This window comes from Balearica regulorum, chromosome 14 (genome assembly GCF_011004875.1).
Source record: "Balearica regulorum gibbericeps isolate bBalReg1 chromosome 14, bBalReg1.pri, whole genome shotgun sequence".
In the NCBI taxonomy this organism is placed as follows: domain Eukaryota; kingdom Metazoa; phylum Chordata; class Aves; order Gruiformes; family Gruidae; genus Balearica; species Balearica regulorum.
The window spans coordinates 17,904,275-18,048,453 of record NC_046197.1 but is presented as its reverse complement, the minus strand read 5'-3'; the positions used below and the strand labels follow the sequence as shown (position 1 = coordinate 18,048,453).

General features: G+C 41.6%; 1 protein-coding gene across 6 annotated transcripts; it reads right to left on the bottom strand.

Moving 5' to 3' along the window:
* Positions 1–73,484: 73,484 nt before the first annotated feature.
* On the bottom strand, positions 73,485–120,608 carry MACROH2A1 (macroH2A.1 histone). 6 transcript variants are annotated; one of them, XM_075767024.1, is made up of 10 exons: positions 120,437–120,572; positions 112,007–112,207; positions 98,321–98,427; positions 97,362–97,442; positions 96,630–96,827; positions 93,956–94,066; positions 87,466–87,565; positions 81,917–82,006; positions 78,705–78,879; positions 73,485–74,216 (listed from the first exon to the last, which is right to left on the bottom strand). In XM_075767024.1, exons 4-10 carry the CDS (start codon positions 97,434–97,436, stop codon positions 74,051–74,053), a joined length of 915 nt encoding a protein of 304 aa, XP_075623139.1. In that variant the 5' UTR covers positions 97,437–97,442; positions 98,321–98,427; positions 112,007–112,207; positions 120,437–120,572; the 3' UTR covers positions 73,485–74,050. The 6 variants fall into 6 exon arrangements, with proteins under 6 accessions (XP_075623139.1, XP_075623135.1, XP_075623133.1 ...); XM_075767020.1 differs by lacking the exons at positions 87,466–87,565; positions 97,362–97,442 and adding an exon at positions 85,906–85,996 and having other exon boundaries at positions 120,437–120,608; XM_075767018.1 differs by lacking the exon at positions 97,362–97,442 and having other exon boundaries at positions 120,437–120,575.
* Between the last annotated feature and the right edge of the window lie 23,571 nt (positions 120,609–144,179).

Genomic DNA, 144,179 nt, shown 5'->3' with positions numbered 1-144,179 from the left:
TTATTACATGCAGTCTACATCAGCTTTAACTTCTCGACACACATATTTAAAATGCAATGTCCACTAACAAATCTTGTCTGCCTTTAGAAAAATAAGCTTTCTTCTTCCTTTTTTTTTTTTAAAAAAAAAGAAGGTTTTGGGTTATATTTTTGGATTCATTATTCCTCTCTTCTGTCTTATAAACCAGCCTCCTAGAGGTGCCTTAAATTTTAAGTAGAAAATAAAAGCCTGTATATATTCTGCTCTCATACACTGGAAATAAAAGAGCATGAGGCTGTTTTCACAAGCATTAAAAAGGGGAAATCATTGCCTTCACTTCTATCTTTTGTTCCCACAATAGTTTATTGAATTTAAAATTACAATACAGCGTGCTGGCTTTAACCTGTATGCTTTGCTCTGACCAAAGCTGCTTTCATCTGTTTCCTGACAAAAATTAAATATCAGCCTGCCAGTGTTACCAGGTACTTTCAGTGTGGCTGGTAATTGCCCTTAAAATAATTCTATAATGGCAGATTTAGTACTGAATAATGATACATTATAGAAGATAGCAACTGCCTATAGAAAAAAAGGATCTGATTCAAGCCCTCTAAAATCGTGGCTATTTTTTTCTCAATGCCGCCTTTTCTGAATGTTAACTAAGCGTAGAGCTGATCCAAAGCACATGAGTGACACCGTTCTGCGCTGTGGCGATGTTCATCCAGATGTGAGCCTGGGGAGGTGGACACCGTGCTTCAGGGTGTAAGGGCTGAAACTCTCCCTCTGTATTTTCTTATTTCATCATGCACATGTAAGGGTAAATGTATTTGATTTAGGTGGAAAACTTGCTGACCTGTATTCTCTGTGCTGCTTTCCACGTGCGGGTCACATTTGTCATTGTGAATACAGGATTCAGTAGAGAATTTGCATTTTTGTTGAATAAATCATTTGCAACCAAAACATTCCCATGTCCATGCTGTTCGCAGTGGGTGACTGCAAAGCTGAGGCCACTAAAACAGATTTACCAACAAACTAGGAAATTCCACAGGGCTAATAAACCCCCCCTCTTTCTAATGAATTATTTCATCACTTCGCTGTCTACCCGTTTCTCTTTGCACTTCACAGCAACCGAGCGATTTAATCTGTGCTTCCCTCCAGCAGAGACCTTGATATTTATATTTTTCTGTAGTGCCTTTCTATAATTCAGTTCACCCCGCAGAAGTCGTACCGTGCAATATCTGCAGCAAGACTTGGTCTCAAGGCCGGGGAGGGAGAGTGAACCTCAGGCTGTGAACCCCTGGGCTGTAACGCCGGTCCGTGCGCCTTTTTGCTGAGGGTTTTTAGCCTCTTGCTCGGCAGCTGCCAGTCCGGTGTAGCACTTTAGGGAACGTTAATGGGGGAATGCAGCGAGCGCTGACATCAAATCGGTCTCTTGACTCAATCGGTTATTGAAAAACAGGGAATGCCTGTAAATGCATTGAGATTTCTCACTTCTCAACGGGAAAACATTAAAAGATGAATGCTTTAATCTTGCTGTATAGCCCCAAGTTCAGGGCTTAAAGCTGAAAGCTTGCAGTTCCAGTTCCTGCTCTTTTTGCAAAGATTTCTGACAGGACATAATGTAGCTCACAGGGGTATTAATCCCCTCTACAGCCTCTCTAACAGTGACACCTCCCCACACCACCCAGGCTCGACGGTCCCAGGGCTTGTGGCAGGAGGAGATAAGGCAGTCCTTGCTCCTCCGAGCAAGCGGAGCCCCTAATTGCTCGCATTTATTGCCGTTAGGAAATTTGGGAGAGGGCCTAGCCCAGGTCTTTCCTGTGTTTCGCTGCGAGAGAAGGCCCACCGATTTCAGCGGCCGCAGGATCAGCCCTGAATTTCGCCGTCAAAACCGAAGGAGCTCCACGCCTGGGGAGGGAGATTTAGGAATCCAGATTTATACTGCTGCAATTAACTGCAAAATTTGGCCCTAAAAATCCCACTGAAGTAAACAGCAGGGCTGCAGGTCAGCACCAAGCACACAGCCTGGGATTAACGGCAGCTCACTACTGGAGCAATTATCTTCTGGCAAAGCCAAAAAACTCCCTTGTTAAGCAACTGTGGGGCTCTCGGTACTCTCTCTTACACCTGCAAAATGCCAGATAAGGCCACCGAACCAGAGGACTTTCCTTCTAGAGTTTCACTGAGACAGCAACTCAGTGAGCAGTGTGTTCTTAGTATTATTTGGAAAATAAATCTTACCAGCCTCTGAAGAAGAGTCGAGACTGAATGGAGTGGCTGGACCTGATGTTTACTGGGAGAGTTAACAAGCCTGGCAATAAAACCCTGAGTAATGATGGCTCTGAAGAGTTACATTTGCTTTGGAATTTACTTTTATAAAAGCATGAAATTTTATGTAGAAACAAGACCTATAACCACCTATATAAAAGTAAGGGGTTTTAGTACCTCTGAGGATGATGGACTATATTCTGCATTGCTACTGCAGGCCTGATCTCGTATTAGGACTGTAGGATCAGAGTTCAGTGAGAAATTCAATATCGGTTATTTCATAAGCTTTGTCTTTGGTGAGCATAAAATACGATTTTCTTGAATCAATTTATTATATGACTTTTTTTTATGCTAATCTCCCCCTGACAGACTTATTCTTTTTTTTACTGTTGGGAATTCAAGCTGGTTTGGTTTCTTTGTGCAAATATGATTTCAGAATTTTTTTTTTTTGTCTTTTTGGTTTTTTTTCCATAGTGTTTGAGTACAATTCCTTGTTTCCATGACTGTGTCAATCAGTAAGGGGACTAAGGTACAGGAGAGGTAAGTTCACAAATTAACTTCTTGTAAACTTGAAATAGAGATGAAGGAGGAATGTTTTTGTGGAGTTTGCCCAACTTTGTAACAAACATCCAGCTTAATCCTCAGAGTCTTCACAGAGAAATGAGGCATTTTCCTCAAATACCTCTCCCCACTTCTCACTCTGCTTCGTGTCACAATTTAACAAAAGCTCAGTTTTTACCACCGTATCCAGGCAGAATTCCCCTTAGCGGAGATACAAGATTTACCCGAGTAAACCTGGAAATATCGAGGATAACAGTTTTCTTCAAATCCAGAACGAAAAGTGCAATTAACGATGCCAGGGAGCGTTCCAAATTAACTTAAATCAGGGCAGGTATTGGGAGAGAATACGGGAATTTACTTATGTCCTTAGGCAAAAGCCCGGCTTTCCTGAAAAGAGCAGTCACAGGATCACAAGCGGGATCAATTTTAATTTTCCTAACCCCTCCCATTTCGCTGGGATTTCAAGCTCCGGTGGCCGAGCGTGGGGAGCGCCGCTGCCTCCCTGCCGCCCCCCGCCGGAGCCGCCCGCGCCCCGGGGCCGCCCCGCCCCGCTCCCCGCGGCTGGCCCGCACCCACCCGGCCGCTCCGCCGCCTCTCCGCAGCAGCCCGGGCCTGGGAGCCGCAGGAGAGGGGTTGTTCTCCAGCCGGGGAGCTTTGCAAAACACCCCCCCTTCCCCCCCAACCCCCCCCCCCCCCCTTCTCCCTGTGTTTTTTCCAAGCGTCTCACGCCGGTGTGATGTTTCCCGCAAGCCGCCCCGTCCTTCCTTGCGAACAAGGAACCGCACGTCTACGTAGGCATGCTATTTAAATCAACGGCGTAACGCTAGAATATATATCAGCGCGTTTATGTGAGACATACCATTGCAATATTCTTGTTACTATAGGAGCAAAATACATGTAAATATTTAGGTGGATTCCTTCCAAGTGCAAGGGGCAGCTTTGAAAACACCCGGTGCCCTGAGCCAGGCCATGCTTTAACACACGTGGAAACCTCAGGCAGGTGAGCAGCCCCCCCCCCAGATTTCATGCAGGCCATGCAAATGCCAAGATGTGTAACGTTAAATGCATACCAAAGTGTCGGTGGGACTGATGTCTGGCTGCTTAGGGGAATAATCCCACCAAAGCCCCGTAATAAATGTTCGCAGGATCAGGCCTGGAACGATTTGGGAGAAAGTTTCCCTGGTTTCTTTTGTTTCTTTTCAGTCTCTGAGTGACAGACGACGTGTAAGAGTCAGTCCCTAAAGATCCCATGCATTACAGACAGACAACAGCCATAAAATCGTCCCTTCCCCGCAGGTCTCTGAGCTTTGCTTTCTCTGCAAGGCCTGATTTCATGTTTATGATGGGTGGAGAGAAGCTGTAGGAGGGCTGAAAGACCCCTTCCCTTAACTTTACTGTGTAAAGAAATAAGGTTTTGGAACAACTGCTTAACTGTTAAAACTATTATTAGACAGAAGAGAACATTTTAGGTCAGAAAAAATACAACAAAACAAAAATCCTAAAGCTGCATCAGTTATAAAAGCCTATGAAAAGGGGCTGGATTTACCTCCCTGCTCCAATGGATAATGATGCTAAAATGTACTCTGAGTGGTTTTAAACAGAATTTTAATGGCTCTTTATTGCCTGTGTCTATTTTTTAACTGGAGATAAATTGGTTTAAGTCATTTAGAGCACAGGGTTTCTTGTCTGACATCAGCGTACGGAGTGGTCAGTTGTCTCTGGGCTGTAGTTTATTCATTGTTCTGGAGAAAAGTAACAAATATTGGCTACCAACCAATAATTGTTTGAGAAAACCAGATATGCGCTGCAGATTTTGGCTGTGTCGTTAGTCCTTGTATAAGCAAAACTGGTTGTTTCTAAAACAGTGCGCTCATCTGAACCAAGCATACAGATGGTATTTGTTCTAATCAAGCAAATTCTGCCCTCCACAACATCCGCGCAAAGGCCACTGCCAAGTTTGCAGCCAGACGCTGCAAATTTATCCCACTTGGGAAGTGTGTGGACGGACAAAGTTTTGGTCACTGGAGAGGTACACCAGTATGGGTAGGGATCCTAAATTTGCCTCTCCAAAGTTTCCCGTTAGGGAACAGATAGGCAACCCTATAAAAGCTCCAGCGGCACATGCCATCGCTGAGCCCTCAGCTCCAAAACCCTTTACAAATCCTTCCACTCTCCCGACCGAGCCATGCCACGCACTCTCCCACCTATGCTCCCCCGCTTTTCGATGGGAAGGGGATACCCACAGAAGATGGGGGTCCCCAGGGTTTCCTGTGGACTGCGACCGCTATGATACCCTGCACCCACAGCAATCGTTGCAACCGTGGCTGATGCACTGAGACAGCCCCAAACTCCCCGCGGCCAGCTTCAGAGAGAAAACCAACAATGGTGCACTGTATTTAACACTGTATGCTGTGGGAAATGAAGAGAAGACAAATGGACTTTATTTTACAACATAAAGAATGTTACACCCTTTGGTAATACGTAACTAATAACTTAAATCCATTAAAAGACTGTGTTCTCTGCTATACCGCTCATGAACGGAGCCAAAGCTGTAAAAATTCATGAAGGAGTCAGTAGCAGGCTGGCTGGGGTTACAAAAATCTACAAAAACTGCTAGAAGTCACAGTTTTCTCCATGAAAGTCATGGCCATAACAAATATACCACACAGCTTGCTTTCTAATCCATTCCCAGGAAGCTGCATTGTGTGAGGCTGAGCGGATCTCGACATCCAGCAAGGTCAGGAGGCAGCAAGGGGCAGAGAGGAGGGTGCACGGGGATCAGACGGATACTGGGTGTGGGCTGCCAGGGTGGGAGGGGACCCTGAAATGTCCCCGACACTCTAGACCTGGGTTTGCCCCGCGGTGGATGACGCAGAGCTGGTAGTTGACTGATCGCACTGGAAAACAAAAGCTGTGCCTGGATGAAAAGGGCTCCTTTTCATTTCTGTTCCCCGTGTCAGGCAAAAATTAATGACTAAATGCACCTTCCTCTGATGTTGTCCATCATGCAAATACCGGTGGGCAGGAGTCAATATGAACTTTAAACACACCTGACACAGGTGGCTCTTGCCTTTCAATGCTAAATGGCCACTGGCCAACAATTCACAGCGCAGCATAAAGGAATCCTTGTGGCGAGCAGCCTTCCCCCTGTTTATATTTGTTATTCCAGAATGAAGCTATTCATCGGGGCTGAGATGAAACTGCCCAGGTGAATAACTTCCTGAAACCCATAGCTCCTGCAGGAGCACGACCAAAATCAACTGCAAAATGAATGTGGTGTGTGAGTTTGAATGTTGGGGAGAAAGCACGAGGAATTAGACGGTGGAGGGCAGGATGCAGCCGGCGGGAGATGCAGGAGATTGTCCAAGACCCCGCTGGCGCAGCATCCTTATTGTGGTGTCTCTCCCAGGCACTGGTCAAGCTGAATCACTGCCCTGGGGATTTTCATCTAGCCATTTTCATCTTCTCCATGTCCTCTGGATCATGTCCTTCTGCCAACGGACCAACAGTGACACAGGCACGGACGGAAAAAAAGTCATCGGTGAATGATACTATGTTTCCTGATTTTAGCAGTCTGTCTATAAGGTTTTCCAAAAACAGCAATCTGAAATGAAATTCAGGCTGTTCTCAGAAGGGGTTCAATGGCACCGCTTTTTTTCCTATAAAGCAGTTGCGTCTTATCTCCAGGAAAACAGACATAACACCCATGGTTGTACTTCATACTTCTGCAATTTCAGTGCAAGCCTATGCATAATTTTTTTTTTCTTTTGGATGAAGCATATCCTATTCTAATATCATTTAATCAAAATAAAAAATAGATTGCACTGTATCCAATAAAGATACACAGACTAAATATTTTGGTGTGTAGTCACCAAAATGACTGTAAAGGGGAATTTGTAAGGAGTTTGGGAAGTTTTCTTTCAGCTTATGCATAAAGAAATCTTTACATATTATCAGAGTTGGGATTAATTTATCACCAAACCCAGGAACTGTTCCCAATCGGAATTAGCCACACTAATGTCTGGAGCTGACAAGCACAGCTGCAGTAAGCTCGCTCATGTTTGTTATTGTAGTTTTTCTTGTCTTTTAAGAGTTTGTACACTAATGGACGAGCGGGAGCTAAAACTGCTCATCTGTGCCCTACTATTGCAATGAATTCATTAAGACAATAAAGCACCTTAAGGGCTGGTTTTTAAGCTCCTGATGGGATCGGCAGAAAATAACCACACACTCCTAAGTCTTTTCTGACTGTTCTTTTAGAATATCTCTGAAAGTTGAGTACGGAAGATTGCATTTAGTCTCATCTTTCTGTGTCGCTTGATTCCTGTTGCAAAGACTGCTTTGGAAAATAGTGGTCTGTAGCAAAGGACTGGAGATACAAGTCTTTGCGGAATGGGGAACACAAGCAAAAAGAAAAAAGAAGAAGGAAACTTGAATTTAGCTGGTATATATATATTTCAAATATGGTGAGTAGCAGAAAGAGCGTATCAACCAAGGCAGCTGGCAGGGATGGGATATTATGGCACCAAACAATGCTTTATTTTCCTTGATGCTTGCGCAGGATGCAAGTCATTCTGCATCTGAAAAGGAAATGTACTGACAGCATGAAAATCTTATTTATTCAATAAGAAATTGTCATAGAACAAACTGACAGGGTATCAACTGGTATGTATTAAAACTTTCATGCAATATGTGTGGTATAATCTAGACCTCGGGAGTTCAGGGGCTCCATCTTGGCTGTGGGCAAGTCTCTGCAATGGGACCCGTGGCCACATTAGTTCTCCAGGGCTTTGCTGTGGCTTTGGGCCGGTGTCTCCATTTCTGCTCCCCATGGAAACGTGGGAGCAGGGCAAGAAAGCAGGTCTGACATCTGTCTCACCTGCCATGGGATTTGGGAGACAGCCAGGACAGGCATCTGGACCGGGGACTTGGAAGCAATTCCAGGTCCCGTATTTTAGGCATCATAATAGGTCAGTAATGTATTTCTATCCTCAAGTTCATTTTGAGCATCACGTGTACACTAATTCAGCTGGAATACATCCAGATTATCTATCCATTTATACAAGAAAACAGCCAGAGGCAGACCAGCCAAAGAACAGACAGTACCTGTGACTGCCAGATGTTGCGTATCTAGCGAGATCCTCATTTGGCTGGTAGCCCTCGCCCTGCCTGGCTGGACCCAGGCACCTCTGCCAGACATGAGCCGCAGCACCTGCCTGCTCAGCAGCGGGCTGGGGGCCCCTCTGCTCCCCCCTGTCCTTCCTGGCCCTGTCCTCTGCACGGTTTTGGGGAGCTGCAGAAGAGTGGAAGTAGTGGGGAGGGATGGAGAAGGAGAGGGGAACAGATTGCAGAGGAACAAGAGAGGAGGGAGAGGAATGAGGGCTTATCCCGGTGCTTGCATCCTCCAGACGCTCATCATATCCCCGAGGGTATTTACCCTGTCCTACCTGTCTCGACCTCTCATGGAGGAAGGACCTGTGCTGTCAGCCTGGCAGCTTTGAATCTCTGCTGCTCCCCCAGGTGGGAAAAACCAGAATTAACTCAGGAGCAGCCGGCAGAGGTAATGCACTTGCCCAGCAAGCAAAGAACTGAGAAAACACTTCCCCACCTGGTCCTTCTGACAAGTCCATCTGACAAGGCTGTGTGTGTGTGTGAACTGCTGATTCAGAACAATGCTAAATTTGTTCACCGTTTTCCATCATGTATAGCTACAAATTCCCTTCAATGCCCCAGGTTATCACCCATGGGGACTGGGATACTCCAAGGATATTGCTAATGAGCTTGCGGAGCCCTTTACCTGCAGCTCACCAGGAGTCCAGCTCAGCAAAGCTTAAAGGTGGTTTATTTGTATTTACAATTATAGAAGAAGGAGTGGGGAAGGTATTGGTTCAAAAAGGGAATCAGCTGGAGGGGGGGAGCAGATTTTAAAATTTCTTTTGGTTGATGTTTTTGCAGGAAGGCTGTGAGGGAAGAGGGATGAAGTGGTCTGGCAGAGCAAGGAGAAGGAAAATAACTAAATGAGACTGCTCGTTAGGGAGACGGGGAAGAAAATGAATTGCCTTATCACCTTTGCTTCTTTTCTCCCACCCTTCACTATTCCGCTTGATCTCTGGGAGGTCATTGCAAATATACCAGTAAGGTCATATGGATATAGACGTGCAGGTTCTCAGTCCTCCGGGTGGCTGCAGGATTCGGGTAGCTGTTCTGTGCTCAGATGGGCAAACCTGCTGCGCCTGCAGGGGCCCCGGGCTTTCGCTGCTTTGGCTTTTCTTGCTTGTCAGTGCCAAAAGCAAAGAACAAGCAGATGAGCAAATGAGCCAGAGGTCTGGGCACCTGCTTTTCTGCTGACCAGCATCACTAAGCTTTGGAGCGAACTTGCACAGCATCCCCCTGTGCTTTACCAGTAACAAGGGAATGCCTTGGGCTGCCTTTTCCTCTGTGCCTGTTGGAGGGCAAGCCATCGGGACGGCATGCTGTGCTGAGACAGGACCTGGGGTACAAGGGTGACGGGTGACCCGAGCGTCTCCGTGTTACGCTGCCTGTGAGGAGATAATATTGTGCCAATTAGAGCAAAATCCCGGTGCTGTTTTGCTGCACAGATGGCAGAGGAAGGCTGCGTCCCTCCTCTTTGCCTCTGCCGCTGTGCTGCTTTCCTGTAGTTATTTTCATTTTAGCTGTATGCCAAGTTTAAGGCTTCAAGGATTTTTCTGCAGTGACCTCTAAATCCCTTCACTGGTCAATATGATGCATCACCATTCAGTATAATATCCTTCTGTCTGGTTTGCTGGCCCCAGACTTATTATTTTATGTTTCTGTACATTAAACTGCATTTTCCATTCACTGGCCCAGGCAACCAGTGGATTCAAATCCCTTGTTCCTCGTTATTTGTTCCCTCTCCAATTTTGTGCCCTCCACAAACTTTGATAGTCTGTGGAGGTATTTTCATTCAAGTAATTTGCAGGTATTATAAATGAGGGAAGTCCCTCGGTGTTCTCATTTGTTGAGCCTTTACAATACAGGATTACCTTTTCAAAGGAGGATGTAGGGGTTTAGCAGCACGACTAGTGGATATTAATAGATACCTCTTGGAACAGATCCTCTGAAAGACACTGCTGCTGTCACGACAGCTTTCTTACCTTTGCATAGATGAAGGCTGTAAATGAGAGCAAGGGCTCATGTCTTTTGCTACAATTGCTCTGGAGTGTAAGGTCTGTGAAATATGGAAAAAGAAAAAGGGAGAGGGAGTCAGGCATTAGGAGTAACAGCTGATTAGGGAGTGGGAGCTACCATGGGAAAACAGGAATTTGAGGGACCTGAACTAATGCTCTGAGGTGCAAAGCAGAACTTGGATGTGAAACACGGACAAGACTGGAAAGGAAATATTTTTCCTCTATCGATGCGTTTATTTGACCCTGTTGTGTGCATTGCCATCACTATCAGCTTTCAGCCCTGCTACCTGCCTCTGGTCCTCTGGCATGTGTTTCCTTGTGTTGCAATTGAAAAAAAACCTGCATTGCAAACCCAAAAGCTGCAAAACTAGCTGTAGCCATGAGCCCAGTGTCCTGACCCCAGCCCAGTGCCCCCGTGGGTGCAAAGCCACAGCACGGCCACCAGACCCCAGTGACGGTACAAACTAGGTTCAAGCCCAGATTCCTGATGGATATTTGCAGCCACCTCGGCACCACAAAAGGAAACAAAAATGTTTCCTCATGAACCATGCAGGTTTTATTAAACATGTGTTTTGGTTCGAAGCCAAACTGCACTCGGTTGTTTTATCACTGTTTATTCCTGTCTTTCACAGCCTTTATCAGTTATCCACATCAGACCTGTGAGCACCGCGAGGGCTGAGTCACACAAATAGTACTTTTATCTGCAGTCAAATCTATAATCAGGCAACAACCCCCCCTCATCTCGCTTCTATTTAAAGTCCCAACTCAGACTCTTAAAGAAAAAGGGACTTCACAAAGGAATTTCAGTAATTATCCTCTCCCCTCCACCCCCAGATGTTGTTTTGTATGACATAGGTACCTGTGGATACTTGAAAAGAGCGCTCAGAGCTGCTGTCTCTTTAATGGAAGACTTTTAGGAAAGTGAACTTTAACTTCTAAACTTCCCTATGAAAAACAGATCCATGTTAAGTTTGATACCATTTGCCTCAGGATGATCTCAGCTCTTAAAATATGATGGTTTTAGTTGGATTAAGAGCCTATATTGTTGCTGAAGAGAAAGAAGGGTGCCTCTTTAATTGCAGCTCAAATCTACCTAACAATTGCCACATGTTGAACAAGATTTAAGAGTTATTAAATATGAGAGCCACTATTGCTCCTCCACCATGAGCAGCCTTATTTTTTAAACCTGGAAAGCACTAAGTAAAAGGGGGAGGAAAATCTAAAAAACAAACAAACAAAAACTTACTGAAAACCTGAAATCCAAAGAGGTGTGTTTGCTTTCTGTGAAGGCTGAAGTCAGTGCAATGCATTTCTCTCTGCAGCAGCATCTGCTGCATTAACTGAAGCAAACTCCTAGCAGGTTTGGTAATCTTATTGCTAGGAAAACTCAGAACAAATTCACGACAGCCGTTGGTTTGCTGCCATCTGTTATCTGAGGTTATTTACAAGCGATGGGTTGATAACTTGACCAGAGCTGTGCTAAGCAAAGTCTCCTCTGACTCTGGCATCGGGTGCAGCGGCCGAAGCTCAAGGTTTGCCGTGCTCAGCTCAGCTCCCAGCAGAAGGGCTCTCATACAGCTTTGCAGCCTGGCACAGCCCAGCAGACACCAAGGACCCCCATCCGTGAAATCTTCCTTAAACCTCTCCTGCTCTTCAGCCTCTCAGGGGGAAAAAAATCTCCAGATTTGAGTTTTTTTCTCCTGTATTTGTATGATGAAGGAGCAGCCTGAAAGAGGCAATTATTACTATTGGAGAGTTTTGACTTTCCATTGTAACCATGTGGCTGAATAGATCTGAAACACCTGAAGCCCAGCAACAACGGTGGCTGCAATCTACTCTGGGGAGAAAGCCCTCAGCCAACGACTGCTGAACCCGCTTGTCCTCCTTAGGGCCACGAGTCCCTGACACCCTGGAGCGTGGCACCAGTAAGACACAAGGAACAAGGGTGCTGCTTGCACTAGGACAGTGTTTGCCACATTGCTGTCGTATTCACTCAGTTCCCTTTATGTCCATACTGCCCATGTCTTGACTGTCTCCTTGTCTCCCTGGAGCAAGCCCGCTGGCTCACCCAGCAGCAAAACCCTGGCAGGGGGATTAGATTAGCTCACTGTCAATGCCATCAGTTTGGGTCACTTGGTTTGCAAACCTGAGCCCAGACCTAAGCCCAGGTACCAACCCCAAGGTAGGCAGAAACCAGCAGGCAGGGCAGCCTCTCAGCTGCTGGGGAGGAGTTTGAAGTAGTGGGATGCTCAGGGTCCTCACTGTGCCTAGGAGCTTCTGCAGGAATGTGGCTGTTTGGCAGAGCTCTCTACTAATTTTGCATCCCTCCGTGCTGTAAGTCACTCTTCGCTGTTTAGGACACCGATCCCCCTGGTAGCTCAGCTGGCTGGATGCCACAACCCTGACACTGGTCTGGAAGGACCTTCAAAATGGAGTGTGCTCTCCTTCCCCAGCTGTGCTCAGAAAAGCCCAGGTCATTCAAGTGACTTCCACCCATTGCTCATCAGTGTGAATTTTCCACTGATCCTGCCACATTCTTTTCTCTTTTCATGTTAGGGATAAACCTGTTATGGACAGAAGCTCTGCTGGGCTGTGGTGCCTCTCTGGGAATGGCCTGCATGACTTGAACAGTCCCAAAGTAACAAGCCAGCACATCTACTCAACTAACTGAGACCACAGGATGCAACTGTGTAGGAGGCAAGAATAGACATAAAATAGGTCAAGGCAATAAGGGGTGTTTTTATAACTCATCTGTTAGAATTTGTAGAAAGTTAACATTGGGTCAGATGTAGAGTTACAGCTACTGTATATGCAAAAAAAAAAAAAATTAAAAGCAAAAGAAGAAGCTAAACTTATTTTCAGAGGTCAATGATTAAATTTCTTTTCAGATGTTAGCCCTCTACTCCCTTTCCGTTGTGCTTGGTAGTATTTCAGAGAGATCTTCAGCCTCTGGCAGCAGGATTTTAAAATTATGGTAATACAGTTTTCATACAATACATTATTCATTTTTCTAGGTCTCCATTTAGCAATCCTGGCAGCTAAGTAGGATGGTATAGTTTAGGGCAAGGACCACTGCAGATCTTTGCAGTCTGGCAGGAGAACTCGGCTAAGCCTCTCAGGTTACAAAGGAAAAAGCAATTTTCATTTTCCCTCCTGCTCAGCAAAGTAAAACCCAGCTCCTAATTTTCAGTGAAGAAATCACAATGGTTAGATTTTTCGTGTCTGATCTCAGACACACCCCTGTAAATCTGGAGATGCTGACAGAGCTGGGAACCCGGTTCCCTCTTTGGCAAGGTGTGGGAAAGGGGAAAGCAATTGGCTTTCTACCATGTTTTTTAGCTTCCCTTTCTATAGGGCTAACAGAAGTCATTTATTCCTCCCAAGCATCTTGTACTGGCTCAGCATTGCCCCCTGAGATATCTGCTGGGGAACGCTCCAGCAGCACGTTCTCCAGCCAGTTTCCAACCTGTCCTTGCCATGGCTTGATGTCAGTCAGCCTCTTCCCTCTCCCCCAGCTCTCCTGTTGCAGACCTGCCTTCCCATTTGTGCCAAACATCAGATCTGCTGCTCATGGAGCTAAGTCCTAGCTGAAGGGGTGGAAATTTCAAACAGACTGGAAACCTCTTCCGCAGCCTAAGATCTCCCCAAGAAATTACAATTTGTGCTTACAAGGCAAAAATTAAACCCTTGTTTAGAGTATGGGATTGCAGTCAGGACTCCCAGGTTGTGCCTTTGTTCATTCTGGTGTGTTGCCTTGGATTGCGCTTTTCCAGACATGATCATCATGTTTTGGAAATTTCTTTGACCAGAAGGACAAACTTTCAGAACAAAACCAAACCTTTGTCCTCTTATCCATCCCCACGATAGAGCTAGAAAGCTGGAAGAAAGATTTCTTGACTAATCACCATGGGAAAGGGAACAATCGGGGCATTCAGGGAATAAACCAGCTTTCCTGAACTTTCATTCTATGGCTCCACCCTTTCCCCCAACAATAAAACAGATCTTCAGTTGTTGCGCTAACAATTGTGTGGACAGGGAATTGGCATTGTTTCTTCTTCATTTTCTTTTTTAACTTTTTAACTTTTCTTTATTATAAAATTCCAACTTCCAGCTGACCCTTGAATAATTGGTTTTGTTGCAAGGGTTATTTGAGGTCTAAATGAGCCCGATGACATCTGTTTAATTTTAGATGCCTGGAAAATGTTCTGAAATTAATGAAATCCAAATGTATGACAAACTAATAGAACAATTTTATTTATTAAAGAGACGGTTAAAAATAATTCTAAACATTTCAAGAAAACAAAAGAGGTGAATGGGATTTGTCATTGTTTAAATTGTACTTATTATATTACATTTCAGTGAAATGCCCTCTCGACCTTCCACAGTTTGCTCGATTTCCTCGTCAGGCTCCTTCCAGCTAATTTGCCTTGACATAAACAAAAAGTAAAGAACTCAAGAATCAAATGCAGTCGTCCAATATTTGGGGTCTCGGTGCTGATTATAGCCAGATACAAATAAGAATGAATGGAACTTGCTAAAGGCAGGACCATGTTATTAATTCTTCATGAATATTTGGATGGTCATGGGAAATGTATGAAGCCACACAAATCTCAAATGTGTCACAAAATGTAGCTTGAGTGCTCACTCCTTTTAAAAATGTGTAGTTAAAATGGATAATTTGCCGTTTTCCTCTTTAGCAAGTTTTAGTCCACCTCTGTGGGCTGCAGCAATGTTAGGTGGCTTAAGTGAGCAATCACAAATCTTGAGTGAGGAAAGGTGATTTATCCATTTTATGCAGTTGATTTGCTACATGTATTCTTTCAAAAGGAATGCTTAGCCAGAGGAATTACACAGACATCACGGATCATCCAGGAGACAATTTCCACTAACATTTATAATATTCTCAGTGCAACCAGTGCTGGGATTCTCTTTAACTCTCACCTCTTGTGTGGCTTAAAACCCTCCAAAACAAATACAAATTACAATTTGTGGGAATATATATACACACATATAATCTATGTCTTTTTATAGGAAATAAAATAAACCAGACCAACATGGGATTTTATGGTACTTTTGTACACTATGGTATTGTAAAGCACATGATAAATGGCAGATTGGGCAGCATGAGTGACTCTGCAGGTAAACATGATATCGTCGATGAACTAAGTGATAATTCTCACACACCTCCATCTTTAAAAAGGAAATGAACCTTAATAGTGTGGATAGAGTCCCCCTCAGCCTAACAGCACATGTCAGGAATATTTCAAATAGATTGTCTGGGAAAGGTTTTACCACATAGAAACAGAATGTCCCCAGCATAGACTGTGCATTTGTGTTTCATTTACAGCTTCACCAGAAATTACAGCAACCGTGACCCAGGTATGGTACCTGGCTGGTACAGTGCAGAGTACCTGAATACAATGAAGTTTTTAAGTTGCCCTCTCTTTCTGGGAGCTGACCAGGACTCGAAGTTGAATTTCAACTCTACTTTTGGAATACAGAAGTTTGAAAAGCTAACACTAGGGCTAGGTATCTGGAAGCCTCTTAAAAATTATAGGGTGCAGAACTGGTCTGAGAGGGGATCAGTCTAGATAGTGCCTTTTGTTTCCAACTACCCTTTTTCTGAGCAAATAAAAATAAAAATAAAAATCTTGTTGTAGATAAAATTATTAATGATCCTGAAGAGCTATTTATGCTGATAACATGGAGGTGACAGCTTCTGCACGTAGCTTGCTGTTCCTCTGGTCTACACTTCAGACTTACACCCTTCCTGTTTAGAAAAAGCCAATGAAGAATCAAGATTGTAAATGTCTTCTGACACTAGCCAGATCTGCCATTACCATGTTTGAGATCTGCCATTTTGGGGAGATTTTTCTGGTTGGTCTTTACAGTATCTTTTTGCATTGAGTTCTCTTGACTCCTTGGTTGAAGGTGCCAGACAAAGGTATTCAAATTACAGGTCTGCTTTTGTACTTTGGCAATTTACAGTTGTTGTTGAAGGTTACCTTGCTTACTCAGGTAAAGGTTACCCTCAAATGCTAACTAGTTCCTGTCACTTACAAGTCAAAAGCTATCTAACCTGTTCCCAAATTCTCTGAATTCTGTTGTCAGCTAGTTCGGTACTTTCTTAAATAGCTGTGGATATTTAAAAATAATACCCCACCTTGCATATAAACTGCAGGCAATTTTTCATGAAATTCCAAGATTTCTGTAGGAGTAGGCAGAATCCACTCTGGTGCCTGTGAAATCTCTCAGGTTCTTGAGAATCAGTGATTGACTGTTAGCAGTAAATTAGGATAAAGCTGACAAATACATAAAAGATTGGTAGAATCAGAGTGATCAACATCATTCTGGAACCTGGTTGTATTTGCTATACTTATATCTGATAACAAAGTACAACTATTTAACCATAGTTTATTGGACATTTCTCTGTAGTACAGGTGCTGAGCTCCAGATAACTGCGTTACGTGGCTCAGTGCTTAACCTTATCATTCAGTCATTTTTAGCTCAGTTGACAGAAGGATCACTGGTGTAGCTGTAATTGGAGTTTACAATGTTTGCAAGTATTAGGTGACTTGTAGCTTAATGCCATAACTATAGGGACAATAAATTACATGGTCATTAGAGGGCTTTAGCTATTCGTATAGTATTAAGCATAAGGAGGACAGTAACATTTCTCTAATAACACATAAAACATATATTCCAATTAAAACCATAATAGGATAGACTTGGCATTATATTACAGCCTCTCATGAATTTCACTGCTTAGAAATTATTACCGTTAAAATCATGGTTTCAAAGACTTGCACACAGGGATAATAAATTCTCACAAGCAGGTTTAGACAGAAGCATTGCGCCCCCATGGAGAAGACTGTGTTTTAAAGCTGTGAAAATTCAACTAGTGAGCAAAGGTTTGAGGGGTTGGGTTTCTTGCTTTTCTTTTTGTTCTCCATGTTTGGCTGACTCCCCAAACCAAGTGAGGCTTAATTAAGAGCAAGTGAGTAAACAGAGAGCAGTCAAAAATGATATTTAGAGGCTTTTATCTTCTTCGAGAAGCTATTCTGCTCCTGTATGTTACTGTGTGTTTTGCTATGTTCTTGGGAGACGCATTTGAAGGGATGTTGAAACCATCTTATTTTTAAATCCCAATCTGTTTTCTGTCCTTGATATGTGCGGGGTTTCTTTTACCAAAAGGCAGGCCCAAAGAGGGTAGTCAGAGGTGTACTCTAAGGAACTGTTTAATGCAATACATTCTCCATTGTTCAAATACAAAGTTTTTACCATTCTTTTCACTCACCATTGATGCTCCCAAGGACAGCAGACAGCTGCTGTGTGCGTGCATTCAGACATCAGAGCTTGGTTTATTAATTATCGCAAGGGTATGTTTCATTTATCTTTGAAGGTGTTGAGTTCTATGAAACTCGAGCATCTGTCTCACTGCAAGGAAACAAGTATGCGCTTATATGACCTTCCAGAAGAAGGCTGCTGGTCAGAATGGGACCCCCTTTCTTTATTTGAGATTAGGCCTCCGTGTTTGTTCACCAGTCACTTCATCCTTGTAAAGCTGTAAGAGATATGGAGCTGTTTGGAAGACAAACTGAACTGTGCTTCCTTGGTCAGTTCTTCACCCCTCTCTCCCTGCCCATCCTGCAATAACCTCCGTAAGTCTCGGTTGTTAAAATGGTTATAAACTTGCTTTGGGAGATTATGGATTTGCATCACAGTTACACAAAGATTATTTGAAGTGTGGTTAACATGGACTCGGAGTTATCTCCCAAAGCTGTTTCACAACAAGCAGAACTACTAAAGACCTCATTCCAGAGCATTAGGAGATTAGAAAGGAAAGTTAAATGGGTCTCCGGGGGGAAAAATTAAACACCTTTCAGAAAACAAGAATGTTTCTTGAAACACAGTTGCAAGAATTGTTAAGAGATAAATTGACTGTTTTTCTTCAGGAATCTTCAGCACCAGACAGAAAACAACAACAAATAAGCAAGGCTGAAGCCACTACCAAGATGAAGAGAGTATCATGGTCCTGTATTGGACTGGAAACTGCTCCTTTCCCTAGAGTTGTAGCAGACCGCAAAACTACATGATGAAAAGGACAAAGTTGCCTGTATCAGCAACAGGAGAGTCACTCTACAGTTCCTTTCCTAATGCCGCTGTCTTCCCATCCTTTTTCTCCAGAGTGAGTTCTATTTCTCAAAACAAACTATTTGGTGGGTTTCTTGCACCCTTCCTCCATCCACAATATCCTGTGGGAACCTTCAACAGCAAGCCCACCCATCAGGAGGTATGGAGACCACCTGCAGCTTCTGGTCGTCTTAGCCTGGACCATACAGCATCACAGTCCTAAGCTCTTGCGTGTAGGGAGGAAGAGGGCTTTGTTCTCTCTTACTCCCTGAAATCTGGGGATTCATGTCCCAGCAGCTCTGGCTTTGATGCCCAGTTTGCTGAGATTGAGAACATATCTCCTTCACTTGAGACTGGAGACACACGGGGCAACTGGGTCTCAAATCACTGCAAGCACCAGCCCCTGCTGTAAAAATTATCCTTGCACTGTTGAAGACTTGGATGAACAATGTAGACAATGAGCTGTGAGTTACATCCCTCTGACACTTGCCTCCATAATGGACCCCCCTTCGTACTTTAGGAGTTGAAGTGCAATCTGCCCTGCTCTTCTGTACAGAAGTTTCTGGTATATAATAAAGATAAACAAAGAATAGTCTCCAGTGCACAGGCCAAAGATCTTATAGTTGCTGTAGGAAACATACACAAGTATCTTCCAATGGAAACAACACGATGTCTTCTTGCATGTCCAGAAATTTTTCATTCTGTCATAACATTGTAGTCTCTCCACTCCTCTTCATAAGCCCTTCATCCCTCTTTGCTAATGGTTTACAATATAGAACAATTTAACTGTATATATTGATGTAAATCATGTCACCTTCTCTGTGAATTATATAAAATAATTCATACTGAAGAACTCATGGAAGGGTTTTTAAGGCTGCAATTCATCTTCTCTTTTCCATTACCCTGGGCAAGAATAAAAGCCAGATATAAATTTGGCTCTTTCCTTCGGAAAGGAAAAAATGTAGTTATTTAATATCTGAAACTAGTAGTTCCGCTTATTCATAAATTGGACTGTACAAGCTCTGAGGAAGGTGTATTAGTCCAGACTCTCTGCACTGAAATCAGTGGAACTGCGGACAGCAGACAGCATAGTTTATATTTGTTTATAAAGTGCCAGCTAGTCAATAATACTGAAATAATTAGAGATAAACCAAGCTTGTTAGCAATTTTTAAACTTCCTACCCAGTCAGAAAATAATTTTCATATCAAGCCCAATCAATTGGTGCCTGTATGCCTGGAAATCACTATTGCATGCTTTGATAGGGAACTGCCCCTTGTCCCATCCATCTGTGTATTAAACAGACACTGGTGAGGTTGCACCAGGCTGCATTTCATTCCTTGCCCCAGGATAGCTAAGCTGTACTACAAACACAAGAAAATGTTGGGTATCTCAGACTCCAAGTCATCACTGTGTACAGCTCCACTGCCCTTGGGGTAGCTGTACAGAATGGTAATACTTTTCTTTCCATGGGTAACGAGCACCCATGAATTCACCCAGCAAAGGAAGGGAGGAGGTATGGGTTGTAGCAGCTGCATTATCTTGGGAGTGGGGGGTCCTGTTCTATGGCCACCCTCTGCTCACTGGATGCACAGGATTTGGATTGGTATCGTGGACTGGCAACCACTTCCTTCAACCAGCCACCATGGCTATAACCAGGAATGACCCCACAGGTTTCCCCAGGCTGAGAAGAAACAATTTTGTAATCTTTACATCCTTGTAGTTATTTGGAAAGCTTCCAGACTTCTTTTAAAGGAGTCATATTTTATTTGACTTGTATTTTCTCAACCTCCAGTTGCCAACACTAGCCCACAGGGCCGGCTGATTTGCACATAAGATCTGCTATTGAAATACGGGCACTTAAGCAAGTATTGGGCATTATTGGTCCAATTTAAGTATATGAAATAAGACTTTCATACATTTTTTCTCAACCTCACCACCCAAAAGTGAGATTTAGATATCCATTTAGGTGGCCACATCTGAGAAACTGGCACTCAAAATATATACAAGCTCATTAAGTATGCAATTATGGTCACCTAATTGTGGTATTCCACACAGGGGCAATTGCTTGGATTTCCTGTGGGGAAAAATGAGCATACGTCCGCTATGGAACAGGAGAATGTTCAAACTGTATGCAGCTGTACTTGTATGCACAACATGCACGGAAAATCCTTGATGTGGGGCATCTGTGTTAAAACCAGAAAAGGAGAGCCCCAGAAACTCAGGTATTAGGAGTTAACATTATAATAGCACAACTTTTGAAATCCCTCCTTGTACTGTCACTTTAAATGTTTTATTGATTAAGGCCTAGATTACTTAACCTAAAGCCCTATATTTATATTTAGCCAAGGTAAGTTATGAGTCACGCGTAATCCTTTTGATCCAGAGGTTGCCATGGGTCACCAGAGAAATGAGTTGAGTTATAATATCCTAGCAAACTAGCTGTGTGTACAGAAGAATAAATTAAATAAACTCTCCTTTAGAAAGTCTCAGTGATTCCATACTCTGTTTCTGTTTAACCAGAAAATGTTGTGTTTGTTTTCTTTTCTCCCCCCATCTAAAACCGAAATATATTTGTGATGACAGATGCAAATAGAGTCGCTGATGTTTGTAGCCAGCTGAATTGTCTTTCCACTAAGGGTGTCAGCACTTCAATCCTGAGCCTTGGCTGCTCCAGCTCAGATCTGAAGTCTTTAAAAACACATGTGAATAAATTTGACTGAGGTCTGTGTTCAAGTCCAAGCTGAAGTGGCATTACTCAGGTGTGTTTCCATCGGTTGGATCAGGTCTGCTGTTTACTACTGCAGCCAAACAAAGCTGATCTTCGTAATCTTCAGAACCTGCGAAGCACATGAAATACAAGCATGGGTCTACGTATTCCACTGTGTATGCAATCCAAGTCTAGCCGCAATGCAGTAAATTATTTCAGTTCTCAGGCAGGCCAAGTCTTCAGACCCTAATGAGAATAGGAATTATTTTTTTTTTTCTTACTTTTTATAGTCATGGACCCTGTTATACAAGGTGGTGAGTGCCCACAGCTCCCTTTCAAATCCTGCAGGCCTGTTTTTGCATTAGCATTTCTGCCTCGCAGGGACTGTTGCCTATGTCAGTCGTGGATGCAGGGAGCACCCTCAAGGACCATGCTGAGTGTGATACGCGTCTGCACACCCACTCCCTGTCCACACGGCTGGACCATGCACACACAACAGCGTGAGAGGACTGACGTCTCTGTATACCCTAGGGAAGGATGCAGAGTTACTCTGTGGCCCTGAATGAAGCTGTGCTTGCAAGTTCTGTCTTTAGACACGCAGGAAATTTTGTCTAAAACTGGCCTGCTGGCAGACCTTGAGATTTAGTGCAGACATAGCCCAAGTCATAGGTCTGAATTCACTTTGAACTGAAATTGGTATCATAAACTAGCAGAGCCTTTTGCTTTGTTTGCTTTCTTTGGTGTGGTTTATTTTTAAAATGTATGCATATTTCCAAGAAGCATCTAGAAAATTTATTTTTATCATGGAAATGGAATGCTTCCTGGCTTTCTGAGTCTTTTGGTGTAAGCTTATGTCCTAGATCAAGTTAGTGTTAGCAGTTGCATACCCAAACCATGTAGGAGAGACTGAAACAGATGTGACTTCCTATCCAAATCAGGTAGACCTTGCCCATCTGAAGCTGGATGATCAAAGACTCAGGAGATTGTCCACTGAGTTCTTTTGACATAGTCTAGTAACCTACTGGGTGATACACTGAGGTTTGCTAGGCTTGCTCAAAATACAAGATACCTCATAGTTGTCAGAAAACAAATGATGAGTCCCAGATGTTCAACACTCATGGATTACTAAGGAAAGCAAATAGACGGAACAACTTTTTAGGACCTGGACAAAAACTGTCTGGTCTGGTTTAGGTTCCTAACTTGCTAAGTGGGTGAATGTCTGTTCATATCCAAATAAGTGTGGCAGCCCTGGAGCTGTAAAATCATTACATTAAAACCTCTCTGTGAGCTGGGACTATAGATCGCATGCAAACGTGGCAGCTGGCTGCGTATTACTTCAGCCTCCAAGTCTTCTCTTAACAAGTGCTCCAATTTTATAGCAGAAAAAAAACCAGATTCATGAAAGAATCTTCATCTCAATAACTGAGGGAGATTGGGAAGAGTGCTGGTTTCAGGGCTTTGAAGTACGTGATTGTCAGAACTTCCATTTTTTATTCATTTGCTCTTCCATCCATACCAATATGTGATTGTGTAATTTACTGGGCATAGTTGCACTTAATCTTTAAGTATAACTCAATGAAAGATTTGACCTCAAGAGAATTCCTTTTTCACAAGTAGCCTGTTTCTGAAACAAGAGGATAGTAAACAAAGGAATACTTTACTACATCAGTTCAACAAATGGTTCCATATTGAAAGACTCCAGTATCCAGCAATGGAAGGTCCAATTGCTGCTTCTTCTTTCCATATACCACCAGCATTTTCCTGTTCAATCCACAGGAATCTGAATATCCATTTTAACCAAAAGTAAAGTTAGTCTGGCAAAAGTGTTCTCTACTTTTTCCCTTTGTGTATAGCTGCGTAGCCACCCTTTTTCTCTGAACAGCTTCTGCTTTCCTTTGCGTGATCCTGTTTGTCCATATTTGGTGCTCAGTTATTGAGTCTAAGATTAAAATGTAGAGGAAGGCATCAACAGATCTGATCTGCAACTCACAAAACCTCCCGCTTATATGCTTCATTGAAGACTCTATCCCAAAGCTAAATTCCTGTATCGCAATGTTCAGTTTTACAGGTTAATAGTTTGTTGTTTGCTTGAACACACAGGAACTCGTTGGTAATTCATCATTCTGCCTTAGTTCCTTTCGTTGAATAGGCAGGTCCTGGTAAAGCTGACCTTTGCACAGGTTTAACGTTTCCCCTTCACACCTTCAAGGCTGAGGAGTTTGACTGACATCAATAATTAATTTTTAAACAAATACGGCACACCTTTTCCTATGGTTCCTCTCAAAGATATGAGTCTTTGTGCATCGCAACAACAGGCATGTTATGAAGGGGGGAGTCCAAAGGACACTAGTGGGGATCGAAGTCTAAGATTCAGCCTGTCTCAGTGCAGTTGTTAATTCTGCGTCTCATCTCTGCTATGCTGTCAAGTCCTTCTGCATGCCGTAGACAAGACAGAAAAGTAGGTGTGTGCACTGCAAAGCTCAATACATTCAGGACAGGTTGCACTAGCTGCACTGAACAACTCTAAATAACTGCTTGGGCACATGCAATAACCATGCCGGGTGGTTCTGGGAGCAGAGTCACTTCAAGTGACTGGGTAAGACAGAGAAGTTAAAAAATATAAAGATCTTCAGATTCTGCCCAAGCAAGAAGTTCCCAGTGGAAAAAGAGGGCATGATGTGGAAGAACCCAGCAGATGGCTATGCTGCTTGCTTTGCTATTCTGGCCTGAATGGGAGGTGTGGGTTTGCAGGGCCACGCTAGCACTGGAACTTTGCACCAGGTCATCTCGCTTTTCTTACTTTCCAGGTGATGCAAGTGATATGTAAGCCAACTAAAAGAAAGAGAAGCTCTCTCTTTGTTGACAGCCTGATGGGAACTAACCACTCCCATAGAATGATGGAGAAAAGGGGAGAAGATTATCCATTAACACAAAATATTTAGCTCTCCTGCATGGCTAACCATGGCTCATCTCTAGTTTACTGATCCGAACTGGTCACCAGGATTGGCACAAACAGAGCTTTAAGCTCTTGCAGACCAAAAAGCTTACTTTTTAAATGTGAGAGTGAATGATGAAAATTTTGAAAAGACTTTGTTAATTCTGCCTTGTCAACTTTGCTAATGTATATCAGCATGTCTAACAACTAAGAATAGTTAAAAGAAAAGCCATTACAATGCACAGGTAATCTATCATCTCACCTTTTGCTTGTTTGGTACTTGTTATTACTATTTCTGTTTTATGAAGGACATTCAGACTAGAAGTCCAGGCTAGTTCTAGCCATTATTATTTGTCTTTAAAAAATTTGACTTAAATTCCTCTATTCCTGTATACGACACACCTTTAAAATATTCCCTTGAAAATTTGAGTAAGCAACCATCCCCAATGCCTTCAGCTTGCAGAATCCTGTGACCTGAATCCTAAACCATGCTGCTGGCCATGACTCGACCTTGAGGGAGACTGGTCTGAGGATAAGGGAGGAATCTGGACAACAGGTGCTCTTGTCAGCATCCCTCTTCTTTGAGGGCAGCATAACTTACGATGCAATTTGTATTGCAACATAAATCACGGTTGCCTCAAGCTCCACATAATTTCTCTGGTGCAGTCTCTGCAGTTTATGTGATATGATGGGGGCTGAGGGCTGGTAGAGCAACAGATGTTGGGGAAGAAACTAGGTGACAAGTGACGCTGCCTCCATGGCCTCCAGTTTCCAAAAAGGAGTGATGGACAAGGGCAGTTTTCTGATAGAGGCAAATCCTCAACAGAAGATGGGCAAAGGGCAAGATCTGGGGAAGGTTTAAAGGTCCTTCAATTACAGAAGGAGGTACACAGATGTTTTGGAGGAGCCCATTCAGATTTCTACCTGCGTCTTGAGAAACTAGTAAAAATCTGAATCAAAATGGAGGAAACCCAAGATGAACGAGGTTAGCCCCTTTTCTTCTGCATGCAAGATGGAGGCGGTTTTGTTTTGCTTTTGGACATATGGCAATGCGTCCCTTCTGTTACATACAGGAAGGGAACATTAGTGTGCTTACATTTGCAGGAGTGTTCCTGAACATGCAGCATGTAACACTATAGGCTCTTCTGGGAGATGCTCAGTGAAGCCTGTTGCAGTTGGCTATGTATTTCAGCCTCCATGTGCAGGAAGTGAAAGAAGTTTTCTAGGCGGAGGGAGTCTGGGCTGAACAGTCTCTGGGAAGAACTACAGCCAAGTCTGGTGAGGAGAGCTGGGTATTATGTCGTTATGAGATTCCATGCACATAAAGCTGGATTGCAGCAGAGGGGTCCATAAGACTCTGCAGTGTCTGTGGCTGCTTAGGAATGGGGAAGGAAAGCCATCTGCTTTTAAATACTACTTTATATTTCCCTCTTGTCAATGCACCTGTGTGAGTTTGTAGATGGTCAGCACCTGGGGAAATCCCATCACCTTCATTCTAAGGATGAGCTGGAGCACACTATCTCCTTACATTTTTGAGATGCCCAAGTTATCTAGCACAGCAAACTCAGCATGAAGCCAGATCACACTAGTGACTTACCAAGCCCCGGATCCCAGTGTAAGACATTCAACCATCTCCATTCTCTTTACTTGAATATGACAATACAGCTGTGCCACAAGCCCATGCAGTCAAGGATTTTGAGTACTGAGGCAGAAAATCCCTCTGAATCTTGCCGTCATGGTGTTTTGACCTCATTCTAGGTTAACTCTTGTATATCCTGCCTGAGCATAATGTGCTGTAATGTCCAGACACCAAAAGAATAGCAAAGGTTGATATTGCATGGCCTTTGTAGGACAAACTTGAACATATGGGCTATGGCTAGTTAACAATGACTACTGTTATTTTGTTTCTTAAGAATATAATTCCAGAGGGTTGGGGAGGAAGCTAAGAAGTAGCCACTACTCTTCTGGATATGAGTGGATACTTGATCTGAAACAGCTGATAAAATAGTTGAGTGCTCTTATAAAATAAATCCTGGCTTCTGAAGAAGCTGCAGAAAATGGATTTTTCACAGCTTCCACAGTCTTAGAGCAAGAATCCACAGGATGGAAGTGGGACATGTTTCTCATCTAGTCATGCTCTTAATTAATGTTCTTGTCACAAAACCCTCAAAAAATGGCAGTCACCTGGCACTGGAACAGATGTCATTGTTCTTCAGTCAAACTCCACTTCTAACCCTCCTTTTTTGTGTGTTTGAGACAGAATATAACAAAAAAGAAGGGGAGAAGAAAGTCTGGGAGAAGCTTAGACCTTTACTGCACATACCACAAAGAGGCACCACAGTGGAAAGTGCTGCGGAGCTTTGAGGATCCGGCAGGCTTGGAAGCTTGTAGGCAGGGTTGCAGGCAGCTTCCCCTTTTACTGGGACTTGGAAAATTCATTAGACCTGAAAATTGCCAGATCTACTCTGAAGGGAACAGAGAAGGGTCATGTAAAGTTTGGAGAAAATTCAAACTGTTTGGTTTTTGTTTTTTTTAATTTGCAGATTGTGAAAAATTGACTTGAGCTTCAAATTGTACAATTTTGTCTAATAATAAAGTTGGGTGGGGCTGACCCAGCCAGGAGATACAGTGATGAAGTGTTGGGCCTGGGCAGTTTCCACTGGCAGAGATCTTCTGGAACCCAGACTGGATTTTAAAGCTCCCCACAGGAGTGAAGCTGGCCACCGGCGCTCATTCTGTTCTGCTTCTTCATCGGCACTAATCCATATGTGTAGCAGCACCCCAGTTATTTATAGTTGACCTATATTTGAAAGTTGGTTATGATCGTGCACCAGAGAGATGCAGAAGGCAACCTGGAGGATACCTAAGCCAGAGGGATGTGCGGAGTGTGTATCCAAAGGGAGAGGGCAGGGGTAGTAGTATGGAGCAGGTTGATAATGAGTTTTGAAAGCTGGGATTTGTTGGCCGCTGATTAACAAAATGAGAAACCGAGGTAGAGTGCAATTAGGAGGATTACTGTGAGCTCATAACTCCTCCCCAGCTCCTGAGAGAGCGGTTTGTTAAACTGACCTTTTGCGGGGCTGGGCTGGAAAGATATAAATTAGCTCATAATGCACGAATATTTTCATTTAATAAAACTGCCCTCAAATTTGTTTGGAGTTCCCAGGGTTCTTGGGAGAAAAAGAGAGAGACCTATTATGTTCTACAAAAACAATGACATTTTGCCCTCTGTATTTACTCTTCCCAATAGAAAATCTGCAGTAGGCCAAGGTCGCTATCACAGCAACACTTGGCACTTCTACCGTGCATTTCACATGCCCTTACAACCAACCAAATACACTTGGAGAAGCATTTCATTCAGCAGTGCTTCACCTTCACTGCAGTAACACAAATTACCTAGGAGAGGAGCAGAAAACCATTCAAAGATTCAAACGTTAAACCCGTGAGCTGGAGCCACATCTCAGGCAATCCCACAAGTGCAATGGAAGCAGGCAGGACCACTTGGTACCCAGCAGCTGCATGTCTGCCTTGTGCCTGCTGCTTCCAAGCTGAGCATTATAGGAGGGCAGGGCCTGGCCAACAACTCTGAGCGCTCAACAATGACTCATTAAATATTGATTTGGAAACTCCAGGGGCATCCCTTGTGCAACGCTTTGCAGGTGAAACAGGTTGCGCCGTCGTCTCCAGCAATGGCGTGGGCAGGATCAAGGGAAAGCAGCACCGGGGCTGGGGGACATGGGACGGTGTGGAGCGATCCCTCCTCTCTGCTTGCCTCAGCTCCTTCGAGGCAAGGTGGAGGTTTTGGGGCAGACACTGGCCATGAGGCACTGGCCAGAAATTAGCCCATTGCTTTCTCAACGTCCCCAGTTTAAATCCTACACGGTGTTTCAGAGATGCAGGTGCTGGTACAGTCAGACACGTTCATCAATTCCCACCTCATTTTGCAGAGCCTGAGAAGTGAATAGTCGTAATCTGAACAGAAAGGATAAAAAAGTGAAGGAGACATTTTATACCCAGATGGGAAAGCGGAGACCCCCCCCACCTTGAGGGAACCAAGTCTTGGGCTCTGCTAACTCAGTGGCCCTTGCTGGGACAACGGAGGCTGTGGGCTGGCTGGGTGTCCATACGGGAGATGTTTTAGCAGCAGTGTGAGTGACGGGGGTATCGGAGCAACATTTTGAGAGCAAGGTCGGACATGGGTGCTGAGACAGGCTTCAGGGGCCTGCAGGGCACCACAGGCCCAGGTGCAGCGGCCTGGCATCGTCATGGCGACCGCCAGTCTGTGCCAGCCTGAGGTGAGCCTGCAGCCTGCCCGCCTCCCTCCTGGCTCTGCCTCCCCCTGCGAACGTTTAACATTCGTTATCCCCTTTGGTTGGCTTTTTTTGGTTATTCCTGCAATTTAGCATTTGCTCAGCGGAGGAGAGGTTGCCACCATTTCCCTTTTCCATGCTATAGTCTTTCCTGGCACACATGTCCTGGGCTGTTAACATGGAACGGCTGCCTTTACTGCAGGAAACACAGGAAAATTGAAGAGAAATGGAGCCATTGATAAGTCACTAAAATATCCACTTTCTCTTGAAAACCTCCCCGTGTGGTTTGCTTGAGTACCAAGCAACTTAATTGTTGGACGTATTTAAGTAATGTTAAACTCTGTCTTTTTTTTCTTTTTTTTTTTTTTTTCTTTTTACTTTTTATGTTCAAAGGGAAAGAGCCTGTATTGGTACAATTCATTTTTTAAAGCCTTTTAAAAGTTCTCTTTGGCAACACCTCTTTGAAGTCTAATCCAATCTGCAATATATGTCTTCCAAGTTAATCCCAATTTTTTCAGGACAACCAGTAATGTTACATAAAGGCCTTCCAAAGAATAACAAGAGTGCAAGGCACAATATAGTAAAATTTCCTGATAAGGGGGACAATTCTGCTGTTATTTACAACAGTAAATCCACACTCCATCCACTAGTGGGTTGACCACGCAGGACCAGCCCCCTGGAAACCGATTTACTTCTCAGCTTTGCTGGGTTTATTCTTTATTTGCCACTCCAACTGAGACTTAGGTTTAAAATGTTAATTTTTAATAAGGCAGCAGTTTTCTTTTAGAAGCCTCCAGGAACCAGTTCTGGTTTGTGTTCATTGCAGAGCTTTATGGCTTTCTCAGGATCTCTCTGGACCTTCCATATGCATTTTTTAAGTACCTTTCTATGCAGTCTGTGCTGTGTTATGCTTGACCCCCAATGAGTGAAATTAGGGACTCCATTTTTTCTGATACAAAAGACGACACTGGATAAAAAAGGGGTGGAAAGACCCTTAAATGAAAGTGAAGATCCATAAGTGGAAAAAAAGTTCTGGATTGCACTACCAATCCTTAAATATCACAAAAATCTATTTAAGGCTGTTCAAGGCAGACAAAACCCCCTGTCTCGAAGTGAAAGATGGAAGAATCAAAACTGGAACTAAGAGGTAAACTTTTAAACATGGTATAAGTTATTAATGGAACAGCTTTCCAAGGGACATGATAGAGTCTCTATCACTTGAACTCTGGTCCTGTTGCCCATTATGATTTTCCTCACACGACCCCTTCTCCAGTTAACCCTCCAAAACTCCATCTCTCTGTCCCACAGGGTCACAATCTGATCACCTTCCTCAGCTCCTCAGATGCCAATCACCCTTTCTGCTCAGACTAACAAAATGACTAATGTGATTACACCACACAGAGATTTTCTCAGCCTGTGTTGGGCTTGACGTTGGCTGGTTCTACAAGGGCTTTTGTGACCCAAAATTTCTCCATTGTTTTCCAAGAATATTCGGTCTGATGAAGAAACACCTCCTCTCCTCACAGACTATGCCTCTTCAAATCACGTCTTCTGAAAAATACATCCAGTGGCTTAGCCACATGTTGTTGAACTTGGTGCAGGAACGATTGACTTGAGTGAAGAGAAGGGCAGCCCCCATTATTGCTGTGTTCCCTAGGGCCTTCGGAATGGGTGACCCTTCACTCTGTGTCAGTACTCATCTGCCAGACTGAGTTGGGAAGGTCCTTGGAGTAAGGTTTCCCCCAAAACACCTTAAACACTGAACTATGTTACTGCTTCTTTGTCATCAGAAAAACACCTGGGCAAAAGCGGTGTCCGATCTGAGCTGTTTTGGGTTTGGTTGTTGCGCTTTACGTTCCTGGATGGTGGATGCAGTGATACGTTATGCTCGCGAGCCAGCTTTTCTGAGCCATAACTGCTTTCCAAGACTTTCATTATGTGGTGCAGGTGTTCTGCATTATAACTCATTTTTCACTCACACAGCTGTAAGAAGATAGGGCGGTCCTGCTTATTATTGTCTTTTTTTTACAAATCATTCGTATTGGTGTTTGCTGTTCGCTGATGCCTCATTTGTACCATGAGTGGTATGATATGTCTAGTAATATGACCCAGCAGATTTACTGCACAATTGGCAGTATTAGAGCACCCTGAGACACCAGCCAAAAACCTATGAGGTCCAGAATAGATTTGGTAGATTGCTATTGCAGATACAATATACTTCTACAACGTCGTTCTCAGGGTTCATTTGGATACTGTTAAGTGCGTTTGGCTATGAAACATAAATCTGTTTCCATCTGCATTTATTTACCCTGCAGCATATATATGCTGTTTGTGTGTGCATGTACATCTGTGCATACACATGTGCCTGTGTGTTCATATATATGAGTTTATGTACGTATATATGTATGTATTTACGACTGAAATATTTTTCAGTTCAAGAACCTCTCACATGTCATTCCATCTGTTCCTGTTTACTGATTTAAAAGACATGTTTACTGAAAACAGTTAATTTTCCCTTACTCTCTTTCCTGAAGATGTGCTGTTGGTCTGCAAGAGTAAGAGAATCTAATAAAAATGACTATTTATATGATGGAGACAGGAACGAAGAAATGTAGCATAGACTTTTCAAATGGAAATTAGTGATGTGTGGAGCTGATAAAATATTGGGCAAGATTTTTCTGCAGAAAATGTGATGAAAACAAAGTTTCCATTAAGAGCAATTTGTTGGCAGGAACAAATATATAAAATTTGCACTTTTTAGCAGATATATTTCAGTGCCCAAGTTTTCCTTTTTCCAGTGAAAAGACAAAGTTTTTAGCAGAAGGAAAGCACTGTCCGTGAATTTCTTTTAGTTGGAACAACAATTTTCCACAGAAAAAACAGATTTGATTTTTTTTTTTTTTTTAAAATAAGGCCTAGCTGTGTGGTTTTCTGGCTTCAGACAGTAATTCCAGAACTGGCTTAAACTAATATCTGGCAAGATGAACAAACCTCAGTTAGATTTAGGTCATATGTTGAACACTCATGTCCCAAATTATTGCTTGTGGCCTGTATGACTTCATAATGTTCACCAGCACAATCTGATCCCTTTGTCAGACTGATAAACAGCTCATTAGATCATGTCGCCATCTTCTTTGTGGGCTGACCCCTTTTTCTGGTCAAAAAACTGCTCAGCCCTGTTGTGATAAGCAGACGACTCACCTCATTAATTAGTTATGGAAGTAGTGAGTTTGTGCAGCCATAGCAGGGCTGGACATAACCCCTACTGCAATGGTTGCACAATAACATGGCACAGTTAAATATGATTATAGGCTGAGAAATCCCATATTTCTGTCCTGGACTTGATTTTGCCAAGTACCTACCCCAAGGTGATCTATGCAAACCTAATGGCTGCTGGTGCAGGTCTTTTGGGCAGCCAGCGGTTGCTGCAGCTCTGAAGAGACTATATAAATGCATTTAAGCAGGACAAGTTGAAGTAAATAAAAAAAGGATTAAAATGCACACCCCCCCTGTGGTAAATATCTGTGTCACTGTCACTCCCTTCTCTAAACTGTACCTTACACAGAGGCTTTCCCAAAATCAAAATACCTATGGTTATGGGTTTCTCTTCTTCCTGGCTGCAAAAGACCTGGCCTTGCGCAAAGAGCAGTGAAAGAGTTTCGGCAAAAGTAATTGCTCTGCCTTTACCAGAGTTATATTTCCAAGAACACAGTCCCCAAAGAAAAAAGAAAGTAACTTATTCTTTTAATTTTGAACTGAAAGCTGAGATTCTACTTCAAATTTCTGGGTCTCCTCTGCCAAGAAAGTAAGTTAGAAAGGCCAGTGGCTGTGCAGACCTACAAAATTTGCCCGGAACTGTTCTGAAAATAAACAGCATCAAAACTAGATAGTTTTGCTGAAATATAACCCTGCAGTAATAAAACAAGTGACTAACACTTTCTATTGGTCTACGTAGCATAGTACATGAAACATACATGTAAGCAAGTCAAGATGGATGACTCATCTTGACTTAATAAAGCTTACAAATACTTGCTAAATATTTGAGAAGTCACATGCCAGGAGCCTTCATCACTTGTTTTCTTAGACTCCTGCTTTGCCAAGTCAAAACAGTCAGAAATCATAAAAAATAATCCACACAAGCTGTCTGAAAATGCAGTTTTCTAGCATTATTTTTCTTGGTTTACAGCAGCAAGCCCTTCATTCTACCATCAAAATTTTGCAATAGAGAGCATGACTTCCTCTTCTCATAAGGTAAGCAAATGTTTTGCATTTATCAAGTTACCAGAGTCTAAATGGAGATAGAGAGTCAGCAGACCTCACATGTTTATGTTTCTGTACTGGAAATGAGCCACGGGAAGTTGCAGTTAAAAGGCTGCTATGTCTCGGGGTTCAAGGGACACAATAGACTTCAATGACTTTAACATAGCTGAACATCTGAAGCTCTGTTTGCCTTAAATATGAATTATAAGTGCTCAGAACCTCCGTGAACAGGGCCAGAAACGAGAAGCCTACATTTATTCATGAAGCTCTCTGCTAGTTCATGTTGGTTTACAACCTTGTTTTCCTATTAAAAAATACTAATTGCTCCACAAATCTAACCCCCATCTAATCTAGAGCTACTCCTACATCTGGTTTTCCCTGGACGTATTTTCCCTTTTCTCCTGGAAATTTTGTCTGAGTGTGATTTGGAGATTTTTTTTACATTTTTTTTTTTAATTTTAGGGGTAGATACCCAGATGTTTGGCAATCCAACTGGGTTATTGTGCCAGTTAAGCTGCTGGCCACCCTGAAATCTCAGCTCTGTCCGTTGCCCGTGATTATATCAAAGCACTCACAAATATGTAGTGAGATAAGTGCTTTGGGGATAGTCAGACCCACTTCTCAGGAGCTGCAGACACAGTGATAAACACAACATGTTCAAGACACGGTGGACTTACTGTACCAATGCATGCACAGAAGGACTGTGTCTTCCCAGAAATGTCAGGCTCATTAAATTGGCCTAAAAGTGAAAACACTCAATTGGTTTCTGGAAAGAAACATTGCAAGATACCCCAGAAGCACATGAAAAGTCCACACAAGCAACAAGAAAAACTTGTTCTTTCAAACGAAAGCGGAGGATGCATTTGGACAGGTGGAAGGATTGAAGTTTCAGTTGCCAATTTCCTTTCACATTACCGGTGCAGGTTGAACCTGTTACTCACTAAACAGAAATGTAATAATCAGCAGTCAAACAGGCTGCTCTTCCCTTGCAACTGTGCTCTATAAATCAGAATTCAGGTATGGCCCTTTGGCGACAGAGATAAATAAGTGATTGAATGTCAGTGGAACAAAACAAGTGATGGAAAGGACTAAACATTATACACTGAGTTGCTGGGGAATTAAATTAGCTTAATTGACCATGGATGGATAAAATTTCTCTTGTTACCTGACAGTTGTGTTACATTTGCCATCTAAGGGCTTAATGCAGATTTAGCTCTCTGCTGTATGCATGCTCAGTGCCTGGGAGGAGTTGGTGCACTGCTGAGCCAGACTTCTGCAGTTATAAACAGGAAGAAATATCGTTTAGCTTTTACTGTAAAATTTGTGTCCCACAGCCTTCCTGCCATTGGAATTCATCATCTGTGTCTGACACAGAGGAGGAGCTGCAATGTCACTCAAAAAAGGACAAAAGTTGGTCCTTTTTGGAGATGGCCTCTCTCCAGTTTTTGCTCCTTTGTGCCTTGCAACAGCAGTTTACTGAACTCCAAGCCAGTTCTAACTATGAAAGTCAAATTGCTAACGGATTCATCAGCTAACAATAATACGTTAATCACCTTTAATCATGCTGAGTGTAGTTTGTTGTTAGGGATATGGATATATGTTACTTTGGAGGGGCTGGTCTGAGCAGTATAGAGGGCAGTACTGGAGCCCTGGTGAGAAATAATACTGCTGAAACCCTTATTCACAGAAAGCAAATAATATTTTTCAGGATATTTGTTTATTACTGAAGTGTTGCTATGCTCAACATCTTCTGTCCTTTTGTTTTGGGTCATAAAGGTGGCTACTGATTGTGGCCCATGTCCTGTTTTTCATGGTGCACTCACAGAGAAGATGCACAAAGTTAAGCAATCTGTAACTAGAAGAAAATGTATTGGCCAACTGAAAATTTTTTTCAAGTTTAAATGAGTAGCGTGTCAGAGCCACATTTTCCTGTGGAGCTATAGGGTCACTTCCACTGCTGTCCACAACTGTTCTGATCTGCTCCACCTCTTCAAAGGTTGTTTTCAAATACTTTTTTTTAAAAAAAATCCATGACCACTGTATGCAGAGCCACTTGATTATTAACATTTTGGTATGTTTTAGGCCCTGAGGGAAGAACTACGCATTTATGGGCATTTATTCCGTTTTTTGGTCAAAACCTGATTACTGGGGATGCAAAGAGGACAGCCCTTTCCAGATAATTTTTGTCCATTGCATAACCCCGGTCCCCAGGACCATGCACCTTTCAGCACACATGGGGTCTTTAGTGCACAAATCAGCTCTTCATCGAGGTGTTGCTGACTGTCTTCCTTGCGGGATATGGCTAATGACACACAGATCTCTGTTAGTCACATCCGTTTAAAAAAACAATTATACTGGAGGCAATTGTGTCTGGTGTATCTATGGATAATGCACAGGTTTTACATAATTTTTGGCAAAGGAATGCAAATTACAAGTACATATTAAAAATCACCTTTGCCTTCAGTTGTGGTTGGCTCTTCAGCGAACTGTCTTTTTTCCTGAACCCATTGCTAGTATCTGAGTTGTTTTTACCTTCCCAAATCCTTGCCTCAGGCCCTTTAAAAATTCATGTTTCTCTATCAGTGGCTAGATGTTGTATTATCTCCTTTTACTTGTAAAATTTCATACGTGGGAATGCAAAGAAAATGAAAAGCTAGAAGTTAAGCACTTTTGCCTCCAGTGGAGGAGGTACTTTAAACAATTGTGTATATGAAATGAAAACAGCACAGAGCTCTTTTACAACCTATTAAAATTACCATGTTTTAATTTTAATTAAAACAGAACTTGGGGAGGAGGGGAAATGAGCATTGTTAAACCACCACTGTAAATATCTGTGGTGGCAATACTGGCTAATTTTTCACAAAGTTTGCATAAATTATTACTATTATGTAAAGATCTACTTGTACATCAGTGCACATTCACCAAATGTCTAGAAGAGGAAATTATTCCATTAAGTGTACCAAAAGTTCACATGAGCATGAACAGAGATTTTAGCAATAAGCATAGAAAAGAGGGACAGATTTTGTAGAAGATCTACCAGCTAACTGGAATCAGCTGGAACATGCATAGGGCACTTTTGGACCAGAAAGACATGCTGTTGCATTATTTCTGTTTGTTCAGGAAAATTTATGTCTCCCAAGAAAATGGTACTGCTTGTGTGAGGAAGGGAAAAAACCCAACAATGTGGCCTCTTGAAGAGAAAAGAAAATGTGTTCTTACTTATTCCAGTCTCTGTTTTTCACCACTTAGGGATACCAATTCTACTAACTTTTTCAGTTATTTTTAAAAAGCTTATGTGGAGAATATGCAGACATTACTAAGTCATTTGTCTATTGCAACAGAAGATTAGGAAGGGTTTGATCTTCACTCATGTAAGGGCATTGTCTTTACTCATAAAAGCTTTCCTTTGAACATGCAGGGGTTCCTAACCTGGGGCTGGATCGCACCCACACCCCTCCCCTAGTAAATCCAGGGAGAGGTTTTCCCTGTGGACTTTCCCATACATCATCCAGTCAAGAGGGCAGTAGTTGCTGGCCTCCTCTTCCCCCACCTCCATCATTTTTTCTTCCTTCATGGACTGAACTGTGGTTCACAAGCTCCAGGGACCCCCTGGGATCCAGGAAGGCCCGGTTGCTCCCAGGGGAGGCTTTTTTCTCCAGATCATCTCTCGAGCATGGATGCTGCGGCCACCGCCAAGTATCTTCTTCCTTTGGAGCTGATTGCCAGAGGCTGGTCCCTGCCTCCCCCCCCCGGGATTTCTCTTTCCACCCCAGAGATGGACAGGCGATAGAGGTCCCCCTGTGGTAAGGTGGAAAAGCAGACACCACCCCCCCCCCCCCCGCCTTGGGAATTCCTTCTGGGAATTTTTCAGGAATACCAAAAGGCTAAACAGTTGTGAAAAATAAGCAATATAACCCCACAGCAAAACTACAGAGGGATTTATAAATATAGATTTTGGAATTCTTTTGTATTTGTTGGCTGCTTTCAAGGAAACCACTCAGTAATACATATCAATGACAATAACTTCACTCAAGTTATTATGGTTTTAACTACTGAAATTCAGTGGCCAAACCATGAAGAGTAAGATTAACACAATTAGCTACTTATTAGTGTTGGAATTTTAATGAATAGGACTCTCTTTCCGTTACTGGAATACTTAAATGAAATTACATTTTCCCTTTTTCATAGTATCTGCCTTGGTGTCTCCTTCACTTCAGTAAATAGAGACACATCAAAGATTTTACACTACTTTAAATAGTCTGAATTACATTAATGTACAGTGTTCCTATACGCCTGTTTTTCTACAATATTCAGAATATGGAACTTGTTTTCATTTCTGAGTATCTTAAAGGACTTAGCATCCCTTCCTTTTCAGTAATCTTCTTTGCGTTTGTTATGCTCTATGTTCCTCCCAATAAAACGAAATATTCAGACTCCCATTTTACAAGCTTTTAAAAGAACACCAGACTCCAGTGACTTGGTAAAATCTCTTTTCTACCAAAGCTTAAAAAAAAAAAAAAAAAAAAAGAGTAGATAACTTGGGAATGTGTGGCATTCTTATTTGCCTTGAAAGCCTTTGATTTGACAGTATTTGCAACCACATTTTGTACGCAGTTGTTCAAGAGAAACAGTAACTGGGGTTGCTTATCTTGGGCTAGGCAGCTCCTCGGTGGGAATAACCCTCTCTACATACAATCTAGATATTTATTTCTTTACCAAAATGTGCCTTTGAGCCTACTGTTTAATTGCACTCAGAAAACTAAGTAACAGGCAGTTTTTATATAACAGTGGCGGGAATGGTGTATCTTTAATTCAATTTTAATGTTTTCCTTGTGTTTGTTTGTAAGAAAGATCTTTAATTGGGCCTGAAGGGAGAACATTTTGTCAGTATAGCATTATTACTTGTAATATCAGAGTTGCATTTTTTTACTTTAAATTTATTTAAGTCTGATCTACTTATAGCTTTGCAAGCCTCTAAGATGACCTTGGAGAATTCTGAATCAGGTCCTAAAATGTTTCAAATTATCTGGAAATACAATATCAACCAAAAAGAGACACAGCAGAAGGCCAGCCAGAAAATTCTACAAAATCTAATGACTACATGACACTGCAAGTACATTTCCCATTTTCAAAAATCTTTTTAAGCCATTTCAAAAATCTTTGGTTTATTTTGTTCTTTGAGTGTTTGATTTCTACAAACTAAAATGAGTAACTTCAAAATCTGGGAGTTGATGATTACTGACCCAGACAGACTTCCTCATGTTCTACATTTCTTAAGTCAGTAAAAAGAAAAAGATTGAGGTGATTACACTTATCTTATTTATTCTGCATACAGAACCCCCTACAATCAAATAGGCTTTATTTTTTTAACAAAAAAATGGAAAGGGGTTTTGAGTGAAGGAAATGTTTTTTCTACGCATCAGCAGAAATAACAGACACAGAAACAGCTTAAATATCAGTGGTGGATCTTAAGACCCTTCTCATGTTTGCCTGTGCAGCTGAACTGTATGATAGCAGCTTGTTAGTCTATAGGTTTTTATTGAAATGCCTATTGAGTAAAACATAATTCATGCTGCTGTTCACCCTTAAAACAGGAAATAATATACCCATTTAACTTAATCACAATTTATATTACATGTGCATATTTCTAAACAAGTGCTGTAGATGGAGAGTTTGGTAGCAATAATATTTATGAATTACACTTTTAGTTAGCAAAGGAAAATGTGTGACCTCTTACATTTTGTTTGACATTTGAATTTGGTATCCCGTATATGTGACATGGGTGATGGATGCTTATTAACACAGTGTATAAACAGGAAATGCTTCTAAGCTGACCATTTATTAGCGCAGCATGTGTTCAAACTAAAATTTGAATTTTAGTTGCAGTATTCTTCTCTGATGACTGCAGAGCTGAAATATAAGGCGGGCTTCTTTTTTTTTTTTTTTTTCTTCTTTGCTTCCCTGTACAGAATGGATAGATTTAACAGAGTATAATTTTAAATCTAAATCAGTCTTCCATATGGAGCCCAAGTAAGTATATGAACACAAAGGCTTTCCTATGAATTGTACAAAAATAGAGTCATAGGAAATGTATCCAGTGGAAGGATTTTGTAGAATTCGTAGTCAATTTTCCCGAGTTAAATAAATAAATATATGTGCCCATATTTCCCTTTGCATCCTGACGTATGCAATGAGCCATTTCCCCCTTTACTTCATTACTGCAGAACTGCGGGGAAGAAGTATCATTGACTTCACTTGAGCTTTGACAGTCGATCCACTTCTGATCTGTCCTTTGCAGGACTGGAGACATAATAATTTTTTGTTCACACTTAATTGCTCTTTTAAAAAAACCTTAAATTCCTGACAAATTTCTGAAAAGCTTTTTTCAGTAAAAGTTGCAACAGTTCATGTTATCAAAGCAGAAGTGAAAAACTCCACTTATTTAGAAAGATTCTTCCAGCAGAGAACAAGAATATAGTTTTTCTAAGAAGCAACTCCTCCTTTCCAATTTTCCTGATGATTTACTGTGGAAAATACAGAATAATACAGAGAATCTGTTTCCCTTTCTGTATCACATTTAAAGCCAGCCCTCAGGAGAGAGAACATGAATCTGTTTTTCTAAGCACAGGCTTAATATTTGGATAAAAATTATTTGTTTAACAAAAGAACTGTGATGAGCCGATAAAATATCTCAAAGGGAAGATTTTATTTTAAATATCTCTGTCCAAAGAGTTCTACTGTATTGTAGAGTGTTGGTCAAGGAAATTATTCCCTACTTTAAAAGTCAGTAGAGAACCTCCATCTAGCTGATGTAAGTAGCAGGTATAAGACCGTCTTGACTGTTACTATTAATATTAAGTACCTTTACTAAATACACAGCTTTCCACATTTCAGGACCCAATCACAGGAAGGTTAGCAACCTGGAAATTGAAACTGGCAGATCTTTAATCTAACATTCTACTTTTCGGTGGAAAAAAGTAACGTCTTTATAGATGAGAGTCAAAGGTTAAATTTAGTTTGTATCAAATTACAAAAATATGCTTTTCGTGAGGTTAGATTCTCATGCTCAGAGCAATTCGAACTGTAATGAAAGCAAACATTGAAAGAGATAATCCCATTAAAGATGAACTATTCACTTTAACCTCAAATATTTGGTAACTAAAATAAAACCATCCTAGTAGGAGGATGAAGTTCAGCTCTTAAGGGAAACTGGAACTCAATATTATACCTCAGACTGCACGAGAAAAAAAATAGCGCTCCTGTTTCTAAAAGAAAATCTTATTTTGGGGGAACAAATTAATTCATGTTCTTCTCTTGAGGTCTACACAAAACAGTGGTGACCCTTTTGACAGTGTGCGCTTATACACTGTAGGGTAAATCATGCTTTTCTCCAAACAGCAGCTCTTCCAGAAATAGTGAAACCCGTGCGGTGCTGTCGTACAGCGGGAAGTCAGGAGCAGGGGGATGAATGTCCGCAGCTGCGAGCAGGCTCAGACTCCCGCGTGACATCCCATAGCAAAGGTCTCTGCCTACTCTTCCTCCATGCCACCCAGCAACATTGGGATGTCTGTCTTTCACGTCAGTCCCCTCAGTTGTGGATCTGGTTTCCGAGAGGGAACTAATTCTGCTAAAAACCTCAAGTCTGAGCTCAGAATAAAACACCAAAGAAACGTGATTTCAGTTATCCCGGTCTGTCCCCTGTGCCACCATGGCCTGGCACAAAGAGGGGGTGTAGAGGGACTATTTACCTGGGGCTGAGTCAAGGTACTGAGTGTGGCTTGGAGGTCCTGGTACTTTAAAATTATCCACTTTTCTGAACATAAAGGGGTCCAAGAAGTATTTTTAAAGCCCCATTGCTAAAGAATTGAGCTCTTTCATGTAATATGACAAAGCTTTTGGCTTTCAAGAGATACCAAAAAACATCTTTAATCCCTGAACTTCTGAAACCCCAATGAAAATTCAACCCTGAATGCAGCCGCAGCCAGAATCTTTCTTCGTTCCCAGAGGCCCGGATGCCGATTTAAAGAATTTGCGAAGAGTCTCATATTCTTCCCCTTTACAACTTAAAATAGACTGAAGATATTTTTTTTTTTAAGCTTAAAAAAAAAGAAAAAGAAAAAAACAATCACAGACTGATATTTCTTTTTAATGCCAAGTTTCAGCCTGGAGAAAATTTTATGGCTGAGTTCTAATCCACCCCAAACCCTGGTTTATAACAGAAATGCTGACACAATGATAACTATAGCGTTACGAATGCTGGCGCTGTGATATTTATTGCTCCCTAGTGCCAGTAGGGGTTAATCCTTATTAAATGCATTCATTTTCTGGCCTTGTGGAGAACAGATCATTCAGTGATCAGGCAGAGTGTGGGTCCCTGGTAGCGTTAATTGAAGATATCACACAAGACATAGTAAGTGAGGAGTCTTTAAGGGGGCTACTGTAGGTGTTTCTGAGGATTAAGTGGCCTTCTCTGGGGGCCTGAGTTCAAATCCAGAGTGTCTATATCCAAGAAGAGTCTTTGCTGCAACAGAACAGCACACACTGAGAAGAACTTTATTCTTTTCGGCTTCAAGGAAGAGTATGAAAAGAAACATGACATTATCATGTTTTTCCACAATGAGCAGTGGACCAGATCCCACAGATTAGGAATTCTCAATCTCTGGCACACCTGGATACCCAAAATCCTCTTCTACATTGAACTGTCCTGTTTAATAGTGTTGGAAGAGTGGAGGAATAAGAAAATCCCTGTTAAATGTTATTTACCAGAGAAAGTGAAACTTGCAATTTAATTGCATTCAAAAGATATTCACATCCCATCTTCATATTTTAGCAACACTGGGAACTGAAAATTTCACAAAATTTTCTCCATAAAGCTTTGTAGGATGATGGGTAGGTTTTTTTCCAGAGATTTGCACACTGACATGGTGCTTGCTGTACTGATATGATAAACTGGACAAACTTGAAGGAAAGTTTCAGATTTGGTTCAGAAAAGAGTAGAATACAGTGGGTATTTTAACATTTTGCTCTTGGTCCAGGTTCTCTAGTATGAGCATGGAATCACCTGCCAAGATCTCAGCCCTAGAAGTCAGTCTGCAGACTTTAAGCAAGGGGTTGCTTGCTATGAAAAAAAATAGCTGAGGACAAAAGGAGTGAGCATGCGTGCAAAGTTCACGATGAGTTCAGTGAATGATCATATTTTCCCCACAATAATAAATACTTCTATAATTTATAAATGCCTCGAAAGGCTGAGATATGTGGGGGATGCAGAATCAAAGTGTCTTGACAGGAGAGAGACAAAGGAATGAGCCAGAGAGTGAACTGACTACTAAAATTCCTCATCTCTGATTTGTTTCTTTTAGAACTTGTCCCCAGAGAAAAAGCTGCACTTTCTAGAGAGGCTTAAAAAATAAAAAGAAATCCTCTGGGCTTGTGAACAGTCAAGCAGAATTTTAAAAAACCTTCAATTTGTGCACAGAGCCAAAGAGCACTATTCAAGGTTTTCTCCTCTTCTATTTGATAATTGTTTTTTAAAATATCAGCAATGAGACAGAGAAAAAAGCAAGGCTTTTTGTAAAAAGATTAAAATCAGAGACTTGTTTTCTTCATTTCAAGGCAAATGCTACATGGGAGCTCTCTAGCAAAAGAGAACCAAAATAATTTTCATCAGAACTATTTAAAACAAAGAGTGTTCAAGAGAACAGAAATCTGTATCTTCAGTGTTAGGAGAAACTTGTTTTCATTAAAAAGTAATTTTGAAAGAAAAGGGGCTAATGTACATTCCCTTGATATTCAGAGGAACTGGAAATGAAAATAAAAATAGCTTTATTTTTGTTTAAAATTTCCACAGGGCAAAATACAATGTCATGACCTCCTCTAGCAGACAGAAAATAGAAAAATGCTCATGTGAAGAAAACAGCCACTGGAACATTCAGAAAGGTGCCTTAAACAAGGAGGCAGAAAAGATTTGTTTCTCTTTGTCCTTCTGTCAGGCACAAAGGTTTTGCGTTGAACCAAGGACTCCAGGGAAGGAGGCCAGAGTGAGCACAGGACTGCAAGAGCATCCCCCAAACCTACTGATTTTTAATGGGAGCTGGGAGAGGCGAGTGTGCAGACAAACCGGTTGGAATCAACGGGATGAAGCTGTGGAAGGATGGGCAGGGCCAGACATCACCGCTTCACATCTGGCCTGTCCACAGCACCATCCAAAGGAAAAGATGGTTTGGGCAAAGATGGGCGCTATGCAGTTGATTTGACTTTGGTAGCCTGCTTCCAGGAATTCACAAAACTTCTGGCACTGAGAAATTATTCAAAGGAGAAAAGAACAATATTAAATGCTATTGAAATATTTGCAGGGATGCCAAGAGCTTTCATGGCCTTCTCTGCAGAATGGAGGGGAAAATTCAGAGGTTCATTTCTTACTTCTAGGGTTTCTTAGCCGCACTTGGCCGCTAATTTGTTCTCTGCCTTCATTTTGAAGAAGGATTGAGCTCTACAACTGGAAGAAATGTTTTCTCACCCATTAGCCATTTGACACAGAGATAGATTCTCACAGAAATCAAACACAGCTTCATATTATCTGCCCCACCAGCATCGACTGGTCCAACACAGCTTTGTACATCTTTGAAGTTAGCAGCATAAGTGAGCCAGGTCTTTTTATAAGGTTGCATGTGAAATTGTCAGAAGTATGAAACCATTTGCAGATGGTGGAGTGATAAAGATGGTACAGTATCTCACTTGTATTTGCCCCTCATTTCTTTGGGAAGAGAAGAAAAGGAAAAGGGGAGGAGGGAAAAAAAAAAGCAGTGGAAGGAAAGAGAAACTCCAACAAATGAAATTGTTTTGACATCACAGTGTTGAACGAGTAAGTGAGATTTCTGGCAAAACCACCAGGACTCTGAAGACAAGCTGACTGCTGCAATATTTATTACTTTGCTTTGATGAAACCTCTGACATCAAGGACTTTCTTAGTGACTGATTTTTGTCAGAATAATGCTGCAGGAACTGGAAGTGACAGACGATTTTTTTGGACATGAAGCCTGTGCATAATGGCATGAGAAAGAGGACATAAAAAAGTCTACCCTGAAGCAGCTTAATGTGGCCCTGGAGAAAAGAGCTGTTATCACTGCTTACCGATGTAGTCACAGCAAGAGAAACTTGTTACCGAAAAATGGATCCTGAAGTCAGACAGTTTAGCATGGGGCAGATTTTCTGAGCTGCGCTCCCTTATCACAGCCAGGTGGAGGTTGGCACTGGCAGGAGGAAATTGAGCTGAGGAATGTACCTCCAGAAATGAAATAGAAATTGGCTTTATTGTGTCAGGTCTATCCCCGGTATTGCAATACCACAAGACCAAATTGCAGCAAAAATAAACATGTTGAGCTTGACACATGTTGCTGGGTCTTGTGACAACCGCTGATGCAGAATGCAATATCCCTCTGCCTACTCTTCTGCATTTCTCAGTGCGGGGCATGGAGGCACTGCCGTGTGCCGTGCCTGTAGCTCTTCACAGAAAAACAAAACTTCTAGAAAAAAATGTTTCCAGCCTAGCTGTAGTATCATACATGCTTCTGTGCTACCAACTTTTCAAATAGTAGTTAGTACCAAATTAATACAGAGCACCAGTGGGAATGTACAAAAGTTGGGGAATAATTTAAGATGTAGTCTAGAGTAGTGGAGGATATTTTCAAAGTAATTGATTAAAATATTAACCACCCTTTTCTCAAGTCCTTAGGTCTTTGAGATGGTAGTCTTGGAGAAACCTGCAGATCAGTCTTTGGCTTAGGGGAGATACCTGGTCAGCTTTTCTTCCCATCAAAATGTTCTAGTTGAAAAGCAGAGACAGAGTTGCAGTGCTCTGCAGCAGAGCTGCTTTTTTTAAACCTAGAGGCCAGTGTGGCAGCAAGAAACCGTAATCTTCTCTGGATATCTCAGTACATCTCTCTGTGCTGTACAAACACACCTTTCTGCTTTGATTGCACCTCAGGCAGTGTACTCATGCTTGCTTTCAGTGGGAATATCGTGAGGTGTATAGTTGGTGTTTATGTATTATAGTGGAAAAAAGGCAAAATCTTTTCAGACCCCAAACTATGTATTTATTAAAATCAGATTTTGTTTTGACTTGCATAATATTGGCTGTACATTGAGATTCAAGGCATAAATCTGCCTGAATGAAAAACAGACCAAAATGCTCTATATTTACTTATATTCTAAGTGTAGAAGCATACCTTCCTGAATGGTAAATACAACTCTTGGCAGCACAGGGAAATACTGCTGATATTGGGCAATAGATTACTCTGGAATGTGCTGCAACTGCTTTTGTCTTTTTTGTTTCACAGAAAAGGAAAAAATAAGCCACTACTAACTCTTGAAACATCTGTATGTGTGAGGCCTTTAGTGGGAATTTTTAATTCATACATTCTTGAAGAATGTGATGGGATTTCCAAGTACTGAAACGGCAGACACTTAGGGATGCTGTAAATTAACCCACATGTGAAACCGCCGACTCTGTCATTTCTGTCCATTGACTCATTTCAGTCGAATTGACAAGGCAGGATTTCTCCCTGGATCTTGGTACGTTACATACACCTGTCAAGCAGAAGCTTCAAGCCAGCCCTGGGGAACATCTTTAAAAGACACTCCTGCAATACCAATGAACTCTCCATCCGTTGGCAGTCTGTTTCTTTAAAAGGATCATCAATTTAAGAACACGCTGACCAAACCACTGCAATTTTCACAGAGCATACTCTGGGGCAGAGTATGATTGTACCTGGGTTTGGACCTGCACCTCTTCTTGCACAGCCACGAGTGAGGGTAGATCTCAGCAGAAGTCAAAGGGCACTACCCTGTTGCAAAAGTGGTGTGAGGAGAGGGCAAGGTCCCCTCGCCAGGCAGTGGCCGGTGTGTTTGCACCATACATTGGCCTGAGGGAAGCGGTAAGTGTGCTTCTGCAGGAAGTCTGGCGTTCAGTTATATAAAGCTCCAAGTCACTAAGATTTTACAGGAACTCTCCTGAGTGTTGCTGATATCTCCTAGATGATATTGCAATATTCTGGCCCCACTGCTTGGCAAAGACGTGGGCATGCAGAATGTGGCTGTGAGCCCTGCTCCCTGGGGCTGCTGTGAACAGCCGGCAGGTTGCTCCAAGCAACTGGTCCCCAGACTTCTTTCTCCCCCAGACCCCTTTAGCATCTGGCACATTGCAGATGTGAACTTACCTAACCTACAGCAGGGGATGCACCAGGGTTTCAGAGATCTCATTTTGAAACTGCTGCTCTGAAGCCAAGCTGGCTTCTCCAGGGCATGGGTGTGAGTAACAAGGGCCCAGGGAGCCCATGGAAGAGGCTTGTCTGTTCACCTGGGGCCAGGGGAGATCCCCTCCTGTCCTCCAGAGGGGTAGAGTCACTGGGTCTGCACATGTGCCTCTCTAAATCCTGTCTGCCTGTTCAGGAATGTGGATACCAGCTCAGCCACGGGCTAATATAGCAGATGAAGTGTCGCCCTGCACTGCAGAAAGAACATCTTAACCCCAGCAGGACTTTGCTGACTGCTTTTATGCAAAACCTCTTGTTTACTTTGTACAATATGGGAGGATTCAGCTGACAGTTTAAACTGAGCTGAAATGTGTCACTGACTTTTTTTTCTTTTTTATTGTATTTTTGCAGTGTATGCTGGCTCATAAATTTATGAACTATTTTTAAAGGACTCTACAAAAATAAGCGTATTTGGGCAGTTTAAATTTGTTCTTAATAAGTGGAAAGATTTACTAAAACAGGCCTGATGTGATGACTTGGGAGGGATTATTCACCATTGATGCCAATATATTCCAGACAGCCTGAAGAATTAAGCACTCTGGGTGTCGAAAGCAATCTGAATATCACCTAAAACTTGTGCTGAACAAAGCTCTTGTCTGCAAAGGGTGAGGCTGTCCGGAATCCAGTGCAAGTCAAGGGACTGCATGGCAGGTGAAGGCAGGTAAGAACTAACTTTGCATTTTTATGTGAGTTTTTCGGGTGGTGATGTAGGCAAGCTCTGCAAAGAAATCGGTCCGATAAAGCTGTGAGGCAAAGCACAGCTTTGATAAACGGTGTGCTTCACAATTGCATTCCTACCAAGTGCTGCTGTCACTCACTAACCAAATTTATCGTATTTTGTTCTAAAGTGTGTTGGATTCCAGGTGTTAGGAATTTTCCCCTGACCCTCTTATCCTGCTTGTGGTTTCACTTTTCTTTAAGGAAACAGATTTGACCACTTATAAACAGAATTTGCTAACAGTTTTTAATGACGGTCTCGGACAGGAAAGGAATCCCAAGGAATTGCAGATGCTCCCAATGGATCAGTGCATGCCGGTAGCACTGGCATAAGTAGAAGCAGAGTCCTGGCAGGATGGTGCATCCTGTGAGAAGGGCTTTCCAGTGAGATCATTCAGGCATTGATGTGCTGAGAAATAATCAAAGGGAATGCCAGGAATTATTCCCAAGGATGAAGTATGGCCAAAGCTAGCATTGGTGTAGGATGCCTGTTTGTAAAAATGGGCAGGCTCAGTTTTATTTGATGTAACTGCTTGTGTAAGTCTGAGAGCTCTGCAGAAGGCAGAGGTGTCAACTTATATCACGTCCATGTCCTGCCTCTGATTGATTTTTCTAAGTGAGTATTTTCCCAGATCACAGTCCATGGGCAGCTGGCAAGCAGCATGAAACTTATTGTCCAGTAGTGCTGGCTTTCTTCCTCATGTCCACCTGTTATAATGTAATATAGACTGTTAAATACCTATTTAAAAGTGAGCTTGATATATTACTTTTGCTGTAATAGTTACAAGGATGTTATATAATTGTGAATGGAAAGAGAAAAAGCTCATTTAGTTGCAAATGACTAGACTTATGCAATGACAGAGCCTTGAAAATCCTTTTTAGACCCAGTGTAGATACCAATTTATTTTATTTGTGTTGGAAATAATTCTGTACATACCCAATTCTTTGTCTATGCATGAGCTTGTGTAGGTTTCCTGTTACTCCCTTTGATCAGGTGACATTGCCACCCCAGACCATGCATGACCCTAACCATCAGAACAATGACACTAACCACACTGACATTCACTTCACCTGACTTGTGACAAAGTCATTATCAAAAATTACTGACATTTTGCTGGCAGTGTAAAGGTGCATGGATTCACTTCTTTTTACCATAGTCATTTGCATGTCTTACTAACGAGGAGGTGAAAGCCTACACTTCAGGAAGATATTGGAACTGCAGAAACCAGACTTGGAAGATAACTAAAATATTTGTCCCCGCTAAATGAGTGGGTGATAATAGGGGGCAGAAATGTGAGTTGGACCAGTATGTGGACTCATGACCAAGTCCACTCCCGTTGGCTGTACCATGAACAATTTATGTGACTGGCATATCAAACATTTCCAAAAGTGCTGCTAGTGACATTACTCCTTTTTTATTTCCTTAACTACAGAAATTAGCAAGTCTGAAATGTGACAGCCTGAGGTCCAGATCTTTATGTGATCTGTAGAAGGGTGTTTGCTAAGAAGGCTGTAGAAAGTTCCACTTGGCATGTTCTCTTGTATGACATAGATAGTGATCAAAGCACAAATTCCAAATCTAGTTTAACATCTTTCCTTCCACAGTTATAAAAAGTGAGAACAGCATGAGGTGCTAGAGGTCTTACCCCAGGAAAGAAGTTCTTTACACCAAACACATGGCTTTTTTTTTTTTTTTTCCCCATTTTTGTTGTTGTGCTAGTGTGTTTGTGAGAAGTAATTCAAAGATGTCTCGTCTATAATGAGTAAGAGATATCTGCAAGGTAAATGCTTTGACATCATTTGTTTTATTTCTATTTTTCTCTATCAGATAGTCACCTTTGAAACCAAGACCTGGAAAGTTTCAGCTAGGGAAATGGTGCCAATTTGAAGTCTGGAATCTCACTTCTGCTACACACACAGTTCCCCCTGTTCAAAGTTAGGGGCTTGCTTGGGCTTCCCTACAGCTAAACACTAGCCAGGAAAGTTGGGATCCAGATGCCCGTTTGGATTACACACAACCGTTTTCATCACTCTACAGCATACAAAGACGTCAAGATCCCGATTTACAGTCTGGAGCTGATGTCATTTTACGTTAAGCTCCCGTTCCCAGTGTTCCCCATTGGTGCTGCAGCCCCATGGCACGGGGTGGAAGACAGGCTGCCAGGGCCAGGACCTTTGTGTTTAGGTGTGTAAGGATGCCACTTTGGGAACTAAACACTTCAGGGGGAGCTGGGTCTGGCCATAATCCTTGGATCTTCCTCTCTCCTTCTCTTGTGAGCATTAAAAAAAATCTTTATAAGCTTTGCTTACCAGCCAAATTATTTTACATTATTTCTTCATAAGAAGTTATTCCAGTTAGAAGATCTGATTCACATTTGTCTAGTATGTAAAGCATTGCAGAAGGGAAGTAAATTGTACAGCTATTTTAAAGTCCCTGGTGGTAAGAGACAATGAGTCTCTTCCCTCTGCCCCAAGTCCTTAGGTATTTCTGCAACCACTTCATTGCCAGAGAATGAATTGGCTAGCTCCATATGAAGCAATTCTAGCAGGGAAAACCACACTCAGCTGAAAGATACATTTTAGCCTTTTGGAAATAGTTTCAACTTTCAAGATAACTATTCCTTTGAGGAGCTCTAACCATAAATCCCAAAGTGCCCGCAAGCAGTTGGGTAGCAGCCAAAAATGCCAAGTCAGAGGAAAATAATTGTTTTCAAATGGTGACAAACCTGCAAGGTCGGCAGAGAACAGAGGAACTGCGTTGCTGAATGGAGATAGCCATGTAGCTCAGGACCGCGAGTTCTGTACACTGAACAGAGCTTAACATCTCCACAGGGTGTTTAGCTGCTGCAAATGCAGAAGGGAACTGGTCTGCACTGGTCTAACTCAGAGGGCAGATATGATATTGAAAGAGAATCTAAAGACATTTGGTTTAGGCAGAGTGTGCACTCCTAATGTTTTGGCTTGTTCTGTTTTTGTTTCCCAGAGGTGAAGAGATGACAGGGTTTGTATTTTTAAAATTATTGCAATGAAAATAATTTGACAGCTTGGTCTGGAGATTTCTGTGTTATTATGAAATGTTGTTTGAAATTGTGCAACGCAATGCAATAATTATACAGCTGAGCATGTCTAAGAATGAATGATACTTTGAGTGGAGGCTGGGACTTTGCCACTGGTGTTGGTCTGGATTCCTTTGTACCCTGGACAGATGCCTACACAGTGTGGGAACATGCTGTGAGGGGTGCCGAAGCTTCAGGAACGGCATCGCTTTTGAAACTGCAGTTGCAAGTCATGTGGAATCAGCTTGAGGGAGCCTGGTGATTACTTTCTAAGGATATCTACATATTAAAAAAAAGTATGCCTGGTGGTATAAATCAGCATAGCTCTGCTGACTGCAGCATAGCTGCATCCATCTACTCCAGCTGAGGATCTGGACAAAAGTACTTAGGCAGGATGGAGGACTGAAAACTACCAGAACACCTTTAAAGCTAATGTGCCAGCAAGCAAGAGAGGCATTCAGCTGTGCGGAGTAGACTTCTTTCATCTGTGGTAGTTAAAGTAGAAAAGTGAACTTTAGATTCTCACAATTTTACTGCATCTGTTAAAGCAGTATTGGCTTTCAACAATGAAATGAGTATTCAGGCCAAGTGTCTCTGCAGAATTTCGGGCACTCCATGAACGGATAAAATTTCAATTGCAGAAACAAGAGAAAGTACCAGACACAAATGCACCACGTATTACATTTAAGGAAAGACAGTGAAGCAGGCAGGTTATACCGTGGGAATAGGCAGCAGCTGGTGGCTGACCCTGGTGTTATGACTAAGTCACCGACGAGGCCACAAAAAATTAAGAAAATTAGAAAGTAAGGGCAGCCTGCCTTCAAGAAATCCAGAAGGGCTGGTCTGTGGACTAGCAGCAGAGAACCGCTAAGATCTGGGCTTGGGCTCCAAGCTGGGTCCCTTGTTCCCAGGCAGACGGAGTTGGCAACAGCCCGTATCACTCTCTGGTGGCCCCTCGGGCCAGAAAGAGGAGGTATATTGGCAGCCCAGCGAGGGAACGGCAGCCAGCTCCCCTTGCCAGAAATAAGGTTGCTACATCGGCAGTGAGAAAAAGGCTAGAGCAGGGCCCCTTCGATGCAGGAGGCATGGGGCTTGCAAGGAGACGCACGGAAAAGACCTGCGACCGTGCCGTTGGGATATGCAGCTTGAAAAGCCCAGGCCAGACAGGACTCACCAGTCAGACGCCTGCACCATCCTTCGGCGAGCGGTCCCAGGAGCCAGGCGCTGCCGGGCCATCCTTGCTGGCTGGCTGGCGTGCAGCAGAGCTGGGCGCTGGCGTGGCCTGGGAAGTGACTCACTCTCCCACCTGGCCAAAACTCTTTGGGGCGCAGCATGGAGATTTCCTGAAGACATCTGTGCTTCAGCAGCTCCTCGTCTGGAACAGGCTGCAGCTCTGGTTTCCCCATGCACAGGGCTCCCTGCATATGTCTTTTCTCTTTCCACTGCTGTTCTGGACAGGCCTCCTGCTCATCCTTTCACTTCATTAAAAGGGCTTCGGCCCCTCCTCCAGCACCTTAAAAGACAGTGCTGAGAAAGTCAGCAGCGACAGGAGTGACAGGCAGAACTGGAGTAACTACTGCACCCTTTTACTTCAAGCCCCTGCAATTACCTTCTTTCTAGGTGGGAATCTCTCTCAGTGATTAACTGGCTCTTCTGATTTTCATCAGCTGGAGGGCTGCATCTTTGGGATTATCCTCTCAGCATCCTTGCCTACCCCTTAATGTCACAGGCTTTGGCCAGTTAGCCCAGTTATAGCTTCTCTCAATTCCAGCCTCATCCTCCTGCAAGAGCAACTCACAAATAAAGCAAAGTGGGAGTTTCCATGTTAATGTGCTTTCCTTGAGCCCTCAGGGAAAGGTCCTGAACATGATTTCTTCCGCTTGGATGGAAAGAGGAATTTCTGTTAGAGCCTCCTTGAAATTACAGTCTTCTTTTTTTATGAAATGTAAAACAAAGTAAATATTACCTTAGAGTCTCTTATTCGTGTTGCAATAAAATGAGACACTTCCTTGGAAATAAGTTTTAAGACACGAGTCTTGTAATGTTCATATTTATTGGAGTGGAGTTCACAGCTGACCTGAGGTCTGGAGGGTTTGGAAGCAATAGTCTGTGTGAACTTCCAATTCTTTCTCTCCTTCTCCAGCACATGAGGTGCAAAACTGGTCAGTTATTCAGAGACTTCCCCACCCTTCGTAAGCTCGTGTGCTCATATATCTCTCATGGTACATAAAGAATGACATATTGCAGTGAATCTGCTGAGAATAGCTTGTAAAATACATCATTATATGAATCAGCCTCATTAGAAGTCTCCTTCTCTCATGATTTAAAACAGACACAGTACTTGCAGGAATGGAAACCAGTGCGGGTTTTTTTCTCTCCTGCTGGCATGTTGTGCTCAACCAAATGTTGAAACAGAAGAAAATAATTCTCTGAACTCAAGGCCAGAAGTAGAAAGCAAGTACTGCATTACCCTGATGCCTCTCTGGTATAATTAAGGTCTTGGGTGTTTCCCTGGATATATGACTTGCCAGCCTCATTAATAAAATATTATGTTGCTCTTCTAAACAGCACAAAGCTGCATTCTTTGCATACTCCAAATCCCCCTGACTCAGGACCCTATAACACCTCACATTCAACATCCTTAGCCATACCAGGCTTTTCTCCCACAGCTGCTGCTGTGTTTATGAAGGGGATTATACGACATGGTGCCTGTGATAGCAGGAGACAAGGCTCGACGACCCAGGAGGCCTCTCTCAGTCCTATTTTATGCAAGGGCTGGTGCGCCAGGTGCCACGGCTGCGTGACTCAGACCTTGTTCTGACTGCTCGGATGCTGGTGCAACCACTTGCCAGTGAAGTCAATGAAGTTAGTGTTTTACCATAGACAAGACTACAGCAGATGCAATCCAAATGACACACCACGGATCGCAGCAGCTCTGGGCTAGTGGCCATGTCATGCAGGACTCATAGTAGAAAAGGGATGGCTCTTTTCTCCAAGGCGGTGAAATAAACTTTCACTCCCATTTGCCTTCGGCATATTGTAGAGCTCGCTGACAAACTGCAGATACAGCAACTTTTAATTGTTTCTCTCTTGTCACTTCAGCATCAGAGAATGTAGTATTTCTTGCTGTTACTTCTTTTAAACCATGCCAACACACACCCTCCACACCATGTTTTGGCTTATAGGCCTCTGGCTGCACTCTTCTGAATCACACTGATTTTTTAATTAACTGTGATAAGTACAATTACACAGCTATCCTCGGTTGCTCTGGTCTCCTAATGCTTCCAACCATATAACCCACGATCTCTCCCTGGTTAGCTCTGCATTGTGGGCTTGCCACCAAAGAGCCATGTTGACTGAAACCACAGTGCATTTCTGTCTCCCACCCAAGATTTTGGGCCATGGACATCACCAGGAGCCTCATCACAATCAAGACATCATGCCTTTGCAGGCAAGCTGTATATATCTTGAATGCACTTGTTTCCTACACTCTGTTTTGACTTTTGCAGAAGTAGGTCAGAACATGCATTCTGGATGAGTGCTGCTTACAGAGATGACAAGCAGCTTCTGCTCGGCTCACGTAGGCTCCACAGAAAGCACCCCAAGCTCTGCCTGTACCCACAAGCTTTAGGCACTGCGCTTACATCCCACAGTATCCTCAGGCTGCTCCTGCACCTGCAGTGCCTTCAGTGGCTGAAAGCAGAGTCATGTTTGTCCCCCCAGGCGCATCTGTAGGCTGGCTTTCAGTACTAGGTTTAGTCGGATCTATGGGCCTGCTACGAGGGTTAGAGACCACGCTAATTAAGCAAGGGAGAGATAGGGGCTGGGAGTCCAGCAGCTGCGGCAGGGAAGGAAGGACTTTAGTCTCTCCTGTGCTCTGGACATCTGCAATTTTTTTGTAGCAAATACGAATTCCTGATTTGCCTTCTGCCGTAGTTCAGCTGTTCTAGCTAGTGATCAAAGGATGGTGCTGAGGATTCAGCATGGTCTGAAGATGAAGTGTTTGCAAAAGGCCACATACTCTTGTACAACGGCACCTCAGTCATGTGGCGGCATTTCAGGACATAGAACAAGCAAATTTCCTCTCTATTTCTAGACTTGACCATCCTTTCCTACACATTTGCCTTATTTGTCATGGTTTGGGGGAATTCTTTTTAATAGCAATTCACATAACCTTTGTATCACTGCTGGTTTTGCCACTGACAGAAGTGGGTTCACTTTATCACTCACTTTGTTTATCAATAACTATTTTACAAGACCTGTTGTGTTTTAGTTGTGATTTATGCCTTGGGACTGGGCATCCCTTGCAATGCAAGCCTTGTCTCCTGCCCCTTGGATTTGATGGTGAGGATCTGGTTCCCAAAGCTGGGATTTCACAGCTGTGGTCTGACTGGCTTCCTATCAGCGTGTACAAAGGAAACGAGCACAGAGCAACAGCTAAATACCCACTTCGAACTTCAGACTTCTCAGCTGGAACAACTGTTGTGGTTTGAAGTTGTTTTGTTAACTTCTTTGGCTAATTGATAACATCTGCATCTCACCACCCTTCCTTGCATCTCAAGCTCCTTCCAAATAGATCGGATAGATAATACTGTGGCAGATCTCAGTTTTTGTATTAGCGATATATCGTTACGCTTTTGGAAAATTGTATGAGAAATGGGAGGCGTCTTCAAATAATGCCTCCTTTATAAAGGTTTCTTTCACATAGTCACAGAAACAAGCCCAGAGACACTAATAAAACCTCATACTATTCATTTGGCATTTCTCTTGTGATCGTGTTCAGATAAAAGAACTTTTGATTTCACACTTTTTTCCCTCTGTTTTTCCCTACCACAATTTCTAAGTTTGAAATTTACATTTGGGCTTTAAAATATAGGAATTAGCTTTTATTTTTCATTAGTTTTCATTTTCTTTGTATTACAATAGATGGATCAGGAACCGGTATACGTGATATTTTAGTAAATAAAATCCTTGTATTCAGGATCACTCTTGAAGTCTGGTAATACACAGTGACACCATATAGGTCCCAAGGAGACATTATGGTTGTAATAGAAATATCATATATCTTATATCCCAGGTCTGATATATCAGCTCAGCAATAAAAAGAAACAGGATATTTGCAACTATATTTTAACAGGGATTTTGCTGTTACCATGAGAACATGGATTACTTAGAAATTTTGGTGAGAAAACTCTTTAATGGTTTCATCAATGTCTAACCCCAGGAGATTTCAGTTCTTTCACTGCTATTGAAATAGCTATTAATGCAGTGAAAATCAGAAACGTATGAGTGTGTTTCGTTCGTGTCTTACTGTACATCTCAGGCTTAGGTCTCAGTACAGGTCAGATGGTCCCTTCTATCATATTTCAGGATTACCAAGATCGGATCTGGGTTATGCTGAGAGACACATGTCCACTATGAACTCTCCACAGCTTGACATTTTTCCAGTTTTGGCTGGGGAAAGGTTCTCTCCTCCACCTCCCTCTTGCTGTTGGGATGGTTAGAGCTGTTACTGAGCAAGACCCAGAGATGTCTGCAGGCCCTGTGATGTGCAAGGAACTGACGTAAGCTAAGACTTGAAAACTTGACGTTTCTCAGCCAGCCAGGAGAGCCTTATGAATTTCCTTGTAAAAGGAATTTCTTAGGATTCAGGCATACTCGTGTTGCATAATCCTTTGAAAACAATATTTGACACAGGATAGGGCTATCCCCTTTACGAAGTCCCCAACAGAACCTGCAAGATGCCATGAGCGCTATTATTGCTGCAATTCTTTTATTTTGTGCCATTTCAGCATCACTAGCATCTACAAAAGAAGTTAGATAAAATCCCAAATACTGATCTCTCATAACTTCACCTAATGCAAGCTCAGCACATTTGGTCTTAATCTGAGTGCCTGGACTGGGATGAGTTCTGCAGGGCTGTAATAAAATAAATATTTTCCTGCACTGAGAATGGCTCAGCAAAAGGTTCAATGTCAGGTCAGCACAGCAAGCTCTTTAACCACGTTTTGCTAGACATGGACCACGTCTTCACCTAAGAAATTGTCACAGCTCCGTAGTGGCTGATAGAGTGGAAATGATTTAAATCATTCACCTCTTGCTCATTTTAAGTGTTTGATTTGGTCAGCATTCGAGGAAAGCCGTGCAGTAGGTACACCCCCAGCTTCCAGAAATAAAAATGTTTCCACCAGAAAAAAAAAGAAAAGAAACAAAAGAATGAGGGACTTTCTGTGGAGTTCCCTTTCCTGCTCAAATTGGATTACTTACAGAAACAAAGGGAACAAGCAGCCTTGTTGCAGCAGACTAGTCCCAGATGAGTAAGTGTGAGCTACTTAACAATTGGCAATATAGTGAGAGGTCTTTTAATTGTGTGGTGGTTTTTTTTCCAAACAAACCTGAACCACCTGTTCTGCCATTTTAATGCAGAAACCAAAGGAAATGTGATTCACAGGTGTATTATATAAGGGAAGGCAGAGAGGTTTAGGAAGGAAGCTTGCTTGCTTCAGGGGGAGACAGAGCTTGAAAATTCAGTGACTGAATGTTTTGTGTCATTGCACAATTAGGACAGAAATAACCTGAACCTCAGAAGAATTTGCTAAGGTTAGTAGTTTTCCATTCCTTTGTAATCATGCTGTCTATCAGTACACTGTAGATAAGTAAAAAAACCCTACCTCCTTGCAAGGTCATTCCTAAAGGGAATGTCACTGTACTGAAACTCTTGGTAGCCATATGTTTGTCACCCTTATAGCTGGGTGCTGTTGCACAAGATAGTGCCTTTCAATTTAGTATGAAATTATTATGAGCTCTAGAGAAAAAAATTCTGCTCTTTATATGGTGATTCCTTGGATGAAACTAATTTATCAAGTAACTTTTTAAAAGCTTAATACTTTCCTAGTTTGAGAAGTGGTTCAACTTCTGCCTAACCATGCATTCAGTTACTGAATGTTAACTCCATTGTGCCAGGCAGATGCATTTTTCTCATTTCCAGACTCATACAAAGAACTCAAAGGCTTAACCAAATTCATAAAGGGGACCATGAACAGAGATGGAAATGAATGGAGGAGTTCTGGTTCCAGGTCTTGCATCTCTGACTCATGATTCACTGATGTGAATCAGTCTTTGGAAAGATCAGCCATACACACCACAGATCATCTTAGCTCAAAACAAAGGTATTGGATGCATACTTGTGGACCTAGGTCAACAAAAAGCCATCATGTACCTGTAAGAAGTTATGGGCCTAGAAATTTTACTACTCAGTTAAATTCAGCAAATGTATTCAATGTAGTCTCATACCTTTTGGTAGAACCTAGCTCTTCTTGTTCAAAGAAATGGTTCTTTACTGAGATATGGCAGAGGCCACTCTAGGAAGAGAAGATATCTGTCTTGGTTGGACTTAACGTAAAAATCTTCATTTGTGATGTATTTTCAGGAGAGGACTTTTAAGGAATGATTGGTCCAAGTATGTGGTGTTTGTTCACTGGCTCCCAGTAGAGAGGTTGATGTGTCCTGTCCTTGCAGAAGCTGGTTAAGTGAAAGTATTTCTTTATGGCCATTGCCATTTATCCTTTCATTTTGGAGCAGCGCTAATCTCTCTCCTTTTAGGGTGTGCCAGTACATTTACAGACTATGATAAGTTGCCTTGCATTGAAGGGTTTACAACCATATGTATATTTTTTGATTTTTTGGGACACATATAGATCATGTTAAAAACCAGAAGTCCATTGTTCAATCAATCAAGTTAATCCTGGTGCTCCTTGATAACTATAGCTATCGCATTTCAGAGTGATTTTACTGGATATTACTGGGATTACTTGTAGTAGCCACTCAGTCTAGACAGGTTTTCTATTACAGTGAACACAGACAAAAGGGCAAGAAATATTAATGCCCAACATCCATTAACCATGTACAAACTGCATATCAGAGAGTGGATCCTGTTCACTTGGCTGTGGTTCCCCCTCCCTTTTGTTTATCTCTCAGGAGGGCACTGGCTTTTTTAATTAAAAAGAAACAGGTTGTCTTAATAAAGATGGGGGGGTGGGGTGGGCAAGAGCTGCTTGAAAACTTTGCCATTTAGTGTTAAGGTAAGGAAGAGAGCTCTTGATGAACTGTCCCAGTATGGAAAGGGCCAAGTATTTTGGCCCAAGAGCTGTCTTCAGGATGGCTTTCCCTTGACCTTTCTGCAAGATGGGAGCAGAGCCATGGTGATCTTGCTGAAACGATCAGCTTAGAAAAGCAGATCTCTGAGAATCCTGTCATTGTGAGAAATATGGCAAAGTGGATCTCAAGACTGTCATCAGGACTGGATAAAATTATATTACCCGTTGTTTCTGAAACAAAGTCATTTAGAATGATAGGCACGTCGGGAATGCTGCTCCTTGAATAAATGTAATGTGGCAGTGACATGTAGTTCCCACCATCCCCTAGAAGACAATTCTGTTAAATTAGGACAGTTGGCTGATTAAAATTAGGCCTAGTTAACAAGGCACTGAGTGAGGTAATAAAGTTAAAACTCTAAAGCATTTCAGATTCTCATTTTATGCTACTCTGCATGTTCAAACTCATAACACGTGGACAAACATTGTATTTTCTGCCTAGACAGTTTGTTGTGTCACAGATTTTATTTTGGGTAGGGCATATTTCAGATTGTTGTCAAATTGCCCATCAGGTCTTCCAAAGCACATTAGGAGTTAGGGTGATGGTTACAAACATGTTGCTTACGTATGGCTTGCCATACTGTATTCATTCACCCAAAGACCCTGATATCCTTTTATTCTTCACATCCTTTTAAGACTTTGGGAATCAAAAGCTAATTAGCCTGCTGTTGGAGGGTCTGCAGATCCTCTGGAAGCAGAAGCTTCCAAAACATTTTTGTTGGTGTGGTTTTTTATGGGGGGTGGATTAAAAAAAAAACCAAAAACAACAAACCCTCCACCAAACCACAAAGAAAACAACAACCCCAGTTATTTAAGAAGCTTGCAATTATTTCAAGATTCCATTAATCCCTGGGTGATGAGGCCAATTCAGCACTATATGGATACATAAATCAAGATTTCCCTGCAACACTTTAGCTTGGTATAGGCTTGGAGAACATACTCTACATGCCAATGCTCTGAAGCCCCTTTTCTCTCTGACAGCTGATTTCTATGTGTTTGAACATGATATAGTAGGCACTGGGAGTCTGCACTACTGTTGTTCTCACAACGTCTGTCATTCAGTTTCTATGGCTGGACACTGTCCACCTCTAATCTTCCGCAGCAAATTTGCCCATGACTGGAAATCTTATCTGTTGGTTGGCATAGCTTGACAGTGGGTTTGGTGGCTCCCAGGTCTTCCCTCCAGACAGAGGGGAAAAAATATGATGGCTTCCCCCCCACCCCGTGAGGCAAGTCATGTTTATATTGTGGTTTTACAAAATGGAAATGTTGCTATCAAGATGTTGAGATCCAAGCTTATCAAACTATGTAAGTACCTAATTCTCTGGGTTAATTTCATCAGCGGCTATGCTTTTAATACAGTTATGGTTATGATAATAAGTTACTTGCATAAAACCTGTGGAGCAGGGCAATGCGGTTGGGTTCTCTCAAATTTTAGGCATACCAATGAGCACTTTTTCTCTTGCTGCGTACATGTTTATCTTGCTCCAGCAGCTGCAGGTCTGCTTGCCTTGATACATCTCCTCCCTTGAACTCTCATTTCATCATACTAAACCAGGAGTTTCTAAGGTGTTTTTCACTGCAGTGTGAGAAAGGAGAGGACAGCATAAATTTCTGCCCTTGTTTCCAGGAAGATCATCATGGCTGGTGGTTTTTGTACCCATATTTTTGAAAGCAAAGCCTTTCAGATAAGCCCATGGGGAAAGCCCTCTTCAAGCAGTCAATGGGTAGGCATAAACTATTGCTTGGAGAATAAAACCCATCCCTCCTTTGAATGAGTTTCCTTATTGCCTTGCAGGCGTGTGGGTGGGATGTGGCAATTCTTACTGCTTCTGGTGCAGGTAAGGTGTAGGGCAATCCAAAGAAAGCATATGGCATGCTGTTAGAGTCTGAGAAGAACAAGATCAGAAAATCTCCCCTATGGAAACATTGCCTTTGTCCATGATATTTTGCCAGGCAGCATAATCTAACTGTATTGAAAGAGCTGAATTATTGTTATATAGCTTTAAAAACACAGTATCAAAGTATACATATAATTTGAGGCTGTGTTTAATAAGCATTTTCTCTAGCCTGTGGTACCCTCTGATTGAAATGTTCTCAACATTTTGGTCAAATAAATAACAGCCTAGAACAGTATTTTTAGGAAAAGATGATGCTTGGTGATGGCTGGGGATTCTGTGGCTTTCACCACCCTTCAGAGGTCTTGGACTAATGTGTATACTTTTCAAGAAAACAAACCAAAAAAATGAACAACTTGAGAAGGTTTTAGCTGAAATACCATCCAAGACAAGTTGCAACTTTTCCTTTGTGTTAGCTGACACGAGGGTTTTTCTGTTATTCTCTGAATATTACTGGACTTTCTGAATCTCTGTACACCTCCCCCTAGGTTTTTTTCTCCTTTATTTTTCATTCTTTCCTGTTTTTTTCTTCCTCCTTCTTGCTCATTCATTCCGTCATTTCTCTGTGTGTTCCTCCCACTGTTTATTCCTATTTCACTGCTTCCCAGTTCTTCAGTTCAAAATTACCTTGTCTTGAACTGTTCCAACCAGTCCTGGCAGAAGTCAGCTCCTTGCCAAGGCCAAATTATGCTCTTGATCTAATGTTGGGATCACATCTGATCCCAAATGTGCCTAGATTAAAAGGGACAACATTATAGAAAGGCTGGGAAAGAGAAGGTGGTAGGAAAGCTTTGAGGAGTGTGCCATGGAAAGTCCCAGGACCTCCACTTTCGTTCAGGCTCATTTCCCCAGGGCTGTCCGCAGCCAATGGAGGATGATGAGGTATGAACAAGAGCTGGAAGAAACCATGCAGAAAACAGCACAATGTCTCAAATCTAGAAACAGAAGATGAATCTGTGTGCTTTGAACTTGTACGATGGACCAGCTCAAGGCCTGGATTTTATCATGTGAATTTTCTTAAAACATAGCTGGGGAAGCGCCTGGTCCTATGAAGGCAGTACTGGAGAGATACTTATCACGGAGTATCTGAAGGTTTTTGGCTGATTCCTGCTGGCTTGTGGATGAGGTCACTGTTTTGCTGCGGAAGCTGGAAATACAGGAGGCTTCTTCCTTGTGCCAGATCCTCTGTGATCCCTTCTCTCCTGCCTGCTGGACACCTCACAAAGCCTGGCCCTGTGTTGCAGTGGATGACGAGAACCACCAAGAACTACTTGTAGTGATGTGGGATTAACTATTGTAAAGGATGACTAAAGTCCTGGGATTTGCTTTTTCTGCCCAATATATGCTGCTTGACAAATCCATCACTTGACTGTGCTGTCACCTCCCCTCAGTCCCAGCTTCCTGGCTGCATAGCTCAGCTCTGGATTTTTAGGAAGCAAAATGTTTTTCAGACCTAAAGACAGTGAAGAACTGCATTGATTTATGTGGGCTGAGTTAATGGCCTCAGGCTGTCCTTGAGCTTTTCTGTATTTCTTTCATTACTTCCCAAATGCCCCTCAGGTTCCTGCAAACTGAGCAATCAATGATACTATACCAGTGTCATTAACTTTGGATTAAACCTTTTTTCTTAAACTTTAAGTGATGCAAACATCTTGGAAGTTACAGTCTGTGAAGGAGGTAATCGTCTGGGAAAGGCTGGCAAAGGTATTTCATTAGCCATCTGGCTGGGAGATCCCGATTGTACTACTTCAGACAGTTTTTGAAAGGCTGTTGAAGATGTAGATGTTTAAATGATAATTAATAACAGTATTCATCTCAGTGATTCCCTCGGTGAAACTCTTGCTTTAACATCAGCTTTCAATAAAGCTCTGCCATTTTAAACTTTCATTTTAAACAGAAAAATGCTTTTAAAGTTTTAGATTTAGAAGCTTTTACAGAGCTTAATAAAAATTCACTTTTTGGGCAAAGTGCAGTTGACAGCTGTATTGGTACTGATGGTTTCTATTTAAAAACATGTTCCTTTCGTTTGCTGCATCTTGCAGCTGCTGAGATTCTTTGTCTTCCTCTAAATTTCTCTTACTACCTCACAGGCATCGGGGGTGGGGGCGAGGGCAGGCAAGTGCCTTCAACAGCAGTGGAGAGAACTTGCTTTTATTCTTTCACATGACTCAGCTCTTTGTATTGATGGAGGGATCTGGACAAGTACCAGAGATGCTGGGAGGAAGATGCTCTGTAATGCACACAGTAGATGGGGTGGTCAAATGTTCCACTGTGCTTTACAGACTATCAGTAGATATGTAGGAGGACGGATGGCCAAGTGCATCAGACCTTCACGTAGGAGAAAGATACCCTTAATTCTTACCCCTGCTCTGTGACCAACCTACCAGTTAACTGAGCAAAGTACTCCAATATACACTTCTTGGGACAGAGGCGACTTACTGTTTTTAAGTTGCGTGTTTCCTTGAGCAATAAGATCCTGTAGACAGTAATGACGGTGCTGTGGGAATTCTGCTACATGCCGGTGGTTTTGGACTGGCGTTCTGAGGACAGATAAGCAACAGCAAAATGATAACCAGACTAACATGGACTATTCCAAGAGAATAATTCAGGGATAAAAATGCACATATGAATTTACTGGGTAAAACATCTGTCTGGAGAGTCTGGGATCTGGCTCATCCTACTGTCACATTCCTGGATGCCCCTTACTTCTAGGAAGAAGTTAGCAAAGTGAAGAAAAGGAAATAAAAAAGCTAATCTCTTGCCTAACTAGTGGCTGTATCTCTTTACCAGCTTAGCGCTTCTGGGCCATATATCCATGTAGGAACCCCAGTTGTACTTCTTTTTATGTGTATTGACTTAGTGGAGTGCAAACATGTTAAAAAGTTCACTTTCTCCTTTATACGAGTCTATAAAAAAGCTCTTAAAATGGAGTCATAGGGTTTCAATGAGACAAATGAATGATCAGCCGAGACCTAACAGTCCTTTCCGATGGATTAGGTGCTTTAGTGTGAGAAATTTTAAGATGCTAATCAGCCTGGAGAGTTTTCATGCCTCCAGCACTATGTAATGACACAAAATATTGCGATGCCTCCAAGTTATAATGGAATAGGCGAGTAGGATGCAGTAATAGGTATCATTCATGATATTTGATTCCAGTTAAAACTACGTTTTCAAAAGTCTCTAGGCAGCAGAGATTTCATATGCATTTATGGGAATTTGAGTAAAACTAAGCATATACACACTAGCTTGGAAATTTTTCTAACAGCTATTTGGACACAGTAATGTTCAGAAATAATTGTAAACACATGCACAAGTAGATCAGTGTGTGTTTTCAGTGCCTGCTTTTAGGAGAAATAACACATTAACATATTTTCTGAATTTTGCGAATGCACTGCAAAATTGCAGCTCAATAAACTTAACTTTATATGTTCTTCTAAACTGATGACACCAGTATAATATCAAGATGTTTTCCAGTGGGGATTTAGGAAGCTGTAAGACATGACAGAAGTGTTCATAATAGGACATTTCAGCACAAATTTTAACTTGCACGGAGATGATTAAAAAAAAAAAAGAGCTCTCCAGCAAGGAATGATCTGTTTACAAGACTTAATGTGGAAGGGATCGATCCCACTGCCAGAGTAGTAAAACACACATTTGCTGCAATAGCACAGAAGCAGTTTGCAGTTTACCAGAAGGAATCATTTACTGTACAGGGCTGTTACATTTTATTTCTGTACACTTGGAAATTTTGAGCTAGGTCCTGCAACTTACATTTGTAGGCACGTAAGTGTTGTGTTTATATTCCATGTTGGTCACTGAGATCACAAACACGATTGGTCACTGAAGAAAGAAAGAGAACAAGCAGGATATTTCATCTGCATTTTCTTCTAGGAGGGCTATTGTTGTTTTGGGAGATAAAGAGCAAAACTGAAGTGTTTGAAAGTGGTCCCCAGGATAACTCTCTTTCTATAGGTTCACTGAGCATCAAAAGGATGCACCTGAGCTGGTGCTGTGATTTGCTAACGATGCAGGCTGGAAATGGTTAATTAATAGCACGGGGCTAGGAAACCAGCATTCATCCCTGGCACAAGTGCTTGAGGAGTCATGCCAGGAACCAGTAGCTGAAAACCTCACTAAAAACAACAGGACAACACTATTAAATGCCTGGAGTCTTAAATGGTTAGTTTGTCAAGGTGACATGCTTGTGGTCTTTATTGAAGTGCAAGCTGAGACACATCACATGTTATTCATAGAAATGTGTCACTGATGCAGTTTGTGAGCATTTATGTTGTCATTACAAGAACAAAAAGTTATCTGCATAATTACAAAGTTATATTCTGATAGGGATTCTTATTTAAGCCTGTTACATGCTCCAGCAAAGCAGAAAATCCCTTACTGAGCACCGTTAATAATGGAGCATTAAGAATACACTGTTTTCTTTTCTTGCTTTATATATGTATCTATTTATTTTAAAAACAACTGGTTTTTGGTGCTTTCTAGGATTTCTCTCCCGGGTGCTGGAGAGATCTTTTTCCCTGGACCTGGCTACAAGAAGGAATGTCTCTACAACCTTTTCTGGTAATGTTCCCTATGCCTTCCTGGGACCAACCCTCTCCCACCGCAGCAGGGCCTGGGAAGGCGATTTAGGTGGGCGGTGGAGTGAAGGGAGTTTGTGAGCTCTGGGGAAAGCGCGTGGCCCAGGAGAGGCTGATAATGTTCAGAGATTGCTTTCCATAAGGATTAAACTCAACTTTCTTGTGGAGAAATTCATGATATGATGACAAAGGACTAAAATACCTTTCATTTGCCCCCAGCAAACTTATTAGTAGAGTCCAGTGAGGTGGACATGTCCTCAGGTATGTCCCAAGCATGGTCTCCCACTTAGGCAGTGATGGTGGAGGTCTCCTGGGAGTCCTTCTTGGGGGCTGAGAGGCCCTTTCAGGCTGTGCCAATGTGTGGGGTCCTTGCAGCTGATGGTGAGCAGCTGCTTGAGAGGTTCCTCCAGCAATGTCTGATGGCCTCAGCCACCTGAGGTCCAGACCCAGCCCTGTGCTCTCCAGACCCAGGCAGCAGAGCTGGACAGACCTGTGAATGAGTTTGAGAAATACAGAATGATGCTCTTTGAAATGAAAAGGGAAGGAATGGGGTGTGAACCCCACGAAGGGAAGTAGGTGAGAAGGGAGGCAGGAGGGAAGGGCAGATGAAGTAACCTCTGGCAATTAAGCCTTCCTGGAGGTAACCCTGCTCCCTGGACAGGACCTGCCTGGCTGCTCCTTCCACTGCTGCTGCACAACAGATGCCTTGGCAGAACAAACAGCCACTGCTGATAAAAAAGATGGCCACAATCAATCAAGCTTTGCTTGTTGAGCCACTGGGGATTTGTGTCTGGAAAAGTTGTGGAACTGCTCCTCCATTTAGTGCTGTGTCTAGCTGAGATACTGTGGTCAGACAGCTAAGAGGGGAGCATTCCAAGGAACCTGGTTTTCTACAGGGATTCCCATGCTGCAGAGTCCTGTAGTTGGAGGATGGTTTAGCAGGATAACCCATTCCTGCTTCACTTAATGCAATTTGCTGCTAGGATCCATGGATGCATCTCCCAGTGCTGTGGGAAATGAGCTTGTCTCTCCAGTTTTGTTAAAGCACAGCAGTAAATTAAGCAAATTAAAATTAAGTAAATTTTGTGGTGTAGGTCTCTTCTCCCAAGTAACAAGTGATAGGATGAGAGGAAACGGCCTCAAGTTGTGCCGGGGAGATTTAGATTGGATGTTAGGCAAAAATTCTTCACCGAAAGGGTTGTCAAGCACTGGAACAGGCTGCCCAGGGAAGTGGTGGAGGGATTTAAAAGATGTGTAGATGTGGTGCTTAGGGACATGGTGTAGTGGTGAACTTGGCAGTGCTGGGTTAACGGCTGGACTCAATGATCTTAAAGGTCTTTTCCAACCTAATGATCCTATGAATGCAGAATCAAACCCTCTCCCAGGCTGGGCACTTGCAGAACTGGTAAGTGTAATGTTAGCATTGCGTGGCTTTATTATGGACACATGCACACTTGGATTTAAAGGCCAGTGGCTAGACTGAGCAAACATTTAGTGTGGATGGGAGGAGGGAAAACATGTCTTTATTTTGCCAGTACAAAGGATGACTAATTACACCAGGAACAGCTGTGGTGCACTTAAAACTACAGAAGACCAGCTGATTCCTACCATGCTTTCCCAGCCAACCAGCAACACCTGAGACCTGCCAGGTAAAAACCAGGCTCTGTGCTTTGTCCAAGTCATTAGAGCTCCACTTGGAGAGAAGTGAGCAAGGAACAAGCTTTGCTTCACTGCTTAAAGAGTTACTCAAAAAGAACAAAAAAAACCCCCCAAAAACCTGGAAGAAATATTTCAGTCCAAAGTAATATTTACTTGGGTGCTTAAAACTTTGTAAAATGCCCTGAAGGTCACAAGCCATTCATCCTGCTGTGTATTTCTCTTTAAGAAGGTGCTTGTAAGTACTACTGGAACACATGTGTGATGAAGGGTTGCCATGGCAAACAGGTTTTGGCACTATTTAAGACAGAGTTTTATTGCGCAGCAGAATAAATAAGCATGTTAAAGCCACATACAGTAACTTGTTGGCACATACATTAATGCTCCCAAGGGCTGCAATAACTTAAGCACCCTCCCTTTAAACATTTTTCAGAGTTTTTTCTTTTTTATTGACTACATGCATTTAGTATTAGGGCTAGGAATGTCCCATTTCCACCCCCTTTTGAAGTGAGTAATTGAGGCAAAAAAGGAGGACTGTCTAATAAATCATAAAGGAGCATTGTGCACGGACAAGAGGGGCAATTTTCCCTTTCCTAACATACACGAGGATAAACCAGAGTGAGATCTGGCTGGGTACTAAATCCTGACTTGCTCCCTCTAGACATGGGAGTAGATTGGTGTGTTTATATTTCTGATGGAGCCTGAATAATCAGAAATAGTTTCACACCATTTTCTGCAGTTTCTGTCTTGCTCTTTTGTGCCAAGCCAGTCTTCTACCACATCACAGCAGCAAGCTAGTTACTTCAGCTTTAGTCATTTTATGAACCACCTGTTCTGTTCCCAGTTTGGCTCCCAGTTCACACCAGTGAGTCCTGTCAGGTCTGGAAATGCTCCCAGCTTCGAGGAAGTGCTGCAGGGAGGCAAGAGGCAAATCTGTGCCTGTAAGAGGGCTCAGGTTTGCGGTGCTCTTAAAGGTGAACATAAATTACACTTTATAATGAAAGCTCTGGTTTAAGAAGAGTTATTAGTGTATTAGGCTGGGCTTTATTAGCTCAGAGGTTTTGGAGCCATGTGGGAGGTGTGACACTGGCTCCCTCTTCTGTGGGAAGCAGTAACTTTTCTGGTTTCAAAGTTCTTCAAAGTTTGGAGAACTTTGAAGCTGCCAAAAGCAGGCGAAGCCCCCAAAATCTTCCTCATCCCCTCCCACCTCGGGGACGTTGGGTACCGCCAGCTGTAAGGCAAGTGGCAGTTGTCCCCTCCCCTGGGGTGTGAAGGGTGGCCGAGATGTTCGGCCAGAGCCGGCAGGAATTGTTTCTTGTGAAAACCCGGGGAACTGGGGAGTGTGATGGACTGAATTCTCTTTATTGGCAAGTAAGGACGTTATTGGGGAAAAAAAACAGAGAGTACACCTCACCCTAGAAGAAGACAACTGCAGTCAGTCCTGGCTCCCATTATGCTCAGAAAAATCTGATTTACATATTCCCTATGGTTTTAGGATGAAAGCTATAACGTCTTTTACTCTTAGGGCCCTTTTTGCCTCTTGCCCTGTTGCCAGGATGACCCCACAGCCTTCAGCAAGGCTTGGGCCGATCATCAGAGCTCCTTGTCTCCCCTAAACTCACCCAGCAATCGCCGAAGAGGTTCAAGCCTCAGGAAATGGGGGTGGAAAAAAAAGAGTTGATTGTTTTATGAAATGTACATGTTTGTAATATCGCATACTGATAGGTTCATTATGAATTACAATTTGCTGAATAAGAGAATTCACGAGGGAGGGATAGCGCATAGAGAGAGAAGTAAGAAAAAAGGAGGGAGGTGATTTTTATGCCTATAAAGGCATCTCCTGGGCATAACTGGGAGCTGAAGACCTACCATTTCCTTCTAGCTGTTTGGATTTGCTTGCAATTAAAGCCTAGTGGAGCTGTCAGGGGCTGTTGACAAATATATTATAACCAACTTAGGTTAAGTGAAAGTTACTTAAAATTAATCCATCGCCGCACAATTCTCCTGTTTCACTTCAGAAGAATGTGCCAGGAGGAATAAGTACAATCCTGACCACGTTCGGAGAACCTCCTCAAGGTGGAAATTTGCAAATAGGGCTACTGTAGTATGTAATGAGAAGCTGCAGGGCTTTCAATTATCCCACATAGTCTGTCTCTTTGCAACTTGACTGACAGCTAATTATGCTGGTGCCATTTTTTTGGTGGTGGAATTTAATCTCCCAGATGGAAAGCAAATCAATCTGCCCATTGCTGCAGCTGAGGCATACTTTGGCTCAACTTTAATTTATGCTCCTAAGCCTAAGAAGGCTAGTCATTTCAAGGTACAAAAATATCAAATTTCTTCTGTTAACCAGGCTGGTGAAAAAGTGTGGAAGAGTTGGGATTTCGTAGGCTACGCTGTGAAATGTTGTCGCTCCTTCCTTTGTATTAGGAAACAGCAGTATCATCTCCCCTTGATTCCTGTTTGTGGAATCTGACAAGGAAGAAGCATTTATGAGCGAGTTGCTAGTGATAATGGTTAAACATGAGTTGTGGAGGCATTAAGTAGGATTCTATGGAGGAATGAACTAAATCTCTGAAGAACTCGACGCGAAAAGGAATCGGTGGCAATTTTCAAGCACTTTAGCCAGTGTGCGGTAGCCCGGTTCCCATTGGGTTTCATGCCAGGATATAAACACAATCCTTCTACTTACCTGCGCGCTTCAGGCCTATCAATTATGCTGCTTCCTCCGAGTTGCTGTTACAACTTTAGGTATTACTGTCCTCTGTGAAACCATCGTAGAGCAGAGTATGTGACTAGTTACCACAGGCTACAGACTTCATCTTCAAGTACCCCGGCACCTGCAGTTCCTCTCGATGTTATTTTTCAGGCTAGAAAACCCAATTTTAGCTAGGCTCGAGGGGAAGGGAGCTCACAAAAACTTGGTGTTAATGAACACTGGAAAATCGGAGCCTTATCTTGCTGCAAACTTCGGCCTGTTTGGCTAATGCTCTTTCAGCCTGCATGTGGTACCTATGTTTTGTCTGTGTTATCTTCCCTTTTGGGGTACTTTCTCTGAATTCGTAATCTCTCAGATTATTGGATGTATATACTCTGGTTTTTGGAGAGTTTACAAATAGATTCCCGATGCCCCTTTTTACTGGAAAAAAACCACAACCGTTTCTAAAAGTGCTTTGCTCACACCTGATGAGTCCGATCCCACTCTTCACACTTGTACAAACATGTAGCGTTCTACTGACTCTTCCTTTAGTACCTTTGGAGCCTGAAAGATTACAAGCTCTTCTATCTATTAACATCCATCTTTTTATATTTTCATATATTTATAATTATGTTGATGCTGCTCCTAATGAGCCCTCGAATGACATTTTATAACGATGATGAAATCTTGTACACGGAAGCATTTGTTTGTGACAAACCTCTGGAGAACAGATGTTCTGACACCGTCCCATCAGCGCATTCGCTGCTACAATGGGATGGTTAAGAGGGAGCCTGTGCAATGCCCTCGCAATTTGTAGCAGAGGAGAGAGATCATTCAATAGATGATCGGAGTGCTAATTCATCTAGTCTGCGAGACGAATGATCAGTACCTGGGGAAAAACAGCACAGGAGCAACTGAACGTGGGCTTGGCAAGTAACATCCTGTGTGTCTTGTAGCTGACGGTTGAGGTTATAATGCCACTTAAAGATCCTAGCTGCAGGCGTTTCTTTGAAAATGTACGTGTAACAAATGGAAATCCAACATAATCTGGAAATCACCAGCTAAATGGAGCATTATGAGGAAACCCACCGTTCTGCCCAGATGTCAGACCTCTCCTTGAAAAGTTCTGTAGATGCTGGTGTGTCCCAATGGCCAGAAAATGGTGCTTTGTCCAGGGCAACCTTGCTTTACCCAGCGACGAGTTTCAGAGCACGGTTGTAAGTCAGGTGTGAGGACGGATACCACCTTCAGGGCAGGGACGGGGGAAGACCCCGAGGCTCTCAGACTCTCTGGGTGGATGCAATGGTTTTGAGGTTGGTACCCACGGGCAATCAGCACTGTCCATAAGCAGTGCAGAAGTACACTAATGCAGAGGGAAGGGCTGTATTTGGTACACAGGCAGCTGCATTAGTAATCAGGTCCAGATGGTTTAAGATTTATTCATCTAAAGTTAGATTATTTTTTAAAATAAATCCGTAATTTATTAGTTTTAATCAATTAGCACAAATATTTGTTCTTAATTATCCTAGAAGCTTAAATACAGATGATAAAACACCCAGCAGAAGACCCAAGACCTCTGAGCCAAGCCCAAGGGCTGCAGTGCCATCTTGCCTAGTGCTTGTCCGCCTGGCCGAATGCGGGGGGCAATGGGGTCCCCAGGCTGCAAACAGGGATCAGAACGGGGAAACGGGGAAAGTCTTCACTGTATTTCCATACCTCCCACCAGGGTTGGCCCTTGCTAGGCCACCTGACTTTTAGCGATGCCCCAGTCTCTGCTGCAGGGTGCTGTACCTCTGAATTTGCCAAAATGCTAAATCTAAACTGAAAAGTTGACATCCAGAAAGGAGCTGAAGGAAACACAGCAAGATTTGTTACCGACTCTTACATTAATTGTGAAGTACGGAGGGCTGATTTCAATGGGATGTAACATGAGACTGAAAGTCCAACCTGTCCATCAGTGCACTAATCCAGAGGATGCATCCATGTTACTGTTAGCAAATAATCTGCCCTTCCCACATGGTTTTAGAAAAGTAAAGGTTGTACAGACGATGTTGTTCATTGCTCGTGTTTTTTAGGATTAACAAAAATAGACTTCAGGAAACAAGGACTGAAGGAGGCAGATGAGCTACAGTGTGGTTATGAACTCTTCCTCTTTGGGGGGAAAAATGACCCCAAACTTGCAATTTTTGCTGACTTCCCCCATGGGGCACAGTACCACTTCTGTCAACAGCTAACTGTAGCTATAACCCAGCCTGGCCATGACTGTGGTAAGGTAATTACACCAACAAACCGTACGGGCTGACAACTTCAAATGAGGAAAGCTTCGGGAAGATGATGGGCTGCAAAATTAGAGGGAACTTTGAAAGTTACACAATTTGGTGCACCGTAAGGACAGTATTACCGTGAATTTTTTCTTCTACTGTGGAAAAAGTCAGTTAACTAAAAGCAGAGTATTAGTGGAAAGCAGGATTTGAAATAGTGAATTGAAAATGCTGTTGGCCACAAAATGCTTTTAACTTTTGAAAGTATTGAAACAGTTAAAGAGAGAATGTTTATTTTAACCATTGCTTTCAGAAAAGATCTGTAATGGACTCAGCAATAAGAGAACGAGCTGTAAAGGCACTTTCACAGAAATTTTTCCATACGTGGCCTTCCCAAACTGTGATTAATTTATTTTTTTGCAAATGGAGCTCGCGCATTCGGCTGTAACAAGCAAAATGCTAGGGAGATTCCCAACGTACTGTTGTCCTGGCTGCAGCGCACATGTTAGCAGGAATTTCTTCTCCTGTTTTTCTTGTTATGTGTGTAACCTGATATGGCACTTTTTAGGTTCTTGAATACGCGCCATAATCTACTCGGGCTGCCCCACGTGGCTGAGACCAAGCTTGTTCTGGGATCTCTGGCTTTCTTGACAGAGCCTTCTGGATTTCAGGACCCTTCAGGCTGCAGAGACATGGGCGAGCAGTGACCGAGGGGCAGGGCTGTGTCAGAGACGAGCGCTCTCCTCCGGGCAGAGTCACCTCGCTACAGGTACGGTGGGGACCAGATGTGTGCTGCTTCAAGGCCACTTGTGGAACGGGCTGGGTCAAAGTGAGGGAATCATGGTGTTCTCTGGACGCGCTGAGGGTTTCTGGGGTTTTGAATGAATGCTAGGAAAGAGGAGGATGCTCTGGTATTTTCGCAGAAGGGGAACGCAGTGATGCCCCTAGGAGACCAGCTTCAACACCGCAAATGATCTTACGCAGGAGCAAAACATGGTCCATAGTTACAATGAGAACAGAATTTCTGAAAGCTCTCAGGCTGTGGCCCTGCCTGCTGTGGGAAGTGGAGCTTTTTCCTTCTTTGAGGCAATGTAAAAGTCCTTGATAACTGGTTTTGGTCACACTGGGACATGGTGGTGAGAGCTCAGAATCTCATCAGGTGGGAGATGTTCATGGCCCTTTATCTGCAAAAGAACCTGAATCCAAAGCAAGCAGAGGGCACCTCAGAAGTGATCCCAGTGAAATCAGCGGAGCTGTTCATGGAGCCAGTGGTGCAGCAAGCAAATGAGATGTGAGGGTAGAAGCAGCAAGTCCGTGTGATTTCAATTACAGTACAGTTTGCTGTGGGATTTTCTAGTTGAAAGATAAAAGTTGACCCTCCTGGCACAGTGTACCAGTGTAAAAGACAGCTTTGTTACATGCCATTGAGGCTGTACTTTTAACTACTTTGAAAATACTTGTGGACAAACACTTTTTTTTTTTTCTGCTGCTGACATTAAAATTTTGGGACTTTAAAAAAAGTGAGACTTTATATGGTATAGTAAATTCTACAGTGCAAAGAGACCAAGAATCTGTCACCTGTACTCATTTTGATGTGCACATTCCTTCTGTGTCAAAAAAATCCCCTTCTGTGCAGGGAAAAATTAGAACTCTTTTCACACCAAGTGTTTCCTCAGGTGCCTGCTCGGCCATGCATTTTCCTATTTGTCAATCCTTTTAGTGACACCTAGTGAAATTTCTGGAAAGTGCAGCTTCAGTTTTCTTTAAGAATCGATGCAACAACTGCAGTAACACACACTTCACAATTAAATGCTGGAGTACTGCACCTTATATCATTTATTGCCGCTTGAATGCCTGTCTTTGAAGAATGATACCAGATGTATTTTGGCCACTTAAAAATTTTACGTTTGAGCCCATAGTATGGTCAAACATGTTACGTATTTGAGGCACAAAATTAATTTAACTTTCTTCCTTCCAACTTTGTATATGTGTTTAGAATAGCACTGTTTTAAATTTTGTCTTCTGTTGTTCCTCCACAGACGTTCACCTGAAAGCTGCAGGTACCTGGACTTCTAAACAACCACCTGAACTCTCGCAGGAGCTTAAGCTATGCATTTTTAATATTTGGTATTCCTGAGCTTGCTGAAAAGTCAGTCAGATTCGATCCACTCGTTGCTCTGGATCAATCCAATGTGGAAGTGAAGTACTCTTTCATCAGCAAGTGAAGTTTTCAACAGAAATGGAAAACGTATGCCTACTATCTAAAAAGGTTAAAGACTTCAAAGGAAGAGCTTCCTCTTCAGAGCGAGCGTTCATATGCAATAGCTTTTGAACATGTAACCTCTTCTTTCTCAAAGCACAAAAAACAAGTGGCTTCCGTAAAGGTTTACATTGGTATGGATTTCAGCTGTGCAAATGATATGGCAACCAATGCAAACCGGGCTTAATAAATATTTGGGGGGAAAAAAAAAACCAAAACAACAAAATGGCTTCAAACAGGCCAATATTAAACAACTGGAACTAGTTCAAAAAACCTTAGGTCTTGCTTGAGCTAGAAGGCTCCAATCTCCCAAACTAAACAGCCAATTAAGTCAGATTCTGACCAGGAAGATCTGAAGCACCAACTGGAAATAGACCTGACCATGAGTATCCCTGGGCATGCACACCTCCAGCCAGCCCAGGTAAGAGGCCAGCAGCTCCTAACATGTTTCCAGGCTGCTGGTTCAGATCTGGTGTTTTATCATCCCTCTCACAGCTAACTTTTCAGAATTTAGAAAACAAAGGCTTAAAGGAAAAAATTAATTCAAGTACACCAACAGCAACAGTTCAAACATTTTACTAAATCAATTCACACAATTTCAAAATTGTAAATATAATTAAGGACAACAGGGTTTCTGTATTTTTCTTCCAGATTTATCATTAAGACAATAAACAAACACAAATTAGGTTTATAGCATCTGTTCTTTTAAAAAATGAAAGGAACGCCACTTGATGTATTGATAAAGCACCACAACACAGTTACAAAATAGGGTCGGCCTGTTTCTTTCACAAGTAAAAGACTACATACTCCTAACGGCTTTCTGCTTCAATCCATACTTCATTAAAATAAAACTATAAAATCTCCTAGATTACACTAAGTTCAGACAATGCCTGGTATACAGTGCATTAACAGCAGTAATGCCAACTATCAGTGCCAACATAAAACATTTTAGAAAGTATAAACAAAACAAAAAAAACCCCAAAACAAAAAAAAAACAACAAAAACCCCACCTTTATTCCCCTAGATGAGCAAAATTTAAAGTAAGGGATGCTCGGCTTCACAATGAGTTAAGGATTTGGGGAGGATGATGGGCAGAAGAGGGGGCTGGAACTGTAGCTTTCTAGGCTTAGTTGGCATCTAGTTTGGCCATTTCCTGCACGTATATCCCTATACTCTCACTGTCAAAGAGCACGAAGTACACCGTCTTGATTGAAGAGGACATTGTTGACACAAAATAGCTGGAGATGGCTTTCAGGATCAGCTGAGCAGCCGTTTGCTTTGGGAAGCCGTTTCTAGAAGGAGACACACACAAAAAAAGAAAGAAAATCAAGACTTGCTGAACAAGCTTTTGATAGTACAACCTTGCAGGGAATGCTCCAACTTTCCTCTACCACAGCACGGTAAATAAAGCTACAAAGCCAGCGTTTACAATCTGAATTAGAAGCTACAAACCTGTTTGTTTAGGCAAGACTTACTGACAATGTTTAAATAGAAGAAAAGCATTCCCAAAATATGAATGCACGCATTCATGGGTTGAACCTTTCAACATCTGATGGGTTACTTTACTTACTTACTTACTTACTCTCATTTAACAGAGAAGTAAACCAATGGCCAGCCAGCCTGAAGTATTTGGGAAAGCAGCATATACATTAAGAGATGTCCTGAAACCATTAAAGAAAAGGAAAAAGGGATAGAGAATGTGCTATAGAAAATGAAGACCCAAAGTACAGAATGGTTTTGCCACTATTAATGGTTAAGGCACAAAATTTTAAAAGTTACTTGTACAGCCTTGCTGCAGCCTGAAAAGGAAGACAACATGAGTTGTAGTAGTCCAGCAGTGAGCAACAACACGACCCTTTGAACGTGGCAGAAAAAGTGAAGCAGGCTGAGTGAAGGGGAGCAAGTCTGCTCTCCTGGGCCACAGTGAGCCTTGTCTGGCCGGGTCAGTCTGACTTGGCTGGGCTTGGGAAGCCAAGTAGCTGCGTCAGGGCTGAGGCCAGGCCTAAGGGACTCAAGGGCTTTTCTAAACCAACCTCAGCAACGCTTCCAACCCTCCTTGAGGCCTTTTTAATGATGGGCTGATTCAATGTAAGTACAGTCCTAAGAAAAAATATCCTGAAAGACATCTGCTTGGTATCTAAAACCGAGGCGCCTTTCTGCTCCTCTAGCAATGCCTAAAGAGGCTCCTGCTTCCTTCTTCTGGAGAAGCCACAAACAGAACAAACCTTGCTGCTTTCTCAGGTGACTAAACTGTGCAAGACAATGATGTCAGAACTCAGTGCCTAATCTGGGGACTCTTCTTACAAGGTTTTTCACATTTTTACCCAGCAGCCCTTGTCTGAAAGTTTCATCTAATCTTAAAACAGGTCAAGCACAAGTAGAACAAAGAACTGAACAAAGCCATGACCTGAACTGTGAGTGTTACAGGTCATGGCAAACTCCTGAAATTACACTTTGAATGTGGCCTAAGCTTTGCTGCGGTATTATCCATGACTATGGTTTTGCCCTAGTCAAAGTCTGAGCACTCCCTGAGCTGCAGTGATCAGTCTGACAGTGATGGGACACGATCACTGTCACGAGTAGGACCCAAAGAGAACCTGAAAGAGCCTACTGAACATCACCTGGCTGCCTGACATGCACTTAAAGATATACGATGGTCAATGGTCCCTGTTATAAAGTGTGTACTATTAATACTACTACTAATTTACAGATTACACAGATGGCCGAGTTTCTCAGTTTCCTCAGCAGTTCAAAGGAGCTGAGCTAAATTCACCTCTGGCACTAACAGGTGCAACACCACTTAGCACTTGCTCACTGAAGCACCAAACTCAGATAATAAACCGCTGTTGTACTCTCCCTCTCATTACATGCTGCAAGGCACAAAATGAGAAAGGCAACTGCCTGTGTCATGGCTCGCTTACTGCACATTACCTTACCATAAAATACACTCCGAAAGCAATTCTGTGGTAGTGCTGCCTGTAATGTGATATTATACATGCTGCCTCAAGATAATGCTTGTGATATTTCAAAAATGATGACATGAAATAGCTCATGCTGTTTCTTTCTTTTCTGAAAATGCCCAATTTTTCCCTTTACTGAAGAAGAAAAAAAAGGAAAAGGCATTGTGAGAAAACTTTGTAGTCTTCCAAAGCCAAATGAGCTGGTCAGGAAGAATCAGCTGTGTGACAAGTTAATCAACTGAGAACATAGTTTTGACATAGGAGCTACTTCCTCCCGCCAGCTTACATAGAGAAAAAGACACAGGCTCAGCATGCCTCCGCGTTTGATCACTCGCTAGTTACTTATGAATGCATATATTGAACAGATCTTTGAGGAATTTTGCTCCTGAGCAGGAATTATCATGCAGGCCAGCATCAAAATCAGGGTATACACTGTTTCTGAATTGCTCACAGGGGACTCTGAAGTCATACAACTTCCACTTCAGTAGCGTTCTGGCAAGGTGGTGACGACAGGGCAGATGACAGATGAGCGGCCTGGTCAAAGGGAGGCATGCAGAAAGGGAAGCCAATTAAAGTAAATTGTTTAGGACCACTCTCCCAAAAGAAGGGAAAGGGACAGAGCAGAGCAAGCAGAAGAAAGGTGCTGACCCAACGGCCAGACGTGGGCTGCAAGAAACAGAAGCCTCTTGCATCGATCTACTGGTGTGAGTTAGGTTCTTGTGAAAAGGCAGTTTGAGACTTTAGCCAAGTCAGTTCAGATCCAAGTCAGAGCCCCAGAATGAAATCCCTGCTCGGAGGATGACTCTACGTGCAACCCCTAACTCCCCTTTCCCTGTTCTCCTGCTGGCCCTACCAGACTGAACTCCAGGCTACCTTTGTACAGCACCCAACTTGTGCTTTCCACAAGTTGGCTGTAGCTGAGCATCTGGCCCACTGAATGCTACAAGCATGCTATTTTATTTCCCCCCGTGATTTATTTGAACTGCCCTCATGTAATCCCATTCCTCAACTATAAAAGAGAATGAAACTGTTTATGTGGGTTTATTGGGTGATGTCTGCTTGACAGATGTCTGTACTAGAACAGCTGCATACATGTGGTGTCTTTGGCATTTGCAGTCTTTAAAAGCTTTACTTTTATTTTTTTTAACGCTTCTGACTTCATAAAAACAAGTAAAGAGTATTGTCAGAATATATTCTGTTCTCTCCAAAATTAATTTATGCTTGAATATCTGTAATTAAGAGAAAAAAGGGAAAATACACCACCTCATATTTCTCAAGGCCCGTTGATCCCTCTTCAACTTTTAAAAGCACCACTTCAACTGGCTTGAGTGAGAATGATGCGCATATGCCAAGTTGAGAACTTAGCCACAGACCTTGCCTGTCAGTAACCAGGTTTCATAACAGAATGTGAATCTCATGATTATTCAGGGTTCACCACCTTCCAACACCAATCAACTACTTCGCAACAAGGGCTGGGAGCAGTTCTTCACTGGCAGCTCTTCAGAGAAGAAAGGGCTCTGTGGAACACACGTCACATAGTCTCTCTTCTACATAACCAATTCCATCGACACTCTACAGTCCGTGAGGCATACTATTTCTCCCAAAGAGCAATTCAGAGCTTCTCTTCCTACTGACAACCTGTGAACCTGGCGGCTAATTCAGCAGGTCACTATAAACCCTCTGCTATATTTCTCTACTGTTCTACAAAGTAGGCTCACGTTACCTCCTTTAAAATGACACCCATGCAAATTCACCTTATCTGGAGCTTTGTCCGATGCAAGTCGCTTAAATTTATTATCCGACTGAAACTTCTACTTCTTTATTGTCATTCACCCAAAAGCTCAAATAGCGCTTTCTGCCCTAACCCACAGAATATGCAAGAATTAATCTAGTGTTGCAACATGGCACAATGGGAAGAATACTCTTGCTGTACACCAGCCAACTTCTTTCATGGCAAATTCAAAAGGGGCAGCTGTTAAACACTCAACTGTGTAATTCCGCCTAGCTTTGGCCCTTGGTCTTCATACTGAGCCATCGTTAAGGACCAAGTGTTGCAAATCTCCCTCCCCACCCCAAACCCAAGAGCCCCAGATTAAAAGCGCAGTCAGTATTTAGACTCTTAAGAACGTGATCCAACTTTCAAAGGCACTGAGCACCCTGTACAAAGCCAGAGGACCTTAACTTTAGACTTTGGCTTTCAAAAGCTTTGGCAAATGCTTTTAAGGCCTTTATTTTTTTTTTCCCCAAGTGAGTCCCACTATGTAAACTGCATGGAATTCAGGTTACGATTTTGAGTGAAAGCTTGAAGTGACTCTGCAAATCCTGAGAATTGAGGCACTTCAGGTTTGCTGCTTAGGCAAACACTAAGACATGTCTTGTGGCCATCCTCAGACATACATTGCAGTAAGTGTAATTATGCACTAAAACTAGGTAAAATAGACCCCTTTTCTTTATGTTCTCCTCCCCATGCCCAATTTTTATGAACAAATTTTAAGTCTGAAAAAAGTCTTTTTAATATCCTCTTTAAAAGTTTGTTTTATGCTCTTTAAGCTATTTGCATGCTTTTAAGATTCTACAGGGATCACTACTAGACCTGCCAAAGTTGAACTAGAATTCAGGAGAATACTGCAGGCTCCACGCATGGATTGAATGAACCTAGAAGAAACATTTTTATTCAGGGAACCGATTTAAACGAACAAGAATAAAGTCAGCATTGTAGCAATGGCTTTTGTACATGAGAAGGGACTGGAACATATGAAGTGGCACTTAGAAAATGTGACCTATTTGGCATCAAGTATCAGGTTTGTGTCCCAGCCTTACCTGCCACTGCCAATTGAAGGAAATGCAATTGATTTCAGCTTCTTTTCATCAGCCAGAGCCAAGCAGTTCTTCACCGTCTTTTCCAGCAGCTCCTCGCATTTGTCTGAGCCCCAACCTGGGCTATTACAGTGGATCACAAATTTTGCAGGCAATCCATGGCCAGCACTGACAACAGCTAGTAAGAACCGAAAGTGAAACATAAATGCTTTCCTCAGGATTAAAAGAGTGCATATGTGATTAAAATAGCAAACAATTGACAGACATTCCTTTAGCCCCTGCAAATGTTTTAGATTACAAATCACACAGCCTTCAAATATAACAACATGATTACAGAGACTTTGTATTTTCCATTTCCAGCTGCACTTTGCTGTGGTAATTTATAAATCATAGCTATAATTGAGCTTATTTTAGAGAGAGCAAGAATTCATGGCTGACATCAAAAGAAACACATTTATATTGGGGATTGTGCAAACTTGTGTAATGTGTAAGGAAAAAGGCAGTAATCTGTTAGAACATAAACCAGTTCAAGGGATGATCTTGCTTTGGTTCAGTTTATTGCAGAGCTACAGTAAATATCAGGATGCTGGACAGTCGCACAGCGTTACGACTTGTGCGACCTTCGGCTACTCCTGCTAAATACATAGTTTGTTTAGCTGGCTCCTGATCACGCTGCAGCCCAGACTGGATCGGTTCAGAGCTATTAGTGCTCTGCAAACTGGTAAGGAAGGCTGGGAAAGAAGTAAATTAAGATTTTTGCTTTATTTCCAGCTTTGTCTCTGAGTAACTGTAATGACGACATTTTGTGTGATTTCAAGACTTTAGGCCTGGTCTTATTTGAGCTTTTTTGTGTATGGGTCATCCAAGACCACTTAAACAACACTGGTTTTACTTTATCTCCTTCATCACATTCTTGACAGATGGTTGGAGAGGATGCCTATATAGATTTAGAATGTTTGATTTGCACTGTTGATGTACGTACAAAGACACGAAGAAGAATTTTTACCATGCTAATCATATATTATCACCACAATACTACCACGGATGTGCGGGGACTGTGCTCTGCCTGCCAGAAAACAGGATAAGAGGATCACTGCCATTTCTGAACTCACAGCTCTGTGATCGCAATTAAAAACTTGTAACTTTGGTTTGTTTTAGGGAAAAAAAAAAAGGGAAGAAAACCACCCTAATCACAAACTGAGGGAAGAAAAACACCTAGTTGAAATCTCAAGAGCATACACTGAACCCTCCCAAAGAGGCAGCCCCCTAACACGTACGCTTTGAGATATGATCATACAACGGCCATGAAAGTGTAGGTATAAAAAAATGGCAGCTTATGTCTTCAAAAACAATAATAAAATTACCTTTTTTTTTAAAAAAAAAATTTAAAATCAGTTTTGTAAAGGTGCTTAGAGGCCAGAAACCCTCTACTCTACGTTGGAATGTTTATGAGGCCTTTTGTTATTTAAGTATAGTAGAAATAACTCTTGGAGTACAATCATCACATATGGATACTATCCTGTAGCTTCTGCAGGAAAGAGAAGACAGACTTCGTCATATGGCAATCTGACTGGAGGTTAATCAGAAGAGTACATTTTGAAGGACAATGGAAACACAAGCGTTTATGTTCTTATGGGTTTGTAGATTCTCAACATGTTGAATAGCCTCACTGTTAGGCAATGCTAATTTGTCATAATGTGCAACTAAAATGTTGGCAGATTCAGGATACATCATAAATCCAAGAAAAATCTATTAAAAGCAGCTGACACATCTCTAGTCAGATGTGAAATGTGGGTAATATCTTCATCCTGAAAGAACAAAATACTGTATTGATATGCATCACCAACTTTAATATTTCTCAGGGAGTGTTTTCTAGGGTAGTCATTAATTAACTCATTAGGATTCTGTTGAGGACAACTGTTAATTATCAAGAGCAGTTGTCCCTTACTTCAAATGCAAATGTTCTGGAAGGGGAAATAAGTTATGCTTTTGCTGTAGAAAAAGAAAGACAGAACCCATAGACGCATTCTGCACTAGTTACGATTAGATTCCCAGTAAGGATCCTGGTGACTGGTAGATTAAAGGGATACCTGTATAATTGAGAAATTTGAAAACTGGGTATCCGTATGATTAAGAAATTGATGTGGATCGATTGTTTTCTAGAAGAAGTACCTAACAGCCCATTTCTGCCAGTGCAGCGTAGAGCTCCCCATGGGGTAAGACTGCCAAGAAGCCCTCGGAGGCACTGATGGCTGAAAAAAAATCTTTTCTCCCCAACTTGCAGTCTATTGGTAAACAGTCTGGTCTGGGCTGATAAAGAATACTGTACAAAAGTAAGAAAAAAAAACCCAAACCCCTCAGTAATTGATTCTACATATTTTTGCAGAACGAGAATTCCAAGAAAAACTTATTAAAAATTTCAAAAAGCAAGGAAAAAACCCAACGTATTAAGCACCAGAAGTAAACAGTTGTAAGTTTTCCTGTCAGAGCTGAAGTCTTACATCTCCTCTTCAGCTTCAGTCAGGATTCGTTTACAAAACTGCGCACGCTGTATTTATTTTTATAGCATAAACACAGATGGCAGAATCAGCCTTCTATATGAACAACATGTATCAGCAATCTCACAGATGGTGTAAAATTATATATTGTCATTACCAAACTTTATTACTCATATAGTAGATTTTTCTCAGATATTACATAAATTTTGATAACTAGGCATCAAAAAGTCGTAAGCTTTTATAGTGATGATTTTGGCACTGATTAAACAAAGTACCCAAGCATATGCTTAACTTTAAGTACGTGCTTAAGTTCAGTGAAAGTCAGCGGCACTTCAGCAAAGCAGATGTTTAACAGAGTTGGACTCAATTGTTCTGAAAAATAAGCATCTAATTAATTGCTTTTCTGGACTGTGCCCTTAATAATCAACATTCATTGTGCATATGTGTACCTGTGAATAGACTGATTTTACTTGTAAAATGACATCCCTACACCGTTTCCCAGATGCTTTGGTAAAGGTTACTTAAGATGCAACGTGTGTATTGTAACTCTGGGGAATACAAATGTCACGTAACCCATAAAAGCTGCCTGCAGACAGCATGAACCCAGCGTTGCAGGGGAATGAGCTTGGCTGGCTGACTGTGACAAAGACTGCCACAGACAGCGAAGCCAGTGCCTGCGGTGTTGTGTTTGCAGGTTTCCGAAGCGCAGGACCTCACCTCCAGCTATGTCCAACGGCCCGTTCTTTTTGCGAAGCTCAATGACAGCTTCCACAAACTCCTTGCCGCCTTTCTTTTCCAAAGTGCTCCCTGAACAGAGAATTGTTATTTTACTCCTCTGATCCCAGGTATCCACAGCAGACATGTGACTCATCATTATTTTTTTTATTACATCATTCTAGAGTTTTCTGCCCAAACATTTTTTTGGGGACTGCAAAGTAAGATCTAAACCTTTTGGGACTTCAGAATTAGCTAGTCATTAAAAACAACAACAACAACAACAACAAAAAGAAAAAAACCAAAAAAGACAACCCTAACAACCCAAAAACCTCACATTGGTATCCCTTGCTAACATTCTCTGATTTTAATGTCAAAACATCTGACATGACATCCCTACCTCCTTCCTTATCATGAGCATCTGTTAGTGTGAAATGTTCCAGAAGAAGGCGCTAGCTCAAGCGTGGTTGAAGGTTCATAACTCCTTCCCCTAAGGTTCATTTCCCCTCTCTCTTACAAATTGTTTTAAAGAGCCATTTGCCACAATAAGAATTTGAAACTCACCTGATCTTGGTCCCTGACCCCAACAGGTGGCACCAGGAATGAAACAGTCTCGTGAGTGCAGCGGGCTGCTTTACTTGGTAACTGCCCAGCTTGTTGAGCCACCTTTAACCAAGAGGAAGAGCCTCAGAAATAAGGAGAATCTCTAAGGAACATATTCCTCCAATGAACTTCTCTAACTACAGCTAAGGAGCTGGACAAAGTCATTCTGGGAGGAGGAGAGCTGTGCAGTGTTTCAGGGCAACCAAAAGGTATGCTGTTTGCAAAGGCAGTCCATCACTAAATGGTTTAGATCTTATTTTGCAGCTCTGGATTTAAATATTAATGTATAAAAAACAGCCCAAGAAAGCATTTTCCTAACTACATAAGCATCCCACACATAATTTTGCACTGTGCATATTAATTATAAAGGTATAAAGGTAGATAAGTAAAAAGCAGTGATATCATAAAGGCTCTGATTTGAGATATTACTTTGGAAACTGATTTCCAAAAAATTCAGAACTAGGATCTCTAGACATTTATTTGGTGAAACCCCTTACTTTCACTGATGAAGAAAGAAAAACCACATTTTCTGATGGAAGTGCACATACTGTATGCTCAAGGAAGCAGAGCCTCTCCTCCAAGACTCAGTAACTAAATAGGGTTATAGCTCTCAGAACTAAGAGGACTGCAAAATGCTTTTGTTTTCACACCATTGCTAAATTTCTACCAAAATGAAGATTGAAAGTTGAAAACAATGCATTTGTTTGTTCATTCAAAAACTGACGCTGTGACCCTGCCTCTATTTTGCTATTGGCAGTTTATTGCTTTTGGGGTACAAAAGCTGAGAACAATTATAAAATGTATGCCTTTTGTTTTTTTCATAACCAATTCACAATGGGTGTTGCCAAAAGCTGCGTTGCAAGGTCAGACTGTGTAGATCAGTGTCATTTGCTCTTTGTGCTCATTTAAGCTTTTTTTATAGAAATACTTCTGTCTAAGTTTATTCAGACAAACTCCTCACTAAGAATTTTCTGAAACTTGAAGTTACCTATCCCTATGCAACCGTGTGGAAGGCACCATCCTACGAATGTCTTCGGTAAGACAGTAACGGCTTTATTTGTAGCAGCAAGGTGTCTTAGGAGAGTGCGCTAGGAAAGGAGATGTGCCTCAGAACCGAGGCGCCTGGGAACGGGCTGCCCTGAAAGGCAGCGACAGGGCAGACAGCAGGACATGAGGTGCCCCTGGCTGAACCCGTCTGGCGGTGGCGGACCCAGGGTATTATCAAATCACCCGACAGAGAGGGGTGTGCAGGGAAAGGAACAGTCTTCTACTCTAGTTACATTCTTACTGTATGTATTTCCATATCATTCCTATGTATATTTGTATATATTCCAGTTATACTCCCCTTGAGTCCATGAACTCAGATCAATCCTAAAACCCATGACATTCATAATCCTTAATTTCTCGTTTCAAGGGGAAACATAATTAAGCCTTGTGCAGAACCTACAAACAGAAAAGATCTATTAAGTAGGTCATTTCTTTGCCATTGCAAAGCCGTTGTACATTTAATGGAATTTAGCCTAGTTTGGTTTAATTCAATCCAGAAGGATCAGCTTTTTCCCTTCTACTGGGAATTAATTTATAATTAAAAGCAACGAACAACCTTGTCAGTTTATTTCACTGAGTTCTCTTCTTGCAGATCTGGTACAAAGAAGAGCAAAAGTAGTATTTGGTATGAATCGGTGAGGTTTTCTGCATTTACTCCTCAATTATGTTCTTCTGATTAATAGTGAGGGCTTATATTGAATTTTATTTCAGAACTATGTTGTAAATTAGCTTCATGTGGGAAAGGACATACTGTATTTAACCATTTTCCACTACATTAGCAAGTTTCTTGATGGAAGTCTTGCTTCATAGCCTCAAGGTTAGCAGCTTATTTGCTCACAGGCATAAATATGTGTCACTCCCATGAGAATAAGATCATTATCTCATGCTTTCCAAGCAGGCATTGGTATCAGTGTTGAAAACAGCGTTAGCAGAAATTTAGGCTCTAAAATTCTCAGGATAAGCCCCCAGTACATTTAAATTGTTAGGGAAAAAAAAAAACCAACAAAAACTAAAAAAAATTTAGATGGGTAAAAGTTAATCATTGGAAGCTAAGCATTTGTGCACTTCTATTCTTTCTTACAGCAGTCAGAGGCAACAGGAACCTACGCTAAGGAACAAGCAGTACAGCTTCAAGACACCATTTTCTTTGCAGGGCAGCAAAGCATTTCTTTGTCAAAGGGTAGAAGACAAGCACATTAGCTAACTGGGTCTGACAGACTTTAGAAGTATATTTTTCAGATACAGGGTATTATGACACTTCTATTTGAATGTCTCTGCACACTGTTTAGCCAGCCAAGTCACAGCTGTTCTTGCTCCAACAGGCTACCTGGGGCTACATCTGCCTGCGTGTTACTCGGAAGGTAGCCCCTTCAGAAAAGGCAGGTAGTGTAGGACACGCCAGCTCTGCAGCAGGACGCGTGTCCCTCCGAGCCGTACTGAAACAGGGCCTGGGCGTGGAGGGAGACCATTTGCATAGTGACGATGAGACTAAGATGAGTGTAGAACAGAGGCTGGGATCAGGTGACTTTTTTTTTTTTTTTAAAGCATGGTGGGTCATCACCCTTACCAGCAACTTCTGTATTCAGCCCAAATTCCAATTTGCCTTCTCAAATTACCATGGCAGTTCAGTTAAAGTACTGCTACCCTTTTACAAAATCCTTCAAAATACTGTACGCAGAGAGGGGTATCACTAAGATAACAGTTACTCAGGGAACACTTGAGATACTGAATTAAGACATCCGTCATGTTTTCTATCATGCCTTCTCTCATCGGTGTAGCTTAGATGACCGACTGCCTGAAAAATGTACGTAATGTCACTAGCCGCGTGCTTGTGGGCGGGAGGACCGTTGAGCTGGGCTATGAAGGTAATTGGTCCATAAGGTAAAACATGAAAAAACTGACCAATCTTAAGAGTTCAGAAAATACAGATGGGCTAGATCCAGCATGTCAGATATGAACACCTGAAACTTGGCATGGAGAGGGTGTACTGGAACTGGTTAGAAATCTAAAGATCAAGACTCAAACCACATTCAAAACAGGCATTTAACACGTCAAACAAACAATGTGGTAATTAATTTTCCTTGGTCACATGCCTGCATTGAACGTACTGTTCCTGCACTTCAAATTTTGGTGGTGCATTCTACTGTTACTTCTAAAAGTCTGATTTGGTGATAAAAATCAAAAATGCCTACTGAGTTTGAAATTATTCATTTCTTTTAATTATCTGTCAGGACTGCTGGAAGTGAGAAATGAATGCAAATCTGCATAGCTACAACAAGCTTGTGGCTGCTGATTGACCATGCACACACATACAAACTCCGCAGCACTGAACTTTCCATTACCTACTTCACCACCGGTGTAGAAGTCAGAGTTTGTCGGGTGAACGACAGCATCACTGTCGATCGTGGCAATGTCAGCCTGTACAACTTGCAACTACAACAGGTAAACAGATGTATATCAACCACGTTGGACAGAGACCCAGCACAGGCTCTACATTTACACATGTACCAACGTCCATATTTTCCTACCTTTACATCTCCAAACCTTGCGCCAAAGGAGTATGCTGAGTTGTGTGTGCAGGTGTGTGTAGAGAAAGGGGTGTAGGGAACAGGAGGAGGAATATTGAGTATGACATGATCAAATAAATGTTAAAATGACAAGTCAGAGCAATCACACGAGATCATTTCCAAAGTTTTAAAATCAGCTAATACCCCATTTCACTTTGCAGAAACCTAAAACAACCAGTTCCCCACAGAGCATGACACTAAAATATGGAATCTGTTTAAAAAAAGAAATTCAGGATCATCAAGCCAAACAAAATAACTAGTTTCTCCATTTTGTCAGCATCAATAAGCTGACAGGCACTACGATTCATCGCTGCGTTTCTAAAAATGACAGTCTCCTTCACGTGGAGGAAACTATGTATTCGCGGGCAGGGTTGTAATGAATTTGCTTTAAAGAATACAAATGACTGATCTGATATTTTAAAGGTAAGGCATATTTGCTAATTAAATGTTGGGATGGATGAAACATATATAAAAATATACATGTTTTTGATTACCAATTTAAAAATTAGCCTTCTTAAATCCTTTTCTTGTTAAATTACATATGTACATTCCCATAGGAAATGCAGTAGTAGAAGAATTATGGGTTGTATTCCATTAAGGAAGTTTTTAAAAAAGGCAGCAGTGGGTATAATCAAAGGCAGGCAGTAAGTAACGCATAAAAGTTAATTTTTCTTCTACTTTTGCTGAAAAACAAACTTTTGTTGATGAAGGATTCTTTTTTTTTTTTTTCGTCCAATCTGGAACAAGATAGGAGCTTTAAGAGCGACACACCTTCTATGACAGTATCTACAAGTTCAGTGTTGGTATAATGTCAGTATTTGTTTTCAGCTCCATGTGAAAGTTACAGGGAGTAATTTAAGCGTAATGGAAACAAATTATTTGACTGAATTAAATTTGAATGAAATCAATGCAGGAAAGATTTCGGGATAGTTAATCATTTAATCGTTTCTCTTTAAAAATTTTATGTCTAATTCTGAGTATCAGACTGCAAATAGAATGGAGAAACTGCTTATTTTGAAAACAACCTGACAAAAAAGTATTTTAGTCCTCAAAGTATTCAAATAAGAAACCCCCCAAAATAGCTAACAGTCACATATGATCATTATGGAAAAGAATTTAAAATTTTTGTTTTAACTGTAATCAACTTGAAGACTAGCATTAGCTGCAAGCATTCAGATTTGGTGAAAAAGTCTTTTGAATACAGTTCTTCAACAACACAGAACCTGCAAGATTTCAATTTCTGCTCTTATTAAATGTCTGAAGCCCTAGAGAGTAAATTCTGGGTTCCATAATTTCCATGTGACCGTTAGTTGTGTCAACCCATGCCCCATTTACCTAGGTCATCTTTAAGGTCAATGTCAGCATTGGTAGGATTGATAATGGCCTCCACCTCGAAGCCGGCTAAATTACTGATTTCACTGTGAATAAGGTTCAGCTGAAAAGAAAAGCATGAGGTGGGAAATAACAGGACAGCTGGGAAATCACAGAGAAGCTGCAGAAAAGTGAGCTTTGCAACACAGATGGAGATAGCATCACTGCAAACAAATATGCAAAATAAAAGGCAGGTCTTAAAGGAGGGTTATTATCCAAAAAAAAATTCAAACACAAGACTCAAACATTGTTCACACTGGCAGGATATGAATATACCTACTAACAAGCTCTATTTTGGCTTTATGAGGACCACTGTTTGGGGTTCTTATTGTGGCATTATAAGAGAGTATTTGTTTCTCCTCAAAGTATAGATGAAGGACACCCTAATAATTTCTTAAGCAGCAACTACAGGAATCTGCCATGACCGTTCAGCACTGAAACTAGATAAAAGATGCTGCTCCTCCTTCTTTAAGCCTGCAAACATGAGCACATCTTGGAGAAATCACACACTTGTGTCCAGCGATTCCTCCATCCTCACAAGGGGACAGGTTTCTTTTTCTTTCTTTATTAGTGGTCACCATATTCTGTATTGCAGGCACTTCCGTTTCCATTTGCACAGCTCTGCTGCCTCTGTGAACGGCTGGTGACCTACTGTAAGCAGGCACTATTATGTGCCTATTGCTTCTAGTTTTTACTTTACTTGCTTTACTTCCTTTGGTCATTTATGAAAATAGAGATTTTAACCCCACCCATTAATGCCTATTATCTCCTCTCGTTATCATCCATGTATTTAAAGCATGATTCTCAATTGCTGTCTGAATCATTACAAAATCGGGCTTTCTCATGGGCATACAGCAATGTGAGGAAGTTAGCACAGGTATCTAGAGATCAACTTCACATCCGCACTACGAGGTCTTAAAAGAATAAGAAGAATTAGCGAAATATGAGGAAGTGCAGATTTCAACTTCTAGCAACACATTTTGAGCAAGACTTACAAGCTAGTATATAAAATAAGAAGTCAATGAAAAGACCAGCCATGGTAACAAACTGATCCTGCCATGTCATACTAGCGAGGACTGTTTTTTGGAAATGTTTAGAGGTGTAAAGTGATAGTTCAGTTTGCTTACCACTGACAGTTCGGGTCTCTCATCATAGTATGTGACCCACCCCACAGAAACAACTCCGTAATCTGAGGCAATCTGATGGGAATGCCAAATTTAGCAAAAGCCAAAACTGCAGAATGCTGCCAGGTATGTGACGAAGCTTTTAACCAGGGGTGTGTGACACTGCTTCGTAGCTGATGCTGGGAAGTCTGATTCCACATGCACCAAGTTTACTACTACCAAAACTTAAAATAATTTAAAGTGCAAAAAATTTTCCAGACTCTTTCATATGGGGAAAACACGTTATCTACCTCATAAATTATGCATCTATCTACAACATGCATTTTAAATTATCGTTTCAGTAGCTGATTAGGCAATATGGAGAACAACTATTAAAGAGAAAGTTCTCATTCATTTATGCAAGTACTAAAGCCAGCTGCAGTTAAGTCAGGCTTTCCTTCTAATCCAAAGCCCCCTGGGTTCAACACATATACATTCATCCATGGCAAGTTATATCATCAATAACTGAATTTTGTCTCTTTGTTTGCAACCCACGTTTTGTAAACTTAACTCTTCAAATCTTCTCCTTGCGTATGTTAATTTGTTAATAGGGAATATGAGCCAATGCATGAAACTAATACAAGTGAATGGGTCATTTAAGGAGGCCAACATCCATATATTTAAGTTTTATGAAAAAAAATTATTTCCATTTCATTCGTGTGATTATATGAATTGACCTTCTTTCTCTTTTTAAAAGCCTGCAATTTTATATAATTTGCATATGTTGCTTGAGCAAACTATGCTCCCTCAAAATAGGGTGATTTTGGCTAAAAATGAGTGTAATTCAGTCCTGTTTTAAGTACGGGTCTGTTCGGGAATTTGTAATAAAATGTAAGAAAGCTTGCTTTCCAAATAGCTTAGAATCCTTTACTACTTCACACATGGCGAGTTATTCATACTTGAGTTTGAGTCTTGAGTTTGACTACAAGCAACTGCTGTTTAAAAAAAAAAAGTCAAATCAAATCAAACCAAAATGTTAAAGAAACTTTATGAATTTTGAAATAAAAAACCAACAACAAAACACATGCACACACCAAAAGACTGTTTTGTGGAGATTTTAGTATGTTCCTAAGCATATTTTGTTCATTTTATAGGTGACTCTCTTTGATCCCGCATTCTGTGTTCTACAAGTTTTTGCCCCAGATCTATTGGCTGCAGACCATTTTGGTTTCAGACTTTTAATCTACCTCTGTGCCTACTCAGCAATGGGATTTACATAGCAACCAGCTGGTAATTAAAGTTTCAATTTAACAGCAACAACAAAATGCTTAAAAAGCTGCCCATCATTGATAGCATGTGTTGGCAGCTAAGCGTTATTTTGCTAAATTTTGCATTTACTGTTCAATGCACTGTTAGCTGATTGCCAAAAACAATTAAAAAAAATCAGAAGTATTCCCATAGAATGAAATCCTCCAATGAGTAATTGCTCAATTTTACTACCCAATAGCATGAAGCGTGTATTAGACAGAAGAAGTGATCCCCTAAAGGGCCACTTCAAAAAAATAAATAGGCACAACTTGCGTATACGTGTGCAACAAAGAATGGACGTAACTTTAGGTAACATTTAGATGAAATGTTAGTCAGATAAAATGCAGATGGCACTTAGCACATCCATGAGTATTTTCTGAGCCAAGCCTTGCATTTCTTATTTCAGACAAAATTACCTTTACAGTCTTGGAACTTTTTCTGGTATGAGTTTCATACAGAAAACTGAAGATGCCTGTTGCAGACAACAAGCTGAGGTCTCTCTGAAAGTCCAAACCCTAACGCTTAGGCTTGAGGTCTTACAACTCTGCCTCATAGTTGTCTCGGGAAACAGAAACTAGTTATTGTGCAGAACACCATGTTTCCATTGGGATGTCACTTGTAGGATGTGCAATCATTAAAATCTTAACTAGATTTTAATACTTAATTAGTGTAGCACTGATACACTTTTACAGGTATAACTGAAGGGTTCTTTGCCATTTCCTGACCTCTAAGAATTTCTAGCTGAATGTCAGCAGTTACCCAAAGATTTAATGCATAACAGTACATTCTAAAAACTGAACAATACCCAGGTTTGCAAGATTCTCATTTCTGTTTTCAGTAATTAAATCTGGGGATATTGAAGAATGAAGAGCTGTTCTTGCTAATTAAACCCTTCCCTTTCCCTTCTGCAAACATAGAGCCAAGAAAAAGATTTTTCCTATAAAACACTTTTGAATGACGTGATACTAAGGACAGGATTATTTTCTTCCTTCTCTGCATCTAGTAAGTTATTTTCTGATCTAGCAGCTAGTGGTTTTGCAGACCAAAGAGGCATGCTGTAAAGGTGTTCGAGGATGTCACAGGAGGTTCGAAAGATACTGATTGTTGGTTTGGGTTTTTTGGTTTCAGGTTTCTGTGTTTGCACTGTAGTTTATTAAGAACACACAGAACATGAAAAGATACGGAAAATCTGTGTGTACAAATTAAAGAAAAATCAAATAACTGTGATTAATAGGAATATTTTTGCTTTTCAAATGGAATAGCTCAAAATGTTTTAACATATTAAGCTTTCCTACCATCCACATGAAGAGTGTAACTGTACGTCCATTTCACAAATGGGGAAGGCAACAGAGAAAGAAGAGGTGATTTACAGTATCTCTGAATCAGCTAAAACCAGAAGCCAGGAGTTTCCAGGCCTCCAGCTGAACCGCCTAAACACACTGTCCTCCCTACCCAAGAGGCTAGCAGATTTTTCCTTCCCTCAAAATGCTGTTTAAGGGGAGTGAGGCTATGCTGAGCGGCAGAAAGGTCCTCCTCCCCACTGGCAAACACCTTCTGCCCTCACACACTTTGGAAAAAAGCAACATGCACAAGTCTAAGGAATCTAACTGCAACACTACTGTCCAGAATCGCCACTGAAGAAAATTCTTGGTTCATTGTGTTTATGAATACCATGTGGCACTACTTTAAGACAACTATAATAAACCAGATTTTTTTCTGTTAAGCATCAGACTTAAACTTAGCTAAATATTTTAAAAATCAGTATTATATTTTTAAACAGCAATTGCATGTAGAAATGGCTAAGCAGAAGCATTTAACTGATTCAAAGTCATTAGAGTTTTTATAGATAATCATTATATTTAATTTGTAAGTTTCCAAAATAAATAGCAATTATCTGAGACTTCCATGTGTCACTTAAATAATTACCAACCACCACCATCAATGAGATTGCAGCCTGCTAAACCTGCACATAGCAACAGACATCCTGTCACACCCAGGAGCCTCCTGGCCCATGCAAAACACACTTCAGGTTCAACTTCCACCGATTCCCTGATTGAAAGTTTTATCTTTGCTTTTTTATCACAAGAAAATCAGAATTATTTTGATAATTTTGAAAATGCATATTTTGAAAATAATTCTGGGGAATGGTCTGAAAATATTTCCAGGAATAAGCCAGCATAATACTTTTTTTTGTTGTTTTAATGCTGAATAAAATCTCTTTGATCACTGTAGTACAAAGGTTTTTTTTCATTTTAAGCTTGTCACATTTTCAGTCTTAACACAAATGCTTAAAATAATTTAGGTTGTTCTAAATGTGCTATTTTGGGGGTAAATGAGAACAAAGACATTAATATATTATCAGCTCAACTAAAGCAAGAGTTTCATTTTTAACGCACACATAATAGGACATGGAAAACTCTTATATTTGTTAGACATAGCCTACATTGCTTAGATTTTTACCATTTACTGCTTCTGAACACTGTTTCTCACAGGGAATCAAAAGCAAAATATAATCTGTGCTAGACACATCTCAACGGCACCTATGCATTCTCTACCCCTCAGAAAATAATCCATTTCATTTGGAGTGTTCCCTCACAGGAGACAAACAGGTTTTCATTTTTCTTTTAATTTTTCTTTTAATTATGTGTACTGTGTTACAAATAAAGGCTAATACCTGGCCCCTCTCATGTGCAGGGCTAACTGACAACAAACCAGTACAGGCATGGCCAAGTCATACCAGTAATTTTTTTCAGAAGGCTGAATGAGAAAAGCCAGAAAGTCCATTTCCCAGTACAAAGTACCCACTGGAAAGCTCTACCACAGACCCTGGCTTAGCTCAGCAAAGCTTAAAGCAGTCCTGGAGTTCATGATTCTCTTCCACTGAGCCCAAAAGCAAAGCCTCATTGATTTGCTGGGTCAGTCACTAGGTCTGATTACAGGTTTCCTATGGTAACTGAAAGGAGCTCAAATTCTGGTCCAGAAGTCTGACGTTACTCACTTTCTTGAAACAGTAATGTAGTTTATAAATTTTGGGTTCTAATTTAGTCATCAAAATGTTTTTTAAAAAAATATTTTCAAAACCACCGCCCTAGCAGTAGTCAAATAAAAAAACCCCTACCAAACCAGCAATCTAGCTCTAGCTGTAAAGTTAAACGTGGAAAATCAGAAGTCTTGCAAAAAATAACGTTACTCTCATGCATGTTAAAATTAGCAAACAAACTGTGGAAGGATAAATGGAGAACAACCTCAGTATGAAATAAAAATGAGTCAGAGGAGATACATTCCACAATGGACAATGGCTCATCTTTTATGACTTGCAACACAATGATCTGATTACTGAATGATAGAAGAAAGATGCAGTTTTACTTAACAAAATTTTGTATCACGAACTAAAGGCAGGTTTCAAGATAAAAGTCCAAATTAATTAATGATTTGTCTCTTTAAATGGATCCTCTCTTTAAGCAGGTATGTGTTTGTATTAAACCACCCCATGTCCCAAAGCATATTCACAGGGAAAAAAGGATCGTTGACTTCTAGCTTTTCATAAATGCATCATTCGTTATTACACAGCATTAACTTTTGTAAATAACAAAGCAGAACAAAACATAAAACCACTATTAGGAACAAATGTCTAAAATAGGTTTTAATAAAAACCTGTAAATCATTTACATCAGCAATGAAGCGGGCTGTCCATTGGAAAAAGACATTTTATCCTTAGAATAATCTCATCTTTGGCAGAAGCTTAGCTGTAACGATTACACTGTTTATGAATAAGGTGAGATTACAAGCACACAGGCTTTCCTTCTATTTGAGTATTTAATTATGTAGCCATGTGAAGACTCATTTTGTATTTTTAAAATGTTCTAAAAGTTGTTTCAGAGAATTTCTTTGTTCAAAAACTAATATCATACACCTCCTCAAGTGCTCAGTGGGGAAATGTGCATTGCACCTAGACGTTTTGGAGAAAGGGGGGTGGTGGGAGGGAGTATTCCCTAAGCAGTGCTGAAAAATAGGTATTAATTTATAAAAACGCAGGAACATACCTTCTGGCCAAGAAACAGACTTTTGGTGGACAGGACTGTGAAACCATCTGCAGGAGTTCCCTCTGTTGTACTGTCAGCACTGGCTGATTTGCTCACTTCTCCCTGCTTCTTCTTCCAAAAATATAGTTAATTAGTTAACTCAAGACTGAGAGAAAAACACCGTTTAATAACACTAAGATATATGACATGCCATAAATGCTTACCAGGCTATAAAATGCCAGTACAAACACTGGCGTTTGGATTTTATCCTTTAGTCTAACTAAAGTGACTGATTACAGCTGAAGGAATCAGTAGGAAAAATGACCTCAACGTCTGCATAGCTACATAAGCCTTTTCTTGCCCAGGACAGTGCACAATTCAGATGACAGTTGTCTTAAATGTTGGAGAAAAACATATAAAAAGCTAATGGTTTGTGTGGAAAAAGATAATGTATCTATTTATATCTGTGGGCAGACATTCATTTTAAGGTAAAAACTGACTTGTCAGAGTGCAAATTTTATCCATTTGTGAAGGGACGTGCTCCCAGATTTCACAAACTTATTTTTAGAAATGCTGTTTTGAAATCTGGCCATCCTTAGAGCCAGTGTCAGAATACATCTACTTTCTACCTGCATAGCAGTAGGAAATGGGCTGAACAATTTTCTCTGTCTTGTTTAACATGATCACCTTCATCTCCAGTAAAACTGTAGAGGGAGAGGGAGTTCCCCTCAACTACCATTCCTTTTTTCAACTGTATTACTGAAAAAAAATTATAGGTTTCAGGAATGAATTTATTTACTGAATAAAAATGAGAACAAAGAACATTTTGAAAAGGATGCGTCGTGAAGATAGGGAATTGACTGCTGTGGTTGTAAACTCAATTGGTGCCAAAAATAATTTCGTGTTTTCAATAAAATTACTACTTATGTTTTAACATAAATATTTGGTGCCTTAGCAATACCTATGCTAAAACTAAAAAAGCACACCTGGAATATCAAGCAAGCCACTGTCCTCTTATTGTCCCTTTCCAAAGTATATAAACTAAATCTGTGGTTGAGCAACTAAAATGACTTTGATGCAAGGGTATATTGGTGCTTCTAGAAACTGTAACCATGCTTTACTTTACACAAATGTTTTGAAAATTAGATTTTTATGGGTCTTATTTCTATTCCCCAGGAGTTTACTGTTAGCCAAATACCAATATAGTAAGCAGACAATACAGTTTATTGTGTGGAAGAAAAACAGAACCCCACAACAGACTTCCTGCTTTTGTAATCAAGTAGGGGAAAAAAATTTCCAGATTTAGGGAAATTATTAGTGCATGGTTATTAGAAGCACTGCACTTGAAATGTCAGCTACTAGGTGTTCAAAAAAAAAAAACCAAAAAAAGTGAAACAATCAGAAGAGTGACCAAATAAACAATACCAGAGACACACAGGCTGACTACAGAAGCTTTGACAGGGAAGGCAGCTTTTCAGATGCACTGTCCATTTCCTGTGAAATTCATGTACATTTTTTTTCCCCCTGCTTTCATAACCTACTGTTTGACTGTAGTTGTTTTGCAAAAAAAAAGAAAAAATCCTTGGTTACACACGCACACATTAGAAAGATTCCCTACTCCTACAAACTGAACTAAAAAAAGGAATGAAGGAATGTTCTCCTTAGCTTAAAAAAGAGGTTATTCTTAGTTTCCTGACATAAGAAAAATCACATTTTGGTGCTCTTGTTCTTCCCCTCACCTCCACACTTCGTTTTGAATGAGTTTAATTCATTACTAGGAATTAAAAAAAGAAAAAATAAAAGCCTAAACATGGAAGAATCTCATCTATAACATACAAAAAACAGAGGGGGACATTTGTGGGTCTTTAGCTCAGCCAAAGAAATTCTGTGTAGCCACAATACAGTTTCTCTGATGCTGCAAGAGATTCAGATATCTGCTGTAGCAGAATTGCATCCTACTTTAGGAGGAGTATTTCAGCCGCTTTGGATTTCATCAAATCAACTAAGAGGAATCTTATACTAAGCTGGGACAAAAAACCCCAAACATTAAAAAACCCAACAAACAACAGAACAATCCAACACTTGAAAAGAGGACTCTGACATGCTAACAGCTGAGGACATTATTACAACACAAGTGACTTAGGCTGTTGTTTTTCTTCCATATTTACAATTGCAAAACCCTGCTTTAGTGTGACTTCACTTTTGAAAAAAATATCCAGATTCCCTATTTCTTGCAGACACACATCAATACTTGCACAAAGTCCAAGCAAGCTGACTCTGCCTAGCCCAATGCCGGTACCTGCAGCCACAGCAAAGCTACTCCTACAGTTGCTACATAAGGTCTCGTTTGCTCACCACTAAGGCATGACTAGTACAGCCCCCATACACTCTCTTCTTCCGCCTCTTGGTGCCTCCTGCCTGTGCCCACCTAACGACTGTTTCACACAAAGAATATTTATAAGGAATAGAGTATGTACGGCTTGCCTGCCTGTCCTGCAGGCCTGTGCCACTTCTGAGGGTTTTCAGACTTGCACCCGCACTAACGAGAGGGCAGCACTCCTCCTTCAGCATTTGCTTACGCTGCTACTGAAATCTCTCTTGTTAACAACACATGGAACAGAAAGTCTACCCTACATGACGCTCGCTACAACTACTAACAAGCTTGCTTGGGTTTAAAATAAACAGATTACTCTACCTTGGATTTCCTTGCCCCTTTCTTGCCACCTGTTTTCTTTGATACAGTTTTTTTCTGTGATGGAGACTTTGCCTTCTTTGCTGGAGGTGGAGTGATGATGGCTTCCAGTTTTCCTTTTGATCCCCGCTTCTTTGCCAACAGCTCTGGGTGAATATTGGGTAACACTCCACCACTGGCTATGGTGACCCCTTTCAATAGCTAATAAAAAAACAACAACAACAAAAAAAGAGTTGTAGATGACAAACCCCAGCATTTACTCGCCAATAAATAGAAAATGGCATTTACTGCAAACTTTGTACACTGCCTTGAGTTTTAACTGGTTCTTGTATGTTTCTCAACACATTATCCTTGAAGGAGAGAGACATGAAATGCATGAAACGAAGGCAATCATGTACTAGATTTTAACTATAAAGGGAATACGTACTCTTCTTGCACATAGGCTTGTCACTGTCAGTATCTCTTGGGGTCACACAAGATCTGTGTGAAGTGAAGACTGTTACCCCACTACTAGAAAACAGGACAGCCCCAGCCCAAGCAAGGAGGGCTTTGCAGGGCAGCCTGTGTGAGAGAGATGGGACCCCGAAGTCCACGGTACGGGACCACAATGGGTACCACGCTGTGGAGAAACCAATATATGTTCCAATTGCTGAATTTTCTTAAAAGTGCACTTTTAATACAGAATTTTTTTCTTAGAAAAAGAAATTTGAAATGGAGGGTAACAAATCCGTATACCTGGATGTCTGTCTTCAAAAAAATCTTTATGTAGTTGAAGAAAAGCAGATCAATATTCAAAAGTGTGCAGTTCATTCAAGCCTTTAAAAGCAGAGGTGAAATATATCATGTTCTGTATTTAAAACCACTTTAACCCATTTTTTATACATCTAACTGGGACTAATTCACTATTTGGGAGGATACAAACGGTGACATCAAAGTCCCTCAGGTACTCCCACCTTCTCATTCTGTTTACTGCTCCCCAACCACAACTCAGTGAGGGTCCAAGCTTACAAAAGGATGATGAATGGAAAGTATTATCACATTTCAGACAAAGCCAGAAGGAGGCTGGTTTGGGGATATTAATTTTTTTCCTGCTCCATCAAGATACCTAGGTTTGGAAAAAGTATCTTTTTTAGCTGTGTTTTTACAGACACCTAACACAAAGGTACATTAATCCTAGCCAGCGCCTCTAGCTGACACCACAACACTGTTATAATAATGCCAAATATTTTTTGGCTAAGTTAAAGGCATCTGCAAAGGACACAGCAAGAGCTCCAGAGCTCATAATTCTGTGGTCACAATGACAGACTTCAATGGGAACAGGATAGGTCCCACCAAGCCCTAAGTTGCTTAAGGGGGAAAACAAAAACAACAACAAAAAAAATCTATAAGATTTTCTCCATGTCTCTGTAGAGTTTATGACAATGTCCCACTCTAATAGAAGTGGTGTAATAGTGCAAGCAAATGTCATATTACATCTCTGTTGCATTTTTACACATTTTAAGAGTCCTGAAATACATAATTAAGCTGAGTGCTGTAGTTAGTTACACGGGCAGCGTGCTAGTGAGTGAATGAGCTGTTTCCTGGTGGGCTACTCAATAAGCAGAGGTCTTGAGTTACAATTCAGCTATATGGAAAGACAATTTAAAAAGCCCTAAAGGAAATCCTGGCCCTCACACAGTGGAGTTTTTTCTTACCTGATTTAATTCTTCATCATTTGCTACAGCCAACAGGATGTGTCTAGGAGTGACTCGACCTTTCTTGTTGTCCCTTGCTGCATTTCCAGCCAATTCAAGAATTTCCGCTGGGGAAAAAGTAAGCCCCTTTTAATTACATTGTGATCATTAAGAAAAATCAACGTGTTATTTGGCATCCATGCAAAAAGATATCTGAATTATATCATGTCATTCCTGTTGTAGAATACCCTCAATAGACATCTAACCCTAAATTTATGATTTTCTTTCTATATGCCTAATCACTGAAGGGCAAATGCACACTTGAAGTCCTGTGGGCTAAACTATATTTAATTTTTTGTCCTTTTAAAGCAGTTCCCCTAGATTCTAGACTTTTCAGTGTTCTTCTCAAAGCTGCTGTGCATTCATCTCCTAGCATCCCTCTCCCGAACTCATTTTTAACATTATGGAAGCATGTAAGCACACATCCAAGTTAGGACACTAGAAATACAAACTCTGCTGCTACGTTGACTTAATGATTTTTTTCTCTCTTTGAGAAGAAGTTTCGGTCCAGAAAAAGTAATTGATGACTTATGTTTGTTTGCTCCTAGTAAATTATCTCCTTAGAAGAAATTTCCAGTCCTGACAAAATACATTTAACAGCTGTGCATATGATGGCTTTTATTGGAATTAGGAAAGATTAACTTGCTCCCTTGCAAGGATCTATGAAGTGAAAGGCTAGAGCTTTACCTGCTAACCTGTCTGTCTTCAACTCAACAAGCCTTAGGCAAAGAATGCAACTAATTACAATAAAGTCTGGGGAACAATTAAAAAAAATGATATAACATGTTTATCTGACTATGCGCTACTTCTGTCTCTGTTACACACAATCTTTCATCTCCCTCTGTACAGACTGTGTTTCACTTTGGTGCTTTTGGTATATTTCATTTTCCAAACCTGGTAACGTTTGGAGAAAAAAAGAAAAAAAAAGAAAATGAAAATGCTTTTTTTTACATCTATGGCACACTAATATATTAAAATTTAACATTAGATTAGGGTATGAGATTGATTTCACATTTAACAGCTGACTATACCATGAAAGCTCTCCCATAAGCTTGCTTTAGAGGCAACTAGAACTGAATTAAGACATTAATCTGGAAATTAAAAAGACTAAAATCAAAGCTCACATGACCACATGCCTTTACCATAACACACAGTAAATCTTAAGTAATACTATATAGCACAGACTATGGCTTTTCATTAGGCTGAATTTAATATGAATCTTCAATTATTTTTCATTGTAAGTCCCATAATAAGCTAGTTATGACACCTACTGGAAAACTTACAGCTGCTTCTGGATGTTCTACAGTTCAGCTTCATGGAGGATTTTGGTAACCTTTCACTATTTTTGTGTTCTTCAAAGTGCACAATTAACTTTATTATAGGGTGAGAGAGAATATTAAGTCTAAGCCCCCAAAAGTAACTCAACATTTCATGCTGACAACAATTGCTTTAATTTATTTTTAAAGAAGGATTAGCAGGGTAAGGTCAACCTGACTGTGCTTTCTACACCTCCAAAAAACTCCACTAAGCTGGCATAATCCTTTTCACATACTTCTCAAAAGCCACTGCTCAGACACGAGGTTTAGCTTGCACTCAGCACTGCGTACAGCTGCCTGTTGTGACCGAAGACCTGTATCACCTTCTGACGCGCCAAGCTGCGCTCTCAGTTACATCTCATGCATCCCCACTGACCTCAGTAAGATTCTGTGTCACTGTAATAATGCCAGCATCTCCACTACTCTAGATCAGGAATTGTTTTGTTTGTATCTCGGACTTTATTACTGGCTGAAGAGCATGGGAAGGACTTGCTGCGAACAGCAGACTACTTTTCGGTTTGCCTCTGCTTCCCCCACCTCCGCTTCTTTACTGCATCAGGCACTGCTACACAGTTGGGCCGTGTTATTCTCTGCATCTGATCAGCATAACTATGTAGACAGGTCATTTGGTAACTAAAGAGTCTAAGAAAGTGTTATGCCTGTAAAGCACAGAGGAATGTTTTATTTGTTCCTCATAAAACTAAAATGTCTGCCTTGTACAGTGGAGAACTGTTCTTGTAAGTGCTAAGCCCTCTTCCTTGGACAGGAAACTCATTTTGAAATTACAGTTTTCTAATGGTCCTTTAGGGAAGTTGAGGTACCCCACTTCCTTTTCAGGAACAGGACGCTTTGCACTGGTGTTGAGGACCACAAAAGAGGAGCTTGGGGAGAGGGAGCGAGGAGGAGGAGGGCACGGAGGGTGGAATTTTTCTTCTGGCCTTCTCCTCAGCTCTCCAATAATAATCAAGTATTGCTCCTGCATGCAGAGAGATCCACAGCACAGAAAACAGCAAAACTCAGCTGTGCACGCAAGTCTGGTCAAAGGGGGACTCTCCTTTATTTAAGAATAAAAGATTAGGGGGTATTCAAGCTGAAGCCAGTATAGGCAACAATTTTTTGATTTAGCCTTGACAGGGACAAACCTAATCCAAACCCAACAGATCAGAGCACTTATCAGTGTCAGAAATGAAGACTTTTGGGATCTGGATGGGATCCAGAGTACTTGCAAAATCTAGATTTTGTTTGCAGCCAGCTTTACTTTTGCATCTGGTTTATGCTACTTTAATCCTAAAAATTTCAATTATGTTTCCTCCATGTTTTAAACTAATTTTAAATTAGATTAAAATCTAGCGCTCTCTGTAAAGGAGCTGACTCAAATTTCCAGAATAACCACTCTGGATTTAGGTGCGGAGCTAGAAAGAATAGTAGGTGGGAAAAGGTATTTAAAATTGAGATTGGATCTGAATTCTTAGGTCAGCCCTATCTTTGGAAGTGCCATTCTACCAAGTTCAAAGGTTTGAGTCGCTGAAGAGTTCTGTTTCATTAAAGGTAATCTTCCAACAGTGGGAAAAAATAGACATTTAAATATCAACTCCTGGAACTGGACAGGGTCAAGAACGAAAGCTTTGCTTGCAAGTGTTGAGGCAAAAGAAAGTGTTAAGAACTTCCATGACATCAGGATTCACTGAGCTTGTATTTATCCAGCCAGAAGACCAAAACAAGAACATTTTACAAAAATGAGGCCTCACAAAAAGGATGTAAGTTGCATAATGTCTCTTCCATTCCTTTCATAGATTTACTCAAGGCATTTCCCCCCTAGAGAATAATTACACCACCACCACTCAGGCAAAAGGCAACTATTACACACACTTTACAGAAGTACTGAACACCAAAATCTCTGTTTTTTAAATGAGGAAAATATACAAGTTATTCAATATTGTAAGCTTTTGAAGATGTAATTTTTCAGTTACTACATATTGAAATCTTAGGTTAATATGAAGAGATACACTTTATATTTGTACAAATAGCTTTTTTCTGTGCTTTTAAATAATTTAAAACAAAAAAGGCAAACCAACACATATTGTTTTAACTGCAGATATAAAGCAATCCAGTGAAAAAGCTATGAGAGGTATATAATTAGGAAAGAAAAAATTAAGTAGGACTGCCATGTCAGCATGTGATATATTCATGTATGGACAGCTGTTATGTAGCACGGAAAGGGATGGATGCCTTAGAAGTCTGACTATAATATGAACACGTTAATTTGATTTCAAAGACATAGTTGTGATTAACATTTTTCTTCTTTTCAGCCATCTTTAAAGTAAATGGTTAAAGTGGGAAGAGAGTTCTAAAAGTTGAGATTCTCTCTTAAAAATTAGCCTAAATGTAGTTCTCATTTATATCAAATGAAAAAATCCTCTGCAATGTTTAGGACTAGGCAGATGGATATGGGTAGTAAAAACTGGTCTAAGCCTGTTCTCAACACTTGAACCAAAACTGGCTTTTTTCTGCTGAGGTTTTTAAAAGTTCAGCTAAATATTTTTAAAGGAGAAAAGAAAACAGGTTGTATATCTTTGTACTTAAGCCTGAGATAAGACCACAGGAAAAGCTGTTCTCAAGGCATTTCCTACTCAAACACAACCAAAAAGTGTTACAAGTCTCCACAGAAACCTCATCCTAAAGTAAGTTTTCCGAGCGAGTTCCTCATCCTTTACTTGCAGAGATTCTAATCTCTGGTCATCTCTTGGACATCTACTAAGTTCCCCGTTTCATTATTTGCATTTCCCTGTTTCACAGTGGTATTGCTCTGCCTTCAATACCGTTGCTTTGGTATTTCACACCACTTGCAAATTTTGGAACAAGAACTCAACACAAGGTTACAATGAAACAAATTGCTGTTAGACCTAAAGAAAGCAGGCACAGTAGCAACTGCAGACCTGGATGGAAACAAAATCAAATGCATTCTTCTCCCATTCCTGGAGAACACTCTAGTTCATTCATCCTAATTTTCAAACAAAACGTTACTGGTCATTACTGAATAAAACTCCTTTAAAGCCTAAATGACAAGGCCTTTAGCTTACCATGCATTCTGGGCTATAATACTTTCTAAATGTAAATACTCAATTCAATCTGGTCTGAGTTCATCCCCAAAATGTTTTGGGTTTGGTTTTTTTTTTTTGGTTTACATCTCAAGCTAAAACACTGCTGTTGCATTGAATCCCTTTGTCTACCTTCTCTTCAGGGAGATGAAATCATCGCTTTGAAAATTAAATTCTTAACAACTAACAGGTGATGTGTTGACACAAGGCCAGTTTCTGAACACACAAGTTCCAACAGGAACAAGTCAAGGGTTTCTAAAAAATTCTGAAACCTCCCCGCAAAAGAAAATTGAGAACAATATCCAGAAATCAAAGAAAAATGAATGTTGATACAATTCCACTGAGAAAATATGTGTTTGCTACAAAGCCAAAGACATGACAAGGAGTCTGTTTATTATAGTTTAAATTAATCATCCTTCCATCAGCATTTTATTGACTTCAGAATCATTTTACATGATTCCGGAAGGTTTTAACCCAATCAACCCCAATCAACCAAGACTGTTAAGAGTTTCCTGCATTCTTCTCTCATGTATTCCACCCAATCCCCCTGGAATCTGCAGTTGTGAGAGTGAAGGTAGAATCATTTAACAACACTTTCCCTCTTACGCATTCCAATAAAACAGTTCTCAGCCTTGGTTCAAAGTCATGGAAATTTGATGCAGTGAAAATCAATTCAAGAAATTTCACTGCTTTGAACAAGCCTTGATGAAACCTCAACTCTCAACAGGGCAATCATTCTCTTAGGATGCGATAAAAAAACTAAACCCTTCAGTCTTTAGTGTCTGAGCTGTATCAAAACTAGGCCCCTTAAAGGAGAAACTGTTAACTTTGCCAAGTTATTGTAAGTTTGGCATTTCTGTGAGGCAGATGACAGACTGCTGTTTACATAAAACTCAAGTTCAGGCCACAAAAGCCACTTCCACTTAGAGCCTTCTGATCTGACTCACACTTCTTTTCAGCTCTTTTCTACACTTTAATACCATCCATTATTTTTTTTGTAAGAGATCCAATGTTATTTAACTTCCTAATTTTTAAGATTTCTTGGTTTACTATTGATCTGTAAAAGGTATGCAAGTACACTTTCCAGGGAAACCTGAAAGCGAATTTCATCTCAAATGCTATTTATTACAACAGTCACACCCCAGGTACTAATTTAAAAAGCGATAGCCTATTTCTTCTCCACTGACTTAAAGAATCCTGATCTAACACAAATGAACCTTTTTTTCTTTTTCAGTGGAGCTTCCTCTACCTAGCGGTTTACACTTTGCTGTTATTCCTAACAGTTTACATATGTTTCAGAAATGCACTCAAACATGATTAATATAACTGCTGCCAGACGTTACTTGATGAAGTGCAGCATGTACACTTTGGTCTGGCTGTTACAGACTACAGGAGACTACTCAGGTCTTAAGACTTGGTCCTAGCTTAGTCTTTGACCTTTGGAGGCACATGTTAGGAACTTGCATTTCCAAACATTAAAGAAGTCAAGTGGCAGATGCCAATCATCTACTGAAGTTCAGTGAACGTTAATAACATTATTAACAAAAGAAAAAGGAGAGGACTTCATATTGAAATTCTGGAATTTACTAAAGTGACTCCAAACCCTGGGCTAAAAGAGGACATGAATACATGTGCACACAAGGGTGTGCACACCCGTGCCCCTACAAAGAGGAGCAAGATATACAAGTCAGTGTCAAAGACTTTACTAAACAATGACCAAAGCTGATGCAATCTGTATATGCTGTGGTCTCATTTTTGCAGTGTACTCATTTCAATGTGATCTGGCAGATGGTGATAATGGTTTTATTAGATACTGCCTCTGACAGTGAGGGAAGTGAGACTCAGTGTTTATTACTGAAAATATTATGACTCATTAAATTGCTGTTGTCTCAAAGTCCTTCCCCCACATCAAGTCTTTTTGACTCAAGATAGCAATGGAAGCCATAATAAATACAAGTATCTGTAGACAAATACAACTTCTTATTTAGAAGAAAAATATTTACCAATATTTTTCCACATTACTTTACAGAAGCAGTATAGGAGTGACTATATAGCATGTTCAACACCTTTTTTTGGAAAAAAATCTATGCCTTGAGAACAAAGGATGTAAAAAAAAATAAATCTATTACTTTAGGTGTTCTGTAGCAGGTGAATGTACGGACTAGCTGTAACTTCATCAGAGCAAAAAATACATCTAGCCTGACATCGTGTCCTCAGCCAGTGCCCAAGAGCAAATGCTCAGGAGGATTAAAGGACCAGGCAAACTTAAAATGCTATTTTTTCCAGAACATTCTCTCTGATTTCAGCCATGTGCGACTGAGTAGTTTCCCAACTTAGAAATGCCATCTTTGTGTTCAGTCCCCCAATGAATTTTATTTCTACGAATGTGTCCAGTTGTTTTCTGAAACCATCAGAATGGTTTGGTATCCATTTTTGGCATCCATAACATCTTGCAATAACAAGTCTCAAGACATCACAGACATTATTGCAATTTGGAGGAAAAGTACCTCCTGTTTGTTTTGAAAATATTGTATTTCACTGTGTACCCCCTGAATTTATTTTTCCCCAATGAAGTTTATATTGAGGATGGAGCATTTAACCTGACTGCAGCTAAGAACCTACACGGAATTTCATCTCTAAAAGAAATTCAGCGATAAATGTCCTGTGGAAAAAATAGACTGAAGACCAAACACATAGCACGATCTGAAATCAGGCACTCTTAAATAATCCTTATGGAAAAAAGAAAAGAGGAAAAAAGTCATACTTACAATAGTTGACGTAAGAACTTCTAAAGTTTGAGAAAATCTGAGAAAAGAAACTGCTTGCTAAATACTGCACACTACTCTAGAAAAATAGGATGTCTTTCTACTTTCTAGCACTTTGTGCGGCAACTGTCAGTCCCAAGAATAAAGGGCCAAAGAAGAAAAGACTTAAGCTTTATAGAGTCTTTGTTCTTCTCAACAAGAGCTAGAAGTTAAGACAAAGATAAGGGTACAAAAAAAGCCGCGTAGCAAAACCAGCCATATTTTTGTTATACACTTCACTTAAACTTCATTCTTCAAAGCAAAGGGTGATACCACTATTAAATTGAACAGCAATTTCTAGTAGAAGTCATTACTTAGCCAAATAAATAGATGTAATGACTTACTAGAATAAAGAGTATTTAATTCTAGATCTAAGGATATTAAAATAACTAAAATTTAACATTTTCAAGGGAGAAAGTAATTTGGTGAGTATGATATAAAAACCAAACCCAGCCCAGCATTTTGCATATTATCACAACATGACATACATCACAATGCAAATTCTGATGCATATTTACCCCTCTGAACTGAGTGTCTATATTGACATATCAGTATGCACTGTTAGGGATTTTATTATGACAAAATGCTTTGGCTTTTATGGTTTTTCATCAAACCTGATCTGTGTAGCTTGGATAACAGATTAGGACCCTAATCAGGTAAGTAATTTTCTATCGACTTAGCTTTTGTAACTCGAAGATCCACTGAAGTTTATGGTACTCGAAGATAAGATAGGCATGGGTTGGAGCCAAGGAAGGGCTTATCAGTGAAAGAAAACTCATTTATATACATGTTAAGCAGATCGATTCACGCATTTATAAGTTCAGAAGGAAAGTTGGCCATTCAGTTGGTAATAATGCAAAGTTTTATATCTAAAGAGGCACTTCTTACAAGTATAGCGATTTTAAATTGTGAAAATCTCACTTCTCTTAAGAGCACGACACAAGTCTTACATAAAAGAATGTTACAAAGGAGCTCTGCCATGCTGACATTTTCGAAAGGTCTCTGCTTGGGAGGCTATTGCCATAAACAGCCCTGCTGTATTTTAGGTCCAGTATTAATCCATTTTAAAAGACACACTAGATCTCAAGAGATAGTTTCATGCTTGTTCAAGTAAGGCACAGGTCCTACAAGGCCCTAATTTATTTGAAACCTCTTTTGGGACACAGTTTGTGGCACAACACCGTAATAGGGATTAGTGTTTCTAAAGCTGCCTGTTTAAATAGAAGAAACGTATCCTGGTAGCAAATGCACATTTCAACGGTATCAAAAAGATACTGTCAATTAATTCTCTTCCTAAATTTCATTATTCCCTAAGGACTATTATTTATGGTAGTCTCAGAATGCCTGGAACTTGAATCTGCTTTTATTGTAATGCCTTTTTTTTTTTTTTTTTTAACTGTGGACCTCTGAGCTACCCCTCTGCTTCCACGCAGAAGTTCAGCAGTACGTCTGTTTTGACAAACAGGACATATCATTGTTTTCCTCTGTGACCCTGTAAAAATTTTCAGCAGCAAGCAGAATGCAAAGAGGTGAACAGCAGTTCAAGTTGATCAGCTTGCACATCGGAAAGTGAGCATCTGAAGTGAGCAGTTAAACTTACTGCATTCAGGAAGGACTTTCATTTTGCAGCCAATCAGCAGCTGGCTTAAGAAAGTTTTCCACATCGAAAATTAATCAAGATGAAAATGCAACGAACTGAGCTCCAGCACATGAACCTCCATTAAGGGATTCTGGTGACATCAGAAAGCCTGAAAACAAAAACTCAGGTAAGCACCAGAATGCCTCAGATGCAATTCTAACCGTGGGATTCACGAGGTGCTCATTTTACATTTTAACAAAATACACGATCAACAGTACACAATGGGCAATAAAAATCCAGTTGAGAAAAAAAAAATCTAATGGAGAAAACAGACATTTAACATTTTCTCCTACCTTACTTCAGTATGTACAGAACAAATATAAATCAAAGTCTCATTTCTTCTGTATTTCTGTTCTCCTGCTGTTTTATAAACTTCTCCTTCTCCTCATTTGCTATGACATTTTGGCAATTGCAAATTATTTACAGTGTAGAGAAGACAATAGGGGGCAGGGGGAGCAGAAATCACTTGCAGGCCTGGTTCTTGCTGCCTTTAAATATGCTCACGAGATTTCTGTTTTTTTAAGGGCAAAGTAGTATCTTTTTCAGTTAGTAAGAAAGTTTGGACTATATTATAACTTGTACAAGCTATACATCTGAAGGGAACACATCTGATTCCATGTATGGCTGGACCAGTTCTGTCAAATACAAATCATACAACTTCACCTGAGTGCCTGCAATGCTCAAATGAAGTCTGTGGCCATCCTCTTGACTGACCTAGTATTTGGTGGTTTTTTTTCTTAACATAAACTGATACTGATGCACTACTTTGCAGAGAAAATAAGGATTGGATTGCAGTTTTCTGAAGCACATGTTAGGGACGATAAATAGGTAATGAACCATTGTGAAACATGTGCCACAATAAGGAAAGAAGACAAAAGGAATTACTAACACTGAACTTCTTGCCAGCTTAAAGTGGTTGATAATGCTTAAAATTAGTTCTGCAGCATAAGCAGAAATTAACAAATATTCTGACTATTCGCTGCAAGATAGATAGGCATCACTGCATGAACTGCTACTGCAAAGAAGGAAAATAAATAAGAACCAAGCATTATAGTTCTTCAGCATCCACACTATTCTTCCAGAGTAAAGAAAGGAAGCATATCCACTTGCTTCAGTATAGGTAAAACTCAAAGGTACTTTCTACACATTCACCCACACTTGCATCCTGTTTACAGTGGACATCACACATCATTTGCCTAGATGAAAAGCAGGAAAGAATAAGCAGGTGGTATACTTATGAAATCAAACCGCATACACTGGGTGTGCTGATGGAGAATTACTTTGTAATATTACTTGTAGGTAACAAGAACCTTTAGCAAATAAGTAAGAGAAGGAGAATACTTGCTGTGCAACCTGTTTATATGTCAAGTACAATGAAATGTAAGATAAGGAAACACACTTTATTAGCTGAAGACCAGAAGGCAAATTGTACATCTAATACCAATTTTATTATTATTGTTTTTAAAGTTACTATAACAGACCACACTGGGAAGATGTACTCCAGCCAGCCCCTGTAGAAGTTGTCAGAAGCCAGGAGACTAAAAAGCAGCACAGCAAAGATGCACAGTTTTTAGTTCACAGCAATTGAAGCAGCCAGACTAATTTCCTGTGTGCTAAACCAGCGCGTGTTCCTGCTAGTGGGGCTGTACTGTGTATAAACATGCGAATACGTAAGTACGAGAACAACCTAAATGTAGTTTGAAAAAGCACTTTGTCAGGCACAGACTGAAGAAGGGCTTAAATTACAAATGGGCCCATACACTACAAGAAATTATAGATATATATTATATATATTAAAAATATTATATATATTACTTTCTTATGAGTAGCACTACATACATGGTAACAGTAAGTTACCTTCAAAGTACAAAGCAGATAAAGTCATAACTATAGGTGGATCCAGAACAGAACTCCAAGCCTGAACAGCTGGAAGCATTACAGAAGTTCAAATCTCAAACTGAACCAAACCAAAATCCCAGATCTGAACACATTACAGGCTAATTTCAGATTTACATCAGAGTTAAACTTTTATCAAAGACCAGCAAAATTTAGCACCTCATCTTCTAAATGATTAAAGTCGGTGCCATATTCTGCACACACATGAACTAGTTTTCAGACCTTAGTAGGTTCCTTTCTATTAGGTCACGTCTCTGCCATTTCCCCCCTGAGTCTTTTCTGAAGTTCTTTCCTACAACTGCTTTTGATATTTTACGTTTTTCCTCTCCTTCCTGGATGCACAGGATTGCTTTTTTGATTTAGCCAATTTATTAGCACGCCACTTCACACGGTCTCCTTCCTATTATGTCACGTTCTTACTTCTATTTTGAAATGGTTGAAATGCTTTGATTTAGTCTCAGATCATGTGCTGACATGAGCATCTTTAAAAACTCTCCTGGAGAAAAGTCAGGATTTCTCTGGTTTTGTGAAGTAATAGCTGCCAAGAGGTAAAAAGAATGCTAACCAAAAATCTCCAAGCATCCCATTTCAAGGGAATGTTTCTGAATTATACTGAAAAAGATGAATGACCTGAAGTTCAGAAAACATACTGAGCATTAAAGGCTAAAAAAATTACACTATATAGAGTATGAAAAACTTACAGAAAGAGAAGGGGGAAAAAAGCTCCACAGAGTGAAACAGTCAAACATAAAACTATTACTAACTCAGTAAGGAAAGAAAAAAATTATCTGTGCTTTTGAGATGCACCTGTGCATAAGGATGAAAGAAAACCCTGAGATACAGGATACCAGGACTATCTACCAAGCCTTCAGAGAAGAGGAAAAAAAAAAAAACAACCAACCACCCAGCTTGAAAATATTTAAAGGGAGAAAAAAAAAGAAGGTAGTTTTCCCCTTAGCTCTCCTTCTCCTCATCCTTTTTTCTTTTTCCTACAGAAGCAATGTGTGATTATATTTTTTTAATCCTCTCAGACAGTTTCCCAGGATGCACAGCAGTTAAAGAAACACCTTTATTTCCCCAGCCTATCCTTAGCTGCCTAAACCATCACTGCCTCAGTAAACACTTTATATCAAACAGTTAACCAATAACATGTGCTGCTCATTAGCAGTGCCTTAAGCTCACCTGTATTGTTCTGTTTCTTTAAAAAAGCAGCAGTCAAAACACCCTTCACCCTAAGAAGCATTTTATTTGAGTTGTTATTGCTGTAAGCAGGAACCTAGCTGAAGGAAATGTTAATTTTTTAAGGCCATCTATGAAGTTTAAAAGCATTCTTTTTAAAGAAAAAGGCCAAATAAAGAAAACTATGAATAAGTGAGAAAAAAAAGGATATTTGATGGTTGAGAAGATTCAATAATGTGATATGAATACTTTACAGAAAACAAGCACTCTATTAATTATTCTTAATGTTACCGATCTTCATCTTTAAGGGAAGAACAAACTTTACAGGAAAAAAAAAAAAAAAAGCCTTTTTCTGTTTTTCAATGTCAATACCCATTATAAGGTATAACTCTAAATCACCTGAAGAGTCAGGTCACATTGGTTTTAAATACTCCCAGCAAAGTCAAATCACACACTTTGCTACTTTGTGCTTAAGTGAAAGAAAGAAGTGCAACTCTTCCTCAGAGACTCAGCGCACCCTTATAGCTTCAAGTCCAACATGCCTTGCAACACTTGTATCTGCTGCAACCAGAACACTGACATAAGCAGATGAACAGTAAAAAGAAATGCTGCTATGAGAAATGAGATCCAATTCAAGCTTTTCCTCAGTCATGCTAATAGAATCTGTCTCCAAACACTAATCCATCTAGTACTTGTACTCTTTCTGCTAGATCCCTAGGCTACAGGTATATGCTTGTAAGTCAATCTGGCCACACGAAAGTGACTGAACTGGTGGTTTATTCTTATGCTTTTTTTTTAATTTATTTTAAGCAAACCAATATTGTGAAAAGCCCATATGTTGATGCTATTACAGTTGGGGTTAATTTTCCATTAGAAGATTACTTTTGTAATGTTGTTTGTGGGGTAAACTTGCAATGTTTTAAGTCTTGTTTGAGAGAACTGCTACGTAAAGGTTTTTACTTCCATGTCTAGTTGTGTCTTTGGGTAAAGCATTTTCTTCCTTTGAAGTTTCTTTCTAAATGGAGGATAATACTTTTTTCCTCCAAGAAGGTACTGTAAAGATGAGATAGTTATTTAAGGTGTTCTCATTCTGATACAATGAGAGGAACAGAGAAAGGACTACAAAAGTAAACAAATAAGCTATGTTGATCCGGGGCAGATGAACTGAGTGTGCATTTATACACAGACTCAACCAAACAAATTGCAAACAGCATATGTAGTCTCAAAAATAATCTGTAAATTGAACAAAAATGTTTAAACAACGCTGTAAACAAGCTCAGCCCTGTGTAAACACCGAGAAGCTCTCTATTTAAAAGGAATGTATATGCATAACAGACAATTATAACCCAAACAAAACCATCAGGCACAAAATTGGAGCAGGCAGGACTGCAACACTGTAGGCCCAGTCCATACGCACTGATGTTTACAGGAATCCTTCTAACTGCCTACATGGAAGAAGACTGTTTACAACAGGTCAAAGCAAATCCAGTGCTGCAATGCACTAAAGCCATCAAAGCTGCAAGGCAGGCGTGGGGGTACCTTGATTTTGGCTTAGATGTCTGATCAGCATAGCACCTACTTCAGCTATACCTTTTTTAGTCATCTATAAATCAGAGGATCTTTTTTGGGTTGGTTTGTTGGTTTTTTTCTTATGAAAATCCAATTTGCATTATTACTTTCTCTGCTGTTATTTCACATTGTTCAGCAAAACTTACCAGTCAGATATTCCAGTACAGCAGCCATGTACACAGGAGCACCAACACCAATTCTGTACTTCGGGTGGCCTTTCTTAATGTAACGTAGCATTCTTCCAACAGGGAATATGACCCCAGCCTTTGCTGAGCGGGAAGTCTTGGTTGACTTCTTCTTTCCACCCCTGCTGGACATTTTGTCTATACTGGGTCTGGAACAGCACTCTATATATTAGGAAGAAAAAAGAAAAAAAAAAAAAGAAAAAAGACAATGAAAGGTTATCATAAGGACTGATGCTGTAATACCACACACAGAATTTCAAGACAGATCAGTATTTTGCATTAGGGTACATAAAACATACAGACAAGTTGCGTTTTTAGAGTATATACAACAAGAACCTAAAATAATTTTACCCAGAATGTTTACTTGCAATTGTAATCTTGGCATAATTTTATACAGTAAATATAGAAGCCAGTGAAATTATTTCAATCTGCTTTGGAACTACTTTTCTGCAATTCCTAACAGACTAAACCCGGTACCATTAACGGAGCAAAGTGTGAGAACTACCTAATGTAAAATAGAGCTTCTGCATTAAAGCAGAGGATGCTTTCCGCAAGGAGACTGACACAACCCTCTGCTCTCTAAGAAAAACTCTCAACTGGGCATTTGAACAACTGTAGTAGGACTGTTACGCTCATGAATAACCATGTTCCTAACTAGGAAAAACTGCATCCACTAAAGGTTTCATAAAGAGTATTCACCTTCCTTAAAGAACTAGATTTTCAAGCATGTGTGAATTTACAGAACAAAGGCCTATGCATGGCAAAATACATCTCCTGTACACTAAATGTTCTATTTGAAGAAAGATTTGAAATGAACCCCTTGAGATTTGAACCTACCACAAACCAGCTATCTCCACATCGAAGACTGTACTGCTTCAACATGCCTCTAGAATCTGATGAACTTCAATCTGCCACCATTCTGTAACATACCAGTGGTCTAAACACCCAGCAGATATCTGACAACTGTGTATCAGTTTATCTCGGTGAAGAAACCTACTGCTGATACAGCTGTCAAACATACTTTTTTCTCTCTTTGATTTCTGCTCAGGCTGTGAATAGAAGCTGACAAATCCAAAGAGGTGGAGGGTTTGCAGGCTCTCAAGGTATCTTTGAAGGTTTAGGCAATGCACTGGATTTTGAAATTAACTCCGAGGAAAGGAGACTGTCCCCATCTACCCCTCCCTCCCTCCTGCATGTCTGAACTCTAGGGAAACCAGCGGTATGCATCAGTGATACCTCTGTGCATCCTAGTTCTTTCCTTGCTGCACAAATCCTACCTAATACAAATTTTCTAGTGTGTTTGTATACTCCACAATGAAACCTCTTTCAGCCTGCTTTCCTGTCACACCAGTTCTCTGCTTCCCTCTTTGTTTTTCTCTTGTTTGTTCTGAATTCTGTCCTTGGCCTTATGAACCTAACTGTATTTGCCATACATCTGAATCCACGATGACTGAGTGAGCTCAGAATTAGACAAAACAGGTTTGCCAACCCCACTTCTAAGTTTTGCAACTTCTGTTCTGTGCTGACATGTCCTGCAGTGTTTTAAATCTCAATGAGTCACTGAGATTCAAATACATAATTATCAAATGAAGATCACTCAGGATAACTAAAGAAACATGAGTATCAAACATTTCCTTTCCACTTCCACACTCCATTCACCAAAGAGTCTGTACTTGTATAACATATTAAGTAAATAAATGCAATGGTTTTACTGCTTGTTAAAGGTAAATGAAATAATCCCATCGTATTAGCTGAGATGGAAGTCACGCTGTATTTATGAAACTGATGTCAAAAAACAGACAGAAAACTTTGGAAGAGGGAAGCCATCAAAAGGGCTCCTTCCCCTTTCTTCTGCTGTGAGCTCAGCTCTGTAACAACTATTATTCTGCAAAGAAGAGGACAAAAGCCAATTTTCTTGCCTTGAGAAACTGCCTTACTGGAGCTCACAAACGATTTCAAAAACCTTCCACTTAATTGCATTTTGTCATCTAGTTAGCTCTGTTAGCAATAAGGCTGGGCGTTGCTTTGAGTTGGCTATGGACTTTCTGCCAGGAATTATTTCCATAGTTCATAATCCATTTTCATCAATACTACAAATGTTTAATGTCACAAATGTTAAGAAATTCACTGAACCAAACGCCTGGGAAAGCGGGCATGAGAAATACCTGTGTTTCTAGCTTTCCCCATAATTCCTTTGTTTTGTAACTGACAGGTGAATGATGAAAAACATATTTTTTCTAGGGAAAACCTGCAAGCTTTATGCAGTAAACTTCTATTAATCATTTGGCTTATGAGTTTATGGGACAGTCAGAATATCTGGAAGAGAACACGGAAATCCTTACTTCCTGATGTTGGGTTTTTTTCTTTGGGAGAGTGTCATCTAGCCATCAGCTGCTGTAACATTTGGATGAAAGTATAAGTAAAGTATGTAGCAACACAGAATTACTGCCAAAGAGGCTTTGAAAGAGCTGGAGTAAATACAGATCACCCAATCTAAAAATCCAAATGGAAGACACATATGGATGGCTGTGCTGTAGCTGGTAACAGAAAGAGATGAAAGAGCACTGCCCTTTCATTTTTAGTTCCAAGAAAATGACTATTCACAGAGAAGTGAAGGAAGCAGATCCTTCATATATTGAAACAAATGGGTTCTGTATATCACTGTCTCTGGATACGTATCATCTATCCAGAGCGATGCTAAGTTTGTTGTTAACATACTGTCAATTGTCATCGGTCACACTAAACCAACCTCCCCCATATCATCACCCTTGAGCAAAATACTTTGCTGTTAGCTTCCAACCTCTTTCACCTGGCGTTCAGAACATGTTCTTCCCTTTAATGTACTATTTCTACTTAATACCTTCAAGTTTCCCGTCATCTGCAGCTAACACCTACCCATATATAATTTTTTTTTCTTTCATAATAAGCTTATTTTATCACTTCTGCAAATTCTAGAGGTTAATTTCCCCCTTTATTTTATACTCCTGGTCACATTTCTCTCATTAGTATTTAGGATAAGCCTAGATCTTTCTTGACAATTAACCTGATCACATTAAAGAGCTTTCTAGCTGTAAGTTTATTTGTGAGGAAAAACTTTGCCTGAACCAGAAGGGGGGGGGGGGGGGGGAGGGCTTGCATATTGATAAAAAAGCAAGAACTTCTGCACCTTTTAGTGTTAAAGGTGAAATGCCATAAAAATGAGTTTCAGAGCTTCCTGTCTCAAGGATCCCATTCCTACAACATGTAGTGAATCACTGCACCTTCAGAGGTTGGGAAATTCCAATTAAGTTTCAAGTACCACTTTTAATTTTGCCAACCATATAATTTGGAAAGGGAAAAAGAGAGCCTGGCATGGAAGACCTTTTTGGGGCTTAATTGTGGATTCAGGTTCATTGCTTTGCAGAACCTGTTTGTCCTGCCTTTGAGCCAAGGGATGGCTCAACAAGCTCTCAAAGCATCTTCTCTACTTCTAGTTCTCCATAGGAAAAGAGAAGGGAACCTGAGGAGATCTCACTTGCAACAGCCACAAAAAAAATAAATTACTGAAGTTACATGTAAAGAGCATGGCAACAGATCAAAAAACCAAAGAAAACTGTGTGCCTTACATGTTCTCAAATGGTTTATCTTTGTAACACCAGAGACTCTGGAATGCTGCCAACATTAATGAACCAGAGCTGTTTGCTGAGTCACTGCTAGCCAGCAGATGAGGAAGGCAACCAAAGGGAACCTTATCACATGTGCCATAGCTCAGACAAGATTTGAGCAGGACAATTAAAAAAAAAAAAATTAAAAAAACAATCACAGTCAATGACAGTCAATGGACCAGTCCTTTCCTTTCCCATCCCCTGCCTTTGCAATGGAATTACTGGGAAACTTTACCAAATACATTGCAAAGTCTTCAAGGATTTGACAATAAAATTATTTCATTTCAATGTGACAGTTCACAAAATTAGCACTGGGATATCACCGAGGAGTCAACTTCTTTAAATTCACCTTTGACTTCAAATCAAATTTAATGCTATATTCTTCAATGGCTCTGCTGTGCTTGGACACAGATTGCCCTAGTTGCAGAATTTAGCACCTGATTCACAGCCTTTTGAAATCACTTAAAGATTGCAGCAAGGTTCATACTGCTTTCTTACCATCTCACAATTCATAGAAATGAGAATTTGAAGGTATATTAATTTGGCTCACAGCAAAGATTCAAGCTACAAGGCTCCTCTGCTGTTGGGTCTTTGCAAGCCAGAAATACAGTTTCTAAGAAACAAAATAATACTAAGGTGTAGCAATGGAATCAGCATAATTAACATTTTTCTGTTTGAAAGTGGCTGTAGTAACTCTGGTTGGCCATATTTTTCTGTGTGAAGATAGATACTCCACTAAACCACACTTCAAATACAATCTTCCTAAAACGTGCACAGGCATCTGTTTTTTCTGAAAGGTTTAACGTCATACAACTCTGAAAGTACAGCCTGCACATCCTGGTAAAGTGATACCTAATTTCCAAATACCAGTACTCTATTAGCTCAGTCAATTTGACACTTTCATCAAACAGCAGTAATAAAAACCCCCTGCTACTAATAGTTTTCAGGTACTGGTTCTTAATGACTTAACAAATTACTATGAATGCTACTGCTGCCAGGCAGGGACCGTTCTGATCATGGGCTTACATTGGTGTATTAACTGCACTCAGCAAACAGATGATTAAATTTAGATCTACATCATCACATCAGTACGTGTAGCGGAATCCAGGAGACCATTACTACAATAGGATAAATTCTAAGATTTAGTAATCATTCTTCTCTTCTTTCCAGTACAAAGACTAAGCTGGAAAGTTCATTTTTGTATCACAAGAGATTAACTGAAATGCTATTTTCTTTCATTGTTTCAAAAGATTAACAATGTAAGTGCTGCCATTCTCTCTTAAGTCTATTTATGTACTATAATAACAACCGCTCGCTGAACTCTTTTTGAAAAGGTGCTTTTGAATTTGCTTTGACAACTAACTTGTACTGTTCTTGGCTAATCAGAAGCTAGTCTGGCATATTTATAAGATGCACTGCTTATGGAGTTGGTATAAAATGGTCTCTAATAACGCTTGCCTAGCACAACAGTGTCTCAGTCTGTGACTGTGGTTTCTAGGTACGACAGTAATAAAAGAAGAGCTAATTGCTCAGTTATCGTTTGATCTGATGTGATTTCAAATTTTAGCTTAACTGCTTTATCAAATCAGTAACTCTTCGTGGTCTGAAACAGAGGAGTGAAACCGGTTGTGAAACAGCCATTCCAGCACTACATTTTCTGTTCTCAAAAGGTAGCACCATACATACGTTTATTTTCACTTGGAAAACCAAGAACATCCCTCATCTAGGAATGCCCAATAGGCGTACTTTCTGTTGAAGATTAATAAGACTAAAATTCCCATAGTGACAATGTAAAGGATGGAAGAAGAGGAATAACATTTTCACAAAATCTGTGTGCAAAACAAAATACTGTTGCACAATTGTATTCAACTGGCAAAAGTCCCTCCCTCCCACAATAGGCCTGAAACCCCGAAACAAATATCCTGTTAACGCGCAAACCTCCACTATGAACAACTGGGAGTGTGACAAGAGTTTTAGCTGGGCATCCTGCCACCAATAGTCAGGAAAACATAAATACAATTGTCTTCACTGACCACTGCTGGGAGTACTAACATGAAATCAAGCCCATTTGTGCATTATAGCTTTTTTATGTACTAGGTAGGAAGCATAAAATTCGATACAGGACCTTAAATCACTGGACTATTTATGAATTCAATGTTCAGAAAAACTGTTCTAAAGAACATTTTGAAAACTTCTTTGCCACTGGACATTTTTGGAAGACAGCAAAAACACAATAAAGAATTCACATGGATGCTTCCAAGGCAAAATCCAGATGTAGAATGAAATTTAAGATAGATGCCATACTGCTGAGGGAAGGGAGTGCAAGAACTCAACCCACTGAGAAGGCCACGAATGGGGTGATTCTAGCATCACTCCGTGTGGAGCAAGGACCACGAGCTGAATCCTGCCCGTTCTCTTTAAGGATGGGTCTGGTAAAGAACTATAGCTTCTTTATGTGTCAAGCGTTGCACTCTTTCCACAAATACTACTTGTTTCTTTTCCGATTTTATCTTTAGGAAGCACTGAGCTGACAAAACCTACTGCTGACTGCATTGCCCACTGGGTCAATATTCCCTCTCCCATGGGAGGCTCTTTTTCCTCTTGTAGCATCGCTTCCAGATTCCCACTCCTCTACCCCTACCTTATAACCTTGCTGCAGCAGAACTACTTTTTATGCAGAACAGACAAGAGGCCTTGATCCTGGTTGACACAGTTGTACAAAAATATTTCTGAATTTCTTTGAGGGAGCAAGATTTTGACCATCCTTTAGGAATGTGATGATATCACCTATCTTATCAAGTAAATACCTTTTATCAAAGCTCATTGCTGTGTGTTGGAATTTTACCTGCAGAACCAGGCAACTCATAAGGACAATTTTAAACATGCTGATTTATTTTAAGACTAAGTTTGCAGTGGTAGATTTTTCTTTTTTGCTAATGCTTATCTATAAAATAAGCAATGCTTAAGCACTCCTCCTATATTATTGTCATTAGGCCAAATTGCAGTCTTACTACTAGTTTTTAGATCAGTTGTGGCTTAATCTACACTGTTAATATTTGGCTTTACTGGCAATCACAAGGGTATGTCTTAAACACAACAAAACAAAGTTATTCTTTAGGAACACAGAAGGCCTAGGAGATTTCAGTGTGAAAGGTTATGATGCATAACACGACAAAATAACCTGCAACCATTACTAAGCAGACAACAGCATAATTCCTTTATTTCAGAACACTTAAAAAACTCCCACAACAAAACAGACCACACTGGGGAGTTTTCTAGAGACCACTGGATACAAAATCTCCCATACTCAATTGCATCAAAAATATATTTTTCAAAACAACTGTAATTGTCTTGCTCCTGCCTCAATCTTTTAACTCCAGGTTGTGCCTAAGAACCCGGGTTCTGTTTTTATTAATTGCTCACTTGCTCCTTAGCTCATTTATTTCTTCTGCTCCTAGGAATGGGGGGAGGCAGTGGATCTGCAAAGTTCCCTACAGACCTGTTGCTAAGTGACAGCCACATTCAGTCCTAGGGAAAAAATGGTTGATCGTTCGCATGGTCAAGAGATAAATAACAAGCCTCATCCAAGTCTATTTCAACAACCAGTCTCCTTCCATCAACATAAATGAAGCAACCTCAGTAAAACTGAGTAAAACCCTACTTGTATATGAGCTAGTTCCAACTGCTGCCTTCAGATTCAAATGCATGGGACTTCTGCAACTTACTTTTAAAGATTACAGAGGAAACAAAAGATGTAAGTTACAGAAACAGTTCTTTCCCCTTACTGTCTCCTACACACACAAACATGTCAGTCTTCGGTCTAAATCCCAGCGCTCCTGCATTATATCTTGTGCCGAGTCTTAGGAACCTGCATTCACCTGCGTCTTGCAGTACGTGCAGTCCCCTATGAGGAACACCCACACCCACAGACAGTCCGTATAGGTTGCTCAAATCCTGCAGGCAGACATATTGCAAGCTATACAAGAAGTGACAGTTCTAAAAGAATAAGGAACCCCGGGTTTTGCTGACCATTTATTTTTACCATTCTTGGAAGCCTTTGCTCACGGTTTTAAAAACGTCATTTGGCTTTTTTTAATTAAGTCATTCATATGCGGCAGGTAACTTTTATGTCACGGTTTCTTCATCCCAAAGTGAAGCACACTGAAAACACGTTCTGCTGCTTTTCACTCGCGCCTTTTGCGGTCTCTCTAGATTATCTTCTCCTGCCCGATGACCCGAGGTGGGAAAGACGAAGAGGAGTCCGTGCGTGCGTGTGAAGGCTGAGAGACGTGAGGAGCCGCGGCTCGGCACCCCCGGCCGGTCCCTGACACCTCCGGGCAGGGCGAGCGTCTGCGGGGCGCCCGCTGGACTCCTTCCAGCCTCCGTACCGGAACCCAGATGCAGATTCAATAGAAATAAAACCCCGCTGCCACCATTTCGCTGGGAGCGCGGTGGATCTCCTGGCTTCACCCGAGGCACAACAAGCAGAGGCTGAACCGACACACGGCGCGGCCCCCGGTTTTCCTCAGGGAAGGGCGGGGTGGTGGTGCAAGGACCCCACCTTCCTCACAGCCCGCCCCGGTTGGCTCGGGGCCCCTGGCACCCCGGCCCCGGTGCCTCCCCGCCGCGGCAGAGCCCCTCAGCGCCCCCCCCCCCCTTCTTCTTCTTCCCCACACGGCGGGCGACCGTGCGTAAGGCGGACGCCCCTTTCGCGCCGGCCCGTGGGCGACCCGCAGCAGTGACTTACGGCGCGGCCTCCGTCGGCAATATGTCTCCCGTCGGCCGGCGGCGGCCCCGCTCCCGCTGCCGCTGCCTCCGCTCCGCCCGCGGGGCCAACGGGAACGGCTCGACGGGCTGGCGGCGAACTCCCACAATGCCCCGCGCGCCGGCGCGTCACATCCCTCCCCCGCCCCGCCGCCCCACGCGCGCTCCCCTCCCCGCGTGGCCCCGCCCCTCGCCCCTCACGGCGGCCGTTGGCGCGGCGGCCGCCTCGCGCTCTCTTCACGGAGCGTCGCCGCCCGCTCCCGGCCCCGCTGTCCCGGGGGGGGGGTGGGGGCCGCGCCACGGCGGAGCCCCGGTGGCCGCTCGCCTCGCCGCCTGGCAGCAGTGCGATGCCTCCCGCCTCGGCGACCGCCAGCGCAGGCCCGCGGCTCCCCCCCCCCCCCCGCCCCGGCCCCCGTGGCAGCTGGCTGCCATGCGGGCGCCCGGCCTGGCTATTGAAAAGCCCCGTCTCTGCGTGGGGCTGGGTCTTGGCACTGCGTCCTCCACAGCTGCTCCCGGGCCTCCTCTCCCCGCGCCCAGCCAGGCCATTGTGTACAAACGCATTTGCTCCTGAATCTTCAGCGGGGAGGACAAAGCGGGGGGTTTAATGCCGCATTCCTCCTAAAATGAACTTTCTCCTTCAGGGAGGGAAGAGACAGCCACTGGGTCGTTACCGCTGGTGCGAGGCGCACACGCTCTTTCTGCTCTCCTGGTGCTGTACAAAAATGGCTTGCTGCCATTTTATAAAGGCCCCAGATGGAGCTTTGGGAGGAGTTTCTGCACAGGAGATGCGGATGTCTCTGAGCGCACCTTGCTGGGTTGGGAGAGCCGGGTTCCTGCTGCCCCACGCCCGCATGCCCAGCCAACAAATGGAGGGCGCATCTCCTTCCATTGCCTCACCCACCGGTGGAAGAGGGTACCTGCCACAGCGGGTCTTGGCTGCAGGGCAGACAAGCCATAACAGATTGCCTCTGCGCCTACAACGGTGGGACTAGGGGCAGCAGGATTTTTGCATGTCATGGAAGACTCCTGGCTTGCCAGCACTGCTAGACCTTTGTGCTGCTCCCACCTGAACGGAGCATCCCCTTTCTTCAGTGCCCGAAGCAGGATGCCAGCCTGCAGCCTCTGCCCCAGTGTCCTTTGCTGTGCTTTCATGGCTAGAGCTGTGACAAGGGACAGTGACGTAATGCCATTGCAACTACCAACAGCTAATAGAGACAAGGAGTTTCACCCTGAGCTCCAGCTCTCCTTATTTTGCTCGGTATCAGCACATACTCACAGTACCTTTGTTACACGAAACAGAAAGCAGAAAGAAAGAAAATGGTTTAGAGGAAAAATGAAAAACACGGAACTGGGGACAGCCCGTATAAAACACGGGGCTGGTCTGAGAAACATCCCTTCAGAAAGTGTTTCTGACATAAAGGGCTGTGTGCAGTGCATGTGGCCAACAAAAAAAAGCAATGCTGAGTGCAATTCCGCTGGCCAAGCTCGGGCACTATAATTGTGGTGTTCTCATCTGTATAAATGGCCAGGCTTGGTCTGGTTTTTAGCGCAGCTAAACCCTGTGTCTCCCAAGACATCTCTCATTGCCTTTCTGCGCAGCACACGGTCCAATGCAACCTTGGCCTGACTGTGCTCCCGAAGTGCTAATTGTAACCTGGATGATCTTCAGACTCCCGGTTTTGCCTAACAAAGACTGCCCGCTAAGTAAAGTGCCCTGTAGTCCCTGACTGCCCTTACCCCAAGGATATGGATCCAGTACTTGCTAGGCCGTCTGCCATGGCTGGTCTTACACAGCCGAGGACACACTCTGCTTTCCCTGTGTTCCCATCCACACACACCATCTCTCTCCCACCTCCTCCTCAGTGTTCACGGCACAGCCGAGCTCTGCTCCCTTTTTCCTTGCAGGTAGTGCTCCCCACGCAGTAACCTTTCCCGCCTGCTGTGCAGAGCACTGAATAGAACTGGTCCTCCAAAGCTTGGCTCTTCCCATTCCGTTTGGCTGTCACCCACACAAGTTTTATTAAAAAAAAAAAACCACAACCAAACACCACAAATATTTCTGTTAACATGACGAGCTGCAAAGGCCTCTGTGGACTTTAAAGAACCCGCAACATTGTCTAATGGGGTTGATACAAGGCTACAAAGTGAAGGGAGCTGACCTATAAGGATTTATCTGGGAAACCAGTGTAGGTCGCTTGCTGTCCTCTTCTGCTATCATCGTTCATTTTGTCTGGTTTTTAAGGGTAGTCTCTGGATTTTTTGAAGCCTTCCAAACAGAATTGGTGAGAATTTCTGGAGTGAGAGCTGCCTGAGTTTGCAGAGAGCCTGACAAATTTGTCCACTCAATACGATGCTAGCACAGAGACTGCTGTTGGTCATTTCAGTATTGGCATTGACTGTCGCACCTCTCACTGAAGCGTAGATTTATCGTAGTGAACATCTGCTGGGGCTGCAAAGAGCGCCCACTTTGACAGCACACCGTGTGTCACAAATGTCTAGAAGGGAGCGATGCTTCAAAAGTCCGTGAAACTACACCATATAAACTACCTTGCTAAAACAAACCTTGGCTTAGATTTTATTCCCTTTGCCAGTTCAGTGATGTATTTATTTATATATAGAATGATAAAAAGCACCTTTCCAGAGCTCTGCTGTCTTTATGATTAATATAAACAGTTCATATTCCTGCATTCTTGTATTCTTACTTCATTTTGACGCCCTGACTCTGTAATCAATTTTAGCAACCTCAAGGGACTATTTGCAGAAGATAGTTCTGAGTGATTGAGAATATAAACACCTAACTTGTTTATGCAGCATAGGTGGCGGAGAAGGAAATATTACTTGGGAGGGGGCAGAGCAGTGTGGGAAGGGTTGTGGCCGACGGTAATCCTCTTAAACTTAGATAAGCGTTTGCACTTTGGGATAGCTATCTTAATTCTGACTGCGTCACCTCATTTGTCATTGTGTGTTTATTATATTGGATATTCAGAATGCATGTCCTAGGTTTCTTCAGTTTGCTGAAATACCTCTTCAGGATGCAGCGTGCCCAGCCAGCAGGTCCCTGCTGGTTTCCTTCCATCTTCCCATGGTCAAAAGAAAGTACAGATTCCTCAGGCGTGACCTACTTCTCTGAAGGGGCCATCTCAACCTCCTTCAGCTGCTTAGCCTCCTCTCTTTTTGCAGACTATACCACTAATCCATGCTTAGCTAACTCCTTACAGGCAGGTTACAATCACATATATGTACCTGTAACATGCGTAAAGCTATTGACATTCTTGCGTTCTCCGTCAGATGGGCGCAGTGACCTCGTACCAAACCCAGTCGGTGCTCATCACGCTCTTCATGCAACCCACAGCCCTAGTATCTGTCCCAGCAGAGCATTAATTGTGATTTCCAAAGGGGTGACGCTGGCCTTCCTGCGGATTGCTGTAATCCACCATGGTTGTTACTGCATTGAGAAGTTCCTCACTACAGTACTTGACTGTGTGTGGGACAGGTGTTTATTCTTCTTTTACTTTGCTCTGGTTTCCAGCCCCCATAAAGATATGCAGCTTCCCTGTTATTCAAAATTAACCCAGCAAAATCAGGAGCTTCTGCAAGTGAGATCGACCACAAACTCATGCTGGACCCACGGTGCGTTTTGACCCCTGTTTTGGGCAGGCTCAGAGTCACTGATCTGAATGATCTCTTTTAATCTTCATTATTTAGACAAACAGAGAACTGCAGTTTGGTTTCCAGCACGCTTCAAAAACCGACAGCTGACTTTATCGAAGTGAGCTGCTGTTTTCCCCTCAGGCTTTATCTACCGCAGGTGAAGAGAATTCATTCCATTTTCAGATAGTCTTTGCTTTGACATCCACGTCACGACAATTGTGAAGACATTCCCCCTCTTCTCAACATGCAAACCAATTATTTGTTCCTGCCTCGACGTTCTCAAGGCACCGTCAACTCTATATTCTTGCCAGGCGTGTTGTCCTATAGCAGAAGTGCCAACTGGTGCTAATATGTTATGGTGAGATTAATACTTTCAGGGCACAAGAAGTGGATGTCTGGGATTTATTTCCCAGGCTGGTAGACAGAGATAAGTTAGTACAGATAATTTACTTCTTTTGTTCCAATTTTTTGTAGGCAGGCTGCCTTTTATTTTTTTCCAGAAATGAAATTCGTGCCAACCAAGTTTTTCAAATATCTATGCCATTTTAGTAACTGCTTTCTTCTAGAAAAATACCACCTATGGACATTTTTATCAATGCTTATGCCCCCTATCAAAAAAATGCTTAATTGCTTTGAAAATGTTTTAAATAAAATGTCACTTTTTTTTAAAGGCAGGCAAACTTTTTCCATTTTAAATCTGGAAAATGAGAGCCGCTATGATAACTGCACTTTTTAACCCAGGTTCTGAAGTCATTCATACAGCTGATGGATGCTGTGACTCAAAAAAAAAGGCAAAATCTGTAAAATCATAATTAATCTGTAGATTAGGGATAATATTAACCTCTGATATAATGCATTTCAAAACCTGCTTCTTCCAAATAACTCCAGTAATAAAAGCTAAATGCTGTTTGGAGGTGTAAAAGTGGTAGCCCAACGACACAGTGACATCAGGAAACGTAAAAGCTGGTTTTCCGGCAATATGGAGGAAGCATTCTCTAAAATATGACGGAAGCACCCTGGAGCACGCAGAGAACAGGGACCCTCGTCTGCCTGTCGTGTAGCCAGCCCTCTGCTCTGAGCATAACCTGATTCCAGGTTGTGCATTAAGCAAAGCAGTTCGTTCTCTTCTGGTATTCAAAACAGCGTCTTGCATGACTGCATTTTTAATGTCAAGTGGCTGGGGAAAGTTCTGTGTTATTGTGCAAAGAAAGCATTAAATCTAAGAGCTATGATTTATATTATTAAGTCAGAGGATTCAAAATTACATCCCATGATGATCTGCTCAATGGTTCCTGGTAGCTGGTGAAAAGCTCATGTAGTAATAACTCATATTTCTTATTTTTAGTTACTAAATCCCATTGCTTCCCCAACATTAATTTTCCATGTAAGCAATAGCTATAGTTGCCAGAGGGATTTTATATAATTGCAGATGGTAGGAGACATAGTTGGTAATTGCAGAAATGCAGAGGGAGATGTCCAGGAGATGATCTTCTATTAAAATGTGGCCGTTGCTATGGAATACTTTACTAACTGCTGTTCTGTATGACAGCGCTATGATACACCATTTCAAATAAGAGGTTATTTTTAAAGCAGACCCATTTCTTTGCCTGCAAAAGCAAAATCAGATCACCTCTCTGAGGAAAATTAATTTAAAAATCTCCTGTGCTGGACAACAGACATTATATAGAATATTGTTCATGAAGGAGTCAGGAGTATTAGAGTCCACCATAATATGAGGCAGCAATGAAACCAGGGGCTTTCGTATCCATATCACGAGACAAGCCCTACTCTTTAAATGAAACAAAACTTCTCTTGCAGATATGAAGATCACCAACTGTCATAGCAAACAAAAGCTTACTCGAGGCTAATGTTCTCCCTTTAAACTGAACTTCATAAATTCATTCTGATCAGAAATACCAGTTTTCTTCTGTTTATTTTGAAGTATGTTCTCTGTGCGGAGAGAGGGGTACAAAATGAAGAAACAACGGTGCTGGATTCTTCTTGTGATGGACACAGAAATGTGCCTGCGTGTCCATGTCAGAAGCAGTGCCAGGTGACATGGTCACCCTGGGCGTTGCTGAGGGACCCAAAGAGCTGGGTAGCGCTGGGAATGCAGTAGCTGCGGTGCTTTGTGAGGACGGTTTCAGTCTCTGTCTCTCTTTGGGAAATGTTGTAAGGATAGGTTAAGAAAACAGTCATGAATTGTAAATTTAGTAATGCTGGCTCCACAAGATTTGCCAAGTCACTCCTGTCATTCTGTAACAGTCTATCTTTAGCTCTTTGTGGAGCAGAAATCTGAAGAAAAGCTGCATATGAGGACAATGGAAAAAATTTAATTGAGTAATAGAGATGAATGACAAGTTCTAGTGCATGCTTTGCTCATCTTAAAAATCGTCATGTTGAGAAGTGTCTGCACGATGAGTGGAGCACATGAAGTTTTTCCCATGGCGTGGACAGATAAAAACTTCAAACCAAGGAGGAAACAGAGCAACATCTCCCTCTACGGGAGTCCCTTGCATTGCACCCCCAGGCTCCTGGCAGCTGCAATCTCCTGGCTGCCCAGGCCGGTGGGCCAAACCTCGTCAGCCGCTCCTGCTAATTCCAGGTAGGCTGTGTGGGCTGACAGTGAGCAGATGCTGAGGCTGTGAACCATAACTAATTATTTCTAACTAAAGTCTTGGTTTCGTGACAACTACTCAGAAAGAGTTTACACGTGTTAATGAGAAACCCAGTTTCCTAAGCAGGCTTTGCAATATGACTGTGCTTGCACGTGCTGCTTTTGGTGGGGTGACCAGCATGCAACGAACTGAATGTCACCAGGCGAACAGGTCCATCCTTCTGTGCTTTGACAGTCCAACCCTTCTACAGTCTCTGGAAGAAGAAAGAACCACATCGTTTTACCAGTTACAGAGGGAGGAAAATGTCACTATGCTGAACCCAAGCAAAAGTCTAGAGATGTGGGACAGACTTTTTTTCTGTCATCTTCAGAGTATGTCACTAGACACAATGAGGATAAGCAGGTGCCTGTAACATAAAAATACATTTTTATATTTTTTTTGTGGAAACAAATATAAAAATTCCTTATTGCTTTATTTACATATATCTCTGCAATTCATTTTGGGATATGTTATTTCCTTCTACTTGCTTCTTGCTAATTCATCTGATGACATTTTCATCCATTAAAAAAGGCTTACGGAAAGCACTGGGATGAATATCAAGGCAAAATATGCCAGGATATTTGTTTGGAAGTGCTTAGAGGGCCATTCTGAAGCTTGTGGATCAACCAGGCAAGCAGAATTAGTCTCAAGTGTCAGTTGACCTGTCCCACAAATTGAACTATGGAAAGTAAAGCATTCTCTGGGTGATAGTTGTGGTGAATACTTTCCAAACAATTCATGCAATAGAAATACGGTCACATAAACTGTTTATGGATAATAAATGAATACGAAATATGAATATGAAACAAAATGAAAATCTAAATCTTTCTGTGTTCTATTTTGAGAAGAAAATCATTGGTATTTGGTGACTTCCTGAGTGTACTGATTATTGTGAATAACCCCTATAGCTTGGGAATATGCCTCTTAAATTAAATTTTGATTTCCCTATATGCTGTGCAATGTATTCTCAGAGGTTTCTGTCTCATTAATATCGTCACATTTTTCTAAGGTCTGGTCAGTTTTGAGAAAATAAGAGATGTGTAGTTTATTGCTAAATTGCCCTGATCACACATGGAAGCATTTACTAGTGCACAGCATTTCTCCTGAACGCACCTCATATTCTTAAACTGCTCTGTGGATTGTTTTTTCACTGAAGTTGCTTTTTAGGTACTAAAATAAAGAAAACAATATCCAAATTTTCTTTCAACATATGATTTTGTAAAAACATAGGCATGCAGGAATCCCAACAGAAGTAAATGTCAACTCTCTGCACCAGTCCCATTACCCTCGTTACCATGCACGTGCATCGTGTTCTGCACGTGTGTGTACAATTAGTGATGTCCACTGTTATACAATTACCTGAAATATATCTCTGGAAACTGGATTGGGCAAACACAGCAACATCTGGTCACTCAAACCACTATCTCAAGCCTTCTTCATAAAATAGATTCCCTTTTTTGGGAACTGGAGGAGATTTGTTGCTTCTCTTAGACCCAATTGTGTTTCAGAATATTTCTGGGCTGTTGTGGCCAACGTTTTCAAATGTGATTAGTGATTTTGCCAATCATCAGATCTATTAGACTTGTATCTGTTAAACAGAGCTATAGACATCATTAATCACTTTAGAAAGCCTTGCCTAGTATTTTTCTTAATGGGATGTATCATGAGATCTCTCTTAAGTCCCTTACCACTGAAAGGGGAGCATCCTCAAGCACCTTTACCATCTGTATGTGAAGACATGATGCCATTAAGGAGCTCAGCCAGCAGGTGGAGTTTAAATTGCATTTAAACAGCAGAACTTTAGACTCTGAGTAAGGCTTAGCTGGATCTGTGCTACTGGAAATGCCTCTTACTGACAGTTCTGGAAGAGTGTTGGGTCGTTAAAGCTTACATCGGCTGTCAGACTTATTTATATGTAGGCCACATCGCTAGTGCAGAGATGGCACATACAGTTTATTAACTTGCTCGCGTTAACTTTGGAGTAATGTGGAGGAGTGCTAAATAATTGTCACTATGTGTAAATTAATAAAAAAAAAGTCAGCTGTCAATTTTATATATACTTGAACAGACAAGAAGGGAGAAAGAGCACTCAGATGAACTGATTTCCCAATTTAAGCTTTTTTATTTTTTGCCTTGATGGCAAAAAATAGGATTAGGATAGAATTAGGGTAGGATTTGATGGCAATGCTTCACGAGAAGCTGCATTAAGCACTGAAAGAGATGAGAGGGTCAAGAAATATCTGACAAAAATCATAGTGCTGCTTTGGTAGCAATGGGAGGTAGATGAGCGAAGGGTTTATTGCGTCTGTCAGTAAGCTTTGTTGTGAATCTAGTGCTGAACAACAGCCAAAGCAAGAGAAATGAGAGCTGGCCGACCCTTCTGTGCAGGATATGGCTATGGTTGGCATCTGCCCGGGAGCGAAGCCAGACTCCAAAGCTTATACCTCCATCTCAGAAATGAACTGTGTGGTCTGGCACCACTTTATCTTACACTATGCGTTCTGGCTTAAGGTTAAAGGCAAGATCTGATTTATAAATGCTGCTATGATAAGCTATTCTGTTCTGGAGGCAGTTTCTGCTGTTATCCAGAAATCAGTGTGAGAAGTGTGTAAGACTCTGAAGAAAAACAATGATGGGATTTGCTTTGGCTAATAGAGACGTAAGCAGTATTGGCATCCAGGGAAGTCCTTACGGCACAGTTTTCGGGGGGGGGGGGGGAAGAAAAATAAAATGTTACACCATGGTGTGGTGATTTGAAGAGTGAAATTTTGTACCTTCCTGACAGGAATGGCTTGCAGAACCTCATGGAGATGCAGTCTACAAAATCTAAAGGCATGTTGGACACAAAAGCAGGCAGGAGCATGCAAACAGGAAAGGGAAAGCGAACCAGACAGGCAGATCAGGGCCTGCCAGGTTACCCTGACTTCCTCCGAGCTATGCAGGAGAAGAAAGGGAATTGGCAGCCACTAAAAGCACATGATGATACAACCCAACTGCAGAGACAATGTGAATTACAGGCAAAACACTGAAGAAAAATATACAGGCTGAAATTTCAGTTGTAGAGGCTACAGAAAAACTACTGCTTTAATCTAAATCAGTTCCGTTCCTGAACTGGTGGCACTAAACCTGTGACAAAGGACTCAAAGCAAGGGTGCAAAGCACCACAAAAAACATGGTCGAAGCAGATGACACAGGCTGCGGAAAAACTGCTGGAAAATGCCTGGGTGTTTGGAGGAATTGAAATGTCTTTCAGGTCCTTGCGTCTGCAAACGTGCTCGTATACTCCAATCAGGCAGGCACCTGCTCAGCAGAATGCCTTAGAAGAGAGAAGGAAATAACAGGAACTATAAAACGAGCATCTCGGCACCCGTAAGGGATGCAGCAGCTAGGGAGCAGATGGACATACTGCATTAGACCCAAGTAACATTAAACAAAGCCCTAACAAGAATTTAATACCAAATACCCTCCCTCAGTTCTGTGAATACATTCCACCTGGCAAAAAGCAGAATTTGCTCCATACTAAGTGCCAAAATAAGGGAAGTTGGCAACCGGTGCTGGAGAAGGAGAGCCGCCGTGGCCACGGAGGCTGTCATAAATAACGCCGTGAAGCATTTCAGGAGGCAGGCCATCCCTCCTGGGTGGTCTCAGACAGCGAGCCCCGGTTTATTCCCGCTGTCTCGCTGGCTGCAAAAATTAACAGTGTTTTGCTTGCCACCTTAGAAAACCTCAGTAATCTAAAGGCCTGGATGATGTGCTTTCTGCCATAGCAGAAGATTGGCTTTGCTGATCTAAGGGTCTGTTCCAGTCCTGGGTCTAGTGTTTCAGTTTCACATCATCACGCTCTCATAGCTCGCCAGGAGGCAATGCTGAATCAGCACCTCACTCCAAGAAGACTTCTTAAAGAAAGCTACAAAAAGCAAAGAAAATATATGGCGTTCCACTCTTGAAATGATATGCTGTAAAATGCTTTTCCAGTCTCCCGGTGCAATGCTTCATGCCTGATGTCAGCATACTTGTGTACTTTGGTGCTTACAATCCCAACATTATTATACCTGCCAGTATGGAAAGGAGTTGCAGACATAAAGGAAGAGGAATGTGCAAAGGATGAAATGAAGGCTGCAACTACTGGCAAGCTATAAACCTCACTAAACTATAAGTGGGAAATTCTGCCAAGATCAGGTTATTTCTTTTTTCTTTTTTTTTTTTCTTTTTTAATTAAATAAACTTTTGTCATATTATTCGGCTTCTTAAAATCTAGCTGCCAATGTATGGGGTATGAGGTCAATGGGATGCACCTGAAATCAGATGGGACCCCACTAGTAATGCGATGCTTGGATTCCCAGATATTAACTGCAATATTTCCAGCACACTGATTTTTATTTCAGACATCAAAAGAAATGAACAGGCATTAATAAAAGAGAAGAGGGCAGGAATTCAAAGTCAAGGATGGTGATTTGCTATATAAAATTAAAGAAAGGATGGTGAGGTAACGCATGATTTTACCTTTTGAGTTGCATCTGAACCTCAGTCAATCAATTCTGACACGAGCTGCAGTTTTACTCGGGTTTGCTGTAGATTCTGCGATCTTGTCCTTTACTGCCAGCAGACCAACCGCTGGGAGAGAATTTACTATTACAGTATTGCAAAACTGGCTCTATTGTAATGTTTTTCAGTGAGGCTCAAACTAAGTTGGAGGTTTTTCCATTTGCCAGGGGCGAGGAGTGTTTGGACAGTCACCCTGGGACCGTCACAGAGACTGCTACAAGCGGCCAGTGGCATTTTATACGTGTGCTGAAAAAATGGCAAATTGCACTGAGGCTGGGGAGAGCGAGCCTTCACTTCATTAGTCAGTAAATTACAACAGATGGTTTTAAAATTACTTCATCGGCAGTGACTTTTTGTTTTCTGCAGAGATCCATGCCATCACCTCAATCTGAAGACAAAGCAGACAGTGGGTGTTTTATTATTACCACATCTTTGCCCACTCCTACCAGTCAGAGGAGGGAGGAATATAAGATGGGGAACTGGCCGTGGGAGAGGATTATAGAAGATCATCACCTTTGGTTTCTAGGAAACTCGTAGTTTTTTCTTAAAGGACCCCTGTTTCTGTGCAGGAGCTCCTGCTCCTGTATCACGTAGCTGTAAGTGTGCAGGAGACCTATGGTAGCTCGTCGCCAAGGGCTATTGCTTTTTTTTTTAGGTTATTCTCCTCAACGTGTGTTTGTGAAATAAATGTTCACCTTCTGCTGCAAAGAGCAGGGTTTGTTACTGTGGCGGCGGCGTGCGTGCGTGCTGTTCCTCTGCAGATGGCTGTGCTGTAGTTGCTGTGATACAAATGCAGCTCTACTTTGCAATGCTCCTTTCTTTAAATCCGGGAAATAGCTCAACGGCCACGAAAAGCAGTTGTTCAAAAGGCAAGGGGAACCCCCCAATTTTTCTGTCTGACTGGGTTAACTACTGAAGTTAAAAGGAGGAGGTTGTGATCAGTTTGCAATGTGTGAGAATTGCCATTGACTGTTTAGAAGAGGGGATTGTAGCGTCAGAAGCAAACGGATATAACATCGCGGCTGGAATGAGCAGGTTTAAGCTATCGAGGTTGCAAGAGGATTCATCGGAAAAGACTTTGCTGATTTTATCAAATAAAGACCTTCTGTCAGATAGACAGAAGATGTGTATTTTCTCATTAGGCAGTTCTTGCTGCGTATTGCATGAGGTGTTTATTATTTTGCTTTATATTATTATTTGTCAGTGCTCCGGATTGTGTAAAACATGCGGTAGTACCACATTCTCCCTGGCTCCTGGACTCCCGTTATCCAGACAGCATTAGCTGGGCTACATCTGTTCCTCCGGAAGGTATAGAGGAGACACGGTACTGTATTAAAACACTTACATGTACAACCCCAATGACTGTATTTTGGTTATCAGACAAGCTAACAGCTATAAAAGCAGAGTTAATGTAATTAAACAAAAATTCAGTATTAGAATAATATAACAACTTGGGGGGAATGTAGCAGAATGTGAAGACAGCCTCTGCACGGGGCGGCGATGTAGTGTGATTGTGTCTAGGACTTAGTCTGTACTTTCAAGAAGAAATAAATCCTGAACGTAGCTGCAGAGCTGCCAGGGAAATGGGAATGAAGGGATGCTGGAACGGTTTCCGCAGGGTCTGGCAATAAATAGTAAGAGGGTTAGAGAAATTATGAATAAGTCCAATATTTTACTGCAAGTTTAAGTGTGCAGGAGGGGGAGAGTGGCACGACAGAAGGTCATGTCCCATGCACAGCCAGCGTGACAGGAGGCCTCTGGTTTGCTCAAGAGCTTAAAACAGTTGAGTCCCGCTCAGGTCTTTCTCTTTTTCTGCATGAGCACCAAATCCGGAGAGGCCTCGCTGCAGGAGGTTTCAAGTTTCATCCATTTCATACTCTGGTTGATGCCCATATATGAAAATTATTAGAAATATGAGTTGATGCTGTCCACATCCAGCTGGTGAGTAACAGAGGTGGGATTTTTATTTTCTATCAGCCTTTCCTCATGAGCCAACTTAATTCCAGCCTGTGCAATTAATGTTTGCATCAAAGAGGTTCAGATACGAGACGGAGCTTGTGCCTTTGGCATCCCAGAGACACTCATTATGGTTTAAGCAGCCGATAGCAGGATAATACATGTGGAGCAAAGATTTTCTTATAGGTATCAGGAAAATACAGGGACAAACTGCTTGGTTAAAGAAGGAGATTTAATCCAAGCCTTCTCTTTGTAAACCTCTCAGCAGCACCGTCATTCAGAATGATAGTCTAAAGCAAGTCTTTCTCTGGTGCCAGGAGGGAAACCAAACTGCATTTTCCTAATGAGAGAGTCATCTCCTTTGTGAATCTGTGAAGACATGTTGCAGTTCCACCCTTCGGGAAGCAATGGTTTCAAGACACAGCTTTTTATTTCACTGCGGGTTGACAGCCTTGCCACACATGATTGTGTTTTTCCAATTTGGACTCTAGAAGGCTAAAGTAAACCAAAATAAATCTAGAGAACAATGACATTGTTTTTCCTTTTTGTTTTTTTGGCTCATTCCTTCCTAGAAGCATTTATTGTGTTCTGTAGAAAAAGCAAGCTGTAGCAGAGAGCTAGCATTGCTTCGACTTCAGTTAAAGGCCTTTTTGTGGCAAGCCTGTACCGCCGTGCCGAGCACTCATACGCAGCAGTTAGCTGCCTCTGAATGGCATTTGAGCATTAGCAGAGGAGTTACTTTATGATATATTTCTTCAGATCAAATCCGACCCCCCAAAGAGACCATTAAAAACCTTAAACCCAAAACCTGCCGAGGTTTACAATAAATAATGGAAGCAACTGAAAAGCAAAGCCGAACAACATGAAGGTTTCCTCTACATGTCTGTAAATTAATGCTCCAGAATCCCAACGACTGGCCACATGTGCTGTCCAAGAGGTGGATCTTTGCAGTTTAACTCCAAATTTCGAACACATCAAAATCTAAAGCTGTTGTACAAATGGCAATAGAAACAACTAACTTTGGTGTGGTCTCATTTTCAGGCTGACAGCAGAGAGGATAAACAGTGAAGAGTAAAGGATGACTTGTCTTTGATTAATCGAATCTGGCTTCAAAAATATAAGCAAGCAACTACGCTAATTGGAAATATATGGCACCGAGTAGTCCATTGGGTAAACTGGTACAGCTTCACTGAAACGATGCTGCTACACCCTTTGACACCAGAAGACAACGTACTCAGGGCATTTTACCCTGGTGACACTTTGAAGGTTGCAAGGAGATGCTCTGTGCTTAATATGGTGCAGATTGCATCTACTCCTATCTTCACTTCCCATGCATGACCTGCAAACGCTGCAGATTCGGTCCCTGCTCAGTCATGGCTGTGAGTCCGTCACCGTGGTATGGAGGGACCGGTGCTGCTGTACATCAGCTAGTAGGCATCAGTTCTGTAAGAGGAAAATTACAGCTGTGATTTTTATTATCGCTTTACCACAGCCTCTTTTCCTATGATTCATATTGCCTTAAGAGATTAGTTTTCTTTACCATTTAACCTTTCTCAATATTGCTGCCTGAACCGAATTTATGTCTCGGATAAAGCTATGTCCTCTTTTTATTGAATCCAGGTACTTTTCATAATGAAACTAAGGTCATGTGATCTTTGATTGTGGTACTTTGAATTCTTTATTGAAAATGTATATTATATATTTTTATGACATTAATTAAATGTCTCAAAATAAATGACAACATAAAAAATAATTAATGTCTCTGTTTGGCTCATTATCTCTTTGGATTTGATTTGTGTTCAGAGAGCTGGAAACTCATCTGACCCATATAGATTTAGATATTTGGGAGCACCGCCTCGTGGCAAAATTTAGGACTGAAGAGAGAGGGCTCATTTCATGAGTATGGTACTGTATTTTTTATTTGCTTGCAAGTTCCTTGGGTAAATTGCGTTCTCATCTATACAGGATGTTATTCCACCTTCATCATCAGAGAGTATCTGAGTGCCTTCCAGCTAAGCATTATGTGATCCAGCTAACATCTGCCATGCTCATTCTCTCTTTCATCCTTACCCAAGCGTGTGCATGTTTTGTTGTTGGTTTTAGATCTACATGCTGCCATGTGTCAGTGTTACAGAAAGTCATATGTGCATCAAACACTCTTCTAAATAACTTGCATATTGATCCTGCAAGACCCCTCTGGTTTATGGCCTGAGATTCAGAAAACTGAAATGGGGGTATGAAGCTATTATAATCTTGCAAGACAGAAATAATTATAAAATCCATCAGGATTTCATTATCTTTATGTATATTTTTATATTATTTCAGCATCTTGGAGATCTTTATGAATTAGACCATTTGTACTAGAAGCTGTACAGTCTGTACTTTCAAATCATTTACAATCTAATTATAAGACAACAGATCTTGTCTTTTGATACATCAAACCATCCTATTATAGCAAAAGGATGCAATTGCCTATTAAATCTCATAGAGAAGTTCTGAATGTCAGCAGAACTAGATTTCTGTTCAGTCTTACAAGTAATTCATGTATGGCTATTATTAGTAGCATTGTTTTTATTATTCAAAATAATTACGTGCTGTACAAACACACAGAACTGTGCCCAAAAGGTGTTTAAAAACTCTCTCTGGCGCACGGCAGGGAGTTCAGGTGCTGTTCAGATTCTAGCTCAAGCCCTGCTTAGGGCTTCATGAAAGAAACCATCTGATGAGGTATTTGCAGTGGAATATGGAAGTGCTTGAAAGACAAGTCCAGTGTTGGAGGACGATTGACATTTATTGACTTCCTGCACCATCTAGTGGGGATTAAAATTAATTGCTCTCATTTTATGAAGACTCTAAACTGTTCAGGATGACCGTGGCTTCCTCTCCTGGGCGCTGAGAAGAACACTGGAGGACCCAGTTCTCATCATCCTTTGCACCACGGGACCAGGCTTCATTGGGATCATCAGTGCCACCCAAGAATTGTACTGGAGCACATTGCATCCAGTGACACGTAGGAGTCAATCCACTTGAACTAAGGCCAAGAGGACCATTGGGAAGGGCAGACCTCAAGGAGTAGTGCTGGTGTGTCTTTGAGCTGTGGGTGTATGCAAGACCTTGGAGTCAGGCAGGTCTCCTGGCCACGGCAAGCAGAGAGTACAATGAAGACCTAGAGAAAATAGCTGCAAACTGTTGTGAGAGGCTCAGGTTGTGGTTGGGGCGTTGGGATGAATTTCAAGAGGTCTGAGTATGATTCCTCCCTCTCTCTCATGACCTGGTTGGAGTTACAGCTCTGAGGCTGTCCTGAGTGACTAGGACTTAGGAGAAACACTTTTCATCAAATGTTAAGTTTTTCAGGGTGCTCAGGAAACCACAGACGAAGAGCTAAGATCTGATCCTGCAGGTGGAAGCAAAAATCACTGCTATAACCTTAATATAAGGCATTTTCTTGAACGTAATTTGCTTAATTATCAGTGAACAGGATGACATTAGGTGATTACACTCCTAATTTTCTGTTCAGGAAACAGCAGCAGCTTTTTTTCTGTTGCTGGGCAACACAGATATGCTTTGAAATTTGATTAAAGTAGTGAGTGATAAACATTTTTAAATAGACATGAGATCACTACAGAGGCAATCCTAATTGCTATAAACAGCCAGGAGGCTGGAAAATCCCACCTACAGAATATAGTTTATGAATTAAAAAATTGCCCAGGCGAACTGAAAGGGAGGAATATACAGAAAAGCTTGAAGAAGGGGAGAGAGATCTCCCCCCCCTGAGAAACAGCGCTAATTATTTTCGTATGATTGTGTTTGTTATTCCTGGTGCAGTCCTTGTTCAGTCAACCCATTACCCTTCCCTTCTTGGAGTCTGTTTGTTGGACATGGTCATCCATGTATATGTGCATCATTATAGCAGTAATGAAAAGCACACTCTGCTTGGGAAATCGGCATGTCATAGGCTGGAAATTGGTCTGTGGAAAATGTTCTTCGCTGCAGATGTTCTCCCCTTCAAGACCAGGGCTTATCTTGACCTGTCATTTTGGCAGGGTTTGGTCCGAGTAACGGGGACCAAGTGGATTTGAAATGCGTCCCTTGTAGTTTGACAGGGCTTTGGCTTCACTTGAACAGGGTCCCAAGGAGTTAGTTGACCCGTGAGGAGTTGGGCCCTACAGAGGCATCTGCTCGAGGTCTTCCTCCTCCTTCAGAAGGTCCCAGCAGTTCATACGTACTGAACTGATGTAATGGTGACATTGACCCGGGGAGCCTTTCCTGGCTGTGGTCAGCTTTGTAGCATGACCAAAATCAGAAAGGATAAAGACCCGAACGTGGTGTCTGCTTTGTTTTCTCCTTGTGAGTGCAGGATTCCAGTTTTCCAACACGAATTTCACGCTGGCAGAACATCATTCAGTTGTTGCCATAACATCTCATGCTGTTTCCTAGTTTGTAATGGCAGAATTTCCTACGTCTTTCTCTAGGTTTGGATTTTTTCCTTTCTAGTTTTGGTTTGACACTGCCTATCACTGCAGGCACTGTGCTTTGTTGCTGTGGTTCAGGGTTTGGAAAGATCTGAATTGCCTTACACTGGTCTTGGTGTGAGAGGCAACTGGTATGTACAGTTTGTTACCGCACCACTGAAGATAGATGTTCCAGCTGCCACACTGTTGCTCTTCAAACACAAACAATATGTTTTCAAATAGTATTTTCTTTAAAAAGCTCACATTGCAATGTGTCAGAGCAAATTTCTTGCGTAAAGATGCTACCGCGTTCACATTGATAACCACAACATTTGTTAGCTCAAAATAATTACAAAGCTGATCGAGAAAGTCCTATTTCTCTCCTCCCGCAGAAGGCAAAGGGCCTCCCACCACAGCAGCGTGCTGTTAGGTTTCCTGGTTGGGATGCTGGAGCTGCAATGCATGTTGTTGACATGCCTGTCTCACGGGTCCTGCCGATAACACCTAACGCCGCCTTCGCTGGGGAGGTCTCACTCCTTTGGTACTGACGGCTGCCTGTTCACACAGCCTGGAAAGCCGTTGTCCCCTGCCTGGCGAGGACAGCCAGCTTCCTCGTCTTAATGGGCTTCGAGTGTGTTAGGAACCTGCCTAGCAAAGCATCTTCTTAGGATAAAGAATCTAGTTTTCATAGGCATTTGTGAATATTCATATTTAGATTTGCTGAGAAGAAAAAAAGAATGTCAGCCATTTGGGGTGAATCTTCTGTTGAATTCACTTTCCCCACCCCCCCCCCCCCTTTAGCTTTTTTCTGGTAAATTTTGCCAAAACATCCTTGAATTGTGTGTGTTGCTTCGACAGATCTGGCAGAATTGCAAACGGAAATGCCTGCAGATGCCATGCTGAGCATGTAAAAATGGAAAATCCATGAATATCCCTCTTTAAAATCTGGCTTTAAAGGCTTGTTTTACTTTTATTTATTTAATTAATTAATCCAGGTGATGAGAGGCTGAAAGTGCTGGTTTGAAATGTCCCTGCTTGCCTTTCTCCAGACAGCTCAGGCCTAATCACCTTTTCTAATTCCTGTCTGAGCGTCTTTGAGGAATAATGTCACACAGTTTGCACCAAACTCTCAGATATTTTTGCTGCTAAGACCGTTGACCAGAAGGAGAGGTGACAAAGCTCATCTCTAGGCGTGATCCTAGTAAGCACTCTAACCACTTTCTAACCCAAAAATAAATAAAAATAAAAGATCCCAAACCTGCCCTGTTAATACTTTGTGTTTGAACTTGGGAGATTTCTTGGCATTTTTGTTGTTCATTACTTGCCCCAGTAAGATCGTCTATGTAGCATTAATGTATCTGTCCAGCTAATACCTACAGACTTTGCCTTCTTTGCTTCTCATTTTGATTCTGATCACAAACACAGAAAAAAGCCGTTCTGGAGCTTAGATGGGTGTTAATAACTAATGGGACCCCAACAAATCGCCTGAAATACAAAGGTGGGTCAGATGAATGGTTCGTATAAAAGTAACTCCCGGTGAACCATCAGGTGGGAATTAAAATTTAATTTAGAATGTACTATCACTGCTGCGGTGGTGGTGGTGGTGATTTACTTGATTGACTGCTGGTTTCTTTCACCTTTGCAAGCCTTAGGTTTTTACTATCTGAGGAAATTAAGGCTGAATTGCAGCAGGAAATTCCTTGTACCCAGGTGTTTCTGGTTATCCGACGAATAACTTGGCTGGTGGGGAGGCGAGGATTAGGATGGGATGGTTTGGAATCTAAATGATTCTCATTGCTTAGTACCACACATTGACATTCTGGCAGCCGCTGTATTTGTTCTCAGCGAAGGATGGGAAAATCCTACTGAGCTGAGTAACGGGTCCAGCAAGCAGCGATAATTTCATTGTTCTTTTTCAATAGTTAGGGTGAAAAGCTGGTTTTATTAGGTTGTCCTGATTTAATGGACTGAATTTAAAAAACACTGTTGAATTCTGTTGGGTCACGATTTGAGGTGACTTAATAATGCAGCTGCTTACTCTACGGCTCCTGTTCTCCGGCATGACTTGTGCTAATTTTCCTTCCCAGATGAAAGCATGAAGGGCCCAACCTCAGTTCCACTGACTTGCTGGGAGATGGATCAGGCTGGAAGGCCTGCAAATGGCTGACCTGCTCTTTTGTGAACAAACACAATCAAAATCAGCAATAATTCAGTGACTGATGACCTCGTGCTGGACCTAGGTGGTGGTGGCAGACTTCGTAATTTAACTGAGCAGGTGAACAGAGAAAAAAATACACCTGGAGGAAAATAGTGCTTTCGGACCTTAAAATTCATGATACAATGGACATGGCTTGCAGTGGTGGGTCATCTTGGTTAGCATGGAAAATACACACTAACTTCCCTTCCCTGCGAGGGTCTGGGGATGCAGCTTCTCCAGTGCCGTGGCAATGTGATGGATCTGGTCCGTCAGCTGGTCCTGCGGCTGCTGTGACCTCCGGGTGCCCGTGCTCTGCGTGGCCCATTCCTGGGGTACGCAAAAGTTACCCAAACACAGGCTTTGCCTTCTGCCCCGGGCTCCAGAGCCCTCCGAATTATGAGACCTTGGTCAAGAGATCCCTCAGCAAGAGTGGCAGAGTCAGGAATAAACCTTCTAGAGCCTCGATGCACTTCTCAAAACATAAATTATGCTCCATTCCCACTTCAGCTGCTCATGAGAAATAAAGGGATTAAAAGAGACAGAAATGTCCTTTCCTTTGCCCAAAGCTGAGGAAACCACATTTCATTTACTGCAGTGAAGCCGAACAGTTGAATCGGTGAGACTGCCGTGGATGTGCAGGCTGGCAGCCTGGCTTGTAAAAGAAACAGAGAGAGCAAGCAAGAGAATTATTTTCCCAACCCTTCAAAGCTCTAATTCCTGCAGACCCCTGGGCTTGGTTGCATTGTCAAAGCTAAGTGGATGGAAACAGGATCATTTCCCTTAAGCAGCCATTAAGGAAAACGACTTCAGATTATTCAGGGTTTCAGGTACTGCTACAGCAGCCTAATGGAGTGATAACCAGTTACATCTTCCTGGACTGAACCAGCAGACACAACCCCGAGTTTTGTAAGACACCAGAGGTATCAGCTCTCCTCCCCAGCGCCACAAATGGCAAATGAAATAGCCCCAGAATAGAGTAACGCTGTGCAAACCGCCTTTGGTGCCAAATGGAAATGTAATTTGCAGGCATGTGTCAGCAGAGAAAGTCCTTTCCTACAGGAGAAGAAATTCAAGCAGCCACATGGAAATACTTTAATTTCAGCATTAACCATCAGAGGAGATGGCTGTTGCAGATCATGGGAGCCAGGTAATTTAGTTCTGAACTTTAAATATGTGCAACGCCAAGAAATGTTAGGGGATGTGGAATGCTTAATGCAGCCCTGCACCATCAGAGTCAGGAGGGGAAGCGGAGCAAAGCTTTTACTGAGCTGATTGATACCTTCATCGGAGCCACAGCACAATATTCAAACTGAGAGCTGGCTTTGAAAAACCTGCCCTTCTGCTGTTTGCCTCTTAGTCCTGAGATATAAAACGAGCCTGGAGGTTGGCACCTTCTCCGCGGTGTGATGTGGACAGTCGGTAACCTGTGTCTGCGAGGGGGTGAAGGATGGAGCTGATGCACGGACCTGTGCCCCCTTCCAGTCTTCAGCCCTCCCTCCCTCCGGCGTCCCTACCCCCAGACCTGTGAATCCAAACAGCTCCAGGGTAGGTGGATTTTTCCACCCTGTTCCAGGTCTAATTCCTCTTTCAAACTAGTACCATATATCTTTCCCCACCTCCCACTTGTCACTTTATGGCTTGCTGGATCTGTTTCCTTTAATGCTTGAAAATATACAGTTAAAATCACCTTAAAATTTACTAATATGCCTTTTTATTTGAAAGGCTTATTTCCCTGAAAGGCTTTCCCAGTCTTATATGAGGGCACGCTCTCTAATATTAAACATTTTTTTTAAAAAATGGGTGCACATCTGTTTGATATTTAACTCGAAACAAATGGTGAGAGTGGAGAACATGAGCAAAATTACGCTTTAGATAGCTATAAAAGGTCATTTTTGCTTTAAACTACAAAGGATGAATAGGGGCATATGACACACATAATAAAGGCAGAGATGGGTTTAAAATGCCCTCAGGCTACGCTGAGGTCAGCTGCTAGCTTACAAGAAAAGCCACATTTTGCCTTCCTTTTTTTTGCCACCCAAAAGTGTGGAGTAGCAAGCTGGGATCTGTGTGCAAGGAAGGTCGCTCAGTCTCTGCTTTAAAACCCATCACATTTTTCTCTGTTGTTTTCCTACGGGAAACTGAACACAAACCTAATAACTGAACAATTGGTCTAAAACTAACCCCCCTTTCTTCCTAGGTGAAAATTGGAGAAGGGTTTGTCTCATCTTGCTGAAGAAGCCGTTGCTTGTTCTCTGCCATATAACGAGAAATTTCTCACTATCGAGCATCTCTGATGATCTGCAAAAAATATGTGTGCTCCTTCCTGGCGTGGACAGGGGGGTTTCTGGTGGAGATGCTGAAAACAAGCAAAACTTGGTCTTCCCTACAGTGGTGCCAGCGCAGCAGCGCTGGGCTGAAAAACTGGGTTTTGCTTCTGGTTGTGGATTTATCCTGAGCTGGGCTTTCTGCGCAGGGCTTGGTTTGAAAACCGCCAAGTACTCCTTGTGAATTTTGAAGGGGAAATGAAGCGGGAAATGGGCCATTTCTCATTTAGAGCTGGCACGGGACCAAACCAATGGGAGCAGATGAGATTTCCAATAAAACCCTCCTGAAAGGCAAAGGAGTGTAGAGACAAGATGCTGGTTGTAATCTGCCTCCAGCCATCTGCTCCAGAAGCACTGGAAATGCAGGGCAGGGTATGACTAGCACCTTGTCGATAAAAGTGAGATGGAAACATCGGCTCGAATTTGGTCATCAGGTGGCTTTTGCATCTGCCAGAACATCTTTTCTGCTATTAGAGACAGATTAGTGAAGAAATATGGAACAAGAAGGTCAAAACCTTACATGGAGCTCCATCTCTCTAAGGCTTATATGAAGCCTTGTACTCATTGCTGTGCTGAAGGAGCAAAATTTGAGTCCTCCTGTTTCTTTGCAAAGTAATGCAACTTTTCAGTTGATTTTCCCCTTCTTCGCCCCAAAACACAAGTAGGTCCTTTATCCTGGCAGGAGTTGTTCAAATCCTGTTGGCAAATCATGGGGTATTTCTAAATTTTAGACATGAGATATGCAGGCACATTTAAAACATTTGAGACAGAAACTTGGTCTATTTTCTGAGTATTCCTGAGCTTTGTAGTCCAATCTGCAAACACTAGAAAGCAAATTGTCCATAGCTCCATCCCATAACACGTAGGTTATTAATGGGAACCAGGTATCCTCCTTCAAAGGAACAGGAACATCAAGAATCGTATCTGTTTCTCATGTTCTAGAAAGCATTTCACAGTTTTAATGATTATTCAAAGGGGGAAAAAAGCCGGACAATAAATTCAGGAGCTAGCTCGGTTACAGAGACGTACAAACACATCCTCTGGCTGAAATACCTCTTATTAAAGCCTGATAACGCCGCGCTTTATCATACCCGGCACAAGAGCTCTCAGCTGCCAACATGAGGGCACGCTGGCAAACAGCCGCCCCAGCTGCCGTGGTTACAGTGCCATTGTAAACTTTATTTTTTATGCTCAGCGTGTATTGAGAGCGATCCCTTTGTTCCATATGGCTTCCATATAGTGACACTGCATCCTGTGTAGGAGAGGTCAAGGAGTGGATTATCAGCAAGTGTTTCAAGTCAAGAATGAAGGGAGCTGGCAGGGCAAAGCTGCACAAAGCCTGTTCTGTGCTTCTCATTGGTGTGGTGACCTCTGGGTTTCGGTGCCTGTACGTTCCCCCCCTTCTCCCTTCATGTGCCGAGCACAGCGCTGGCTAATGTGTTAGCACAGCATTTCCCTGGCAGGTTTTTAGAGGGGGGGAAAAAAAAAAAGAAAAGAACAAAAACAATCCTGAAAGCCTGGCTGAAATGTTTAGCTACAAGCAGGGGAGGCCAGGAGCAGGGAGGGAGCAGCACAGGGAAGGATCTGCTCCCATCCCCATCCCTACCCCACCGTCCCGCTGCCCAGCACCCTTGGAGCCAGGCATCAGGCTGCGATTCCTGAATACGCCCACGAGTGTAATAATCCTGCTGTGATTAACGGTGAGGAGAGGAAAAGGGTCGTAATCCTCCATGACACTTTTCATCATCCTGCTCTCCTCAGAGCATCCCCGATCCTCGGGGTGGCATCAGGAGTGCCCTCTGCTCTGCAAGAAGAGCTTGGCTCATCTCCCACCTCTCATGCTCGAGGTCCAAGCCCCAGCAGGATGTCACAGCAGGGAGAGCGTGTGGGGACAGCCAGGTGGGCTCATCCACATCAGCCACGGCGTTGGTTCTGTCCCTGCCCC

Excerpts from the sequence above, each read along its gene's own strand:
- MACROH2A1 (XM_075767018.1), bottom strand. The coding sequence starts at position 112,178 with ATGTCCAGCAGGGGTGGAAAGAAGAAGTCAACCAAGACTTCCCGCTCA. Across the intron at positions 96,828-98,320 it reads ATGATGAAGAATTAAATCAG|CTATTGAAAGGGGTCACCAT; the intron begins GTAAGAAAAAAC and ends TTTTTTTATTAG. Across the intron at positions 94,067-96,629 it reads AAGGGGCAAGGAAATCCAAG|AAGAAGCAGGGAGAAGTGAG; the intron begins GTAGAGTAATCT and ends TATTTTTGGAAG.